Consider the following 141,301-nt stretch of genomic DNA (forward strand, 5'->3'; position numbering starts at 1 on the left):
CACATGACATTGGAATGGTATAAACGTTTAGTCATCAATGGAGCGCACACCGCTAGCCCCTCCTCCGGATCGCCCCTCGGGACTCTGGTACTTGTAGTTCTTTAGTGGATCACGCAGGTGGGTGCAAGTCGGTACTTGATGGACTGATGAATCTCTAGACCCGATACATGTCCCGGGTTTTAGGATATCGCCCGAGACATGTCTCGGGTTTCGGGATAACTTCCCTCATCAGTAGAGAAAGATCGTTAGGGGTGGAAGAGAAGGCCGCCACACAACAGTCAAAGGCCTCGATGCCAGAACCGGCACGCAGGTGCGTCGTCCAAGAGCCCGTCGGCCCAAAGCTCAAGGGAGCCATATTGTGTTTAGTCATCAATGGAGCGCACACCGCTAGCCCCTCCTTCGGATCGCCCCTCGGGACTCTGGTACTTGTAGTTCTTTAGTGGATCACCCAGGTGGGTGCAAGTCGGTACTTGTTGGACTGATGAATCTCTAGACCCGATACATGTCCCGGGTTTTAGGATATCGCCCGAAACATGTCTCGGGTTTCGGGATAACTTCCCTCATCAGTAGAGAAAGATCGTTAGGGGTGGAAGAGAAGGCCGCCACACAATAGTCAAAGGCCTCGATGCCAGAACCGGCACGCAGGTGCGTCGTCCAAGAGCCCGTCGGCCCAAAGCTCAAGGGAGCCATATTGTGTTTAGTCATCAATGGAGCGCACACCGGTAGCCCCTCCTCCGGATCGCCCCTCGGGACTCTGGTACTTGTAGTTCTTTAGTGGATCACCCAGGTGGGTGCAAGTCGGTACTTGTTGGACTGATGAATCTCTAGACCCGATACATGTCCCGGTTTTTAGGATATCGCCCGAGACATGTCTCGGGTTTCGGGATAACTTCCCTCATCAGTAGAGAAAGATCGTTAGGGGTGGAAGAGAAAACCGCCACACAACAGTCAAAGGCCTCGATGCCAGAACCGGTACGCAGGTGCGTCGTCCAAGAGCCCGTCGGCCCAAAGCTCAAGGGAGCCATATTGTGTTTAGTCATCAATGGAGCGCACACCACTAGCCCCTCCTCCGGATCGCCCCTCGGGACTCTGGTACTTGTAGTTCTTTAGTGGATCACCCAGGTGGGTGCAAGTCGGTACTTGTTGGACTGATGAATCTCTAGACCCGATACATGTCCCGGGTTTTAGGATATCGCCCGAGACATGTCTCGGGTTTCGGGATAACTTCCCTCATCAGTAGAGAAAGATCGTTAGCGGTGGAAGAGAAGGCCGCCACACAACAGTCAAAGGCCTCGATGCCAGAACCGGCACGCAGGTGCGTCGTCCAAGAGCCCGTCGGCCCAAAGCTCAAGGGAGCCATATTGTGTTTAGTCATCAATGGAGCGCACACCGCTAGCCCCTCCTCCGGATCCCCCTCGGGACTCTGGTACTTGTAGTTCTTTAGTGGATCACCCAGGTGGGTGCAAGTCGGTACTTGTTGGACTGATGAATCTCTAGACCCGATACATGTCCCGGGTTTTAGGATATTGCCCGAGACATGTCTCGGGTTTCGGGATAACTTCCCTCATCAGTAGAGAAAGATCATTATGGGTGGAAGAGAAGGCCGCCACACAACAGTCAAAGGCCTCGATGCCAGAACGGGCACGCAGGTGCGTCGTCCAAGAGCCCGTCGGCCCAAAGCTCAAGAGAGCCATATTGTGTTTAGTCATCAATGGAGCGCACACCGCTAGCCCCTCCTCCGGATCGCCCCTCGGGACTCTGGTACTTGTAGTACTTTAGTGGATCACCCAGGTGGGTGCAAGTCGGTACTTGTTGGACTGATGAATCTCTAGACCCGATACATGTCCCGGGTTTTAGGATATCGCCCGAGACATGTCTCGGGTTTCGGGATAACTTCCCTCATCAGTAGAGAAAGATCGTTAGGGGTGGAAGAGAAGGCCGCCACACAACACTCAAAGGCCTCGATGCCAGAACCGGCACGCAGGTGCGTCGTCCCAGAGCCCGTCGGCCAAAGCTCAAGGGAGCCATATTGTGTTTAGTCATCAATGGAGCGCACACCGCTAGCCCCTCCTCCGGATCGCCCCTCGGGACTCTGGTACTTGTAGTTCTTTAGTGGATCACCCAGGTGGGTGCAAGTCGGTACTTGTTGGACTGATGAATCTCTAGACCCGATACATGTCCCGGGTTTTAGGATATCGCCCGAGACATGTCTCGGGTTTTGGGATAACTTCCCTCATCAGTAGAGAAAGATCGTTAGGGGTGGAAGAGAAGGCCGCCACACAACAGTCAAAGGCCTCGATGCCAGAACCGACACGCAGGTGCGTCGTCCAAGAGCCCGTCGGCCCAAAGCTCAAGGGAGCCATATTGTGTTTAGTCATCAATGGAGCGCACACCGCTAGCCCCTCCTCCGGATCGCCCCTCGGGACTCTGGTACTTGTAGTTCTTTAGTGGATCCTAATGGACCCCTAGGTGTTGAAAGCAAACAATGTGAAACATAAGTAGTGGGATACAAAGGCTAAGGTATGACCAGGGCTACTGGAATTATGTGATTCTGCGGCTGTGGTATTTTTTTGCATGATTATGTATTTGCCACATACACCATCATTTGCTGCATAATTTGCTGATTTTACCCAAAAAATAGTTTCTAGCTTGAACGAATCGAAAGTTACTGAAAACGCAGCGAGAAGACCCTCTTCAAAAGTTGACTGGTCAGTTTTCGATTGTCTATTACTGTATTTAAGTGTTACACAAAATTGCCACAGTACTCCACATAATTTGCCTTTTCTTGCCCCATAATTTCCTCAACTCTGCCGCATAATTTGATGCACCTCGTCACATAATTCCTGTGGCCCTGGGTATGACCGATTTACCAACAATGCTTGACTTTTTGTGAGTCAAAGGTCTCTGTGTAAGGTCACGTGCAAGAGGTGAGGGTTTGGCTCAGTTACCTTGCATGGCTCGTTGTCATGCACACGAGCAAACCATGGGTGCTTCTGCTCTGTTCGTGACATGTTTGTTTCTGGCCCGGAGTGGAGGATGACTTGACCTACACAGCATGTGCCATTAAGTGGCTGTAGTGGGTTCTATGATCCAGCGTTTGTTATAGTCAATAAGTGTGAAACAGTAATAAATGCAAGATAAGAAATATATAAAGCGCTTTCATGATACCACTGGTGAAATGCAGACCAAGAAGCGCTAGGTACAAACATGAAAAGTGTATTGGCTTTTAATTATGACCAGTTTTTAAATTAAAAGGAAATATGCTTATATTGTGGCTATGTCATAAACAACTATAGAGGTACAAACAATTGTATTGGTTTCCTTTGCTGTGGAAGGGGCCATGTCTTGAAACTGTGGCGACATGTAACTTTGAATTAACAACGCTGTCATGGACTTATTGTCATTAAAGATCTAACATTGACGTCTCGGCCAATGGGCTCTTACTTGGTGGCAAGAGTGTAGACTTCTGACTCCAGAGGGGCATCTCGGCGGGATGCCTGTGTGTCTTCATCAGTGTTTGCCTCCATCTTGTCCTCTCACTGTCCCCTCACGCTCTCCCTTCCCCGTCTTCTACCTTCTCTTCCCCTCACCTCTTCACTCCTGCTCTACCCTACACAACACCTCTTGTGCTTCCTCTTTCTACCTTTCGGTCAGACACCAAAGACAAAAGTTAAGTGTTTCCACGAAACAAGTGCTTGCCCTCCACACAGCTGTGATCATTTTGTTCATTTAGCCAGCTGCCTGAGCTTGAGCTTTCAGGGGCACACACATGACATTGGAAAGGTATAAACGTGTCTTAGATAAGTAGCTAATGTATAGTGGTTTTCTCTGGCAGCAGCACTGACTGCAGGAGTGCAGGCATTAACCTTCATGGATTTTTAGGTCTGGCTTGACAGTGCAACTGTCACCTGACATTTTAACCAACACCATTATTATTCTACAGTTCATTGCTTGCGCACAAATACTCATATATCCCCATGCTATTTACTTATAATACCTCACATTACCATGCAACATTCCTTTAAAGCCGGGCTTATTGGCTTTGCCAATGCTTGTTCTCTCGCCTTATCCCTATCTGCCATCTGTTGCCACCCGGACCTTTGAGTTGACAATGTGGTGGCCTAAAACACTATATGAATAAGCATTGTAATATACACAATGACAAAAGGTAGTAGGGTAACACAAGGATCAATTAAGAACGGCCGCCAGTAGCAGTTCGCAGAAGATTTGGGCAGCACAACAGGGCGGATGAGGAACCGCCAAAATGGCGCTCTAACCAAAACCGAGGAGCCGAACACATGAGGGAAGGCGCACGGAGGCGGTGTGGACAGCGGTGTAACCAAGAGATGCATGTGGTGATCGCCGACACCCCGGTCGCTTCGCTCCACATCTAGTAAGTGCCTGTGATCCGGTCCCGCTTCTACCCCCGCCAGGACTACAAAACCCTCGTGACTCACCGGTAACCAGGGGGCCAAACACCAGCCCTCGCTGTCAAATCCCCGTGTCTCACAACGATGTCAGAGCGGTACCGGTGACCCGAAGTATCCCGCCCCTCTTTCCCTTACAGGAACCAATCACCGGCCGCCGCCAGCAGGAAGCAGTCGAGGTCGACCCCGGAAGTCCCGCCCCTACAACAGCGACATCACCAGTGAAAAGCACACCCCTCGACCAGGACGCCGTCGGAGCATCGTGGCAGGATTCTCAGGCAGACGGAGAGGACGGCGGAGAAGCGAAAACCGAAGAAGACGTATGGTCGGAAGATTGGTGGAGTCCCTGAGGAGGTGGCTGAACAGCGGCCGTAGTCCACTGGAGGGCTACGGCGGACCGCGTGAGTACCTAGTACCTCTTTCTGAGCACTCTAGGCGCTCAGTGTACATAGTGTAAAGTCTCTCTTCTTTAGGCACGGAGCACGGTAAAAAACCCTCTCACTGTATTTATTGTAAAGCACCCTCACAGCCTTGTCTCTCTCCCCTCACGCACCCTTTGGACACCCTTCCTATTCCCTTCCTCCTCCTTCGCCCTCTCTCCTCCCTTCTCCGCACTTCTCTTCGTTTCTCGGTCCCCCACAAACTCCGGTGTTGGTGTCAGGAGACTCGCTGTCTCGAAGTACTGGTCTAACGGTCCCTTCTTTCTCTTATTGCCCTCCGAGGTACCTCCCCGACGACTTACCCGACCCGAAGGCCAACCAGACGGGATCCGGACAAAGAAAGAAGGACCGGACCGTGACCCTCCCGACGGAAGGACAAGACCCGACTCCCCTCCCCGGAGCCGTACTTCCAGTTGTTATCGGACATTTTGTGTGCTTTAATAAACCAGCATAGCCCACTACATACGGCCTCCTTGCCTGCTATTTCAGCCCGCGACAACCGCCCCTTCACAGTTGGTGTCAGAAGTGGGGTCAGCTGAAAGCATGGAGGCCGTTATGAAACGCATGGCCGACTCCCAGGAACAGCTCGGGAAGTTGATGGAACAATTTCTGAAGACCGCAGAGGATGACAGGGGGCAGCTGCATGACGTGCTCAAGGGCCAAGGGACAGTGCACGAACAGGCCATGGGCAAACTAGCTGATGCCATAGGACAACCGAGACCTATGGCCTCCCTGCCTTCAGTAGTGCTCCAGAAGTACGTCCCGGGGGAAGACCCGGACTACTTCTTTACCAACTTTGAGAGGTTAGCACAGGCTGCGAACTGGCCTGTTGATCGATGGGGCCAATACCTCGGACCCCTTCTGACGGGGTTTTACAGGCCGCCTACCAACAGGCCAATATCCAGGGCAACAATCCCTACGCCGACATTAAGCGCTGTATCCTGGAACGTCTCGGTGTAGACGACGACACATACAGGATAAGGCTACGACAGGCCAAAGAAGGGACCCAAGAAAACCCCAGGGCTCTGTCCTTCCGGATCAAGGATCTCACCAACAGGTGGCTGAGACCAGAGACCTCCACCAAAGAAGACATCCTTGAAAAGATCTACCTGGAGCAGTTCCTGAACTCCCTGCATCCACCAACCCAGAGATGGGTGCGCCAACACACCAAACTCAACCTCGAGACGGCGGTGGAAATAGCCTGTGCTTATGGCCGTGCCCAAGACATGCACCGCCACAAGGAAGAACCCGTCCACCGGCCTCATCCCATGAACTCCATTCGTCCTCCCCGCCCTCTGCTACCCCGAAGACCAGAACCAGCACCTCTTCTGCCCTCTCCGCTCCCGTACCGGCCTCCCAATCCTGGCCCTCAATGCTATAACTGCAGTAATTATGGACATATCGCCCGAGTATGCCCCCAGAAGGAGGTGCCGATGGAAATAGGCCTTGTTAGGAACTACGTCTGTCATTCGCCTGGGGCCACACCCCCTCCCTTCCACTGCCCCGTGTCTATTGAAGGACAGGAGGTCCTCGCCCTCGCTGACACTGGTTGCCGTCAGAGCGTCCTCCGTCCTCAAGACCTGACTCTCCCTCCGGGTGCCCCTACAGGAGTGGTGGCCATTCAGTGCGTCCATGGGGACACCAAGCGGTACCCCACCACTCGGGTATGGGTTCAACACCCCGGTGATCCTGGTACGAACCTCACGGTCGGTCTTGTGCCGGCCTTGCCCGAACAAGCCATATTGGGAAGCGATTATTCTGGACTGCCTAAGCTCCTTCAGGACACCACCGACTCGCTTGTCCAGTGGTGGAAAGAGGCCCCTTATCCCCAAGGCTTGTCTTCCGCCCCCATCGAGACTAAACCACGGAAAACAAAGAACCAGAAGAGGAAGGAGAAGAACAACCCTACCTATGCCTACCCTGCGAACATAGACGAACACCCGTGGCAAACTGACCAAGAGTTCAGGGCAGCGCAACAGAAGGATCCCCTCCTTCAAGAGGCCTGGGGAAGGGCCCTAGACCCAGAGGACCCTACCCAAGTAGGTCCCTACTTCTTTAAACAAAAGGGGTTGTTGTATCGGAAGGGAGGGCCTCTTCAGAAGCCACAGCTATTGATCCCGGGCCCCTTCCAAGACAAGGTCCTTTTCTTAGCGCACAGCCACCTGTTAGGGGGACATTTCGGGGATGGAAAGACCAGTCAAGCGGTCCTGGACAAGTTCTATTGGCCCGGGGTCCACCAGCGTGTAAAAGCCTATTGCCGCGAATGTGCCGTATGTCAAAAAACCAGTCGGTACCGACCACCCAGAGTACCCCTCCAACCTCTCCCTCTCATCGACGTCCCGTTCAGCAGGATAGGGATGGACATCATAGGACCCCTTCTGCCCTCCCGAAGCGGGTGTCGCTATGCACTGGTCATAGTGGATTACGCCACTCGCTTCCCTGAAGCCTTCCCGTTACGTCAGCCCACTGCGCAACACATAGCCAAAGCCCTGATAACGATGTTTTCCCGGGTGGGGTTTCCCCGAGAGATTTTGACCGATCAGGGCACGCCCTTTGTTTCGTCTCTTCTTAAACAAGTCTGTGCACAATTGGGCATCAAACAAATCAGGACGTCTGCATACCACCCGCAAACGGACGGACTGGTGGAGCGCTACAACGCTACCCTAAAACAGACATTGAAAAAACTGATAGGGTTGGAAGCCAGACGGTGGGAAGAGATGTTGCCGCTGGCCCTTTTTGCGATACGCTGTAAAACGCAAAGCAGTACAGGCTACTCACCCTACGAGTTGTTATATGGGCGGCCCCCTCGTACCCTCCTGGACATGGCACAAGAAGCCTGGGAGGCAGAACCCGAGCGCACTCGTCCTTTGCCCGAGTACGTAGAGAACCTGAAGACCCATCTAGCCGAGATCCGGGAAATCGTGAAACAGAACTTAGAGAGAGCGCAAGACGCACAAAAAAGACAGTATAACAAAGGAACAAGATCCCGTGTTTTCGCCATAGGGGACTTAGTCCTTCTAATGATGCCCTCCTCAGACCAAAAACTCTTGGGACAATGGCAGGGTCCCTACGTCATCCGACGCCAGGTGACCCCCATCACGTATGAGATAGAGCTGGATCCCACAAGGGGCACGAGCCAAATATACCACGTAAACCTCCTAAAAAAATGGGAGGGACCCCGTCCAGTCCTCACCGGGTCAAGGCTTCCCTCTGCTTACCCCTTTGACCCGTGTCTAGATCCCGCCTTGTCCCCTGTCCAAACCCGAGAACTCCGAGACGCTCTGTCACCTGTCAGTGCGGTCTTCTCTTCCTGTCCCGGACGGACCACGGTTACCACCCATAGCATCAATACGGAACCCGGGAAAGTGGTACGACTGAGACCCTATCGTGTCCCAGAAGCCCGCAGAGCAGTTATCCGAAAAGAGATCGAGGACATGCTCACGATGGGGATTATCGAACCGTCGGTCAGCGACTGGAATTCCCCTATCGTCCTTGTTCCGAAACCTGACGGGTCCGTCCGGTTTTGCATTGACTTTCGGGAGGTCAACAAGGTGTCCACATTTGACACTTACCCCCTGCCGAGAGTGGATGAAATGGTCGAGAAGATAGGGAAGGCCAAATTCATATCCACCCTCGACCTCTGCAAAGGCTACTGGCAGATTCCCCTCCGAAACCAGGACAAAAAGAAAACTGCCTTCTCTACCCCCGAGGGGCTGTTTCAATTCATCGTAATGCCTTTTGGGCTTCACGGTGCCCCTGCTACCTTCCAGCGAGCAATGAACCAGGTCCTGCGCCCTCATTCCCAGTATGCTGGGGCCTATTTGGACGATATCGTTATTTACAGCGATAGCTGGGAACAGCATCTACGGCATGTGTATAAGGTGGTATCATCCCTGGGTTCTTTTGGCTTTTCCATCAACCCCGCCAAAACCACCCTGGCTGCACAAACCGTCCAGTACCTCGGCTTCCTTCTAGGCGAGGGGCTGATCCGGCCCCAGAAAACCAAAACCGAGGCAATCCAGACCCTACCCTTCCCGCGAACAAAGAAAGATCTCAGGGCGTTCCTCGGTCTCCTGGGTTATTACAGGAGGTTCGTTCCCAACTTTTCCCAGAGAGCAGCCCCCCTTACGGATCTCATGAAGAAAGCTACGCACACAGACCTCGCCCTTAAGGAACCCACACCCGACTTATGGCAGGCCTTCACCGACTTAAAGAGAGCGCTGACATCCAGCCCGGTCCTGATCAGCCCTGACTATTCTTTGCCATTTATACTACAGACGGACGCCTCTGAACGGGGATTAGGGGCAGTCCTATCCCAAAAAGACGAATCAGGGAACGAAAGGCCCATCCTCTTCCTCAGTCGCAAATTATTCCCCAGGGAAAAAAACTATGCCGTTGTTGAGAAAGAGGCCCTCGCTATCAAATGGGCCATCGAGAGTCTTAGGTACTATCTGGAGGGACGGGACTTCACCATATATACTGACCACGCCCCCCTGGAGTGGATGGCCCGGAACAAAGGACATAATGACAGAGTCCTCCGATGGTTCCTGTCTCTCCAACCCTACCACTTTAGCACACGACACCGGAAAGGAACAGAACAGGGCAACGCTGGCTTCCTATCCCGCTACCCCTCCACTCCAACCCGTATAAGTAAGACAGCTAGGGGAAGGGGATGTGATCCGGTCCCGCTTCCACCCCCGCCAGGACTACAAAACCCTCGTGACTCACCGGTAACCAGGGGGCCAAACACCAGCCCTCGCTGTCAAATCCCCGTGTCTCACAACGATGTCGGAGCGGTACCAGTGACCCGAAGTATCCCGCCCCTCTTTCTCTTACAGGAACCAATCACCGGCCGCCGCCAGCGGAAGCAGTCGAGGTCGACCCCGGAAGTCCCGCCCCTACAACAGCGACAGCACCAGTGAAAAGCACACCCCTCGACCAGGACGCCGTCGGAGCATCGTGGCAGGATTCTCAGGCAGACGGAGAGGACGGCGGAGAAGCGAAAACCGAAGAAGACGTATGGTCGGAAGATTGGTGGAGTCCCTGAGGAGGTGGCTGAAGAGCGGCCCTAGTCCACTGGAGGGCTACGGAGGACCGCGTGAGTACCTAGTACCCCTTTCTGAGCACTCTAGGCGCTCAGTGTACATAGTGTAAAGTCTCTCTTCTTTAGGCACGGAGCACGGTAGAAAACCCTCTCACTGTATTTATTGTAAAGCACCCTCACGGCCTTGTCTCTCTCCCCTCACGCACCCTTTGGACACCCTTCCTATTCCCTTCCTCCTCCTTCGCCCTCTCTCCTCCCTTCTCCGCACTTCTCTTTGTTTCTCGGTCCCCCACAAACTCCGGTGTTGGTGTCAGGAGACTCGCTGTCTCGAAGTACTGGTCTAACGGTCCCTTCTTTCTCTTATTGCCCTCCGAGGTACCTCCCCGACGACTTACCCGACCCGAAGGCCAACCAGACGGGATCCGGACAAAGAAAGAAGGACCGGACCGTGACCCTCCCGACGGAAGGACAAGACCCGACTCCCCTCCCCGGAGCCGTACTTCCAGTTGTTATCGGACATTTTGTGTGCTTTAATAAACCAGCATAGCCCACTACATACGGCCTCCTTGCCTGCTATTTCAGCCCGCGACAACCGCCCCTTCACAGTGCCATAGAGTGATATATAGAGCTGAAGTGGCACAGTGGACGCAGTACAAAACCGAAACTAGAGAGAAAGCGAAAGTACGACTGGGGGCCGCCATCTTAAAGACCACCCCGTCCCATCCTGAGCACTGCTGTTGCGAGAGACAAGCGTAGTGCGAACGCCAATAACAAGGTAGTCCGCTGAGGGTACAGCCAGAAAATTAGCACTGCCGCCGAGCAAAGAGAAGCAGCAGCAGCTACGCGTGTGAGACGACACAGAACGCGAAACTTGAAATCGCGCAACACATGAAGAGGTGGAAAGTGAAAGCGCGTGTAGTTGTGGCCATTTTGAATCATAGACCCACCCCACAAACAGCGAGCGACGCACAGAGATTGGGGACTTCCATACAAACACCCGGTCAAGCCGGGAAGGGAATTAAGCAGGCGGTCACAACAAACACAGCAGCCCCAGCGGGAATCCAAGCAAGCGAAGAGAGACTGCTATATCGGACACAAAACGAAACCAAAAGGGCTCCAAAGGGCAGCACCATTTTGAACCACGCTGGGATAATAGAGGGAACCGGCGGGGTGCTGCAATAGACGCAACTATCATAGGTGTACCACAACACAACGAGCGACGACCGCAGCGCCAAACCACCAAATAAAGGAACTGCGAAGTATATCTTATAAGCTCAAAAAGGAAAACAGGGCACCATCAACTGCAAAGAGCAAGCAACAAGTGCAAGGCGGGAAGCCAACTAACCAAACGGTGTAAACTGCAACCTAAGCCTCCCATCATCGTCTTCCACAAAGGAAGCAAGGAAACAACAAAGGAAGGGCGGATTCACAAGAGAAGACCTGGCAGGAGCAAAGACCAGAACCAGAACCATCAGGGAACCAAGCAGGTTCAGGCTGAGCCGCCAAGACACGGACAAAGGAGAGCCAATTACAAAAAAGGCACCTTCAAACCCCCTTAGCACTCAACAGAAAGACGGAAGAATAGTGTCCTATCAGGTCAGCAGAGGATTTGCAGCGATGGCGGGACACGACAGTAAACTAACCAATGACATCAAGAAATACAGGAAAGACATTCCCGATTCGCCTCAAAAACAAAAAAGCGAGATAACCCTAGACTTGATCCTCAAAAAAATCAACGAAAAATCAACGAAGGCAATGAGCTAGGCAAATCAACGAAACAGACAATAGACAATATGCAACTGGAATTAGCAGCCATGAGGGTGGATCAACATAAAACAAACTGCAGGATCGACGCTACGGAGAAGCGCATCAGCAACATAGAAGACGACAATGCGCAATCGAACAAATGCCTACACTCCATTGCAAAGGCCTCATACAGAAGCAGCTAGCAGACCAAGAAGACCGCAACAGAAGGGGGAACATAAGAGTGCTAGGAATCCCCGAAGGAGAAGAGGACAAGCCCGGCTCTTGCACAAACTTAATAGAAGAACTGATTCCACTACTAACAGGCATCAAATTCGACCGACAATTCGAAGTCGACAAAGCATACAGAGTGGCTGCAACCAAACCACCTCACGGCCGTGGCCCTCGACCAATCATCTGCAACATACCCCCTACCACGCGTAGACGAGATGGTCGAAAAAATTGGGAAAGCCAGATACATATCCACCCTCGACCTTTGCAAAGGCTACTGGCAGATACCCCTAAAGGAACAGGATAAAAAAAGACAGCCTTTTCCACCCCAGAGGGGTTGTTCCAATTTACCGTGTTGCCGTTTGGCCTCCACGGGGCACCAGCAACCTTCCAAAGGGCTATGAATCACATCCTGAGACCCCATTCCCAATATGCTGGAGCATACCTCGATGACATCGTCATCTACAGCAATAGCTGGGAAGAACACCTTGACCACTTACGCAACGTAGTCACATCCCTAGGAACCTTCGGTTTTACCATCAACCCCGCAAAAACTACCCTGGCGGCCCAAACAGTAAAGTACCTTGGTTTCCTCCTAGGTGAAGGGGTCATCCGACCACAAGAAAAAAACAATTGAGGCCATCCAATCCCTTCCTTTTCCCCAGTCCCGAAAAGACCTCCGAGCATTCTTAGGCCTTCTAGGATATTACCGAAGGTTTATCCCCAATTTCTCACAGAGCGCTGCCCCACTCACAGATCTATTAAAGAAAACAGCAAAGACAGATGTCACCCTGAAAAATCCCACACCTGCACTATGGCAAGCCTTTAACAGACTCAAGACTGCCTTGACATCCAAACCTGTGTTGATAAGCCCGGACTATTCCCGGCCCTTCATCTTGCAAACTGATGCCTCAGACCAGGGCCTAGGCGCGGTTCTTTCCCAGAAAGACAAAAACGGGAACGAGAGACCTATACTGTATCTAAGTCAAAAACTATATCCCAGGGAAATGAACTATGCAGTCGTGGAAAAAGAAGCCCTTGCCATCAAGTGGGCTGTTGAGAGCCTACGGTACTATCTGGAAGGACGGGAGTTCCTTATATATACGGACCATGCCCCTTTGGAGTGGATGGCCCGAAACAAAGGGCACAATGACCGGGTCCTCTGCTGGTTTCTGGCTTTACAACCGTATCGGTTTCAAACCATACATAGAAAAGGGACAGAACAAGGTAACACTGATTACCTCTCCCGATACCCCATAACCCAAACCCGTACAAGAAGGACAGCTAGGGGAAGGGGATGTGATGCGGCACCGTCCCCTACCTCGCTTGGGCCACGTCTCTACGGACATTCACCCCTAATGGAAGCCGATCCCGATGCGTCCCTAGAAACATCCTTACCGATCAGAACCCCACCCCTCTGTCCTCTTTTCCAGGAACCAATCAGGAGCGACCTCTCCCCGGAAGCACACCACCACGACCTCGGAAGTCCCTCCTCTAACTCTGACCCGGGCACTGGAAAAGCCGGAAGCAGTGACCAGACGAACGTCGGATCTACGATCTCGTGGCAGGAGAACCAGACCGGAGCGGTGACGGAGAAGGCGACTGAGGAAGAAGACGAGTGGAGCGAGGACTGGTGGAGTCCGCAGGAGGTGGCTGGGGAGCGGCCGCAACTCACAGGAGAGTTGCGGTGGAGCGTGTGAGTGCCCGAGAACAACCCCTGTAGCACATTAGGTGCATTGTAGATAATACCCCTTTTTGAGTCACCCTTAGAGTCACCCTGCCGCTTGTAGTCACTGTAATTATTTGTAAAGAAGTACACGATATGCTAGACCTAGGGGTAATCCGACCATCAAAGAGTAACTGGTCCTCCCCGATCGTTATGATCCCAAAACCCGACGGATCCAAACGCTTTTGTATGGATTTCAGGGCTTTGAATGCGATATCCAACTTCGACACCTACCCCATTCCTCGGGTGGACGAATTAATAGAGAAGATCGGAGACGCCATGTACATCACCACCCTATACCTCACGAAGGGGTATTGGCAGGTGCCCCTTCGTGAAGAAGACCGGACGAAAACCGCTTTCGTCACGGATGACGGATTGTATGAATTCACAGTCCTTCCCTTTGACCTCCACGGGGGCCCCGGCGACCTTCCAGCGCCTCATGAACACTGTCCTAAGTCCATATATGTCTTTCAGTTCAGCGTATCTGGATGACATTGTTATTTATAGTCACAGCTGGGAGGAACACCTACACCACCTAAGGACCATCCTAACAGCCCTCAAGCAGGCAGGATTGCATGTAAACGCCAAGAAATCTAGGGCTGCATTCACGTGTGTCAACTACCTAGGATATGTCTTAGGAGAGGGAACCATAGAACCACAAAGTGAGAAGGTAAAAGCAATTGACAAGATCCCCTTTCCTACGACTAAAAGAGACTTGAGAGCCTTCTTGGGACTGATAGGCTATTACCGTCGTTTTATACCCAGGTTCGCGGAGGTAGCCGCTCCCCTGACCGATCTTCTAAAAAAAGAGGGGAAACCTCGAGACTTCGCCCAACCGACTCAAGAAGCCTTGAACGCCTTCAGGGTTCTCAAAACCACCATGACTACAGCCCCTGTCCTAATGTCACCAGATTTCATCAAACCTTTTCTCCTTGCCACCGATACCTCTAACTTGGGGATTGGGGCTGTCGTGTCCCAAATGGGTACGGATGGGATGGAACACCCGGTCTTGTATATAAGCAGGAAATTGTTTCCCCGAGAAAGCAGGTACTCTACCATTGAACGGGAGGGTTTAGCCATTAAGTGGGCAGTTGATAAACTTCAATACTACCTAGAGGGGAGACCATTCATCCTTCATACAGATCACGCCCCATTGCGATGGATGCACCAGAACAGCAGTCATAATCCCAGTGTCCTCTGATGGTTCCTGTCATTACAGCCCTACTCCTTTTCGGTGGTCCACAGAAAAGGGACAGAAAATGGGAACGCAGACTTTCTGTCCCGAGTGTTTCCTCTCCCTGATCGGGAGAATCCAGGGGGGGAGGTGTGTGACAGGGCAGGGGAGGAATCGAACAATGAAGCAGACTGGTGGTCCGCCACCCCCCTTTTACCTACTTCCGTTCCCTCTCAACAGCCACCTGATCTCTATAACCCAGAGTGGGCAACCACTGAACACTGTTGGCCGGACGGTGACAACCAGATGCATGGGCCCTTTAACTGGGAGTACTCAGATGACGTAGCTCCGCCCTTCACAAACGTCACGAGGGCGTCAAAAGAAGGCCGGAACAAGGAAGCAGGGAATGGCGTTTCCCTGGAGGTGAGAGGTGACCATTGCAGCGGAGAGCGTGAGGAGAGCGAGAGGAGTGAGACTCGAGAGGCCGGAGCCGAATTGGAGAAGCCAGGAGGCCAACGTTTCCACGCATCGCCCCGCCACGTTTCCACGGGAGGAGCGTGGCTCCAACAGGTACGGGGCAGAGTGGCAGGCTGGGTGGGACGTCGGGCCCAACCTACCGAGTAACTTGTTGTACAGCCCCGTGTAAAGTCATAAAACCTTTTCCCTTTCCTCACGAGCACTCTCCCGCACAGACTGTAGATACGCACTAGAGCACAGGTTTCCTTCACCCCTGGTCCTTACTACAAACCGTGGTCCCATACCCTGACCTAACACCTCCCTCTCTTTCCTTTTTCCCTACGACACCGGAACCGACGGGACAAGCTGAGATCAGCCTCCATAGCAAGCTGGATCCTGTCAGGAAGTCCGCCTTCGACCCGGCTGCATTTGCGAGAGAGAGGATTACCAGTCAAAGAAGAAAATCATATCGACAAATAAAACCTTCCCTTAAAACCTTATACAAAGGGTCCGACTCTCTATCTTCCACTACTAACCCCTTAGCAAAGGAAGCACTGGACACAGGTCCTCCGTCTCACCCTACACCAGTACAGCCACCAAATGTCGCAGCTGTACAAACTGCTAAGCCCAAACTCAACAAAGCTAAACGGCAAGACACTAGAGTACTGGGAAGGGCAACAAAACAGGTGCTTCAATGACAGGGAAAAAATTTGCCTGTGGAACTCAGTAAGCACAAACAAAGTCACCCCAATACTAGCACAAACAAAATACTGGCTCCTACACAAAGCATACTGGACTCCGGCCAGACTAGCAGCCACAGGGATCCGAGACAACGACCTATGCTGGAACTGCCACCATCAAAAAGGTGACTTAGCTCACCTTCTCTTTCACTGCCTCAAAGTCAAAACATTATGGAACAAAATAAGAGACTTCATAAATAGCATAATGGGATTCCCACTGCAAACAGACTTCGTAGGGGTAGTCGCAGCCTTCATGACTCAAGAAACACAGTCTAAGAGCGACAGCGAGCTAATAGACATCCTACTAACAGCTGCAGTCAAAACAATCCTGGCAAACTGGAAAGACACAGGGAAGGCATCCTTCAAAAGCGGGTTTAACTGGATCACCTTCCTTAAAGGAGCAGATAACATAACATCAAAACACACTCCCAACTCTACCACGAAGGGTGAGATGTGGCACACCCTGGACAACTATCTGGGATCACATAAGCCACCATAGACTAATCACAAAGACAAACACCTTAACACACTCCCCACACACACACGAGGTGTACTCCAGTGAGTTGGCACTTAGCAAGAGGCGCCAATAGCAATGTCCGCTACTCTATTTCTCCTTTCCGACCTTTTTCTTTTTCTTCCTAGGAGGGCAATATACGAACAAGGCCAAGTCGTAATACGCATAGCCTATACAATGTAGATCAGTCGTTTGCGTAAGCGAGCCAGAATGAGTGACGCCAATTGTAACCCCACCGGCGTACACCTACAACAATATTGCCTTCACCATATCTGTACTGTACCTACAAAAAATTCTCTAATAAAATCTTTTTAAATCAAAAAGAAAAATGTGGACAACACTAAGGGTCTAAAGTTCCTCTGTGTGAACATAATATGTCAAAGTACCAAAGCACTCAATAGGTTGTCCAACAGAAAACAATTTGAAGCCTTCACAATACTTGATGTTCGATCAACATTGTGTCAAAAATTGAAGACAGAAGCCAGAAGATTGTGGTCAGTAAACATGTATTTGAAAACAGGCAAAGACAGTCGACACGTATTATGTCACATGGTGACTTCTTCAATGATACAAAAACTATTTCTTGGTCTGAAGTTGCCAAATTCAAACGCTATATTAACTCGTCAGCCCAAAAAGTGATTAGTTTAGAAGATGCTCCAAAATCCTGGAGTTGAAAGAAGACTAGATGTGTCCTAAGTAATTGGTTTTCACCTATTAAAGTAAGAGCTGTAGGTCCGATGAGGGGCAAAGGGATTCTGTATGTTCAGATTGCCATTTAGGTGTATTTTGTGCGACAACAGTATTCAATATAGTCAGCAAAGACTGCATGTTCTAGGACCAAGTGAAAATAGTGGTTGTCCAGCCGAAAAGGGTAATCATGTAGAACCGCACGTGGTAAGATGTGAAAATAAGTCACACCATTATCACATCATTATCCTCAGTGCTTTAAATGGGGAAAAATAAGTGCAGGTACTCATCAAATTGAGCTAGGGGCGTGGCTAGTGGGCGGGGTTAGAGGCGGGGCGAGACATGATGATGCAAAAACACTTCAATTGAGTATTCCTGTTGTCCTTGCATTGTCCTTGATAGTGGTCTAAAACTTTCCATTCCAAAATACTGCCGGTGCTCAGACTTAAAGCCATGCCTGTAGGGATAGTTTACACATATGGGGCTTCTCCCTGTTCACCAAGCATGCCAGCAGTTATCCGGATCTGTCACCCTCTGTCAGTACTGAGTGTGTGCGCGTATTTGTCCAGCCTTGCCTTTACATCCACCACCCGTCTGGCGGTGTTCAATAATTGCCTAGGCCCATCCGGCTCGCCGTAGGGCGATTCCCCAGACTCACTTGTTTCTTCTCTAGGTCCGTTAATTCTCGTTCTAGTTGTCTTCGTACTCCAGCCACTCAGGCCATGCCCTCTCTTTGCAGCGCAACCTTTTAAGCCTCATATTCCACTGCTCTAGTCACTGTGGTATACCCGTTTGCACAGAAAAAATGCAGAGTGTACCCCTTAATGTATGTGCGAAAAGCACCACCCGTCAGGCACATTCATTCACAATTTCCACAACAGGATTTTCAGTCTAATCCACCCAGCGTAGAGAGTCGGGATTAGAGGTGAGTGGTCTGACAAATATCTATTTAGGTTGGCTGAGGAAGCATACCAGTCCAAATCTTTTGTCTTCCCCAACACATAATCTATACGATTATATCCCCTGTGTACAGGCGGATATTATGAGAACACTTTGTCTCTCTGGGGATGATGTCTCCTGTCTCCAAACATCTAATTGTTGCTGCCATATGGGGTCTGCATGTACCGTTCACCTAGCAAGGAGGACACCTGGCGCCAACCACGTCCCTACCCCTCTCCTATGGTTAGAGTATGTAGCACCTTACAAATGACCTAGCTTTTCTACCTCGTTCTACAAAAGGTGTGTTTCCAGCTACATAACTATGCAGGCCTGATACCGTTTAAGATAGGATAACACTCTGTATATTTTTGGGTATCCTTTGAGACCACATACATTCCGGGATGTTAGCACATTAACCATAGTCATGGACATGGCCCATGTGAAGTGTCCAGCAGGTTTGGGCCCTGCCCAATTCCCTCACCTCTCCCCCCACCCACCCACTCCAGCATCCCACATCAGAAGTCGTCATTGCTCTTTAAACCAGAAAAATAACACAGAGCAGCCCCTCAGGCGGTACCTAAATATCCCAACATGTGGCCCGCCTAAGTATATCGACGAGGCCTTCTGTCTAGAATGCGATCGTGTACTGGGCTGATTCTTCCAGCAGTATGCAGAGTGGAGCTGCAAGGGATCTAAGAAGGGGCGAAAACAACAAAACCTCCTTAAAAAGCAATTGGTCTTTTAAAGACCTGTGAAGTGCTCGGGTGCGGTTGTGATTGCTCTCTGGAAGCGTCTCACCCGGGCTGACACACACGACAGGGGGGGGGGGGTGTCTGAAGCCCTTTGATCCCAATGGGCTTGCGCGCCTGATGAGAACCTAACACTGCAGGAGTCCCCCAGCACAGAAATACACAGGCTGTTGCCAGCCAGAGCGGCACCTCAATAAGCACGATCTGTTGCATGTACCCGTATTTCAGGGCGTACCGGTACTCTCCTTTCCCGAAAAATAAGTTCAGGTACTCAGGGGGATTAAACTGAGCAGTGCCGGTACTCAGTACCGGTGAGTACCGGCCCATTTAAAGCACTGATTATCCTCATAAGAAAACACGAGAGCCTAGTCGTTATGTTAACGACAAAAAAGTGTATGCGAGTTCCTGATGTGTCTCGTTTACCGCGTTTAGGTTTGCTTTCCCAGAATTATGCATTATGCTGCACACATAGAAACAGCAAATCGCCATTAGTGATTGTTCATGTGTAGGAAGGTTTTCCTTTCTGAATATTGACAATCATTAACAATCATTTAACAAGCATTTACAATGCAACGGTTTCGCCTTTAGAAAAGTTAGAGCTATTGGCATTGTAAATGACAAAATTTGTATTTATGTACAAAAAGTGTGAGTCCCGTTGCTCTAGGGGAAACGTAATATACAGTCCCATATCCAATGGTGATTAAGACATCCACTTTCAACAGATTGTGGAACAAAATAGATCTGAACTGACGTGCATAATGCAAAGTTTGAGTTTACAGAGTACCTAAGCTGTAAGATTCATTAATACCGGCCCTCATATATGTACCCCTCTAACATTACTCAGTAATGAGAGCCCAGATTCCACTGTTGCGCAAGAGTGGAATGAAGGAGCCAGGAAGGTCCAATTACTTGAAAGTGCCTACCACCGCTCTTATAAGTATCAACAAATGCCACCTTAATGAAGCCACTGAAGGCTTTACCCTTCCTTTAATGAACTCTGGTTGGGCTTCTGGGCCTAGACGCAATCTCGATAGCTTGGTATGCACGAGTGAATCGTCATTTCTATCAATCAACATTGATGATCCTTAACCACGCCTTCCATTTCACTTGCTGGTACGATGAAGCACGCAGAATCCACTAATAAATTCAGTGCAACTCTCAAACTTCAAGTAAAGTGTCAAACAAAGGAAGTGGGTGTATAAATAAATAGCAAATCACGCAGACCTTCCTCTCCCAGCCACACTTCTGTAAATGTGTTAAAAGTCAGTTCTCTCGGATTCCATACTCCCTTTCTATAAACACTTTCTTCCAATTGATTCAATGTACACATAATTTAACTGGCAGCGTTCAAATATAGTTATTTCCAGAATATGTGTAAGGCCATATCACAACCAAATTGCATTCACTTATGAAAAAAAAATGCAAATAAAAAGTGTATGTCAAACTGCAGGCACATGACGTGTGAAGCAAAGTAAACAAGTGGCATTCGTCTGCTTAGACTAGCGAAAGCACAGTTTACATTTAAAAAATCCAGTTCCTCACACTGCAAGCAAACGAAACAGCACTCACGTGCACAGAAAAGGCAACCCACAACGTGGCCCGAAATGACTGCGATCTCAAAACCATGAAGATACCAGTCACAACAAGGCGCCGGCGGGCGTCGCGATTAAAAGGCGAAATTGTTTTCTAACACTTCAACTGCAGACAAGAAAAGCAGTGATAAAAAGGGATTTTTTTTTAATTCATCGCTTTAGGTCATCGGGTCTCTGTGTTTACCAATTTGCATGTGGGAGTAAACTGTATAGTCCAGGTTACTTTGTATTGTAGTACATGTACTCTTACAACATACAAAAGAATAAACGGAAATGAAAATGCCAAAATGAAAAGGCAATTCAGGCACGATAAACTGCTCAGACATAAAGACTAACATTCTAGAAGAGGAGAAGCCCCTCCGTTCGGGAGGGATAGTGGAGCCATTCAGTAATGGAGTTGGGGGCAAGACGAGCCCCCAAACTCTTAAGGGCGTGGGTAACTCGTCCAGGCTGTGTGATTCTGTGATTTAGAGGGGGAAGAGGAAATCATAAAGCGTAACGAGATTGCAAGACAAATATCAACGTACGAGCCAGTGAAATAACTCACTTTTATAGACACAGAGACAGCGATGCGCCTTCCCTTGCTTCTTAAAGCCAGGCAGAGGCCGGCGTCAGTCAGTCAGCCGCAGCTTCGAGGCCGGTCGCAGCCCTGAGTCTGAAGCAGCAGCAGTTCCCCTCTGGGGCCCACACGAACCACCACGAGGAGGCGGGAGGAGGGACCAGCGCCGTGTCAATGCTGAAGGCGGGGCGGGGAGGAGGAAGTGAGTTTAAAATAACACGCATCTGCTGTCTGGCGGATTCAAACTCTCTAAAACTTTAAGACATGGAAAAACAACAGCCCCAACTTGTCCCCCCCCCAAACCCCCCCCCCCCCCGGGCTATGACAGCCGAGTCTGTACCTGAGCAGCTTGGCAGGGCCTTCCTCACAGCATCGAACACAGACAGTGGGAGGGCGGGAGGGAGGTGGCACGGAGAGCGGGCGGGCGGGAGGGAGAAGGCAGGACAACGGGAGGGAGGGCGGGGGAATCACAGCATCGAAAACATACAGTGGGCGGGCGGGAGGGAGGTGGCACGGACAGTGGGCAGGCGGGCGGGAGGGAGAAGGTAGGACAACGGGAGGGAGGGGGATAAACAAGATGTTAAGAAACCAGGTTGGACAGCATCGAACACGGACAGTGGGCGGGAGGGAGGAGGCACGGACAGTGGGCGGGCGGGAGAGAGACGACTAAAAAAAACAAGGGAGAGAGGGAGGGCGAGGACAGGGGAATGAATGGACGGGGGTGGGATGGGAGTGCGTGTAGGGATTCAGGGGCGTGTTTTTCGTGCTCTCCCCTTCCCATTGGCTGGAAGGTAAAATTCCAGCCAATGGGAAGAGGAGAGGGCGGTACTTAAAAAAAGACACGGAAACGCCCCCGAATCGCGTTTTCACAGGGAGAAAGTGATTGACGCTGATGTCTTCCAATGGCTAGCCTCCATTTACGGAGCTAGCCAATGGAAGACAGAGGCGGAACCAAAGCCCCATATCTAGGACATAAGATTTCGCCGTGGGCGGAGCAACTGCTACGCAGTTGCTACGGCCAGGGTGAAACTTAAAAATGACGAGTTGCAACTTCTATATGTGCTGCACAGAGCAGCACACAAAAATTACAAATCGCTATTTAAGATTGTTTATGTGCACGACAGGACACTTTCCTGCACATAAACAATCATTCTCTGCAATGCAGACACCCTTTCACTCTGGTGCAAGGGGACCCGCGATGGCGTTAGTCAGATAGATTAAGAGCCAACGGTAGGAGAAACGCAGGGGTGTGCCGCATTCTTGTGAATACTGCACATCCGTGCGTTTTTAAACTGACGAAGCACGTTGTTAGCTATTTTGGAGCTGCACCACGCTCCACCAGTAAATATCCCCCTGAAGAGCTGAATCAGGAGCACTCGCGTCATCAAATTCATCACAATTAAATGGCTTGTTTGTATACGATGTACACTATAACCAACAGGGGCGTAGATTCAGGGGCGTGAATCATACATTTTCCGACTAGAAAACAGTATGCCGAAGGGTGGAGGAACGAGCAAGGTTTGGGATGCACTGTTACCAAGAGGAACAAGTTTAATACGGATTTGCAGTAGGTAAGCCCCTGTCTAAGTTACTGATACAAACACAAATTATAACCAGTGCTTTAAATGGGCTAGTTCTGTCTGGTACTGAGTACAGGCACTTTTTATGGTTATTTTTTATTTTGAGAGGGGGTGTACCGGCACTTCTCAAGAGAAATGCTATACTTTTAATTGGAGAGTACCGGCACTTCTCAGAAACATGCATGTACTCTGGTACAGAGTACCTGCACTCACTTCCAGTTTTCCATTTAAAACACTGATTATAACGGGTTAAAACCTTTTATTCAAACGAGGACCCACAAAAGCATAGACGACCCGACTCAGGGCTCCCAGATCCAACAAAGAATACATTTGGGGGGTGTCAAACACCAAACAGCCCCCTTAATCTACGCCCTGATAACTGATTTTGGCACATCCAAGCGCTGTAAATAGCTACAACTATTTCCCAGTTTATTGCCACTCCATCGACATTGGGCACATGAACGTCTGGCTGGCCCTGGCCTGCAGGTCCCAGATGTCAACAACCAGCGCCATCTTGGTAGTTCCGGTAACTTTTTATTCTTTAATTAGAGGAGCTTCTAGGCGCAGTACGCGGTGACTGAGTGAACTACCCGGGGCGTGTGCCTGCGGGGCTGGGGCAGCTGATGGGACAGATGTGGGCGCTGCTTCCGCCTGACCCGGGGCAGTCCCTGCCACACCCATCCACCCCCAGGCTCGGGGCTTCTTTTGACAAGCTGTTGTGCTTGTTCCCTGAAGAAGGCGACGAAGAGGAGGAGGAGGAGGTTGACTCGCTGCCGATGACAGCTCAGAGGCAACAAAGTTACAAGAGAAGAAACAATAAACAAGGAAAGAGGAGGGACGGGGGAAGCGGCACCCCAGCTGACCCTCACACCCCCCAAACACGACAACACCCCCTGAGCGGAGAAGAGGCTCTTGGAAGAAGAACAAACTTCACCCCTGCCTCCCCCCCCAGCCCGACGCGCCTTGGCCGCTTCTGATTGGCTGCCCCGGAGCCTCCAGACTCTTTCTCACGCCTGGGTGGGTGGAAGGTGCCCCCCCCCCCCCCGCACAGCTGTTGTCACCCCCGCTGCCCAGGATAGAGATGGGGCTCCCTTGGCTGAGGAGAAGTGGGAGGTGGGCAGAGGTCTTTCTATTCTAGGTGATCCACTGAGACCCCTCAGTAGGCCTTTTCTGGGGGTAGAGTCATTGGAGAGCTTCTTTCTGAAGGTAGATTCTTCAAGGAGCTTTTTGTCTGTAGGTAGATTTCTCAGGGACCCCATTCCTCTGAGAAGATCCATTAGGGGTCATTTTTTCTGTAGGTAGATTCCCAGGCAGCTTTCTTCTCTAGGTAGATTAATCAGGAAGCCTTTTTGTCGTGGTAAATTCCTCAGGGACCTTTACCTCTGGGTAGATCCTTTTTTCTGTAGGTAGATTCCCCAGGCAGCTTTCTTCTCTAGGTAGATTAATCAGGAAGCCTTTTTCTCGTGGTAAATTCCTCAGGGACCCCTCACCTCTGGGTAGATCCTTTTTTTCTGTAGGTAAATCCCTCAGTGACCCCATTCCTCTGAGAAGATCCATTAGGGGTCCTTTTTTCTGTAGGTAGATTTCCCAGGTAGCTTTCTTCTCTAGGTAGATTATTCAGGGGGACTTTTTGTCGTGGTAAATTCCTCAGGGACCTTTACCTCTGGGTAGATCCTTTTTTCTGTAGGTAGATTCCCCAGGCAGCTTTCTTCTCTAGATAGATTAATCAGGAAGCCTTTTTCTCGTGGTAAATTCCTCAGGGACCCCTCACCTCTGGGTAGATCCTTTTTTTCTATAGGTAGATTCCCCCGGCAGCTTTCTTCTCTAGGTAGTTCTTCAGGGAGACATTTTCTCCTCTGGGTAGGGGCCAGGGGAAGCTTTCTCTGGACAGAACCCTCAGTTAGGGTCTCCAGCCTAGTCTTTCTTTTTTAGTGGGATTTCTCAGGGGCCTCTCACTCTTTCTATGGGTTCCTCCGTGGAGTAGTTCTTCTTTAGTAAGGCTCCTTTGAGGTTTCTTTATTATATGGGAGATTCCTCATTGGAGTCTTTCTTCTTTGGGTATATATCCTCAAGGAGTCTCTCATTGTGTCCTCCAGGAGAGTCTTTCTTCTCTAGTGAGATTTCTTTTAATTTCAAGGAGTACACTCGTCAAGCAGGGTAGTTTTAAAGGGTGTCTTTGTTCCAATAGTAGGGTGCCCAGGTTACTGTTCCTCCTGTGGCAGGGTTCTTCAGGTAGATTCATCAGGTAGGTCTCATCCAGGTTGACACCTCCTCGTAGTCTGTCTTCTGCAGCGAGATTCCCCAGTGGAGTCTTTCTTCTCTAATGGGGTTCCTCAGGATGATATGAGTTCTTTTGGTAGATTCATCTGTGAGTCTGCTCTAAGTAGATTCATCCAGTTATTCTTTCTTTTCAAGTTAGATTGGGCAGCGTAGTCTTTCTTCTATAGTTAGGTTGCTGAACGACTAGTAGGGTCGTGCCAGGACATTTAGGGGTGATCCTTCCTTCCTTCCTTCCTCACACTCTAACAGTGTCCCCCCACACTTCCACTGATGTCTGCGAAAGGAAGACCAGAGTTCAGCATCGACGATGCCTTTGAGCTGTCTGTGGAGGAAAGAAGTGAGCCGGGGGGCGTTGGCACCCCACGGTTTGGCAGCCTGCACTTCGACCGCAAAGCGAACCTTGGCTTGGGGAAGGAGGAGTCTGAGGATATCGAGAAGCAGAGTCGGCTCAAGTACCAGGTACAGTTCCACCGGTGCACTCAACTCAGACACAGCACCCCCAGTTCACATCTGCAATCATGCACCTCTACTGAAACACAGCACCCCCAGTTCACATCAATCAATCAATCAATCAATCAAGGCATTTATATAGCGCACTACTCACCCGGAGGGTCTCAAGGCGCTAGGGGAGGGGGGGGGGTCCGCTACTGCTCGAACAGCCAGGTCTTGAGCTGCTTCCTGAAGGCAAGGTGGTCCTGGGTCAGGCGGAGGTGGGTCGGGAGGGAGTTCCAAGTCTTGGCGGCCAGGTAGGAGAAGGACCTTCCTCCTGTGGTGGCTCTTCGGATGCGGGGGACGGAGGCGAGGGCGTGGCCGGTCGATCGAAGCTGGCATGTGGGAGCGTAGAAGTTGAGGCGGCTCTTGAGGTATCCTGGGCCTTGGTTGTGTAGGGCTTTGTGTGCGTGGGTGAGGAGACGGAAGGTGATTCTCTTGTTGACCGGGAGCCAGTGCAGGTCTCTCAGGTGTCCGGAGATGTGGCTGCGTCGGGGGATATCCAGGGTGAGTCGTGCTGAGGCGTTCTGAATCCGCTGGAGTCTCTTCTGGAGTTTGGCGGTGGTTCCGGCGTAGAGGGAGTTGCCGTAGTCCAGGCGGCTGGTGACGAGGGCCTGGGTGACCGTCTTCCTGGTCTCGGTGGGGATCCACCGGAAGATCTTACGTAGTATGCATGCGCAGGATGTTGAAGCACGACGAGGAGACGGCGTTGACTTGTCTGGTCATGGAGAGGGAGGAGTCCAGGATGAAGCCCAGGTTGCGTGCGTGGTCTGTTGGTTTGGGTGCGCTGCCCGGGGCGGGGGGCCACCAGGAGTCGTCCCAGGCGGAGGGTGAAGATCCCAGGATGAGGACTTCCGTCTTGTCCGAATTCAGTTTCAGGCGGCTGTTCATCATCCACTTGGCTACGTCTGTCATCCCTTCGTGTAGGTTGGCTCTGGCGGTGGCGGGGTCGTTGGTGAGGGAAAGGATCAGTTGGGTGTCGTCTGCGTAAGAGATGATGTTGAGGTTGTGTTGGCGTGCAATGGCTGCGAGGGGGCTCATGTAGACGTTGAAGAGGGTTGGGCTGAGCGAGGAGCCTTGAGGAACGCCGCAGATGACTTCGGTGGCTTCTGATCTGAACGGGGGGAGGCGGACTCTCTGTGTCCTTCCGGCGAGGAACGAGATGATCCATTCCAGTGCCTTCTCCTGGATTCCGACGTTGCTGAGGTGCCGCACTAGGGTACGGTGGCAGACAGTGTCGAAGGCCGCGGAGAGGTCTAGGAGGATGAGGGCCGCTGTTTCTCCGTTGTCGAGCAGGGCTCGGATGTCATCGGTGGCTGCGATCAGGGCGGTCTCGGTGCTGTGGTTGGCCCGGAAGCCAGACTGCGAGAGGTCGAGGGATCCGTTTGTCTCGAGGAAGGCGGCCAGCTGCTTGTTGATGGTCTTCTCGATGACTTTTGCAGGAAACGGGAGCAGCGAGATGGGGCGGTAGTTCTTGAGGTCGGTCGGGTTGGCTGATGGCTTCTTTAGAAGGGCGCTGAGTTCGGCGTGCTTCCAGCTCTCCGGGAAGGTAGCGGTGTCGAAGGAGGTGTTGATGATGTCCCGCAGGTGGGGTGCGATGACAGCGTCGGCCTTGTTGAAGACGTGGTGAGGGCAGGGGTCGGTCGGAGATCCGGAGTGGATGGAGTTCATCGTGCGGATGGTGTCTTCGGTGCTGATCGGGGTCCAGGCGCGGAGGGTGGTGGTGGGGGGCGGTGGTTCAGTCGTGGCGTGCGTCGGTTGAGTGCTGAAGCTGTTGTGTATGTCCGCGATCTTGTTGTGGAAGTAGGAGGCGAGGGAGTTGCAGAGGTCTTGCGAAGGGGTGATGTCGTTGTTTCCGGCGTTGGGGTTGGAGAGCTCTTTAACGATGTTGAAGAGTTCCTTGCTGTTGTGTGCGTTGTTGTCCAGTCGTTCCTTGAATGCAGTTTTCTTGGTGGCGTGGATCAGTTGGTGGTGTTTTCGGGTGGCGAGCTTGAGGGCAGTCATCTGCAATGAGGTCACCTGAAACCATCACTGTGCTTCAAGTTCACATTTGCCATAAGGGCACCTCTATCCAGACACAGCACCTCCACTTTATGTGCTATAAGGAACCTCTATCCAGATAGAGCACCCCTCACTTACATAGACAGGGCACTAGACCCAACACAGCACCCCCAGTTTACATCTGCCACGAGGGCACCTCTACCCAGACACAGCACCCCCACTTTAAATCTTCATTAAGGAACCTCCACCCAGACACAGCACCCCCACTTTAAATCTGGAAAAAAGAACCTCCACCCAGACACAGCACCCCCACTTTAAATCTGGAGAAAAGAACCTCTACCCAGACACAGCACCCCTCATTTACATTCACAATGCGGCCAAGACCTGGAACGAGCTCCCGGCAGACATCAGACGCCCCCCCTCCCTGAGCACCGTCAGGAAGACCCTCAAGACATGGCTCATTCGCTAAACAGATCTACGACCCCCGCCCCCCCAGCACCTTGAGACCCCCACAGGTGCGTAGTGCTCTTACAATCCCCTTGATTGATTGATTGATTGACAGGGCACCAGGACCCAACACAGCACCCCTAGTTCACATGAGCCATAAGGGCACCTCTATCCAGACAGAGTACCCCAAGTTTACATCCAGAGTGAGGGCGTCTGGACCCATCACAGCTCCCCAAGTTCACATCCGAAGAGAATGGCCTGTCTGCCCAGACACTGTACCCTAATAACTTGACACACCAGAGAAGGCCATTTCAGTTCAGTTCAGTGAATCTTTATTCGGTATTTAAAAATACCATAAAAGTACATAAGAACAATCCATTCATTAAAAAATACAATCATTAAAAATACAATTAAAAAAACATAATTATACAGTTTATACACGAGAAGGCCATTTCCTGTGTTTGCTTTCTCAAGCTGTGGCCAGGCGGGTTACAGGATGGCCCCAGCCTGCACCCCTGTGGATATCCATCCCCTTCCCTCCCAAGGCAGTTACTCAGATGGGCAGGAGTGGGGCAGACATTCTGCTGAGCTCTAGACCTCCTGGTGTATTCGCAGGACAGTCACACAACAGAACAAAGTGCACACATCCTAAGGGAGAAACACTCAGTGAAGCGGTGATAAGGGCGCAGTGCGCCTAGAGGCCCGCTCCAGGGAACGCGCTGCCTCCTTTGCGGCAAGGTGGTGGCTGCTGATAGCTCACTGCCTGTGCACTGGGGCAGGTTCTAGCGTTCAGGGCCTTGTGGGGCATGCAACCCGCAGCATAGGGTCTATCATAGTGTGTTAAACTCTAATACACCCACGGACAAAATACACTGTCACAACTCACATTTCATTCCTGTGACTCACTCTCTGAACAGTATAAACTCCAACTTCTGACATACATACGCAATAATGATTTCTTTATGGACAGCCCTATATATTAATGTAAATATAGGACACTTGGCAATTAGGAAAAGCGCCCCAGCAATGTTGTGTATGGGTTTTACTCCAGCGTCCGGCGAAGGGCCGCGCTTGGGCCGAAACACGTCACTGTTTGCTGGAGGATGCATGTTATTTACCAAATTTGATCAAATAAAAGTACCGACTTTGGACCAAAACACATTTCTAGAGTGGTGAATATATCAGGACCTAAAAAACAAAGTTCCAAACAGAATATATTTTATATATATGTATATATGTACAGTGAAAAGAAATGTGGCCTAATGCCATGTAACTTAGAGCAACCGTACTAATAAATGCATATTCACACATTTAGTACTGCAGTGTAAAGGTCAGATTTCAGTTTATTACCCTTGTAGAAGAAACTGGCATGAGAAGCACACTGTTTACTGCCTCACAGGTTGCATCTTACAACTATTTAATACAAGTAAGGCAGCTCGTGCCTTAAGGTAATTATAATTGGCGACCCCGCCATGCATAGTTTTCTCATCAATAATTTTACAGCAAATGTTCCAGTGATATTATCAATGATGTCATAGAAGATGTCACGAGTGCTGTAATATGTGGCGAATTAGCAGTGCATGGCGAGGGCACGAGTTGCAGATGCCTTAGGACACAAGTTATGGTTATTTTAGATATCTATAACTGCTGAATTTCTATGGTTTTGCGTGTGTCTGAACCGAACTATTACGACCATGTAGCCTATGTTTTTTTTAATGAATTTCTAGGTTTAAAAAAATTCTATTTCCTAACTATAACGTCCCTGTAACCTTTGTTTTCTTCAGTACATTTCTATTTTTTTTTAATGTAAAGTAATATTTAATTACTATACATAAATCAAGCCGCTGCTCCCTGGTAGGTGGGTCATGCAGCCCCCTCCCTGGGCCAATTTAGGCCCCGGGGACCACATCCCTCAGGGCTAATCACTTAATTTAGGCCGATTTCCTCTCGGGGATCTCATGTCCTGGGGCCCGGACATATTTTAATTAGGGATGGGACACGCAGACCACCTCCTGGGCAGATTTCAGTCCCTGGGGACCGCATCTCCCTGGGTCTAGCCATATTGAGAAGGGGGAGGGGCTATGTAGCCACCTCCCGGGCTGATTATGGCCCCATCTCTCAGGCCTGGCCATATTATGATGTGGGAGGGTGGCACACAGTCCGCCATCCTGGGCCAATATTGTCCCCGAGAACCCCATTCCCCTGGGCTGGCCAAATAAAAATGGTGGAGGGTGCCATGCGCCCCCCACCCCGGCCAATTTCGGTCCCAGGGGCCCGCCAAAATTAGTGAAGTCATGGGGGAGCCATGTGGCCCCCTGCCCATTTTTCAAATTTGGTTGAGTCCTGGGAGATGGGGTCCCCGGGGCCGAAATTGACCAGGGCAGGGGGGCGATGTGCACCCTCTCTCCCCCATATAAATAGATCCCTCTCCCCGGGTGGGCCTGGCCCAGGCCAAGCATGGTAAGCACAGTGGATCCTTCACGAAAAAGAAGGAAAGTAAAAAACATGAAAACAATTTTTTGAGAGCCCACCACCAGGCCTAGGGGGTCAGGGTATTACTACCTTGCCCCCTTATGCAGTATATTTGTCATTTTTATCTTGGGCCTTGGCCAAGTTTGAGTCCCAAGATGGTTGCCAACAGTTTCTGGTTGAAGTGTTGGCAGCCAATCAGATCTCACCAAGAGATCTGTTGCATTCGCGGAGGATTCTCATCCTTAGATATCTATCAATTGTTTTCCTTTAATAACTGCAAAACTACTGAATGGATTTACACCAAATTACAAAAAGGACTCTTTTTGGACAAAAAGTTAGCTTTTTGCCAAATTTGGTGAAATTCCGTACAGCTGTTCGGGCTGTGGTAGTGTTCAAAATCCCTCTAGGAAATTGCTTGGGGAAAGCATGTTTTGGAACCCCCGCCTTTTTCTCGGCCACTGCTGAACTTATCACCCCGAAACTTTTCAGGAAGCAGCTGAAGTGAGTTGTACACTAGTTTTGAAATTTCTGTGAAGAATCTTTAAACAGTGCCAAAGTTATTAGCACAACAAAAAATGCTATTCCTATGGCAACTAGGTCCTAACAATAACTAGCTACTGGAGACCGCCAGTAGGTAATACATATATATATTATATGGATGACGAGGACTAATAATCAGTAAATTGTTCTGATTTTATTCTACTCACTATTTAAAGAGCTCATGTGATGTCTTGATTGTAACCGCATAAAACATGTTTCAATGTTGTTTCTAAATAATGTAGATTGTTCCTGTCCAATCAATACATTGTATCCACTTATTATTGCCTCAGATGTCAAGCACACTGACTTCGTCTTGACATGGTCTGTGTAGATAAATATTGCTATAAATAAATTAACTAACCCCTGGGCAGGGGGCAGACCTCTTACTCAAGCAAACGCTGAAACATGTCTTTCCTTGGAGTCGCTATTAAGGATCAGTGTGATCCCAGGCTGCGAAGGTGCCTTGAACCAATAAAGGAGCAGTGTTCTAACCATGCAAGCTCTGGAGTGTTGAATTCTCACCAGGAGGGGTGTTTACACCTCTGATTCCCATGGTAAATTCGCCATTCTGGGCAGTTTTCCCTAAGATACTTGAATCTGAGTGGCACTCCTAATGAGAGTCACAGAGGGGAGGAATCGCCTGGGTGATGTCATTGATGACATCACTGAACCAGCATTTTCTACTTATCTTGTAGCAGGTTTTGTTGCTTGGTCCTCAAAACGCAGACAGTTAAAATGGCACCTGAAGGTGTATTATTGTGGCCGGTCAAATTATTATGACAGGCCCTGGGCATAATGGCCTCTGCTCATGCCAGTCTCTTGCTCCAAGAGCTGCACAGAACATAAAGGAAGAGTCCAGATATGGTTCTTTCTAGCTTCGGTCACTCAGTGTAACTCATCCACATAGATTTAGTGTCTTCAGTCCTCATCGTTAGTCGTTTCTTGACGCTTAGCCTTTGATTGAGAAGTGCATGTGGTCACTTCGCCCATCCTTTGCCTACCCACCTTGGACCTGCACCTATCCCCGGGTCTGCAGCTTTAGTCCATAAAGGGGGGGTGGGGCGCAAGGCTGCCATCGAGGAATGTAATCTGGCTCCGAAGGGAAGCCTGCAAAATGAATCAAGATATTTCTTCTTTTCAGATATTACAAGGTCCATGAGGATAGCTTCCAATGTGCTCTAATCTCCAAAACGCCCTACCTCCTTCCTTTCTACAAACTCAGCTCTTGTGCAGAGTTTTGGTGCCTGCTGGCTTGGTCCACGTGTTCTGCATCGATTCAGAGCCTTCACCGTTGTCTCTACAGTATCTCGTGAGGCCGTCAGTCTTAAAGCGCATCGATTCAACCTCTAGAGGTACTACCTCTCATGGGTGCATAGGAACAGCTTTTGTTTCGAGAACTGGGTCCAAAATGTAGAGATTCACATTTCCTTTTCCCCTACTCGTGCTGGTTTCCGCCAATTGGAGGACCTACATGTGCTGTGGTGGCAGACCTTGAAATACGAGATTTCCAGGAGTAATCTGTGGGATGTTTGTGAATCCCAACAGGTGTGAAATCTGCTCCATATGGAGTGGGGAGCCCCAGAGAGTGGATTTCTGACTTTTTAAAGCAGGGCTTCGAAGTAGACATTGAAAGTCGACACTAGGTATCATGTATGGTGTGCTACATTTCTCCAAACTCTTTTCAAGAGCCCCTACCACATGTCCAAGCACAACATCCACACCTTAAAATGTGCACCTTTTCCAAGACCCGTGCGGTGATTCAACAATGTGGGATGCCCAAAGCCCGTCTGCTCCCCACTTCCATCTCCCAGTTGGCCGCCCTGTCTCAGGCTGACATTGTTCAAACATCACCCTCATCTACATCAGACCTAATCACCTTACACCAGCTCCTTTGTTCCCATCACCCTACAACACCACACCTTTCCTCATCACCCTACAACACCACACCTGTCCCCATTACCCTGCAACACCACACCTGTTCTCTTCACCTTAACACACCACACCTTTCTCTTCACCTTTCAACACCACACCTGTTCTCTACACCTTACTACATCACCTCTGTCCTCATCACCCCTGTCCTCATGTTATGTTATATTAAAATTATTTATTCAGCGCACGTACGCCTGTTGGTTTCTTGGCACTAGTATAAGTGTAATTGAGCCCAGCTAGATCTATTTGTAAGCTTGGACAAAAAGACATGTCTTAACAAGTCTCCTGAAAACTGGCAGGGCTGTGCAGGATCTTATTTCATAGGGAAGAGCATTCCATAAGTGTGGGGCCAACACAGCGAACCTGCTGCCACCTAGCCTCTTCCGTTTATAGGAGGGAGTGACCAGAAGATTCAAGGGGGCCGATCTTAGATTACATGTGGGTACGTGTCTCTTGATCAATTTAGAGACAAATATAGGGCCTGTGTTCTGTAAGGATTTAAATTGAGGCACCCAAATTAAAAGCTGCAACGTTGAGATATTGGGAGCCAGTAAAGCTGCTATCTTGGCTGCTGAAAAATGAGTCTGGCAGCCTGGTTCAACACCAGCTGCAGTTTCCTAACTAGATACGCGAGTAACCCAAGCTATAAGGAGTTTGCATAATCCTGGTGAGAGATGACCAGCGCTAGGACAACCTGCACCAGCGCGTCTCTAGTGAGGAATCTACCAATCTTCCTAATCCCCCTTAACTGAAGAAATCCGGTAGAGACCACACTTCCTACCTGGGACTTCATAGATAGGTCATTATTAATTATGACCCCGAGGCTCATAGTTGAAGGTGCTGGCCACCAGTCGAAACCAGTTCAGTTTTATCCGGGTTTAACTTCAAGTGATTGCTATTCATCCAGTTACTGATGTACAGTAAGGTGGTCTGGAAATCCGAGATAGACCCGGGCGAGATATTAATAGTGAAAATAAGTTGTAGGTCGTCACGTAATTGAAGATGTTCACCTACCGCTCCCTTAAGGAATGAACCAGAGGGAGTAGATATAGGTTGAATAAATGCGGGGATAATGACGAACCCTGTGGCACTCCACAATTGGCCTGGACCTTGGGAACGGTTAAGTGAGACAAACGGACAGACTGCGAGCGATCCTCCAAAAATGATGTAATCCAATCAAGGGCTGGCCCCTGGAGTCCCGCATCCCTGACCCGATCCACCAAAATTCCATCACCGACCGTGTCAAAAGCAGCGGAGAGATCCAATAGCATCAATGCTTGAGGTGTGCCCTTGTCGGCTTCCTCTCTCAATCTGTCCAGTATCGACAAAATGACCGTCTCCGTAGAATGAGACGGGCGAAATCCCGCTTGATGCGGATCAAGGAACTATGTTTGTTCAATGAATGAACAAAAGCATTTCGCTACATAGGATTCCAATATTTTTGTCAAATAAGGAAGCAGAGAAATAGGGCGATAATTAAGTAGAACCGCGGGGTCTGCCCTGGGTTTTTTCAATAGGGGGACTACAGTAGCTTTTTTGAAAGAGCAGGGACTGGAGTAAAAACTTCCTTAAGGATGTAGGGTGGACAGCTGTCTGTAGGGAATCCCATTTAACCTTTCCCAAGAGTTCCCGGCATCCTTTGCTACTGATCGGTGGATATTGATATAGAGAGGAAGGGTTCCTCGAGGCAAGAGGCAAAGCCTTGCCTGCAGGACTTGCATTGATACTGGATTTGATCGTTGCCATTTTGTCGATGAAAAAAGTGTTCAGTGAATTGCAGAGTGACTGAGATAATATGGAGCAGGTTTCATTGCGATTCTATCAGGGTTGGAAAGTTCATTGACGATAGTAAAAATATCTTTGGATTTGTTAGTGGAATTCATAATTTTCGCTCAGAAATAACTGGCTTTAGAAACACTTTCTTATAATTCTTAAGTTGAGCTAGATGGAGAATTTTCTTATCTGAAGAGTAGTTCCATCTCCATCTTCTTTCTAGTTGGCGCAAGGTCAGTTTTTGGATCTTTAAATTGTCTAAAAACCACCTCTGCGCCTCATGGCACCTTGCAGTTGTACTTGTCCTGAGAGGGGCATGTTTGTTACTGGCTACAGTTAGCCAATTGCTCATAGCTTCCTCTTCACCCCACAACACCTCTGTCCTCATCACCAGACACCACCCCTGTTCTATTCACCTTACAACATCACCTCTGTCCTCATCCCCCTACGGTGGCTATCTAGTGACCAAAAGTGCATTAAAAATCCATTCTGCGTGCTTTATAGAATTCTGCACTCAGACCCATCTTGAGCAGCCTGGGGGTTGAGGTTTTTGGGGTCTTGCTTCATTGTATAGTTCGGAGTCCCTGCTGGGTGCAGTGGGGTTTATTTATTTTATTTTATTTATTTAGAGAGTTTTATATAGCGTGAACTTGACCCTTGGGTATCAGAGCGCTTCACAGACAACTATACATTCTGTCGATATGTGATTCACATAACATAACATTATCATATAATATCATAGTGAGGTAGATCAGTGTCGAGTGGCTTAGTTCACATAACATAGTATTACAATATTATAATGAGTGGTAGATAAGTGTCGAGTTGTATAGTAAATATTTCCCATTGTCATGAGCTAGGTTAGGTGTTCGTCGAGGTATAGCAAAGGAAAAACCTAGAATACATAGTGCTGTTCTGTGGTAATGTACTTACATAACGTAGACATTGCCTCATAATATATTGAGTGAGGTAGAAGTGTCGAGGCTTAATTCACTTAATATAACATTACAACTTAATATATTGAGTGAGGTAGATAAGTGAGGTAGATAAGTGTAGAGCTATATAATAAGTCTTTCCCGCTGAGAGAGCGAGATATATATATATATATATAATATTCGAGATATCTCGTGTATGACCTGGTAAAACTTTGCCCAGCCCTGTGTGCACTTCTGCATGTGAAACGCCTTTCTCTCGAGAGGTTTCTCTCGTGTGTGACCTCGTACAGCTTTGCCCTGTGTTGACAGTGAGGGAGTTAACCTCCTCTTAGGCTGCACAGCTGCCGTTCCACTCTCTGTCATTTGCTTTGGTTTTTGTCTCTTCTAGAAAATGTTGTCTACCCCTGTTTTCTGTGGTATTTAACCTTGCATTGCCTCTGAAGCCCCTGTTCAGGGGTCCTGCAAAACCCTAAGTGAAATTCAAAAGCCCGGATACCGCCTAACAGGGCTTTTAACTATCATGATGTCCACTCTAGCACTTCTGCACAAGATGCGGCACTTTTAATGGGGCAGCGCCTCTGGACGGCTTGAGTAGTATTAACTGGAGTGTGTCTGCAGGTCTAAGCAGGACCTGGATACTTTTAATGGGCCTGTGGCTTGAATGCAAAAAGAACAGATGATGGATGGAAGGCGGAACAAATCAAGCATTCACCCCATGTGAAGGGAGCAGGGTCAAGACTGATTTGCATATGGCTGGGTCTGAACTGGAATGGTGCATTGAGCTAAAAAACGATGGATCTAACCCAGATCTGTTACTAGAGGTGAATGTTCGATTTGTTCAACATTCTGTCCATCATCTGTTCATCATCTGTTCATCATCTGTTCATTTTGCCTTTGCTGCCCTAAGTGGGAAGGGTATACACAGCTGGGGGTCCCAGGCTCACTATGTTACCAGATTTAAGCTAGCTTGGCTGATGAGGGGTGATACCCCAAAACCGGTCCTAGGATGCTTGTTTCTGGCCTGCATTTTGGGCTGGACTGTACCCATAAGGAGTTGGGTGAAGAGTGATTTGCATATGGCTGGGTCTAAACTGTAATGGCGAGGCGAGCAAAACCCCCCAATATATTTAACCCAGATCTGTGACTGGGGGTGGATGTTTGATTTGTTCAGCATTCCGTCCATCATCCCTGTTCAATGTGCTTTTAATGGGCCTCACCAGCACGTCTCAATGGCTTATTTATCATTTATTGGACGGCACCGGCACATCTCAGCAGGACCGGATACCTTTAATGGGAGTGTACCAGCACTTGTTCATCCAGCTGCTAACCTTTTAATGGGGTGGCACCTGCACCTTCAGAGGGCTTAAAATATATTAATTGCAGTGTACCAGCACTTCTGAGCAGGTCTTGAATACTTTTAATGGGAGTGTAATAGCACTTGTTAATGTGTCTGCTGTGCTTTTAATGAGCGCCACCGGCACCTCGTGAGGGCGTATGTACTGTTATTTAAAGTGTACCAGCACGTCTCAGTATGATTTGGATACTTTTAATGGGAGAGTACCAGCACGTCTCAATAGGACTTGGGCACTTTTAATGGGAGAGTACCAGCACGTCTCAGTAGGATTTGGATACTTTTAATGGGAGAGTACCAGCACGTCTCAGTAGGATTTGGATACTTTTAATGGGAGAGTACCAGCACGTCTCAATAGGACTTGGGCACTTTTAATGGGAGAGTACCAGCACGTCTCAATAGGATTTGGATATTATTAATGGGAGAGTACCAGCACGCCTCTGTAGGATTTGGATATTATTAATGGGAGAGTACCAGCACGTCTCTGTAGGATTTGGATACTTTTAATGGGAGAGTACCAGCAAGTCTCAATAGGACTTGGATACTATTAATGGGAGAGTACCAGCACGTCTCAGTAGGATTTGGATATTATTAATGGGAGAGTACCAGCACGTCTCTGTAGGATTTGGATACTTATGATGGGAGAGTACCAGCACGTTTCTGTAGGATTTGGATACTATTAATGGGAGAGTACCAGCACGTCTCAGTAGTATTTGGATACTATTAATGGGAGAGTACCAGCACGTCTCAGTAGGATTTGGATACTTTTAATGGGAGAGTACCAGCACGTCTCAATAGGACTTGGATACTATTAATGGGAGAGTACCAGCACGTCTCAGTGGGATTTGGATATTAGTAATGGGAGTGTACCAGCACGTCTCTGTAGGATTTGGATACTTTTAATGGGAGAGTACCAGCACATCTCACTAGGACTTGGATACTATTAATGGGAGAGTACCAGCACGTCTCAGTAGGATTTGGATATTATTAATGGGAGAGTACCAGCACGTCTCAGTAGGATTTGGATACTTTTAATGGGAGAGCTCCAGCACGTCTCAGTAGGATTTGGATACTTTTAATGGGAGAGTACCAGCACGTCTCAGTAGGATTTGGATATTATTAATGGGAGAGTACCAGCACGTCTCAGTAGGACTTGGATACTTTTAATGGGAGAGTACCAGCACGTCTCCATAGGACTTGGACACTTTTAATGGGAGAGTACTAGCACGTCTCAATAGGACTTGGTTACTTTTAATGGGAGAGTACCAGCACGTCTCAGTAGGATTTGGATACTATTAATGGGAGAGTACCAGCACGTCTCAGTAGGATTTGGATACTTTTAATGGGAGAGTACCAGAACGTCTCAGTAGGATTTGGATACTTTTAATGGGAGACTACCAGCACGTCTCAGTAGGATTTGGATGCTTTTAATGGGAGAGTACCAGCACGTCTCAGTAGTATTTGGATACTTTTAATGGGAGAGTACCAGCACGTCTCAGTAGGATTTGGATACTTTTAATGGGAGAGTAAAAAATAGGATCTCGGTCTTCTCTGCGTTAAGTTTCAAGAAGTTGCGGTCCATCCAGCCTGCAATGTTCTTAAGACACACTTTGAGGGGATCAAAGGTGGTGACAGATACCGCATTAAAGGTGAACAATAGCTGGGTATCGTCAGCGTAAGATATAATTTTGATCCTGGTTTTAGAGATCATCACCGCTAGCGGGGTTAAGTAAACATTAAAAAGAAGCGGGATCAGGCCAGAGCCCTGTGGCACACCCCATTTAAGAGGTTTAACAGGAGACGTAAAAGGGTGGGTCCGGACCTGTTGTTTACGGTCAGAGAGAAAGGATGTTAACCAGGTCAATACTGTGCCCTGAATTCCTATGGCCTTTAGTCGATTCAGAAGGATAGGATGTGAGACGGTGTCAAATGCTGCAGACAAGTCTAACAGCCCTAACACCGCCTTTGAGCCTCCATCTGCCACCCAGCGTATAGAATCCACCATTCCGATTAATGCTGATTCCGTGCTATAGCCGGCCCGAAAGCCGGATTGAGAATCATGAAGAAGGTCATTAGACTCGATGAAGCCAGCCAGGATGCTTGTAATAAGTCTAACCAGTGGCAATCGCTCTGGGTAGCATCCCAACCCAATGGGCTTTTTCCCATCATGACACCTCGGATTGGACCCAACGATAAGCAAATCAGTCTAGACCCTCCTCCAGTCGGAGCAGCCCAGACTACCTCGCCAAGCTTTCTCTGAACTGGCACACAAGCAACTCAGGACCAGTTTCACTCTGATTTGGCTGGCTGTAGCTGAGTTCCAATGCCACAGTGAGAACGGGTCCCACGTCTGGGAACACCCTTGCCACTTATGGGTGATACAGCAAACACACAACATTTGATGGGGGTAATGCCTGCAGTTTGCATACCCTCTGGTAGCAGCACGGGGTAACATTCCAATCCATCATTCTTTTGGCCACCATGCCACCACCAGCACGACCGCTATGGCCCTGCTCCTGTTTATGAAGGATCTGAAGGTCCCTCTTGAAAGAACACTACATCACCCCAAGTACCAAGGAAGAGGTGTGGCTCCGCGGCCAGGGTGACTGACTCAGGAATCTGGGGATCACGGTTCGATCCCCGGCACTGGCGGCAGATTAGCCCAGCACCATGTGACTCTGGGCAATAGCTTGCTTAATCTTCCCGACGGCCCCCAGCGCCTAGAGACTCTTGCGGGTGATTGTGCGCTTTACAAATGTGGATTTATATTCAGCCACGACCTCCCCTCCACTCACACACTGACTGTGTCTTTGACCCTGCACTGCTCTCAGCTGCCTTCCGGCTAGGTTTGTGCTAAGCAATTACTGGATATATTCATATATAAATGTATGCGCGCAGCACTTCTCAGCATGATTGTGATTCTTTCACTGGCACATTGTCTGGTTGACTCTATGGCTTCTCTACATATGTAGCCTGCACGCCCAACAGTGGTCCAGGGCGCGATGGACCCGTGCCAGACTTTCAGGATAACCACAGGCCGGGTAAACCTCCTCCATTCAAATCCACTCTGCTTGAATAGATCCCACATGGAGATCCTGAAAACCTGACATGAATTGGGCTCTCGCGGGCCTTCCTTGGAAACCCCAGATACACAGGGGCAGTGCGAGCGCTTCGGAGGCCCTGGTGACTGCAAGGAGCCGCCAGGGAAGCAGTGAGACCGCTGGAGGCCATCTTCAGTCTGCAGCTTTCTGTCGGGGGTGGGGAGGGGGAGCAGAAATGTAAGCAGTAGGTAGCAGTGTCCTCTGATACCCCTCTGGGGCAGATGGCAAAGAGCCAATCGAGGGGTGCATAAGCTCAGTGCACAACTCCACAGCATCACTACCTTAGCCTCACATCCCCCTGCCCCCTGTCCCGCCTCCATCTCAGTCCCTCTCTCCCCGCAGGAGACAGTAAGAGCTGTCTGTTGAACTGTGCCCAGCTCATTAGCAGGCGCCTCGAAGCCCGAAGAAGGCACCTCCGTTATTAAGTGCTGCATGTTAGCAGGAGTTGGCTACCATGAATGCAACGGGTGCAGGTCACTGCGGCGCAGAGGGGTCAGGGACTCGGTGGACACCATTTAATTACTGCATCTCTCCCTGTCAGTCCACTCATGCCATGTTGTATGCAGTGCCATGTCCTATACTGTGCCATGTACAGTGCTGTAAATGTAAATGTAGTGTACTTATACGAATGGACCCCATCTTGTACGAATACCGCTGTGGAACCCTTCCTGGCTTTTCCATGTGAAGTGCCCACTCCTGGGCACCCCCAAGGTGAAGCCAGGTATCCCAGCGCTGTTGGGGCCGTTGTGGAGATTAAGCAAGCTATTGCCCAGAGTTGCAGAGTGGGACCCATGATTAGACTAGGCACCGAGGCGAGAATTATCAGGTTTGGGGAAATTGAGCCCAAGACCCGCCGAGGCGGGAATTGAACCCTGGTCCCGGGCCAGACCTTTGCATCAGGGTCTGCCGCTCTAACCATTGAGCCACACTTCTCACATGTGCACTGACTTGACGTGATTGTAGGATGGTTTACACTGCACAGTGCTGCTGCCGCCGCTCTCACTCCTAGCTTCAAAGCTCCGCTCTCACTCCTAGCTTCAAAGCTCCGCTCTTGAACCCTTCAAGGATGCTTCTCAGTCTGCTGAGGGTCCCAGTATCAGGCCCCCTGCTTCAGCCCTGATAGCGCGGCTCCGCCTGTTTGCACAGCGTGCAGCCAGCATTACATGTGACACGAATCCCTGCCCCAGCCGGCGCCAAGGGCGCGGAAAACAAAGCGTGTCCCTGTGCAGCAAAGAAAATAATCTGGACGGTAAATCCCGCACGAAGGAGCTCTGACCTTGTGAGAGGACCGTAGATGTGCACTATGGGCCAGAAGTGCCAAGCATCCGACAGTCCACTTCTAATTACAATTTTTTGTGAATCACAATTTGTGAATCGATTTTTGGTATGTACAATAGTAATCATGTGATTTTAAGATCAACCAGGAAGTGTCGCTCATCTGAAAACTGGAGAGAGTTCATGCTGGAAACTGAGCTCCGTATCCAACTGAAATCTTCCTCGGTTTGTGCCACCCGCCCTTAAAAATGAAAAGGATGTTAAGACAGGACTCCAAAAAAGGGTCTTGAGCCAGAAAAAGAAAACATACATTTTCTGAAAGAGAACTTTAAATATTGACAGATGTGTCTGTTGGACTCCATGGCGAACCGGTGGCAAATCATCCCTTTCCCTGCCCGAATCACAAGAGAAACACGTTGGCAAGTAATGCAGGTGACAATTGGCCCTGTTGGAGTGACAGGGATTCATGGAAGAAATACAGAAGAGATGGTCTGATCTCAGATCCAGGACAAAAGAGAAGGTGGTAACCCAGCTAAGGGAGGCAAGGGCAGCTGAGGAGGGGTCTCCTAACACCCCCCACCACCTGCAGCTGAAGAACTGCTTCACACTGCTGTGGGACCCCAATGCTTTCTGGGTTCATTCAGTTCACACATCTGATAATCCAGGAACCTCTCACAGTTAAGTGCACTCTTTCATCACTGGCCAAAACAATCCTTTTTTAGGCACTGTAAACACCTTAATACCTTTAAGGGTCTTGTGCCTGTAAATAGCTAATGTATTCAGTATAGTAGTATACCGTATACATTTAGTGTACTTGCATAGTGCATTATGGCAAATGAGCATTAGGTTAAGTAGAAAGAATTGATTTGTGTCAATAAAGTAAAACATTTGAACCCATAGTTGCATACATAAAAAAGTAATTGTCCATCCATTGTCAAACAGACACCCCTGCTCAAGGAAGTGATGTTTCAGAAGGCGATGGGCCGAGGTGAATCTCAAATGCACCTTCATGACCCGTTGATATTGGCAGATAGGACACTACACCCCATGCTGCAACTCCTGAGTCTCTGAGTTACACAGCACAGCCCCTTAAAGAAGGTGTCAAAGAGGCACACACAGAGTTAAGCAGGAGCCTGTAGTGAGGCCAAGACAACAGTCGGAGCTCACACTCACTGTGTTATCAACACACAATCCAACAAACCTTGGGTAATGTGAATAGTGCAGAAAATGTGCAACTCTTTGGTGGATCGGAGGCACCAATGCTGAAGATTCAGCGCCTGCAACAAAAATAACCGGTCAATCAGAAACTGACAATCATGGTGAAAGCATCACATCTGGTTAAAAAAAGTTGCAAATGCTCTTGCTGAAAACCAGATATCCATGAAGGACAAACTTGATAGTTTCACTAAACCAATGAAGAATTTATGCGTAGAATTAGATCAGGATAACATGAGTCAAAGACATAGGGAACGACATTACTCGGCATGTATTGATAGCTTAAGTAGATCAATAAATCGCTCTGCACATGTTACGTCCACATTGTCACGTCGCATTGTGAGCCTACAAGTTGAAATGGGCCCTACAGTGGACAGCTAGGTTGAGGCCACATTCAAAAAAACAAATGCAGTGGAAACCAATCCAACATCACAAATTGCAAGTGGCGCGCAAGTAGGAGCGGCCGAAGCAAGGGTCAGTCCAGTGTCCGCAGTATTTCTGCAACAGATAGTAAGAGTCTTTGTAGAAGCAGGAGTCGCGGTGGAGTTGGTAAGAATGTAGGAGCTACAACATCTGCCGGAGGCATACACAAGCCGTAAGCAGCTGCGTTAACAAACAAATTCTTTTTTTGTTTTTGAACAAGAGAAATTACATACCTTTTTCTTTTACAATTGAAACCTTACGAAATGTTAAGTATTACTTACCTTCGATACATTACCATACCGGAAAATAAAGGAATATTCTGGTTTAGAAACTAGAAACCGTTTTTTAAATAGTTTATTAAATGTTTTTAGCCAGAAAAATAATGATTGGTTATCTTGGCGCGTCTTACTCGCTCTTCTGCTGCTCTTGACTCATCGTGTGATGGTGGCGGCTCTTCATCCTCCTCATCAGACTTGACTTTTGCATCCTTAGTGCTCATCCTTTTCTAGTCGCCATATTGTATAGAATTGCACATGCTGCTTTAAGACTAAGTTTCTGGCTGATAATAAAGCACACCACCACTTTTATGGAAATTCTAAATCTATTTAGAAATACTTTTGAAACGTTTTCTGGAAGTTGGGATTAGAGATGTGGCTTTGGCCTGGGTTTTGTCTTTCCTTGAGGATAGGGCCTTCCAGGTTTTAGTACCTCCTTTTAACTCTCAGTAGTTTGTCATGCATAAGGGGGTGCCGCAGGGCTCCGTATTAAGTCCACTCTTGTTTAACCTGTATGTCAGACCCTTGGCGGAGGTGGCGAAGAGTAGGGGGCGGTCCCTGGTGTCGTACGCTGACGACACCCAATTGGTGATTGCTTTCTCGAAGAAATGCAATGCCAATTTGGGCAAGTTTAAGGATGATCTCCTGGCCGTCTCCGACTGGATGGCGGCTAATTGCTTACAGTTAAATGCCAGTAAATCAGAGATTTTGTTGTTCGGAAAGGATCGGGAGCTATGGTCTGCGCAGTGCTGGCTGGAGCGCCTCAAAGCCACCCCACTCCCCAACGAGGTTGTGAAGAACTTGGGTGTGTGGTTTGATAATGGCCTGACTTTCGATAAACAAACGAAAGCCGTCGCTGGGGTCTGCTTTGGGCTGTTGCGAGGCTTAAGACCATTGCTAGGCTTCTTCGCTCCCAAGGTGCGCCAGACCATTGTCCAGGCGTCTATTTTGTCCAGACTGGACTATGGTAATTCTCTTTACTTGGCCGCAAATAGGGCGAGCATCAAGCGCCTGCAGAGGGTCCAGAATGCACTGCCTAGATCCTGCTCAGTGGCGCATGTGCTCCCTAAACTCCACTGGCTTCCTGTTGAAAAGCGCATTGAGTTTAAGGCACTATGTTATTCACATAAGATTCTGACACACCAGACCCCAGCAGGGCTACTCCATTTGCTGGAGCCCTACGTGGCTGTGAGTTCGTTGCGATCTGCTGATCTTGCGATGGTCCGCGTTCCTCGAGTCTGGAGAGCGAGGGCCAGAGGTCTCTCTTTCTGTTACCTGGCGGCGAAACTTTGGAACTCGCTCCCAGCCTCTATGAGAGCCACCCCGAACCATCTGGTCTTTTGAAAAGCTTTAAAGACTTGGCTTTTCCCTACGCTCGCTGATTAGTTTTTATGCAGTTTTCCGTTGGCTCCGGTTTTTTTGGTCTCTGGTTGCGCTGGGCGCCTCGTCGCTGAGGCAGCCATGCGCATTACAAGTCAAATAAATAAATAAATACATTTTTTTGAAGTCCTTCTGTCCCCTGGGTCCTTGCATCGGCAATGGTCACTATCTTCAGAAGGAGACTGATGGAGTCATTATCCAGGAGCATGGGGCATAGGCACTCTCACCTACAACATCAAATAGCATATTGAGAAACAATACGCAAACAACATTTTGAAAATACTTACAATTGCGTAAACAAAAATTACCCAATAAAAATCCTTACTCAAAATCGCCTCCTTTTAGTCTTTTGTTAATGCCACTAAGTCTAAAAATGAAAGAATCTTGGGGACTCCCTGGAAATCGTGATACAATATCTGTAATCACACTTTTTACATTACACACCACTTGTATGTTTAGCAAATTAGTATTTGTACAGTTGCAAAATAAATTACAGATTGCGAGCAGATAGGCACATATACCATCTATGCAACCAATTGCATGTGGAACATTGGAAATCCTATAGAATTCTAATTTTGTATTTTGTAATTCCTCTGTATTGCGAGGACAATAAATATGAATATTTATTCGCATTACATACCATTGCCTCCAAGAATGCACGAAAACCTTTTTTTATAGGGCAGTCTGTAAAACCGCACCAGCTGCAGCCATTACACCGTAGTAATTACCAGTGGGTAAGAGGTGCAAAGAACGCAACACCTGCACATGGGTGGGGATTGAATTACTATGCAGAGTATTGCTCTCAAGCTGTGGATCTGAATCGGCTATCCGCTCCAGAATTGCAGCACTACTTAGCCGGCACTTTACATAGATTTCTTCCTCAGGGTGTTGCAAAATAGTTATTCTGTCTAAAAAATCCTCTCCTGTCTCCTCCTCCTCTGCAAACCAGCAGGTGTACGCATACTTCTTGCCACCACCTATAAGGCCGCCATTGTTGGAGCCGCAGATGCATTCTGGGGCTGTTTTTATAATTAGCAGATAGTTACCACCTGTATCAAATTAGTGGTAAATTGCATGTGTAAAAGGGCCATTTTGCGACTAATCACAATTTGCGAATTACTTTAATTATAAGGATAGCGAATTGCTAACACAGAATTGCTGAAAGTGACTCGCTATTGTGAGTCGCAAAAATATAGGCTAAAAAAAATTGCATCGCACATAAGAAAAGATTTGGGGATTGGTAACCCGTTTGCAACTGATTACTGATTCGCAAACGCTTCATACATCTGCCCTTTAGCACCTGAAAACTGCAATCTATATTTATATATGAAACCCAAACGTGCATTGTCTGTGTCCAAATGCTTATAATGTATAGAGACAGCCACTAGAATTATGCAAATCTGTGTCCACTGCATTTTCCATTTTATGGCCAGCTGATCCATCATGTGATGCATAATTTGCAGATTATAATACAAAAATTATTTCTAGTTCAACATATCAAAAGTTACTAAAACACAGTGACACATTGCAGTGCAGTGTCGCTGCACAGGGGGAAGCCCTTCGCAAAGGTGAACTGGTTACCTTTTAGTTACTTATGCTGTATCTGAGTATTTAACTGGTACTAATGGTTGAAACCTTTCTCCAGAACGTGCTAACACGTAGAAGTGTCAAAATAATGAAGCAGTACTACTATAAGATCTACTGCATTATGTTACTTAATTTCCTTTTATTGCCACATCATTTAGCCATCCCTGCTGCATAATTTGGTCTTCCCTTGCCACCTAATCCCAGTGGCCCTGTATACAGAACACTAACTGTACTTCGTGAAAGTCTCAGGGTGTCAGAGTTGGATGGCTGGAGTTTTGATTTTGTTGTGGTGGCGTTGTTTTGAGGTTGTTGTGGTGTATTTTGCTGTTTTATTATGTTGTGAAGAGTTGTGTGTTTGTGGTGTGAAATTGTTTATCTATTATGTTTATGTTCTCTTTTGTGTGTATCATCATGTTGTTTTATTGTTTTGTGGTGTTGATTTGCTATTGTGTTTTGGTGTTTCTGCTGTTTTGTTTTAAGTTGGTATATTGTTTGTATTTTTACGTTGATCTGCAATGGTCTTTGAGTAGGTTTGTAATTTGAATTAATGTGTTGTTGAGCAGTTGGATGTCTTGCTATACTATTGTGCTCCTTTTGTTGTTGTATGGGTCTACCTGAGTGTTTGATGTCCGTATTCGTTCACATTTTCCAAAGAGTGTCAATGACTCCAGGTATATAGTGCAGAACTACTGACTGACACGTTAACATGAATAGACCAATCAGGAGCCAGACACATACATCAGGATTTTATTCCTGTCTATTTTTGCAATGCCAGTGGTAATAAACTTGATGACTTGCTTATGTCGTCACCCTTCATGAGTCCTGTCCTTCCTGTCTTTCGAGATTGGTGACAAGGAGTTTATAATACGCCGCTCATATCTATCTATCTCTCTATCTATCTCTCTATATATATATATATATATGCAACTTTACCGAGCTGAGCCAAACTCAACGCATGAGTGCTACAAACATGAGGGTGGCACTCCCAAATATATTAAAAACACACACAGCACAGAGTACTCACCGGGTCAGGAACGCCCTACTTTTAATCAGCATACATGTTTCGGCACTTACTGCCTTTCTCAATGAGATATATAGATATATAATTTCCACACCTATATGAAGCAAAGTATGTAGGTCTGCTGTGACTGGGAAATAGACTATTCCATTTGAGTGAAGGTGGGTCCTAGAGTTGTGGCATCACTTCCTGTGATGTCAATGCATGTCACCACTGCTTTTAAGCCCCCTTCCTTGATTTGTTTTAGACTTGGTGTTGCTTGGGTCTTTTTCCATGTGATGCCACATAAGATGAAAGAAAGATGAGGGAGATGGAAAGAGGTATAGAGTGATGAAGATGAGGAGAGGGTAGAAGGAAATGAAAAAAAACAAGGTGAGGGGAGGCTGAAAGAAAATACATTAGAGATGAGAATGACTATGAAAAAGCAAGAGAGAGGGAGAGAAGTAATACATTACTATACTGCAGACAGATTGTGCTCCTAGGTGTGGGGCAATTAGGAATTTGGGTTGAAAGTTCCCTCCCCAGCCCCCCCTAGTTCTGCACTGAAAGCACTGGATGTTAATGTGCAGTAATGCCATAAGACCATCCTAAAAGCTTGTGTTGTTACCAAGCATTCTTTACAGTTTAGCTACAAGTACTGCACATCCCCTAATTTAATTTCCATATCCCAGTTGAATAAAGATGACTTCGGGGCTGTTACCCTCCTGGTTTTTTTTTATAGTGTACAGTTTAATGCAAAGTGTAAGTGGAATCTTAATTGTGATTAAAGCTCCCGGTTGAGGGGTACTTTTGTTAATATGTCTATCTGAATTTATCTATATTTATGATTTGGTCTATGAAAAAGGAAGTAGCAGCTCATATTATGCCTCATTTATTTAACGTACAAAGGTGCAATCTTATTTTGTATTTTTTAGCATGCACTAACTAGTAGTGCACAAAGACACAACACACTGGCCTGAAAACAGGAGCATTGTGGCACTGTTGCAGTGGAACAGGTGCTACTGCTCAAACTTGATATGAGAGTTGTGATCCTTTATAAACTCCTCTTGCTGTCCGTAGCCCCCGATACTGAACTGCTGGCCGCAGCTGATAACACGGAGAGGCGCTCGAAAGACAACCGCATTACTGGTTCCTATCTTTATCGTCAGGGCAACAGGCAGTGTTCTTTCTGTTTTTATCCGTGATAATCAGTAAAAACAGAAAACCTTTAATTCTAACAACTTAGAACCACCCATGCAATTTTTATTAATACAAAAGAAACAACATATTCCTCAAAACACTTCCGTCTCGCCACAGGAAGAAAGAATTGCCCAAAAACTATTTTTTTTAAATTCATGCTTCTGCGAATAAAAATCTATTTTTCATCACAAAACATGATCTAATTAATTTAAAGAGCAATTTTCAGTTTGACAGTAGGCTGCTGTTCCCTATCTTTCAGTGCCCTACCCCCTCTATGAGCATGGAGACACTCCGCACACTATTTTTTTTATTTTATTTTTTTTAATAAAAAAACCTTTATTGAGTCAATCAAAGCAGTACAAGCGCAGGCCTACAACCACAGGGGCTGGCCGCAAACTCAGGAAATATAAACAGGAGCATTGCATATGTTTACGGCTCAAGGAGGTATCGCGGTGCAATCATAATACGTGGTTGTAGGCTCCACAAAGCACCAGGATAAAAGAGGTTTCATTTTTATAGTTTTGAAGAAGTAACTGTGGCTATATCATCGAAGGCATCACACTGCACGATAAAAAGAAGAGGCGGGAGGGGCATATCCCCCCACGCAATCAGGAATCGGTGATGAGCAATACGGCATAAGACACACTACGCCCGCCGAAGGCAGGCCAGGAGGAAAGGTCAAACAATGGCATGCAATATATCGAAAGCATCATCCGAAAAACCAAGCCTTCCGAAACCATAAAATAGAGGCAAGTGCAGATGCCCAACAGAGAGAAGGATAAAAGGAAAATATACAGCCAACCCTACTAAGAAGGAAAAAGAGAAAGGGACCATAGAACAAAACAAACTAACATAACAAAACCCCCCCAACACCCGCCACCCTACATCGCCGTAATGGCTATGGCCTATCCCACTAACAGCGTGCCTATCGCCCCGGAATTACCCTAAAGAAGGAAAATAAAGGATCCCGGTGTATAGACCCGAAATTTAGAAAAGAGAGGAAGGGGACCCACCGCCCAACCAAATTAAAGAAGGGCCCAAGAGAGGGAAGAAGAAGAAGAAGGGGACCATAGAACAAAACAAACTAAAATAACAAACCCCCCCCACACCCGCCACCCCACACCACTGTAATGGCTACGGCCTACCCCACTAACAGCGTGCCTATCGCCCAGGAATTGCCCCACAGAAAGAGAGAGAAAAAGAGTAGATTTATAAAAACTGGGGGAGGGCCCTCCGTACGGGCTCCCAGCCACCCCTTCCCGCAAAATATACTCCCCCCCCCCCAAAAGACATAATCCACAGCAGTAATCAATCGGGTCAATCAGTAATGGGGAGAATCATCAACAGTTTGCACTAGAAGGCACAGCAGAATAATACGCGCCCCCCATCCCCGCCAGCCGCCCAATTGTCAACATTTTACGGGATACATCTCATCCTTGGCCTGTCCTTACGAGTCCCCGAAGGCACAGCCGCCGATCGATTCCAGCATCCGCCGATACAAGGAAACAAAGAGGCCAAGCAAGGCCGGAAAGCAACACGAGCATACAAGATGGACGTCGCTGGCCACCAGCAGAGTCTTCGGCCCAGACGGCCATCTTCCCCAAGGCAGTCCCAGGACCTGTATTCCACAGCAGGGATGTGAGGACAAAGACGGAGGAAACAGGCACGGGCACCAGCCGTCGCTGCGACAAAGCATAGGACGTCGGTAGCGGAGCAACGTACGGATCCGCTAACAGCTGTTGTGAAAAGGGACCATCAGAATAGTCAAAAGCCACGGATAGTTGTCCACATTTCAACGCATTGTCCATTAGCACCCACACTCCTCCGCGTACACGGGTGGTCACGGTACTCGCCTCGAAGACAGTTCGGGGTCGATCTTCATGTACCAAGGAGTCGTCCGACCGTGAGTGCCCCAGTGTGAGCATGACACCATCCAGCTTCCTCCCCAGCTCACGGGAACAGTGTTCCCAGGCAAATCGAAAGTCATCAATAGCAGCAAGTATGTCACCGCAGAATAACATAGCCCTGTTTGCACATACCACAGCGCCTCTTGATTGCACCAACTCCACCTCTTGCTGCACCCCGGGAGCCAGGATAACATTCTCCATCTCATCCAGGCAGCATTCCGGTGTTTCCATCGTAAATGGGGACTGGGAGGTAGTCAGAGGCGAGGGCAGCTCGATGCGACCACATTCCGGTTCGCAGAGACATGGAGGGCAGAACCCCAAGCAACGGTCTCCTGCAGCGATCACCTGCGCTCCAGTTCAGCGTCAGCCGAAAATTCGGGAGTGGCCCGCGAAAACCGGGCCGAGTCTCAAACAGCGGATTAGTTACCATCTGCGCTCCACAGATATATTAAGTTCCCACCAGGTCATCGCTTAGGGGGAGCACCATGGCCGCTTCGCTTGTCAAGCAGGACGCCTGTGATAAGAATCCGATCGTTGGATCCTGCGCTCCTGTGGACCGACTCCGCCCCAGAGCAGATGGCCACTGTTGTTGCATCAGCACCCGGCCATGTTTAGAAGCAGATGCCCCGGCTCCAGAGTCTCACAGGGCCGCCGACTGCCATCGCAAATATCTCCGGTTATGGGGCCAGCAGGGGGCTCGGGAACACGCTATCAGTTTCAGCGCTCATTCCCAAACACCAAATTAAAGCGCAAAAGCAGGATAATGACAAGAGAGTCGTGCGGGGCTCGGAGGGTCACGGAGCTGGGAGCCTACACGTCCGTCCGCATCGCCATCTTGGCTCCTCCCACTCCGCACACTTTTAACAAGCCCTTCCCACTTAACCTAATGGTTACAGTAAAGGAAATGATTATTTGATTTTTTTAACAGACACTTACAAGAACAAGGAGGAATAAGGTACATCATATATGGTACCTATGGCACAGCAGTCAATATTGTTCTGCTTGTGCGCCCATAGTTTCTCTCTCTGATCGTAGACTCCCCACAATATGCCCTTCCCCCAAACAAATATAACATAACGTGTGTTTGTAAAGCGCACGTACACCACAAAAGTTATCTTGGTGCTGAATAACAGATGCTTATTGTTACCCCACTCAATAGTACTCATATCCATAGTATAGGAACACTGAGGTTAGGACAGTAACGTCTGCTGCCCTTAAATAGTGGGTGGTTATCCAGACCTCCCTAATCCCGAGGAGAAGAGATGCAGCTACTTCCGAGAGCCACAAACATACAGGTGAGTTCACGGTTAGCACTCGTAGAAAGCCTTTGTGGCTTGTACTTTTGTTTTTCCAGTTACAAGGGTGGGCTCCGAGGTTCTGTATATTGGTGGGTGGTGGGGGGCAAGCCCCTGCCCTTGGCAGCATTTCAAACCTATTCAGCTGTTCAACAAAACAGAAGTGCTGATCTTCGGGAACAATACCTCCCTGTGGAACAACGACTCCTATTGGACTTCCAAACTAGAACCCTCACCCACTCCGACAGACCATGCCTGCAACCTTGCCATCATCCTGGACAGCCAGCTCTCCATGGGAAGCCAGAGCAATGCAGTCTCTTCCACCTGCTTCCTCACTCTTTGCATGCTTCAAGTTGGTCCTGATCAACGCCTGACAAACCATCACTCAAGCCCTAATCACTAGCGGCTGGACTACGGCATCGCACACTAGGCAGGAATCACCACCCGACTCCTGAAGAGACTGCAGACCATACAGAATTCAACAGCAGACTCATCCTCGACCTCCCAAAGCGAACCCACATCACTCCCCACCTCGAGAACCTCCACTGGCTCACCATCCTTAAGAGATACCAATCCAAGATGCTGGCACATGCCTACAAAGCCCTACACAACTAAGGACCAGCATACATCAACCACCGCCTGAACTTCCATCAGTCCTCCAGACACCTGCACTCCGCCTCCCTCTCGCACAGCCCCGCATCCACCGAAGCAACGGTGGAGGACGCTCCTTTTCCAACCTCACTGCAAAGTCCTGGAACGACCTCCCCCTTCACCCCTGGACCTCATCCTCTCGGCTGGAATTCAAGAAAGGACTTAAGACCTGGGTATTCAAGTGATGCTACCCGAGCAGCCTGGCTCTCGGCGCCTGGATACCCGCACGGGTGATTAGCTGATTGATTGCTTTTGTAGCCGCAGTTTTCTTTGACTCCCCATACCGCCTGCTCTTATGTAATGACTGACTTATTTATTAATTTGAAGGTTTTATATAAAGCACAAACAAGCCCCGGGGGTATCAGAGTTATGTAGAGCACAACTTTTACATGAACAGAAGAAGAACAAGCTAATAAACACAAAGCTGAAGGACAAACCAGGTAATCGCCCATGTGAATACGGAGCAACTACGGTATCCAGGGCATTATAAAGGATTGTGGCTGTCAGCAGGTACAAGGACAGGCTAGGAATCCCCCATGAGGTTACAGTGGACATTTCCCAAAACCCGAGAGAGGGGAGTTCCAGGTCCTCTTCAGTCTGGCGGGGGAGAGTGGTGATGGGGAGAGCGTTGATGGGGAGAGCGTTGATGGGGAGAGCGTTGATGGGGAGAGCGTTGATGGGGAGAGCGGTGATGGGGAGAGCAGTGATGGGGAGAGCGGTGATGAGGAGAGCGGTGATGAGGAGAGCGGTGATGGGGAGAGCGGTGATGGGGAGAGCGGTGATGGGGAGAGCGGTGATGGGGAGAGCGGTGATGGGGAGAGCGGTGATGGGGAGAGCGGTGATGGGGAGAGCGGTGATGGGGAGAGCGGTGATGGGGAGAGCGGTGATGGGGGGGAGCAGTGATGGGGAGAGCGGTGTTGGGGGAGATCGTTCTTGCGGGGAGATCGTTGATGGGGGAGTGCTGTAGCCTATTTGCAGTTTCTCGGCAAGAAGGATTCGAATTTCCTCTTGAAGGCAGCTGGAGAAGGCGCTGTCCTTATCTCCACCATTAGTGAGTTCCACAATTTGGGAGTGCTGCCCGAAAAGTAGCAGCAAGGGGTTGTTTGTGTTTTCATTTTTCGAGGTTCCAGGAGTAGCGGCTGCTTCCAGTTAGGGTGAGTTATTGGGCCAGGTTTTTTGATGGTGCCAAAGTGCAGGTATTTGAGTATTGGGGGCTACATAGCCTCTATCGAGAGCCATTTGAGTGAGAAGGCCAGGGGTGATGTGGTCGAACCGCCCTGCTCCGAATACTAGTCTAGACACTACTCTTGCATGAACTTTGCTAAGTGGCTAATGTAGCAGGTGAGATGGTTGGCCACCAGGAGACCCCCCTTAAGCCTGTGTGAGTTGTTAGTGGCTGTAATTTAGTTAGTTTAATTATATATATATATATATATATATATATATATATATCAGTTATGATGAACTTTAAAACATTCCCTCCCATTTGAAGGAACCTGTAGGGTGAAATGAATGTTCTCGCCATAAAAGGTCTAAAAGACACATCGTCTTTAAGTCTACCCTCGCCCCTCCCCACACGTGTCGCAGCCTCAACTAATTCTTGCTTAGCATAGCTTTGCATTCTGGGACTTGTGGTTTTTCTTTTCCCATTCCAGGTCTCACCCCTGGGTCCCGACACCTGGAGTGGGCTGTTGACTACACAGAGCAATGGTTCATTTTGGAGCCTCCTACCCTCTTATAACATGAATTCCTGTTTTGAGCAAATGTCTGTATGTCCGGAGGTGCACACAAGGAGTTTTGAATGCCCCTTCCATGGATTACAATAATTCCCTGTATAAGCCCATTAAGAGTTTTCATTTAACCCGTTGCATGCTCATGACGAGCTCAGCTCGTCATGAGGCACTGTGCTCAGGTGCTCCTGACGAGCTCAGCTCGTCATGAGCCGTGGAACGCTCGCACGCTGGGCTAATTCCCCTGCTGTGCGAGCGTTCCACGGGAACGGGTGTGGCCATGACAAGCTCAGCTCGTCATGAGCACACGAACACTGTGCCTCATTGCTCGTCATTCGCACCGGGGCGCTGTGCGTGCCCCCCTCCCCCCAGCACAGCAGGGGAATAACCCCAGCATGCAAGGGGTTGAATAATCCTGAAGGAGCCGTCTTGGTGCTGTTTATCATAGAAAGCTGTTCTCCGAGTTTAAGATGTGTCCTCCAGTTTCCTCTCCACACACCGTGTTTGCAGCGATTCCCGGAAAGCACAAAGATGCCCCTTTTGTGGCATGCTTCATCATAGGCAATCTCAACCCACCCTGATAAGATGATACCACCCTGGTAACATGCCACAAAAGTGTGGGTGAGGCTTCCCCATCCATTATATAATGCATACATCAGGTCACCAGGGTGTCCCTGCATCATTGAATAACCTTATTGTCCATCCCATCTTTGTGCTTTTGAGTTATGGTTTTGTAGGATGTGAGATGGTTTGTCCTGCGGTGATAGAGTTGCAGGGATTCATTTTACCCTTGCTTAATCCCTAAAACTCTAACTTTGAGAGAAATGCCCTCAAACTCTATATTGTGTCTATTTGCAGCAAAGTAACTGTAGTAGGTGGTCCTACTGTTTGTGACCCCTCCCAGGCATCACCAGATGAAGGACCCCAATACACTTTCTAGGGGTCTCGTGATGCGATGGAGGTAGAGAGAGGGGTGGGGGCTTGTATTGGAGTGAGAGATGCTTTAGGAGGAAGGTGGACAGATGTTGAGAGGTGGGGACATGTGTGCCAGGAGCGAAGGCGGGTGGCTTCTCTGCTCCTGCTCGTGAAGCAGTGAAACGCCCTTTCTGCAATCTCAAAGGCTCTTTTCAGGCCCTTTCTCTGTCCCCACCCAGTCAATGCACCTGTAATCATGTAAACAAGATGCTGTGTGACGCCTCTCTGAGCAGCTCACAATCACTGATCAAAGTCCTGTGATGAGCACAGTTGGCTGGAACAAAAGGACATCCGGGTTTGTCTGTAGAAATCTGACTGCGCTTCCCTCCATCGCTGTGCACCTGCCACTGAGCTGTAGGTGGGGTTTATAATCGCCCAGTCACCCTGGCTACCCCAGGCACTGTTTACACAGTTGATGTGTGCAGTACAGAATGAGTGACTTATTACCAAAGTCACAGATCTTACCTAGAGAAAGTACAAGTGATTATTTTGTTTACGTTTAGTCTGCGGCTTTCTTTCTTTTGAGGCTTATGCTTGCAGTACAAAATAGACATGTAACCCAAGGCCAGACCTATTGGCTTTGCTAGGGCTTGTTTGACATACTAGCGCACTCCAGTGTAATGATGCTAGGAAAGGTAGTGCCTCCACTGCCCTAAATGGCAAAACTGTAAGGCTTCATAATGCTCTGATGCAATGTAGAGGTGATGCAAGGTTCAGACACCTCACCACCCCTAGCGTCCACCCGTCTCACGCCTCCGACAGTCGTTGTGATGGTAAACCCCCTTGTATGGCTCTGGAGGCTGAGCGCCCCTGCATCGAGTTAGTCGCAGCAAGCGGTAGCGTTTTAAACCCTGCCCTCCAAATTGGAGCTCCGCTCCAGTTGAAACTGACCCCAGACAGTGGTGTAAGGAAATTTGAGGGAACCCCCCCCCCCTGCAAAGTACATGGAGGGGACCCGCACACCAGTACAAAGCTGTGCTCTCGCAACTACATTAAGGTAGCCTAACTGTGATATTGCTCAAGTCTGGATACAAATAAACCATCATCTTGCTGTGACAAGAAACACACGAAAGAATCTGCTTCTGTTCATTGAATCACATTGGTCATTGTACTTTTTTTCTGTGACACCTTAATGTAGTTGCGAGAGCACAGCTTTGTAATGTTGTTGAGTCTTTGACTTTTTCAGACGGTTAAGGGTGTTTTCCGCCTGCTCTTCACGCACTACACAACAATCATCCATACCACACACCGTAACGTAGAAATTGAGGCAGTGCGCCCCTGATATCTGAATCTTCTAAAAACCCCAGATCAGTTCGGGACCCGCACACCAGACCCAGTCTGATCTCTCAGGCTAGGTGCCCGTGCACAGTGCCAAAAGGGGCATCCTGGAGATCAGGGCCCACCCACGCACCATGTGGGGTGCGTGGGCTATTGTTACGCCACTGACCCCAAACTGGCGCTGCCACCTAGCTCTTAGCCCCCCAGAATGGAGCTGCCCTCCAACTGGAGCTACAAATGGGGCCAGACTTGGACACGTCCCTGGAAAAGCGCTGCCTGGACCAGAGAGGCTGGAAACACTTGCTTGCTGTTTATTGTTACTGGGGCCAATATTGCAACACTGCTGCAAAACCGCCGCCCATCCTTCCAGCCTCCCGGGGAACCGCCTGAGGCCCGGTACGGCCAGTCCGGCCCTGACTACAAATGATGATAATGCATGTGAGGTGGAGGCATTTTTATGCTGCAGATTGAGGCCCAGCGGGTGGCTTGGTGGTCTGGAGGTGCACGCCACATACACCTTCCTTCCACAGAGTGACTGCCTTCAGCTTGGGGGATGTGGAGGACTGACCATGGTGGCAGTCATACTCTTTATATCTGAAAGACTGGCCTTTCCACCTGCCTGTGCTCGGAAGAGTCGCCTGCTGGCCTCCACCACATTTCTGTCGAAAGCCGATCTAAAATCAATAAAACACAAATGAAGATTCATCTTACGGCACCTGGCCATTTCCATTATAAGAACTAACATTTGAATGTTAATAATCGTCCCCATGCCTTTAATAAACCCTGTTTGGTTCTTTGGAAGTAGATTACTGACATCAACCCAAGCCGTTAGTTCTGCCAGCAGACATTTAGCAAAAAACTTTGCTTCACAATCCATTGAAGCTATAAGTCTATAATTAGCAGATTCCGAGGCTTGACCAGCTTTGTAAATCGGAGCCAAAATTGAACCCCTCCATTTATCTGGGACTTCTTCCTTCGTCAAAACATGATTGAATAAGTTTGACAGTTTCTTTGCCCAATGTTGTGGATTTTCTTTGAATAGTGCTTGAGGAAGGCCATTTGGCCCTGGAGCACTACTCCGTCTGCTAGAACTTATATTTTTTTCCACTATTATCTGCTGGATCATTAGCTGGGTATTTTCCCTTACCTTGTCATTGTCCCTTGTATTGTCCGCTGTAACTACTTCTGTTGGCTTTATTATATTTCTTGTGCCACCTGTCATGGATCCCAAATGTTTCTCCCAGACTTCTTCCGATATATTTGTAGTTACTTGTTGTTGTTTCCTACCATTGGCTTGATTAACCAGTCTCCAAAACTCACGTGCATCTTTGCGTTTTGCTGCGTAATTGATATTACTCCAGAACAGGGCTAGTTCGGCTTTTGTTTGTATCAATACCTCTTTTTTGTAGAGTGACCTCAGTTTTGGTAGTTCTCACTCCTGACACTGGAGGATGCATGATTTCTTAGGACCCTCAAGGCATTGTTCAATTTCCTTTTCGCTATCTTAAGTTGAACAGTCATTTTTTTGGGAAAAGACGTAGTCAAAACTGCTTTTGTTACCTTAAAAAAAGTATGGGCATGTCATGCCCCACAGATCTCACCCACTGCGACCTATATACTCCATACTATATACCCCAGCCGCAACTGCAGTTGATTGCCTCCACTGCCTTCCTCCCCTCACCCCACTGGAGCTACCTCCCCCTCCGACTAGAGCTGCCCCCCCCAGACTGGAGCTGCTGCCCCCAAGACTGTCACTACGACCCCCCCCAAACTGGCATTACCCACCCCCCAGACTGGCGCTGCCTCCCTGCCCCCAGACTGGTGCTGCCTCCCTCCAAACTAGCGCTGCCTCCCCCCAGACTGGAGTTGCTACCCCTCCAAACAAGTAACCCCAATAAGTGGTGACTTCTGTCCTGGTTAATACTAAGGAATGTCCTGGTGAAGGCCATGTGAACCATTCTGATCTGCACCAAAACACCGCGTTGACAGACCTTGTGATATATTTTTTATACAGTATTGTAACAAAATGAAATTATGTATTTAAATATTGTGTTAATGTATGAGATGCTTTATGAATTTGTTTTTAACATTAATATGTGGTCTACTCTGCCTCGCATCCTTCAGAGGGAAATACATTGAGTACCATTCAATTGGGTAATAGTAACACCTGTCATGTAAAGCACTTTGAAACAGCAGTGGCGAGGCATGAAGTGCTGATTGGCTCTGGGTTTATCATGTCCGTGTCCTTGGAGCTGGGTTGCTGTGTGGTTAATTTTGTTCTCATTTGATTTGTAGAATCTGGAAAATGATGAAGATGGAGCCCACTCTCCAAATGGGACAAACATCGACTTTAGGTGAGAATGTAGCAGGCACGGGGGCGAATTAGAAACAGAGGGGGGGACAGCGGGTACAGGTGATGCCAAGCCAAGGAGGGCAGGAACTGCACAGAGAGGGACAGAAGGGCAGGGGAAGGGCAGGAAGGTATGGACCAAACCAGGACAGGAAGAACTGCAGAGGAAGGGAATAAAGGGGGAGGGGGAGAGATTGGCATGGACCAAACCAGGACAGCAGGAAATGCTGTGGGAAGGAAGGAGGGGCAGATATGCATGGACCACCTTAACTGGGCTGCCAATTGTACTCCATTTGTTATTACACAAATAGTGAATAATATACTGCTATTCACTGTCAGAGTCAGTGTAATAAACAGTTGCCAAAAAAGAAGAGTTTGAAGCCCCAACCAATGTCCATAAGGATGAGTCTTCCTGTGTTCCTGTTGCCACCTTTGATGCCAGGGGGTCACAAAGGCAGTGCTGGGGGTTGCAACGGGCAAGCTAGGAATGGCGTCCCTGTTAAAATACAAAATGATGGTTCCCTAAAGCAACATTTGCTGCAGCCCCTGAACCAAAACTGAATCAGGCCACTTCACGGTGGACGGGGGCAGGGTGATGATGTAGAAGAAGATGACGTTGCAAAGACCCAGGTGTTGTGAAAAAGGGCAGGAGGTCTCTGACAATCCCCCTTGCTTGAGATTAGCTGCCAAGGTTTCAGATTGCTCATGTGTGACATTTTCAAAATCTCAGTGTAATTATGAGTAGCATTCAACGACTATGAGTGACACTTTATCGCGAGCAAAATCAAGCAATAAAGACAAGTGAAACATAAAAACATCAGAAATGACACCCATTTGAGCAATGGGAAACTTTAAGAAGATCTTAAAACTGCTGCAAAGCACCAGAAATAGAAGGGCACTTTGGGACCCGATTGTACCAAACAGGATGTGAGAGGCTCCAGCGCGGATGATCTCGGCTGCCTGCTAATAAATATACATAATTATTCAGAGCGACTACAGTCAGCTTACTCGCATACTCTGAGCGCGTCCCAACCTGCCGCAGCACCAGGCGACCCTAAGGAGAGGGAGAGATTGAGGCACAAAAGAAGTTAGCTCAGCTGTTAGCTCTCTAAAATAATTGAAATCAATTTGCTGAGCAGTCTGCCCCAGAGCGTGTCACTGCCCAACCCTGCAGCCAGGTCACTAGCCGCAGCATGAGAGTACTCAGCAGCCAGTCACAGATAAGCTACAGGGTCTGAGGTCTCAGCTGTAGCTTTACTTAGGCTCATGATGATGTGCTCTACACTTACTAGTCTGTGTCTAGCAGGCAAAGTCATGATGTTACGGGCCAGACTGGCACAACGATGGCTATAAGCAGCGTACTTTACGACTTACGCCACAGCATTCTTCATCATGGCTGCTGAGGCACCACAACTCAAGTCGCGGTCTCGGGTTGGGTCACAGGTCAGTATACATCATCACGGTCACACTGCACAACAATGCACGGTGCGAGCAGCGGCGGGCTGCACTGCCAAACTTAAACTGTGGCACCCGCCCGCTTGCTCCACTGGCAGCCAGGCATGCTGATAGGTGTGTGTGCAACACAGTGTCTATCCTGGCTGTCTCTGCAGTAGACATTGGGAAAAACATACTGACTCACTCTCACGACGTCAGGAAGTCTGAATGCTGCGGTGCCGGTGAATGTTGTTACGTTGTAGCCTAAGCCAACCCAGAGCCAGCTGAGCCAGCCCCCAGGCCTGCTGCGAGCAGCGCCGAGCACACGCTGCCAGCTTTCTGAGTAAATGGTGCCAATTAGCAGCGCTGTGGCTTGACAGCTGAGGATGCGCTATAAATGTGTGACTTACCATTTTAGTGCGGTGATGCGGACCCCCACACTGAAATGCTTTAGTCTAAAGCCTGATGCGTGGTACTTGGCAGGGCTGCTTGGGGGTTATGAAAACTTAAGAGGTCCTGAGAATGGGGCTCTGTTTTAATCTCTAGTGAAAATGTTAGACCTTCATTGGTCCCCTTTCTGTGATGTTGTGTAAAGTTGGGGGTCCCCAGATCGGACCACTGTCTTTGGCGGTAAGTAGTTTTGGGGTCCCGGGAGAGTGCTTCTGTGTCTGGTGGTGTGGGTGATTGGTGGGGGGGGGGTGGGCATAATCCAATATTTTGTGTAACATTGCCTTGTCTCTCCCACAGAGACGTGAGCCGACTCTCCACCCGCAGCTCGCAGTGGTCTTTCAGCACAATGAGTAACACCACTCAGCGCTCCTACAGGGAGTGCTTCAGGTGAGTCGCTGAGGGCAGTCACTGGGGCACTATCAAGTGGGGATTAGGGTGGGATTCAATGAAAGCCCCCGCGAGTGTGGAAAGTGTGAAAAGACTTGGAGCGCCACTGGGAGGCAAGGCTGGGTTTATTCAGAGAGCTCACTGGAAAATAAATCCTTCCCTGCAGACTGCCTTCAAAGCCCCTCCGCCCAAACCAGTCTCCATTTCCTTTTCCTGCTCAGCCCTGGTTTCCTCTCTGCTGCGCTACACCCCCTCTACCATCAGGGGGCGCCCACCAAACTGTGGGACTGTTTGTTTCTAACCTGTACAGGAGTGGACACACTTCAAAACCACACAGATATACTATTGGGACACAACTATACGTAAATGAGCATTGCGCGTCCAACCTGAGGGTGGGCTTCCAAAGCCGGTGTATCTTTCCAGTAAGAAAACAGATGCACAAAGCTGGCTGAGTGCCATACTTAGAGAAGAATTATATACAAGCTACAGAGGCAGCGGGAGAAGGTTCCTGTAAAACTAGTTAGACACAGGGCGTGGAATGAGTACAAGAATTACGGTGGTATTGTCATTTAGTAAAAACAATCTTCTAACCAGAGATAGTGAATAATGTTGTTGACTGTTTCTTAAATCAGTACTCTTGGTAAATAAAAATTCATTTTGAACCCTAAGATGATTGGCACTGTCCTTTGAGTTTTACACCCACATATTTGACATTAATTAGGAGTTGTGCAGTCTGGTTGGTGCCAGCTTATAGCACAAGTTTTGTTAGGTGTTTAACGTGTAACCTGAGCGTTGACCAGAGTATGCGTTATCAGGTTCTGGTGTTTAGACACCCACATCTCCTGCACCAAGACACCTCTTTACTCTGGCCTCCTTAAATCTACTAAAGACCTTTCTAACTTTTGTGAACCTTGTTATAAAAGGCTCCTTGTACATTGAAGTTCGTGTTTGGAACTCCACTCCGCGGTCTGACCCTGCTCCTCTTTCCAGAAGGTTTTGCCTCTGTTTTTTCCTCCATAAATATTTTGATCTGCCCTGACATCTGTGGCTTTCTCCTGTAATGGGGAAAAACACAGGGAGGGGATTTGGGTCTGACCTCTTCAGTCACTGCTTCATTGATGTGCCAGGTACGTTTTGGATCAGTCCATAGGACCGCACACATGGAGCGGGCACTGGACCTGCGCCCACCAGCCATCGCTTCATTGGGCTGCAAGTTATATTTTGGGTCAGTCCAGTTGACAGCCTCTTGGCTATTGAAGTGTCCGTCATCTTGAGTGATGCATTTGCCTCTTTACTTCTGAATCCACATTGGGGAGGGATAAACACTGAGGCAAAAAGGAATCTGTATTTGGCTGCCACCACACAGTACACTGGCCCTTTTGAGAGTGGTTGTGTGCAGCACAGTGGAGACAGCAGAGTGGCCCCTGCATATGCAGGTGTCTGCAGGAGCACTCTGCGCCGAGGGGCATCTATGGTGCTCTGTTGTACTGAGCACCACCCGGACTGTACTTGTGTCACCATCTGCATCAAATTCAGATGCTCCTCCGAACACCGAACACTGAAGCCACCCCCTTCCTGTTTGGTTATGTGACCAGCATTGAGTCACATCCCAGCATGGTCGGCGACTGGCTGCCGCCCCCCCTCCCAACTCACCACACCAAACCCCGGATACAGGCACATGAAACATGGTTAACTTTTGGAAGGCGGGGGGGGTCGCGAAACCCCCCCACCCCGGCCGTATTTATTAAGATAAAAGATCATAAAAATTTTAATTTGCATGATAAACGTTTTATACAAAATCATCAAGACATTAGATACAATGTTGTCAACAAATGTGAGAGCCTAACCTTAACAGAGACTCTAATACAGCTTGTTCCTAACCGAATCTAACATCCTCATCTAGATTTTGTATATTACATTTCTGGCCATATGGCAAGGTCGCTAACCGGTGTCAGGTCCTACAAGCTGCGCCTTACCTAGAGATGTGCGCATGCGCAGCCGGGCCCGTTAATTACCTCGGTCCACGCCGTGAACTCCATTTACCCACTAAAGGAGGGCCCTTACTCTGCGCCATCCGGTGATGTCATAAGTATGCGCGCGCGGGGTGGCTACCAGCCTAAGGAAAGCGTGACTACTCCAACCCGCGGCCCTTTGAAGCACCAGTTACCTTGCCCCTGAAGTTCTAGGAGGGGCCAATGGCCCCTCCCCCTGGGCGGGAACCTCCATGGGATGATGCCCGCACCCTCAGACCTTAAAATTAGCTGCTCACCGGTCCTGACCTTACCGCATGTCCCACACCTAATAAATACGACGACCTATGGGAAAAAATTCTAATGAACAACTACTCTCAGCTAAATCACATCACACATCAACGTATCTACCAAAGGAAAAAAGGGCCTAGACACCATTGGAACGACAAAACATATTTCAAAACATATCCGTAAAAAGGGAAAAATTTCCTAAAGAAAGCATCATCAGTGAAATATACAACACACCTCCAGTTCGTTATGACTGGGAATTGATAACCATAATCTACAAATTTGCACCTAAACCAAACTAGTACAGCATTGACCATTTTTTGTTCCAGGGATGGTGGGCGGGAAAATCAAGAAGCCCCCGAGCGCGGGGCACGACAGGCTGTGGGGGAGCGTCCAGGGAACAAGAGGGTCTCCTGGGCGCTCCCTGCCTCTTTATTCCCGAGGGGTCCGAGGGGGTGGCGGCTACGCCCCCCCACCCAGCCCCTCCTGCGGCCCGCCCCCCTGACCCGGAAGTCCTGTGGTGACATCCGGGTCAGGGAGGGCGCCACCCAATCGGTGGTGAGGCGCGCCCGGGAGGGCACGCCCCACCACCGAGAGGCCTGGAGAGGGAGGCGGTCGCCGCGCCGCCATGCGGGCGGGGGGGGCCAAGGGCCCCCCCTTTTCACATGGTCGGCGACTGGCTACCGCCCCCCCCCACCCAACTCACCACACCAAACCCCGGATACAGGCACATGAAACATGGTTAACTTTTGGAAGGCGGGGGGGGGAGTCGCGAAACCCCCCCACCCCGGCCGTATTTATTAAGATAAAGATCATAAAAAATTTAATTTGCATGATGTACGTTTTATACAAAATCATCAAGACATTAGATACAATGTTGTCAACAAATGTGAGAGCCTGACCTTAACAGAGACTCTAATACAGCTTGTTCCTAACCGAATCTAACATCCTCATCTAGATTTTGTATATTACATTTCTGGCCATATGGCAAGGTCGCTAACCGGTGTCAGGTCCTACAAGCTGCGCCTTACCTAGAGATGTGCGCATGCGCAGCCTGGCCCGTTAATTACCTCGGTCCACGCCGTGAACTCCATTTACCCACTAAAGGAGGGCCCTTACTCTGCGCCATCCGGTGATGTCATAAGTATGCGTGCGCGGGGTGGCTACCAGCCTAAGGAAAGCGTGACTACTCCAACCCGCGGCCCTTTGAAGCACCAGTTACCTTGCCCCTGAAGTTCAAGGAGGGGCCAATGGCCCCTCCCCCTGGGCGGGAACCTCCATGGGATGATGCCCGCCCCCTCAGACCTTAAAATTAGCTGCTCACCGGTCATGACCTTACCGCCACAGGCCAGCATTGTTAACCGACGATCTGGCCTCCCCCTGTCTTGACCCACCCTAGACAAGTGCTCACCTAGCAAAACCCTCCAACCAGGCCCAGACATTATTAGACCACAGTACGTTCCCTGCTTCAGTCAAGTGTACCCCATCACCCAGGTAGAATTGTGCGCCCCAGATACACCCATGTGGAATCGTCTGCAACCGGGGGGCTCGGAATAATTTGTCCAACTGTGTGTTGATCCTCTTTATCGAGTGATTCAACGCCCTGACCGAGTCCCCCCTCGCCACTGCCACCGAGGGATAAGTTGAGACCATACTACTGTGCAACCCGGGCAAGTCCTGGACACCCACCCTGCAGTGGAGATGATCTCATCAATGAGGATGCGCCTCCCCAGTTTGGCCAAGTCATTCTCCCCTAGGTGAAGTATCACCACTGACGGGGGGTCGGGCTGCTGAGCTAAGAGTCCCTGAAAGAAGTTCCTGAACTGACCAAGGCACAGACCCCCTCTCCCGAAGAATGAGATGTCTAACCCCTTCAGTGCCGCCCTTCTCTTACGGTCTCCTGAAAGAAAAACATTTTGCACCCGCCTTACATAAGAGTGGCCCACAATCCAGATCTTCATTGTCCCGCGTCCAGCCTGCTGCTTGTGCTGTGACGTTGTAGCTCCTTGACTTCTGGCGGTGAGTTCCTCCCCTGCGTCACAGGTTTGAGAAACTGTAAGAACCAGAAAACATACCCTGCGTGAGAATCATCCTGTCATAACATGTCAATCCGTACATTTCGTTTATAACAATCAGATGACCATCTCCCAATCTTCTTCACGCTCTCAGCCGAGAGACCCCCTAAGGCTGCTTCAGTTGCTGCCCCTATCCTAAAGGAGTGCGTGCCAAATTCCTTGGGATCCAACCCTGCCTGTCTAACCGTCAGTTCCAGGACCCGCCTAAACTGGTATCTAGTCAATGGCGTCCCATCGGCATGACACAACAGTGCCCCCCCCCGCCGTGCCCTCCCGTTGCCTGCGGAAAACCTCCACATGAGAAACCGGGCAACAGGGGTTGATCCCGGCCCGGTGGAGCACTATGGTGTTAGCCCGAGTTTCCTGATCAATTTTTGACCTCTGAATTGTCACCCACATGGTATCTCCCTCGATCCTAACACTAGTCAGTTGTAGACCGCCCAACTTATCCCCTTTTGACCCTGCCACCAATTCGCCAATTCTTAGAGCCCCATAGAAAGCAAGGGAAAAAGCTGCTTTGAACAGATGTATCTCCCATTCTGAACTACACACCCCATGCAATGCCAGTAATAAGGCTGCCAGCCGCGCCAAACCTATGGGCTTTCTCGTATCCGCAGAGTGGCCCTGCAACCGGCGCCATCCCCTCATGGCCTTGCGTACCATAAAATTATTGGTGGGGTCTCGCATGCCCTTAGCCTGCGCAAAGAAGGAGACTGCCGCCCTATGTCTGCTTGCGGCTGCCACTGATCTCCCTTCCCTGTGCATCCATTCCAAATAGTCTGCGAAGCTGTCTTCATGTGCCCACCTAACCTCCCAATCTCGCCCTAAGAAAGCGCGGTAAGACAAAAACGCCCCTTCGTAAGCTGTCTTGGTCCTGGGGGCTAGGCTAGCAACCACGAGGTCCTGTAATCTGGGGCACCAATCTGCCAGAGTACTGCCGGGAATTGTGCTGGCGAGGGGTCTGCTGCAGGAAGATGTTCCCTGAAAACCTGCATTTTAAAGCGAGAAAGGGAGTCAGCTGCATTGTTGAGGACGCCTGGGACATGTTTGGCCCTGAAGAGTACATTCCATTTTAGGCACTGAAGTACAATCTCTTTAATCAGGCGCAAGATGAACGGACAGCGTGCCCCCTGTTGGTTTATGCATTCGACCACTGTCATGTTATCTGACCAGAACACCACTGATTGGTTACATAGATGTTCTGTATTTACAACAAGAGGTGGTGATGGACAGAGTCTCTGAATTAAGCAGAATACTCTCACCCAGTCAAGAGATCAGGGCTAGATCCAACACCGTTTTTTAGCTCATTGCACCATCCCAGTTTCAGAACCTGGCTGTATGCAAATTAGTCTGTCCCTGGCCCAGTGCATCATGGGAACGGGGCAGACCAGACTACAAAAGCCAATTCTTACACTGGGAAGGAAACAAGCTTCCGGGGACCGGTTTCTGGCATTTCAGCCGTCTTCGGCCCGGCTTGCTTGAATCCTGATGGTGCAATGAGCAAGGGACTCACATCTGAGTATACCCTTCCACGCTTAGGGTGGACAAAAATATTTACAACAAGAGGTGGTGATGGACAGAGTCTCTGAATTAAGCAGAATACTCTCACCCAGTCAAGAGATCAGGGCTAGATCCAACACCGTTTTTTAGCTCATTGCACCATCCCAGTTTCAGAACCTGGCTGTATGCAAATTAGTCTGTCCCTGGCCCAGTGCATCATGGGAACAGGGCAGACCAGACTACAAAAGCCAATTCTTACACTGGGAAGGAAACAAGCTTCCGGGGACCGGTTTCTGGCATTTCAGCCGTCTTCGGCCCGGCTTGCTTGAATCCTGATGGTGCAATGAGCAAGGGACTCACATCTGAGTATACCCTTCCACGCTTAGGGTGGACAAAAATATTTACAACAAGAGGTGGTGATGGACAGAGTCTCTGAATTAAGCAGAATACTCTCACCCAGTCAAGAGATCAGGGCTAGATCCAACACCGTTTTTTAGCTCATTGCACCATCCCAGTTTCAGAACCTGGCTGTATACAAATTAGTCTGTCCCTGGCCCAGTGCATCATGGGAACAGGGCAGACCAGACTACAAAAGCCAATTCTTACACTGGGAAGGAAACAAGCTTCCGGGGACCGGTTTCTGGCATTTCAGCCGTCTTCGGCCCGGCTTGCTTGAATCCTGATGGTGCAATGAGCAAGGGACTCACATCTGAGTATACCCTTCCACGCTTAGGGTGGACAAAAATATTTACAACAAGAGGTGGTGATGGACAGAGTCTCTGAATTAAGCAGAATACTCTCACCCAGTCAAGAGATCAGGGCTAGATCCAACACCGTTTTTTAGCTCATTGCACCATCCCAGTTTCAGAACCTGGCTGTATGCAAATTAGTCTGTCCCTGGCCCAGTGCATCATGGGAACAGGGCAGACCAGACTACAAAAGCCAATTCTTACACTGGGAAGGAAACAAGCTTCCGGGGACCGGTTTCTGGCATTTCAGCCGTCTTCGGCCCGGCTTGCTTGAATCCTGATGGTGCAATGAGCAAGGGACTCACATCTGAGTATACCCTTCCACGCTTAGGGTGGACAAAAATATTTACAACAAGAGGTGGTGATGGACAGAGTCTTTGAATTAAGCAGGATTCAAGCAAGCCGGGCCGAAGACGGCTGTAATGCCAGAAACCGGTCCCCGGAAGCTTGTTTCCTTCCCAGTGTAAGAATTGGCTTTTGTAGTTTGGTTTGCCCTGTTCCCATCATGCACTGGGACAGGAACAGACTAATTTGCATACAGCCAGGTTCTGAAACTGGGATGGTGCAATGAGCTAAAAAACGGTGTTGGATCTAGCCCTGATCTTTTGACTGGGTGAGAGTATTCTGCTTAATTCAGAGACTCTGTCCCTCACCACCCCTTGTTGTAAATATTTTTGTCCACCCTAAGCGTGGAAGGGTATACTCAGACATGAGTCCCTTGCTCATTGCACCATCAGGATTCAAGCAAGCCGGGCCGAAGACGGCTGTAATGCCAGAAACCGGTCCCCGGAAGCTTGTTTCCTTTCCAGTGTAAGAATTGGCTTTTGTAGTTTGGTTTGCCCTGTTCCCATCATGCACTGGGACAGGAACAGACTAATTTGCATACAGCCAGGTTCTGAAACTGGGATGGTGCAATGAGCTAAAAAACGGTGTTGGATCTAGCCCTGATCTTTTGACTGGGTGAGAGTATTCTGCTTAATTCAGAGACTCTGTCCCTCACCACCCCTTGTTGTAAATATTTTTGTCCACCCTAAGCGTGGAAGGGTATACTCAGACATGAGTCCCTTGCTCATTGCACCATCAGGATTCAAGCAAGCCGGGCCGAAGACGGCTGTAATGCCAGAAACCGGTCCCCGGAAGCTTGTTTCCTCCCAGTGTAAGAATTGGCTTTTGTAGTTTGGTTTGCCCTGTTCCCATCATGCACTGGGACAGGAACAGACTAATTTGCATACAGCCAGGTTCTGAAACTGGGATGGTGCAATGAGCTAAAAAACGGTGTTGGATCTAGCCCTGATCTTTTGACTGGGTGAGAGTATTCTGCTTAATTCAGAGACTCTGTCCCTCACCACCCCTTGTTGTAAATACATAGATGTTCTGGCCAGACCTTCAATGCCACCCATACTGGAAAAAGTTCCAGGAAGCCAATGTTGGCGGTCAAGCCCCATCTTTTCCATTCATCCGGCCACCGTTGGGCTACCCATTTGGTCCCTAGAATGGCGCCAAAGCCCACACTACCAGCAGCGTCCGTCCATAAACCCAATTCTGCTGATGTAGCGGGAGGACCTGACCACACCACCCTGCCATTAAAGTCCTCCAGAAATGCCATCCATATATGCATATCCTGGCGAACCTCAGCTGACAGCCTAGTGCGGTGGTGTTTCTCCCGTAGTCCCTTCATAGCCTGGGCAATAGAGCGCGAGAATGGGCGCGCCATTGGGATGACCCGCAGTGGAAAATTCAATTGCCCCACCACTTCCTGCAGCTGCTGCAAGGAAACCTTGCTTTTACATAGGCATTGACGCAGAGCCGCCCTGAACCTAGACACTTTGTCCTTGGGCAACCTGAAGCATCCCTGTACTGAGTCAATTTCAATGCCCAGGAATTCCAAGCAAGTAGCCGGGCCAACCGTCTTCCCAGGCGCCAGCGGAACCCCAAAAGCCCGCATGAGCACGCAAAATTCCTGCAGTGCCCAAGCACACTCCTGAGTGCCTGCCGCGCCTAGGAACAGGAAATCATCTAGGTAATGCATAACCTGTTGGTGGCCCGTCGCCTGTCTCATGACCCATTCTAGAAATGAGCTAAATGTCTCAAAATAGGCACATGATATGGAACAGCCCATGGGCATACATTTGTCCATGTAAAAATTGCCCTCAAAAGTGAACCCTAAAAGGTGGTGGTCCCTAGGGTGCACTGGGAGGAGACGGAAAGCCGATTCTATGTCAGATTTAGCCATCAATGCCCCTGGTCCCAGGGCACGCAATAAGGCCACCGCCTGATCAAAGGAGGCATATTTTACACTACAAATCCCTTCGTCAATCGCATCGTTCAAGGATGCCCCTCTCGGCGCAGATAGGTTGTTGATCAATCTAAATTCACCTTTCTCTTTTTTGGGTACTACTCCAAGCGGTGAACACACAAAATTAGGGACAGGCACCTCATGGAAAGGGCCAGCTATCCTGCCTAAGGACAGTTCCTTGGTAATCTTAGCGGACACCACTGTTGGATTTTGTTTCACTGACAATTGGTTCCTGCAATTACCGCTACCTGTGTAACCCACTGCCGGGATCCTAAAACCTTGTGAAAACCCCTCCTGAAGTAGGGTGGCCTCTGCGTGGTCCGGGTATCTATTTAACCATGGGATCAATGCTAACACATCTATTGGTGTGGGGGGGCCAGTCTCGTCTAAGTTACTCTGGCTTCCCCCTTCCCCTATGACCATGGTTGCCTTGCTTGGACCTGCAGGTCGTCTCGGGGTGGGACGGGTGTCCACAGATTGAACACGCATGCCTAAATCTACAGGTGCCCTGGGGTCTTGTGCATGTGCGCCTATTAAAATCCCAGCATACCCCTCTCCTTTCTAACCCCCCCCCCCTATTCTTCCCCGGGACCTCAGCCCCTTGGGTTGACCGAAAGGGCTGTTGAGGCCTGGTGGAAAACACCCTGACTGCACTGGTAGCCTGAGATGGGGCTGTGTCACCTGAGAACTGTTTATGCCAAGACATGGAGTCCACCTTGTCCCACGCCAGTGATGCATCAAACTCCTTGGCCTTCCTGAAATTAACATCATACTCCTTCCACGCATCCCCAGTGTATTGATCGCTCCACCCCACAATCCTGCTCAGGTAGCAAGCCATTGCAGCCTGCACATTTGGGGGGCGTTCTGCCGTGATAGCCGAAAGGACAGAAAAAGCCCTGATCCAATTCTTCAAATTCTCCTCTACTCTAAACCTGGAGCATTGCGCCCTCCATTCACTAGGATGCATCCACTCCTTCAATACCATGGCCTGTTCCATTTCCCTATTGTCTAGCAACAAAGAGAAAATGTATACATATTTTCCCGCCCAAATCATCTCCTTCACTTCTTTGGACACATGTTGCCCCAAGTTTTCACTTCTCGTTGGCACTAGGCCGTCCCCTAAGAGAGGCAGGGACACTTCCTTACCATTCACAGGCACTTGGGCCGGTAAAACACTATCACCATTCGCCTGGGCGGGACTGGAACCTGTAAGGGAAGAAGATGATGGACCCGCACTACTGTCAGCCGCCGTTGCAGCCTTAATCTTCTCTACCAACTTTTCAGCTTCTGCCACATGATCAGATGAGTCAAAGCACACACCCCCCTTTCGCAACCACGGCAGCAAGTCCGCTATCCGGGATACCAATTCCGAAGGAACTGAGTCTGGGTTACCTGCTGGGCCTGCAGGGACCACTGGGGGCATGACCGGCGGCACAGGAGGAATGGGCAAGGGTGCGGCCGGTGGCGGCAGGCCCATGACTGGGATTGGTACCACGGGTGAAGGGGCAGACCCCACAGGTGGGGCAGCCGGCGGGATGGCTGGAGCCGGTGCCGCGGGATCTGGGACCACAGGCATAGGTGTAGGAGGGGCCGGGACCGAAGGTACAGGTGTGATAAGTACCGGAACTACCGGCTCGGGGGCGGGGGCCGCGTACCTGGGCTTCTTGGCCTTAGACCTCTTAGGCGGGGTAGCAAAATCCCCCCTTGGCAAAGTGGGCGCCTTCTGGCGAACAGGCCTACCCGATGGGCCAGGGGACTCATCAAACCTCTCATTAATCTGAGCCTCCAATTCATCAACCTTCCCCAACCGTTTGTTAATCTCACCCATTTCCCGCATCATGGCCCGCATCATAACCTCCATCTTGGACCCTCCTTTACCACCCCTCGGTCCTGGCATGCTAACACAGCTGCCTACACTCCTAGCGTCACAATTGGGTGTACTTGTGTTCTGTACCTTCACCAGCTGGAGGATGTCCAGGGGGCTTTCAGCACCATGCAACGGCAACCGCAACACCACCAGCTTATCCGGCTATGTCAGGGGTGAGTAAACCTAGCGTAGACCCACCCGGCGGCTACCAGGAGCGATGAAATGCTAGCCCCCCGTTTTCCTCTTACCGATCCAATCCTGATCTGCAACCACGTCTTACGTCCACCTCCTTGAGCTCGCCACGTGAAGTGCAGGAATATTATCTTACAGTGCCTGAAATAGAAAATGCATGAGTACCTGGGAATATGAGGCAGGAGCAGCTGATGAAAAACAAATTGCAAAGGGGCTTGAACTTACTGGAAACTTGAGACCCCCAGTTAATCACCTCCAAAGCTGCCTTTGGCTATTTACATTAAACAGAGTTGAAGCCTCAATCAACACAACCCCTGTTCTCTGATTAAGAAATCAAAATTGCACCCTATCCTCTTAAGGGTCTCCCGTCCAGGTCCTGCCCTGGTCGACCCTGCTTCGCCTCCCTTCCCACCTTGTGCAATCCTAACTAAATTTCTTGCCTGATTGCCTCTGCAGGCTGTGGCGCTGGACCCGCACGAACAAAGGGGCCAATAAACGGAAGCAAAATGCCTGCAACCACCGTGTGAGGTACTCCCAACCAACACGACAAAATAACCCTCCCGCTCTGACCCTCGGTGGCGGGAAATGCTCCCTGTGCACTCCCAAACCGATCGGCTGACGCACAGTCACTCGCCGTGGAGCCCGCCCCGAGAAATACCTCGATTTCAGCACGCTCCAACCCGCGACCGCCATGAAAGACCTGTGACCGGCTCCCCCGCAGCTCCGCACTCCGGCGCCACAAAACTCCTCCGGTGACGATGGTCAGGCAGCACTGGAAAACAGCTTCCGCGGTTCTTGAAGCCTGGAAGACAAAAAACGATAAAATCAAGAAGCCCCCGAGTGCGGGGCACGACAGGCTATGGGGGAGCGTCCAGGGAACAAGAGGGTCTCCTGGGCGCTCCCTGCCTCTTTATTCCCGAGGGGTCCGAGGGGGTGGCGGCTACGCCCCCCCACCCGGCCCCTCCTGCGGCCCGCCCCCCTGACCCGGAAGTCCTGTGGTGACATCCGGGTCAGGGAGGGCGCCACCCAATCAGTGGTGAGGCGCGCCCGGGAGGGCACGCCCCACCACCGAGAGGCCTGGAGAGGGAGGCGGTCGCCGCGCCGCCATGCGGGCGGGGCTTTTCATTCTGGGGGGATTTAGGGTAAGAGGATTTGGAAGGATTCCTGGATGGAGGGGGGGGTGCAGGCAGACTGCATGCTGAAGCTCCCGCTAAAAATGGAGGTACTGGACAGCTCTGGATGCACCCAAATGACTCCTCTCTCCCTTTCCCTCTCAGCTGCTCCTGTTCCCTGGGGGTCCTCTGGCCGTCCCCTAATGGCACACACTTTTTTGCTTGAGTTTCACCTTCCAGTGGTATTTGCGGGGGTCCTGTCATTTGTTATCCATCCCTTGCACTTCCTACCTTCTTGGACATGCTCCCTTTTAGTTGTTCTCTCTTGAGCTCTAACCCTTCTTCTTTCTTCCAGTTGTTCTCTCCTGGGCTCTAACCCTCCTTCTTTCTTCCAGTTGTTCTCTCATGGGCTCTAACCCTCCTTCTTTCTTCCAGTTGTTCTCTCCTGGGCTCTAACCCGCCTTCTTTCTTCCAGTTGTTCTCTCATGGGCTCTAACCCTCCTTCTTTCTTCCAGTTGTTCTCTTCTGGGCTCTAACCCTCCTTCTTTCTTCCAGTTGTTCTCTCCTGGGCTCTAACCCTCCTTCTTTCTTCCAGTTGTTCTCTCCTGGGCTCTAACCCTTCTTCTTTCTTCCAGTTGTTCTCTCCTGGGCTCTAACCCTCCTTCTTTCCTCCAGTTGTTCTCTCCCAGGCTCTAACCCTCCTTCTTTCTTCTAGTTGTTCTCTCCCGGGCTCTAACCCTCCTTCTTTCTTCCAGTTGTTCTCTTCTGGGCTCTAACCCTCCTTCTTTCTTCCAGTTGTTCTCTCCTGGGCTCTAACCCTCCTTCTTTCTTCCAGTTGTTCTCTCCTGGGCTCTAACCCTCCTTCTTTCTTCCAGTTGTTCTCTTCTGGGCTCTAACCCTCCTTCTTTCTTCCAGTTGTTCTCTCCTGGGCTCAAACCCTTCTTCTTTCTTCCAGTTTTTCTCCCCTGGGCTTTAACCCTCCTTCTATCTTCCAGTTGTTCTCTCCTGGGCTATAACTCTCCTTCTTTCTTCCAGTTGTTCTCTCCTGGGCTCTAACCCTTCTTCCTTTCTTCCAGTTGTTCTCTCCTGGGCTCTAACCCTCCTTCTTTCTTCCAGTTGTTCTCTCCTGGGCTCTAACCCTTCTTCTTTCTTCCAGTTGTTCTCTCTTCAGATCTAACCCTCCTTCTTTCTTCCAGTTGTTCTCTCCTGGGCTCTAACCCTTCTTCTTTCTTCCAGTTGTTCTCTCTTGAGCTCTAACCCTCCTTCTTTCTTCCAGTTGTTCTCTCTTGGGCTCTAACCCTTCTTCTTTCTTCCAGTTGTTCTCTCCTGGGCTCTAACCCTCCTTCTTTCTTCCAGTTGTTCTCTCCCGGGCTCTAACCCTCCTTCTTTCTTCCAGTTGTTCTCTCCCGGGCTCTAACCCTCCTTCTTTCTTCTAGTTGTTCTCTTCTGGGCTCTAACCCTCCTTCTTTCTTCTAGTTGTTCTCTTCTGGGCTCTAAGCTTTTTTCTTTCTTCCAGTTTTTCTCCCCTGGGCTCTAACCCTTCTTGTTTCTTCCAGTTGTTCTCTCTTGAGCTCTAACCCTCCTTCTTTCTTCCATTTTTTCTCTCCTGGGCTCTAACCCTCCTTCTTTCTTCCAGTGGTTCTCCCCTGGGCTCTAACCCTTCTTCCTTTCTTCCAGTTGTTCACTCCTGGGCTCTAACCCTCCTTCTTTCTTCCAGTTTTTCTCTCCTGGGCTCTAACCCTCCTTCTTTCTTCCAGTTGTTCTCTCCTGGGCTCTAACCCTCCTTCTTTCTTCCAGTTGTTCTCTCCTGGGCTCTAACCCTCCTTCTTTCTTCCAGTTGTTCTCTCCTGGGCTCTAACCCTTCTTCTTTCTTCCAGTTGTTCTCTTCTGGGCTCTAACCCTCCTTCTTTCTTCCAGTTGTTCTCTCCTGAGCTCTAACCCTCCTTCTCTCTTCCATTTTTCTCTCCTGGGCTCTAACCCTCCTTCTTTCTTCCAGTGGTTCTCTCCTGGGCTCTAACCCTTCTTCCTTTCTTCAAGTTGTTCTCTCCTGGGTTCTAACCCTCCTTCTTTCTTCCAGTTGTTCTCTCCTGGGCTCTAACCCTCCTTCTTTCTTCCAGTTGTTCTCTCCTGGGCTCTAACCCTTCTTCTTTCTTCCAGTTTTTCTCCCCTGGGCTCTAACCCTCCTTCTTTCTTCCAGTTGTTCTCTCCTGGGCTATAACTCTCCTTCTTTCTTCCAGTTGTTCTCTCCTGGGCTCTAACCCTTCTTCCTTTCTTCCAGTTGTTCTCTCCTGGGCTCTAACCCTCCTTCTTTCTTCCAGTTGTTCTCTCCTGGGCTCCAACCCTTCTTCTTTCTTCCAGTTGTTCTCTCTTCAGCTCTAACCCTCCGTTTTTCTTCCAGTTGTTCTCTCCTGGGCTCTAACCCTTCTTCTTTCTTCCAGTTGTTCTCTCTTGAGCTCTAACCCTCCTTCTTTCTTCCAGTTGTTCTCTCTTGGGCTCTAACCCTTCTTCTTTCTTCCAGTTGTTCTCTCCTGGGCTCTAACCCTCCTTATTTCTTCCAGTTGTTCTCTCCCGGGCTCTAACCCTCCTTCTTTCTTCCAGTTGTTCTCTCCCGGGCTCTAACCCTCCTTCTTTCTTCTAGTTGTTCTCTTCTGGGCTCTAACCCTCCTTCTTTCTTCTAGTTGTTCTCTTCTGGGCTCTAAGCTTCCTTCTTTCTTCCAGTTTTTCTCCCCTGGGCTCTACCCCTCCTTCTTTCTTCCAGTTGTTCTCTCCTGGGCTCTAACCCTCCTTCTTTCTTCCAGTTGTTCTCTCCTCGGCTCTAACCCTCCTTCTTTCTTCCAGTTGTTCTCTTCTGGGCTCTAACCCTCCTTCTTTCTTCCAGTTGTTCTCGCCTGGGCTCTAACCCTCCTTCTTTCTTCCAGTTGTTCTCTCCCGGGCTCTAACCCTTCTTCTTTCTTCCAGTTGTTCTCTTCTGGGCTCTAACCCTCCTTCTTTCTTCCAGTTGTTCTCTCCTGGGCTCTAACCCTTCTTGTTTCTTCCAGTTGTTCTCTCTTGAGCTCTAACCCTCCTTCTTTCTTCCATTTTTTCTCTCCTGGGCTCTAACCCTCCTTCTTTCTTCCAGTGGTTCTCCCCTGGGCTCTAACCCTTCTTCCTTTCTTCCAGTTGTTCTCTCCTGGGCTCTAACCCTCCTTCTTTCTTCCAGTTGTTCTCTCCTGGGCTCTAACCCTCTTTCTTTCTTCCAGTTGTTCTCTCCTGGGCTCTAACCCTCCTTCTTTCTTCCAGTTGTTCTCTCCTGGGCTCTAACCCTCCTTCTTTCTTCCAGTTGTTCTCTCCTGAGCTCTAACCCTTCTTCTTTCTTCCAGTTGTTCTCTTCTGGGCTCTAACCCTCCTTCTTTCTTGCAGTTGTTCTCTCCTGAGCTCTAACCCTCCTTCTTTCTTCCATTTTTCTCTTCTGGGCTCTAACCCTCCTTCTTTCTTCCAGTGGTTCTCTCCTGGGCTCTAACCCTTCTTCCTTTCTTCCAGTTGTTCTCTCCTGGGCTCTAACCCTCCTTCTTTCTTCCAGTTGTTCTCTTCTGGGCTCTAAGCTTCCTTCTTTCTTCCAGTTTTTCTCCCCTGGGCTCTAACCCTCCTTCTTTCTTCCAGTTGTTCTCTCCTGGGCTCTAACCCTCCTTCTTTCTTCCAGTTGTTCTCTCCTGGGCTCTAACCCTCTTTCTTTCTTCCAGTTGTTCTCTTCTGGGCTCTAACCCTCCTTCTTTCTTCCAGTTGTTCTCTCCCGGGCTCTAACCCTTCTTCTTTCTTCCAGTTGTTCTCTTCTGGGCTCTAACCCTCCTTCTTTCTTCCAGTTGTTCTCTCCCGGGCTCTAACCCTTCTTCTTTCTTCCAGTTGTTCTCTTCTGGGCTCTAACCCTCCTTCTTTCTTCCAGTTGTTCGCTCCTGGGCTCTAACCCTTCTTGTTTCTTCCAGTTGTTCTCTCTTGAGCTCTAACCCTCCTTCTTTCTTCCATTTTTTCTCTCCTGGGCTCTAACCCTCCTTCTTTCTTCCAGTGGTTCTCCCCTGGGCTCTAACCCTTCTTCCTTTCTTCCAGTTGTTCTCTCCTGGGCTCTAACCCTCCTTCTTTCTTCCAGTTTTTCTCTCCTGGGCTCTAACCCTCCTTCTTTCTTCCAGTTGTTCTCTCCTGGGCTCTAACCCTCCTTCTTTCTTCCAGTTGTTCTCTCCTGGGCTCTAACCCTCCTTCTTTCTTCCAGTTGTTCTCTCCTGGGCTCTAACCCTTCTTCTTTCTTCCAGTTGTTCTCTTCTGGGCTCTAACCCTCCTTCTTTCTTCCAGTTGTTCTCTCCTGAGCTCTAACCCTCCTTCTCTCTTCCATTTTTCTCTCCTGGGCTCTAACCCTCCTTCTTTCTTCCAGTGGTTCTCTCCTGGGCTCTAACCCTTCTTCCTTTCTTCCAGTTGTTCTCTCCTGGGCTCTAACCCTCCTTCTTTCTTCCAGTTGTTCTCTCCTGGGCTCTAACCCTCCTTCTTTCTTCCAGTTGTTCTCTCCTGGGCTCTAACCCTTCTTCTTTCTTCCAGTTTTTCTCCCCTGGGCTCTAACCCTCCTTCTTTCTTCCAGTTGTTCTCTCCTGGGCTATAACTCTCCTTCTTTCTTCCAGTTGTTCTCTCCTGGGCTCTAACCCTTCTTCCTTTCTTCCAGTTGTTCTCTCCTGGGCTCTAACCCTCCTTCTTTCTTCCAGTTGTTCTCTCCTGGGCTCCAACCCTTCTTCTTTCTTCCAGTTGTTCTCTCTTCAGCTCTAACCCTCCGTCTTTCTTCCAGTTGTTCTCTCCTGGGCTCTAACCCTTCTTCTTTCTTCCAGTTGTTCTCTCTTGAGCTCTAACCCTCCTTCTTTCTTCCAGTTGTTCTCTCTTGGGCTCTAACCCTTCTTCTTTCTTCCAGTTGTTCTCTCCTGGGCTCTAACCCTCCTTATTTCTTCCAGTTGTTCTCTCCCGGGCTCTAACCCTCCTTCTTTCTTCCAGTTGTTCTCTCCCGGGCTCTAACCCTCCTTCTTTCTTCTAGTTGTTCTCTTCTGGGCTCTAACCCTCCTTCTTTCTTCTAGTTGTTCTCTTCTGGGCTCTAAGCTTCCTTCTTTCTTCCAGTTTTTCTCCCCTGGGCTCTAACCCTCCTTCTTTCTTCCAGTTGTTCTCTCCTGGGCTCTAACCCTCCTTCTTTCTTCCAGTTGTTCTCTCCTCGGCTCTAACCCTCCTTCTTTCTTCCAGTTGTTCTCTTCTGGGCTCTAACCCTCCTTCTTTCTTCCAGTTGTTCTCGCCTGGGCTCTAACCCTCCTTCTTTCTTCCAGTTGTTCTCTCCCGGGCTCTAACCCTTCTTCTTTCTTCCAGTTGTTCTCTTCTGGGCTCTAACCCTCCTTCTTTCTTCCAGTTGTTCTCTCCTGGGCTCTAACCCTTCTTGTTTCTTCCAGTTGTTCTCTCTTGAGCTCTAACCCTCCTTCTTTCTTCCATTTTTTCTCTCCTGGGCTCTAACCCTCCTTCTTTCTTCCAGTGGTTCTCCCCTGGGCTCTAACCCTTCTTCCTTTCTTCCAGTTGTTCTCTCCTGGGCTCTAACCCTCCTTCTTTCTTCCAGTTGTTCTCTCCTGGGCTCTAACCCTCTTTCGTTCTTCCAGTTGTTCTCTCCTGGGCTCTAACCCTCCTTCTTTCTTCCAGTTGTTCTCTCCTGGGCTCTAACCCTCCTTCTTTCTTCCAGTTGTTCTCTCCTGGGCTCTAACCCTTCTTCTTTCTTCCAGTTGTTCTCTTCTGGGCTCTAACCCTCCTTCTTTCTTCCAGTTGTTCTCTCCTGAGCTCTAACCCTCCTTCTTTCTTCCATTTTTCTCTTCTGGGCTCTAACCCTCCTTCTTTCTTCCAGTGGTTCTCTCCTGGGCTCTAACCCTTCTTCCTTTCTTCCAGTTGTTCTCTCCTGGGCTCTAACCCTCCTTCTTTCTTCCAGTTGTTCTCTCCTGGGCTCTAACCCTCCTTCTTTCTTCCAGTTGTTCTCTCCTGGGCTCTAACCCTCCTTCTTTCTTCCAGTTGTTCTCTTCTGGGCTCTAACCCTTCTTCTTTCTTCCAGTTGTTCTCTCCTGGGTTCTAACCCTTCTTCTTTCTTCCAGTTGTTCTCTCCTGGGCTCTAACCCTCCTTCTTTCTTCCAGTTGTTCTCTCCTGAGCTCTAACCCTCCTTCTTTCTTCCATTTTTCTCTCCTGGGCTCTAACCCTCCTTCTTTCTTCCAGTGGTTCTCTCCTGGGCTCTAACCCTTCTTCCTTTCTTCCAGTTGTTCTCTCCTGGGCTCTAACCCTCCTTCTTTCTTCCAGTTGTTCTCTCCTAGGCTCTAACCCTCCTTCTTTCTTCCAGTTTTTCTCTCCTGGGCTCTAACCCTCCTTCTTTCTTCCAGTTGTTCTCTCCTGGGCTCTAACCCTCCTTCTTTCTTCCAGTTGTTCTCTCCTGGGCTCTAACCCTTCTTCTTTCTTCCAGTTTTTCTCCCCTGGGCTCTAACCCTCCTTCTTTCTTCCAGTTGTTCTCTCCTGGGCTATAACTCTCCTTCTTTCTTCCAGTTGTTCTCTCCTGGGCTCTAACCCTTCTTCCTTTCTTCCAGTTGTTCTCTCCTGGGCTCTAACCCTCCTTCTTTCTTCCAGTTGTTCTCTCCTGGGCTCCAACCCTTCTTCTTTCTTCCAGTTGTTCTCTCTTCAGCTCTAACCCTCCGTCTTTCTTCCAGTTGTTCTCTCCTGGGCTCTAACCCTTCTTCTTTCTTCCAGTTCTCTCTTGAGCTCTAACCCTCCTTCTTTCTTCCAGTTGTTCTCTCTTGGGCTCTAACCCTTCTCCTTTCTTCCAGTTGTTCTCTCCTGGGCTCTAACCCTCCTTCTTTCTTCCAGTTGTTCTCTTCTCGGCTCTAACCCTCCTTCTTTCTTCCAGTTGTTCTCTTCTGGGCTCTAACCCTCCTTCTTTCTTCCAGTTGTTCTCGCCTGGGCTCTAACCCTCCTTCTTTCTTCCAGTTGTTCTCTCCCGGGCTCTAACCCTTCTTCTTTCTTCCAGTTGTTCTCTTCTGGGCTCTAACCCTCCTTCTTTCTTCCAGTTGTTCTCTCCTGGGCTCTAACCCTTCTTGTTTCTTCCAGTTGTTCTCTCTTGAGCTCTAACCCTCCTTCTTTCTTCCATTTTTTCTCTCCTGGGCTCTAACCCTCCTTCTTTCTTCCAGTTGTTCGCTCCTGGGCTCTAACCCTTCTTGTTTCTTCCAGTTGTTCTCTCTTGAGCTCTAACCCTCCTTCTTTCTTCCATTTTTTCTCTCCTGGGCTCTAACCCTCCTTCTTTCTTCCAGTGGTTCTCCCCTGGGCTCTAACCCTTCTTCCTTTCTTCCAGTTGTTCTCTCCTGGGCTCTAACCCTCCTTCTTTCTTCCAGTTTTTCTCTCCTGGGCTCTAACCCTCCTTCTTTCTTCCAGTTGTTCTCTCCTGGGCTCTAACCCTCCTTCTTTCTTCCAGTTGTTCTCTCCTGGGCTCTAACCCTCCTTCTTTCTTCCAGTTGTTCTCTCCTGGGCTCTAACCCTTCTTCTTTCTTCCAGTTGTTCTCTTCTGGGCTCTAACCCTCCTTCTTTCTTTCAGTTGTTCTCTCCTGAGCTCTAACCCTCCTTCTCTCTTCCATTTTTCTCTCCTGGGCTCTAACCCTCCTTCTTTCTTCCAGTGGTTCTCTCCTGGGCTCTAACCCTTCTTCCTTTCTTCCAGTTGTTCTCTCCTGGGCTCTAACCCTCCTTCTTTCTTCCAGTTGTTCTCTCCTGGGCTCTAACCCTCCTTCTTTCTTCCAGTTGTTCTCTCCTGGGCTCTAACCCTTCTTCTTTCTTCCAGTTTTTCTCCCCTGGGCTCTAACCCTCCTTCTTTCTTCCAGTTGTTCTCTCCTGGGCTATAACTCTCCTTCTTTCTTCCAGTTGTTCTCTCCTGGGCTCTAACCCTTCTTCCTTTCTTCCAGTTGTTCTCTCCTGGGCTCTAACCCTCCTTCTTTCTTCCAGTTGTTCTCTCCTGGGCTCCAACCCTTCTTCTTTCTTCCAGTTGTTCTCTCTTCAGCTCTAACCCTCCGTCTTTCTTCCAGTTGTTCTCTCCTGGGCTCTAACCCTTCTTCTTTCTTCCAGTTGTTCTCTCTTGAGCTCTAACCCTCCTTCTTTCTTCCAGTTGTTCTCTCTTGGGCTCTAACCCTTCTTCTTTCTTCCAGTTGTTCTCTCCTGGGCTCTAACCCTCCTTATTTCTTCCAGTTGTTCTCTCCCGGGCTCTAACCCTCCTTCTTTCTTCCAGTTGTTCTCTCCCGGGCTCTAACCCTCCTTCTTTCTTCTAGTTGTTCTCTTCTGGGCTCTAACCCTCCTTCTTTCTTCTAGTTGTTCTCTTCTGGGCTCTAAGCTTCCTTCTTTCTTCCAGTTTTTCTCCCCTGGGCTCTAACCCTCCTTCTTTCTTCCAGTTGTTCTCTCCTGGGCTCTAACCCTCCTTCTTTCTTCCAGTTGTTCTCTCCTCGGCTCTAACCCTCCTTCTTTCTTCCAGTTGTTCTCTTCTGGGCTCTAACCCTCCTTCTTTCTTCCAGTTGTTCTCGCCTGGGCTCTAACCCTCCTTCTTTCTTCCAGTTGTTCTCTCCCGGGCTCTAACCCTTCTTCTTTCTTCCAGTTGTTCTCTTCTGGGCTCTAACCCTTCTTCTTTCTTCCAGTTGTTCTCTCCTGGGCTCTAACCCTCCTTCTTTCTTCCAGTTGTTCTCTCCTGAGCTCTAACCCTCCTTCTTTCTTCCATTTTTCTCTCCTGGGCTCTAACCCTCCTTCTTTCTTCCAGTGGTTCTCTCTTGAGCTCTAACCCTCCTTCTTTCTTCCATTTTTTCTCTCCTGGGCTCTAACCCTCCTTCTTTCTTCCAGTGGTTCTCCCCTGGGCTCTAACCCTTCTTCCTTTCTTCCAGTTGTTCTCTCCTGGGCTCTAACCCTCCTTCTTTCTTCCAGTTGTTCTCTCCTGGGCTCTAACCCTCTTTCGTTCTTCCAGTTGTTCTCTCCTGGGCTCTGACCCTCCTTCTTTCTTCCAGTTGTTCTCTCCTGGGCTCTAACCCTCCTTCTTTCTTCCAGTTGTTCTCTCCTGGGCTCTAACCCTTCTTCTTTCTTCCAGTTGTTCTCTTCTGGGCTCTAACCCTCCTTCTTTCTTCCAGTTGTTCTCTCCTGAGCTCTAACCCTCCTTCTTTCTTCCATTTTTCTCTTCTGGACTCTAACCCTCCTTCTTTCTTCCAGTGGTTCTCTCCTGGGCTCTAACCCTTCTTCCTTTCTTCCAGTTGTTCTCTCCTGGGCTCTAACCCTCCTTCTTTCTTCCAGTTGTTCTCTCCTGGGCTCTAACCCTCCTTCTTTCTTCCAGTTGTTCTCTCCTGGGCTCTAACCCTCCTTCTTTCTTCCAGTTGTTCTCTTCTGGGCTCTAACCCTTCTTCTTTCTTCCAGTTGTTCTCTCCTGGGTTCTAACCCTTCTTCTTTCTTCCAGTTGTTCTCTCCTGGGCTCTAACCCTCCTTCTTTCTTCCAGTTGTTCTCTCCTGAGCTCTAACCCTCCTTCTTTCTTCCATTTTTCTCTCCTGGGCTCTAACCCTCCTTCTTTCTTCCAGTGGTTCTCTCCTGGGCTCTAACCCTTCTTCCTTTCTTCCAGTTGTTCTCTCCTGGGCTCTAACCCTCCTTCTTTCTTCCAGTTGTTCTCTCCTGGGCTCTAACCCTCCTTCTTTCTTCCAGTTTTTCTCTCCTGGGCTCTAAACCTCCTTTTTTCTTCCAGTTGTTCTCTCCTGGGCTCTAACCCTCCTTCTTTCTTCCAGTTGTTCTCTCCTGGGCTCTAACCCTCCTTCTTTCTTCCAGTTGTTCTCTCCTGGGCTCTAACCCTCCTTCTTTCTTTCAGTTTTTCTCTCCTTGGCTCTAACCCTTCTTCCTTTCTTCTAGTTGTTCTCTCACCTTTCTTCCTTTCTTCCAGTTGGATCCGGCACCCTCTGATCCAGAAGAACCGGAAAGTGGTAATTGCCTCCTTCGTCCTGGTGCTGCTGGGGATCGGTGAGTGTTTGAAAATAACCCTGTCCCTAACTTCCAACACTGTCCTGTCACTGCCCCACCCACAGCACTGTCCTGTAGACTGGACCCTGACCTCAACCCTGTCCCCTGCCCTGGATTCTATTACTACACTCAGTCCTGTGGTGGTCCCTATGGACCCTCTCCTTACCCCCTTCAGCCCTGTCCTGGACCCTCTCCTTACCCCCCTCAGCCCTGTCCTGGACCCTCTCCTTACCCCCTTCAGCCCTGTCCTGGACCCTCTCCTTACCCCCTTCAGCCCTGTCCTGGACCCTCTCCTTACCCCCTTCAGCCCTGTCCTGGACCCTCTCCCTACCCCCCCCCCCCAGCCCTGCCCTGGCCCTCTCCTTACCCCCTCCAGCCCTGTCCTGGACCCTCTCCTTACCCCCCCCCCAGCCCTGTCATGGACCCTCTCCTTACCCCCCCCCCCCCAGCCCTCTCCTGGACCCTCTCTTTACCCCCTTCAGCCCTGTCCTAGATCCACTCCTTACCCCTCCAGCCCTGTCCCGGACCCTCTCCTTACCCACCTCCAGCCCTGTCCTGGACCCTCTCCTTACCCACCTCCAGCCCTGTCCCGGACCCTCTCCTTACCCCTCCAGCCCTGTCCCGGACCCTCTCCTTACCCACCTCCAGCCCTGTCCCGGACCCTCTCCTTACCCACCTCCAGCCCTCTCCTGGACCCTCTCCTTACCCACCTCCAGCCCTCTCCTGGACCCTCTCCTTACCCACCTCCAGCCCTCTCCTGGACCCTCTCTTTACCCCCTTCAGCCCTGTCCTAGATCCACTCCTTACCCCTCCAGCCCTTTCCCGGACCCTCTCTTTACCCCCTCAGCCCTGTGATGGACCCTCTCCTTACCCCCTCCAGCCCTCTCCTGGATCCTCTCCTTACCCCCTCCAGCCCTCTCCTGGATCCTCTCCTTACCCCCTCCAGCCCTGTCCTTGATCCTCTCCTTACCCCCTCCAGCCCTGTCCTTGATCCTCTCCTTACCCCCTCCCGCCTTATGCTGGATGCTCTCCTTACCCCCTTCAGCCCTCTCCTGGACCCTCTCCTTACCCCCTGGAGCTCTGTCCACACTTTCAACCATGCCTTGTACCCTGCATCCCTTCCGTGCCCTTTCAACAGTACCCATGTGCCTGCACCACCCTCAGTTCCATTCTGAACCTACCTCCCTCCACCCTCAAACTTGCCCCCAACCTCAGCCATGACCCTAACCCATAACCCTTCTCCACCTTTGGTCCTTTCTTACCCTCATCCTTTTGCCAGCCCTTATTCTTGCCCACCTTCGACTGGGCCCTTTCCTCAACCCCTTTCCTGCCCTTGATCTTATCACACGTTTGACCTTTGCACCCATGCCTTCCCTTATCTCAATTCCCTGCCCTTGACCCAACTCTATCACCTTTATTGGTCATAAAACTGGCTCTATCATTGACCTCCGGTGTGAACCCTGCTCTGGACTCTACTTTTCACCCCCTTTCCTAGGCATAGCCTCCCTTCCGTCCCCCCTTCAAGCTCCTGCCGCGGAGCGGTGGTAAACGATAGACACACACAGAGAGAAGGTCCCTGTGTGTCGTGAAGCCGAGGTGGCTATGGTCAGGGCGCATGTAAAGAAGGAAGAGGGAAGAGGAGAGGGGCAGATGTTGGGACAGTGAGGGCTTCATGCAGGTGGCTGGAGGGAGGGGTAGGGAAGTCTTCGGTGTCTGCTTTGGTTCCATCTACACATTGGGACACTTGGTCGTCGCGCTCTACTAAACCAGCTGCATCCTACTGGGGTGGGTGTAAGGAGTGTTCGCCCAGTCTAAAGTCTCAGGATACCTGCACTAGAAGTGGCTTTATGGCTGATCTCATCCTATCATCTCAGTATTGTGGTATCTTCATCCTAACCCACCCTTGCCTCCTCTTGAGGTCCTAAGACACCAGACCTAGAGGGGCCTCCCCAGGCCCATCACCCCCACATCTCAGTACTCGGTAGACTCACAGTCACCTCTAAAAGATTGAGGTGACCACTGGTGCTGTCGAGGACCCGCATTCCACTGACGCAGTCCTTGGGGGCGCACTAAAGGCATTCGCTCCTCCCTGCCTTGTCTCTTGGCATTAAAGAGCATCCTATCCAAGAGCGAGGGCTCCTTTGACATTATCTAAGGCCCTCTTTGATTGGTCACAAAATATCCTTCCTCATAGGCGATGGGTCTGCCAGAGGAGAGGGCCGTGGCTCTTGGAAGTTGAAAAGGGGATGAATATGTGGATAGTTGGTAAAATCTGAAACAGTGGCTGACTGAAACACTCTAAAAAAAATGTATCTAGTTTGTGAGGACTGGTAGGGAAGAGTGGGTATATTAATTCACTAGGTGATTTCAGGTTCAGAGCATGGCCAGATGGGCTGTTCTCCCATTCTGCAACTTTCCAGGTGGACTTTCAGAGCCGGATGGGCTGCAGGAACCATCCATCACATGACCTAGTCATGAACAATGAAGTATGAGGCTTAGTTGAACATTTTTGCCAGACTTGATTTTGATTTCAAGCCTGGACCTGGTCCAGAGATGCTGATTGGAGAGTATATGTCTGCGGCCTGGGTGTGTTGCAAACCTGTTCTCACTATGAAATTAGTGGGCTGACTAGTGCCTTCAAATTTAAAGAGATGCTGGTGGCCACTACTGAAGCCAGTGACTTGATGCCTATGAATCTAAAGTCAATCAGGATTGTTGTTGCCCCTTCTGCCCCATGTCAATGCCTAGTCTTGCTGGTTCAGATGCAGACTGCCTTCTCTCCTATCTGCTGAGCATGACACTTATGGGAATTTAGAGCACAGCAAAAGTCCTGCAAGTGCTGAGACCACCCACACGCTCTGCAAGGGTAAGTCTACCTGAGACATAGGCACAAGACACACCATAGAAGCCTCAGCATTGCCACTGAGGTCTCTTCTTGGCAGAGCAACATATGTGGCCTGGAAGAGGCTGAAAATACAGATCTTCAGTGATCATCTGAGATCCATCTTTGATCTGGGAGCTTCCATGCGCACCCCAAAAGCAAAGGTATCTGGGCACACACAAGGTGAGACTGAGTGGCAGAAGGAGGATATATACAGGATAGAAGCATGCCATGATCACTAACACTGATCTGTCTCCTGGTAGACAGCAGCATTCCCTCCTTCTAGATTCATCCAAGATATCAGAGGAGGGAGACTGCAACTACTTTGTTTTTTTAAGGAAAAAGACTTATTTATTATTCATTCTCCTCATCTCTTCTCCCTTTATTTATCTTATATTCCTCTCTTCTGCTTTTCCTCTTTTTGATCATTCTTTTTAGATTTTAATCTGTCATTTAATTTTTTTCATTACCTTCTACACCTTTCATATCTCCTCTTATTTATCTCCCTTCCTCTGCAACCTACTTGTTTTTCTTTTCTCATGCCTATCACGTATCCCTTTCTTTCTTTTCCTGTCTCTTCACATCTTTAATTTTGCCCCCACTTGTTCCTTTCTCACTAACTCATTCTTTCTTTTGCTGTTTAATCATTGCTTGGTTTCTGATTACTTTTTCCCCTCCCTCTGTCCCCTATTCCTCCTTTTACATCCCTTTTCCTCTGTACCAGTTTTTCTCTGCATTGTTTTCTCTGCCCCTTGTATCATTTTTGTACTTTCATCCTCCGCAACCTCCTTTGCGGTATTGCTCATTTCCTTAACACTCTTGCTTCTCACAGTTCTCGTCTTGACTGGCGTGGGACTGCAGGTGAATCCCTCACAAGGTGAGTTTCTGCTATGGATATGAATATTGATATGGACAAAAACCCCAGTCTCAGAATGTTTTGCTCTAACACCATAACTAGAAACTCTTAGGAACTGAGCCTAGTTTCAGGTCTGTTCTATCGTCATCCTTCTACCCTCTCAGTTTTGAGTCCTCTCTCAGAATGTATGGTGTTGTCTTTGTGCATGTGAATTTAAAGGCTCAGTCCTCCTCCTTTAAATGTTTCTATGCTAGCTTCCAACGCACGACTCTCTCAACCCGTTGTGCCAAGAGAATAGTATGGGAGACATCTGGGGCCCGATTCACAGAACTAACTTAAGACAAAATCCTAAACTTACTACCATTTTGGTATTCACAGAAGGCACTTACTCATTTTGGTATTCATGGAAGACACTTACATATTTCGGTATTCACAGAAGTTAGGAGTCCTAACTTTAGGACTCCTAAACGCCGTCTGTGACTACCGAAAGTCTTAAAGTTAGGATCTTTCTCAGTTTCGGAGTAGTAAAGTTAGGAGTCCTAACTTTAAGACTTTCGGTATTCACAGAAGGCATTTGGGAGTCCTAAAGTTAGGATTAGTAAATTAGTAAATTTAGGATTTTGTCTCAAGTTATTTGCGTGAATCGAGCCCAGGGTGAGGAAAAGCACTGGATGAACACACCCAGCTACACTGGTACTTCCGTGCACAGCTCCAACTATTCTAACTCCTGAGAACTCTGGCGAAGGCCTGTGGTGCTGTAAAACACAAACCAAACAAATAAAAAAGGATTTATGACCAGCTAGAGGGGCCAGTGGGACGTTCAGGCCCTAATTATCTATGAAGTCATTGTAAAACACCTGAACACAGTAAACATGGTTTAGGCCTAGCCTCGAGTAGAATCTATCAGCTCTATGTGACTTATTACTCAATTAGGAGTTTCCTGCACAACTCTTCTGACGCCAACAGATTAGTAAAATAAGGTATTTACAGTATATTAAGCATAGGTAAAAACATTGTAAAGCATTTAACATGGTGCAAACACTCCTGGGCAATGCATAAACAATCCTTCGCCCAGTGGAAATGGTCACACGTGCAAATATGTGCTAAATAACAGACACAAAGTAGAAAATGCAAGGGTTGTATGTGAAGTATTTATATGAAACTAGTTGTTTCAATAGATCCCTTAGGAGTGTGGGGGTTGTATGGTGTTAAAAAACATATGGGTGATTGTTTTTTTAAGTTTAAGAACAAAAAAGCTTTATTCCAAAGAGGTATCATAAATAAGTGTAGAGAATATTCCAACAATGAGTGAAATTTCAAAAGCAGTCTGTCGGGGAAATGTTAGACCTGTATATAATCAGATGCATAAAGTTATGAAAATAATACAACATTAAATGTTAGCTAATAAAGAAAAAAAGGAGAAAATGGAAAGGAATAAGGAAAATAGGGAAGAAAAGAAAGGAGAAATATAAGGGCATATCGTACAGCTAATTTAATAACAAGTGCATAAAAGCCTAATGAGATTTACAAGTAGAGAGCAAGATAAATAGACCAACATCTTAATTAATCATATATAAGATAATGAAAATGTGTAGAATAAAAAGAGTTATGTTAATAATGTTTAAAACATCTAAACAACATACATTCAATAAATATCCATCTCAAGGGGATTTGAGAGGCTCTTCAACAGGTGGATGATGTAGGTTAGAACATTTAAATGATGCTTTAAGAAATACAGTCAGAGGGGACCAAAAATGTTCTAGGTTGATGGCAGGGGAGATAGGATTTACAAATGCTCTATCAAGCATATGATTTATGCCTTCCGCAACATGCTTCTTTTAGCATCAACCTCCCCATCCTTACAAGTCTCTTCCTGATCACCAGCCTTTTTCTCTATTCATTTTGTTGTGCCTTAAGCCGTTCATTGGACACTACTGTGGCCACGTTATCCTTATCGTGGAGGCTGTTTTCATTAGACAGTTCTGACCTCTCCTCTCAAAAACGTCTAACCCCACTTGGTACCACAAATTTGCCTGGCCATCAATTTCGAAGATAGTTTAAAAAGCTTTGCAGTTTTCTGCGTTTAGTGTAACTCTGCATTCACTCTCCTGAGGAACCCCCACACACCTTGATCCAGAACATCTTATATGGTGTGGCGCAGCGGCCAGGGTGCCTGACTCCGGACTATGGGGTTCATGGTTCGATCCCCGGTGCCGGCAGCAGGTTAGCCCAGCACCATGTGACTCTGGGCAATAGCGCGCTTAATCTTCCCGACGGCCCCCAGCGCCAGGACACCACTTCGGAGGTAGCTGTGCGCTTTACAAATACTGGCATTTCTTCATTTCATATATTTCATATATGTATGTGTATATGTGTGTGTATGTATATATATATATATATATATATATATATATATATATATATATATATATATATATTTATTTATATATAACAAGCTCAAAGTCCTGAGATGCCCACTTCACGGCAAGGAACAGGTACGGACCACACAGAGCAAACGATTATTAAGTAAAGTGCTTTTTATTCCGGTGCATCTTATTCACACAGCTTTCTTGTGGCAAGTGCCCAGCATTACACGTTTCGCCCGCGTCACAGCAGGCTTGATTTTATATATATATATATATATATATATATATATATATATATATATATATATATATATATATATATATATATATATGTATATATATATTCAAATGCAAATCACCGAAACTTGGAGGCCCACTTGCTATGTTGTAATCTTTTATTTCTGCGTGGCAGCTCGAAACCAACATCCTTCTGTCCAGAAACAGTCTTTAGCCTTCATTTCCCTACGCGTTTCGGGCATCGTTCCGCCCTTCTTCCTAGGTGATGGCTTTACATGGACCGGCAGCCGGCAAACAATTAAATATTGTAATTAGTCCCGCCCAGTGGGCGTATGCCAAGTGCCTTTGTAGTTCTTATTCAATTCAAACCATAGTGGTATGCCGCTGCCACGTCCTTTAGTGATTTTTAAATTCCCAGTGGGCTTTCTGTCAGTCGGTTGAGGCTTGAGAACTGTATTATCCTCCTCGCAGAAAACAACATTGCTCCTTCGTACAGCATGCGTGGCTGCACTGGAACTGCTCGTCCGCGCTCTCCACGACCAGGCAGGCCGCTATATAATCCAAATGCAAATCACCGAAACTTGGAGGCCCACTTGCTATGTTGTAATCTTTTATTTCTGCGTGGCAGCTCGAAACCAACATCCTTCTGTCCAGAAACAGTCTTTAGCCTTCATTTCCCTACGTGTTTCGGGCGTCGTTCCGCCCTTCTTCCTAGGTGATGGCTTTACATGGACCGGCAGCCGGCAAACAATTAAATATTGTAATTAGTCCCGCCCAGTGGGCGTATGCCAAGTGCCTTTGTGGTTCACTTTCTCAGCCCATAGGAGGCCAAAAGAGCCTTTGAATGGTCAAGTAAGTTCTACTCGGTTTGTTGCACATGGTGGATGGAGAGTCCGTGTTGTTGTGGTCTGTGTAAGTGGAAATCTTTATCCTGCTTTAGGTTTGGTGAGAACATCATGTTGCAGCAAACTCTTAGCATCACTTATGCATGGCATGTGGCTAAAATATATGGAACTAAGCAAAACTGCCTTACCATATAAAAGGGCTGTGAGGTCCACCCAAAGGCAATCCAGAAGGATCTTCACATACACAGCCATAGAGGGTTCTATAGTGTACAACTCAGAAAGGAAGGAGGCTGAACCCTAAGACAGCTCAGTGTAGGGCACAGTTCTTCAAACTGTGGGGCGCGCCCCCCTGGGGGGGCGTGGATGGGTTCCCAGGGGGGCGCAAAGGCCTCTCCAAGCACATGTCAATGAAGACGCCTGGAAATGCAGCAATGTTTATTTGCGGCGTTTCCAGGCTGTCTTCAATTACTCCGAAGCCCTCAGAGTGTGGTGGCAGAGGTCAGTGGGTGTGCTGGGGGCTCGGCTGGGCAGTGTCTGGAGTCTTATTAAGACTCCAGCACCGAGTTTTTCACAGGTCTTTAAAGACCATTTACATAACTTTGGAAACTGGTTACCGAGCGCTAGTTTTTTCTTTTCTTTTTCCAGTACCCCCTGGGCCCCAACTCTGCCTATTCCTTACATTTATATTTTTTTAATTTACTGCTGTAGTGTGAAAATGCATTTCATGTAACGGAATACAAAAAAGAGTTGCCAATAGAAAAAGTGCCAGCCATGTGTGTGTTTAAAGAGCCTGCAAAGACCTTGCTTTGACACTAAATAGGGTCTTAAATAAAAAAGTATGTACTCATTTGTAATGTGTCTTACTGTCAGTTCCTTTTATTTTCAGTCATGAATCATTCAGGCAGCCCTAGAACACATTTAAAAGCGCTTTGTATTTGCCTTTCGAAATGCACACAGAAAAGTTCTGGAAATAGGGCTTTAGGTGACTGTTTATTTTTGTACCGTCTGCAACATTGAAATAATGAGCTGGCAACCCTAATCATTAGACTGGAAGTTTGTTGCAGGATCAGCACATTATTTCCTTTACCCTCGATTCCCTGATTAATTCCATATTAGCAATAGTTTTACTTATAGCTGTAACCCTACGCCCGTCAATAACATGCTGATTAACTTCAAGTGTCTGGGAATGCACCCTGCATTCAGACAACTCACTCCTCATTCTCACCCTTCACTTTCACACTCACCCAGCACTCACAGCGATCATAATGCACTCGCACTAATCACCATGCACTCACACCATTCACCCGCTCACCCTGTACGCAGACTCATTTTTATGTTTACAAATGACCACAGACCGGTTCTTCAGAGAGATACCCCAAAGAAGGGGACAATATAAGTATTTTTGCTCTTTTAAAAGGGACATTCATTAGTGAAGCTGGTACTGCTGCCAAGTGTGTAAGTGGCCACCACTGCTGGTTATCATAAAGGAGCAGATGCAGTAGGACTGGGGACCAGGAATTTGGGGGGCCCACTGCATTACAATTATGACTGTCTACTTTTAAAAAAAGAGGCATCATAGCTTATTGTCCTTTCAAACATTAGGACAGAGGTGATGATCCTTCATGCTGGGGAAGAAGTAAAAGGGGCAGGGGAGATAGCCTGCAACTCAGGACTGCAGTTATCATTAGTGCAGCAGGTACAGTTGCATTGGGGAAAAAGAGTGTGAGGGGCTCACAACACCCCAATTATGGGGAGCAGTTTGTTTGGGATAGCTGTTTTTGTTTGATGCATTTGCTGTTTTATAAGTCTCATATTTGGTGTGGTTCATAGGCTATAGAAAAAGTATTCCTGAAATCATCTCATAAGCCCCGCTCCCTGCACGCAGCCATGTCCCTCCCGCTCCCCCAATCCTTGCCATAAAGTTTTGGAGGGGGGCCCGACCTCAAAACATTTTGCTTTGGGGGGGCTCAGAGTAAAAAAGTTTGAAGACCTCTGGTGTAGGGTCTGCGAGGCCCACCGAGACACAGTGAGGGCTCAAATCAAGGAAATATAGGCACCTTAATACCCCCCAGATGCAGAAGAGGAGCAACCAACTGATACCTTAATAAATGGTCTAGGGTGAACCACCTAGACGCAATGGTAGGACAACCAACCGGTGCAGATAGGGTAATCTTCTGCTTTTCATAACCAAAAGCAGGCTTCCATTAATTGTTGCTGCTCAAATCAAAATGTATTTTATAATTTGGTAGTAACCAAATGCATGATGAATGCTGTCAGGTGCTTGGACTCACAGTGCTAAAATAGTTTTTCTTACGCTGGAAACAGCAGCACCTCTCTAATGCAAGCCTCTCCCATATGTTTGGTAATTAGACGCGGTCAATCCTGATATTTTCTCTCAGTTCTCTGAGCCCCACACGTACAGGTTTGTCCATTGGACTATTTTGCCATAGCATAGCCAGCCACAGAGTAGTCTGCACTGGTTCAATAGCACTAGCATCCTTTCAGTTTCTGTAAATCAACTTCAGGCTTCTTGTCTCCAGGATGGAAAAAAAAAATATATATATATATATCAAAGGAAACCTCTCTCACCGAGAAGGGAGTGAGCCGCACACACCACGGTGAAAGAAGCTGATTTAATTGCATGGTAAACAGCGCTGGCGTTTGTGTCCCTGATGCATTTCGGTCACATTGACCTTTCTCAAAGGGGGAGGCAGATGCATCAACGAGGCTGAAAAAGCGGACAGGCCCAATTGTTGGTGTTTATATATTTGCCCCCTGGTGGGCGCCTGCGGTAAGCTGGTTCAACGGGGCATTCTGGTTCTCGTAGTTCGCTTTCAGTCCCGCAGTTCAAACCCTTCTGTAGGCGATGCATGAAAATTATTGCTGTGTATATATATATATATATATATATATATATATTCACTGAAAAAACCATAGGTTAGAGACCATATATAGTTAGGAATTAGCATTTAAAAAACCTTGAAAATTCACTGAAAAAACCATAGGTTATAGACCATATATAGTTAGGGCTTAGCATTTAAAAAACCTTATTTTACTCACACAAAACCATTGAAATTCCATATATAGTTAGTTGCACTAACTATATATCAGGCACCCGCAATCCACTGCTGATGATGTCACATATTACATCATTCATGACATGGTCAGTGACATCACTGATGACATCACTGATGGTTTTTTCAGCGCCCCAACGTGACCCGGTAGAGAAGAACTAGCCCTCCCCTCTTTCACTGATGGTTCTTGTTGCCTGTCCCTTCTGTTGTCATTTAACAGAACTATTTAGCCTGCTGAAAGGGGTTGTGTTCCGACCGCTGGTTGGTGGAGACATTTTGACTATATTCTAGACCTGCGTTGTCGCGTAATGCGTCATATGACGCGCCACGTTAGCGCATCCGGAAGTGATCCGGGGCGCGACGCGCAGCGCATAACGTAAGCATAACAGGTCATATGACTTGTTAATAAAACTTTTCATTGGTTCATTTTACTTTTCTTATTCTAATGATGCTTTCGAACATTATTTTTTCTTAAATATATGTTATAATGTTCCAGGCTAATGTACTTTCCCGGAAAATTTACAACTGTCCTGCAAGTAAAATATATTCCTTTTTCGAGAAAAAGGGCGTTTCTTCGTCCCATGACGGAGCCGTTGAGCAAAAGAGGGTCGGCCTGCTGTCTTAGTCGCCGATACGCCTGAATATCAGATTCTTATCGATCACTTTATGTTGCAGGAGTAGAAAACACAACAGCCCTTGACCATTTATCTTTACTGCGTTCCTGCGTATTATACCTTTTACCCTTCATGTAATTGGACTGCTTTATTTCACTTGCCTTTTACTGATTCGAAAACAGTGACTATTATTAAAAACGTTACCAATTTATATACTACTACCATGTTTTCTTTTAAAAACCTTTATTGTGAAAATGTCATTATACAAATACGGGCCTATAACCACGTGGGCCGGCCACGGAGCAAACTGTAATCGTATATGATGAGTAGACATTTACACTGTAGAGGAACGTAACGGGCGGGCCATTAGGTTGCAAGAACTAAAGTGTCTAACAGTTGCGGAATCGGTGGACGTACATTTTATAATTAAAATACGACAGGGCCACTTACAATAAAATTATCTAGATATACATTTGCGGGCAAGTACCATGGGTGACGTTAATTCGAACTTTCAATAGTACAGTAATCAATAACACATCAGAACTTAATATCAATAGGGATATCGAAATATTCAATCTATTCTCGTCCCCGCCCGCCATGTGCTTCAAAACTGCATACGTATCTCGGGATATCAAGGTTGTGCAACCAGTACACAACAAGGAGTTACGAGTCCCATTTATTCCGGCACCATTTTGGGCGAGGACGGGCAGGTCCAGGATATAGTCAAAATGTCTCTACCAACCATCGACTATGATGATGTTCATATGCTGTATTTATTAGAGTAACACTCATCTGTCCACATGAAATTAATTTGCCACAATCTAAACATGTCATTTTAATCTTTCCAAAGTTCTTCTAAATATTTGGGACCGTTTCCCTTGCCTCTGATGCTGTCAGTGCCACTTCTTTGATGAATGTACTGGCAGGTCGGGGGTTCTCCTCCAAATCTCTCTTTTATGCAGCACTATAATTAATCGGTGCCACCTCTCCATATGACGATGCATGGTATAGTTACCATAACTATATATTTTTTCGGTTCCTCTGGAGAGTACATCGTGGCAGATGAAGCGTGTAACGTACCGGGCATTTACCTTTTTTTGCATGTAGAGGAAAGGAAAAAAAATTTGAGCGTCCGAGTTCTAAGGTGTCCCAGGGCCATTTTAGTGGACCAGGCCCAAATCCAAAGAACAGGCCGCCATTTTGAGAGTCCTCTTGCAGCCGCCTGTCGCTGTAGCATCAAGAGCGGCCGATACTCAGCTGAATGGCAACTGAAACGGTAAAGGGGCGCCCCACTACAGCAGACGAGCCTCCACCTAGGAAGGCCTGTTCACACCGCCTCCCCCCCCCTTCGGGCACCCCACGCCGTTATTCGGAGCAGGATTGTAGGATGGCCACACCAGTACGGCAACTTGCTAGACACCACCTCGGTGCTAACCGAATCTCAGCGCCTTGTGGTGTCTTCTATTCCGAAAATATTGTTGCGCTGCCTTTGGCCCCATTCGCACATCGGTCCGCTACTGACGCCATCTCACAGGCCAACGGGGCGCCCGACGCCGACTTTCAGCATTGTAGGATGGCCACACCAGTGCGACAACTTACTAGACACCACCTCGGTGCCATCCGGATCTTGGCATCTCAGCGCCTTGTGGTGTCTTCTATTCAGAAAATATTGTTGCGCTGCCTTTGGCCCCATTCGCACATCGGTCCGCTACTGACGCCATCTCACAGGCCAACGGGGCGCCCCACGCCGACTTTCAGCATTGTAGGATGGCCACACCAGTGCAACTTACTAGACACCACCTCGGTGCCATCCGGATCTTGGCATCTCAGCGCCTTGTGGTGTCTTCTATTCAGAAAATATTGTTGCGCTGCCTTTGGCCCCATTCGCACATCGGTCCGCTACTGCCGCCATCTCACAGGCCAACGGGGCGCCCCACGCCGACTTTCAGCATTGTAGGATGGCCACACCAGTGCGACAACTTGCTGGACACCACCTCGGTGCCATCCGGATCTTGGCGCGTTGTGCTGCCTTCGGCCTATTCGCACATCGGTCCGCTACTGACGCCGCCTCACGTGCCAACGGATTTTCTACGCTTTTTATACCCTATGCCGCATAACAGGTCATGTCACTTGTTTATAAAACTTTTCATTGGTTCATTTTACTTTTGGTTTCCTAATGATGGAAGGCTTGATCATATGACCTAAAAATAACACTTTTCATTGGATGAAAACTATTTTTTTTTCCCAAACGATGAAAGCCCCACCTTGTTTCTGGATGTTTCAGACTGAAGCTGGCGTCAGCATGAAAGCACCACCATCTCGTGGCTCCGTCGTGGTCATTCCACGAGCAATCATGGCAGCCGCTCCCCACCGGAAGCCTACAGGAGTCGGGGGCCCCCAAGACTTTTGTAGAATCCTCAAGGCGGAGGGGACGCTTTCGAGAATGGGGTCCAAGACCTAGCAGACAAGCGTCCGATTTCCAAGGTGTCCCAGGGCCATTTCAGTGGACCAGGCCCAAAAAGGAAAGAGCCTGCCGCCATTTTGAGAGTCCTGTGACAGCCGCCTATCGCTGCACCGCAAGAGTGGGCGCAACTCAGCTGAATTGCGGATTTTGACACAGTGGACCAAAAGCGGACGGAATGGCAACTGAAACGGTAAAGGGGCGCCCCACTACAGCAGACGAGGCTCCACCTGGGCAGGCCCGTTCACGCCGCCTCCCCCCCTCCCCCGGGGCGCCCCACGCCGTTATTCGGAGGGCGGCAACTCAGCTGAATTGCGGATTTTGACACAGTGGACCAAAAGCGGACGGAATGGCAACTGAAACGGTAAAGGGGCGCCCCACTACAGCAGACGAGGCTCCACCTGGGGAGGCCCGTTCACGCCGCCTCCCCCCCACCCCCCCGGGACGCCCCACGCCGTTATTCGGAGGGCGGCAACTTACTGGACATCACCTTGGTGCCATCGTTCTGCTGCCTTGGAACTATTCGCACAACAGACCGCTACTGATGACCCACCCCCCGCGACGCCCCACGCCGGATACCGAAATCAGTGCGGCACCCAGGCAACATCACCTGGGTGCCGTCCAGAAATCTGGACGTTGTGCTGCCTTGGGACTATTCGCACAACCGACCGCTACTTCCTTCTTTTTCCCTAAAAATGTTTAAATGTTTTTACTGTTTTTGTTTTGTTGTATATATTTATAAGTTATTAAAGTTTTATAATCCTACTACTTTGTTGGAGTGCTATATATTTTTAATGTGACACATAATTGTAAAAACTTTGATGTACAAAGAGTCATCCCTGGAATCTTCCGCTTCAGGCTCGGTCCCCTCCCCAATCACAATACAGGATGGTTTTCAGATAGTAGGAACGCGTGTGGTGTGACGGATCTCATCGGGTGTGGGCCTTGATCTACTATAACTCCTTTGAAGAGGGGTAATTCTTTACAGCTGGGGCCATAAACTACATCTGCAGGGCTAGCTGATAGCCTGGGACCGGCCTGGACAATCGGACACAGAGGAAGAGGAGTGTCGGAGGGTGCGGTAGTGAATAGGGCGAAAGGGAGGTGTCGGGCGGGCACAGGGTGTGATTCTCAGGGAAGAGCAGCGCAGATGGGGGGAGGTTTATTGCCCATGCATAAGACAGAGAGCGGGGGTGACCAGTGCCTGGGGGAGATGCTTGCGAGGGTGGGGAGCCATGCTAAGGATCGACAGCGTGCAGAGAGTGGGTCTGGTCAAGTCATCTAAAATGGCTGCCGTGCACGACAAAAGTGTGGCATTTGAAAAAAGGCAAGATGGCGCAGACAATGTTTTTCAACACTTCCTGATTTCCTTCGAATCGAACGTTAACAGACGTTGGGGCATATTACCAAAGTTAAGCGATATTTATCCCTAACGATGCTTAGCAACAAATTTTTTACCGCTAAGCATCGTCAGAAATGATCGCAGATAAACCTTGCTATTATCAAGGTTTATCGCAAATGCGATAAAAAACGGCCGCAATGCATTAATATCGCTGAAAAGTCAGCGATATTCATGCATTACCGAGCTAATGCTCTTAGCCATGTTATCCACCTCCCATTGGATAACATGGCTAAGAACTGCTCAGGGCAGGTGTTACTTTTTGGAGATATTCGCGCTTAGCGCGAATATCTCCAAAAGTTGGTAATAGGAGATAGCGATGTTAGCGACTGTTTCCAGTCGCTAACATCTTGGCATGCCCACTTTGCATGTCATTAGTGATAAATATCACTGACATGCAAAGTGGGGCCCAAGATGGTCGCTATCTCCTACTAGCGGTCGCTAACTGGTGTTAGCGACAGCTAGGTAATACGGAGATAATTTTATCTCCGCTTTCTTGTCTTTTAAAGCCAAAAAAGCGGAGATAAACCCCCTTGATAATATGCCCCGTTATCTCTCCCACACTACCGGTCCCCCTGGGCTTAAACGCCGAGATGGTAGGGACTGCATCCCGTGAAGATAGGCCGAGACGTCACTCAGCAGAAAAAAAAGTAAAAAAAAAGTCTATAAACATACAATAAGTTAAAAGTCAATCATTCTTCATTCCTTGTAGTACGCTCCCCAGTCCGCTTCCCGTTACACTAACCGGGCGCACCCCACCAAAAAAACGCGGAGCCCTTTTAAAGCCTCCACATCAAACCTATGGGGTCAGGGAGGATCTACTATGCCCCCTTATGGTCATTTGCCCCTTCGCTTTGGCCTCCTCTTGTCTCTCGATCCTACCGAGAGACAAGATGGCGGCCGCTACGGACTGTTTGGAATGTTTACAGACGCCGGAGAACCAATCAGCTTCGCTTCACAAAGCTCCATAACGCGAAAAGTACGCGAACTGGAGCGCTGCCCGGTCCGCTGTTACAGATATATATCTTTTTTTGAACGTTAATTTCTCAAAATCCACTGGAGCACATATATTGAGACCTAGCAAAGGCACATCAGGCTACCAGTCCCTACAATTTTGCCAAGTTTCGTGCAAATCCATTCAGCCGTTCGGGCTAAAAGTGAGGCCAACCGCCCTATGGAAAACTCAATGTTAAAAACACGTTTTGGGACCCCCCTTTTTTCTCGGCCCCCCCTTGACGAAACCCCCCCAAATTTTCAGGGGCTACTCAGAAACAAAATGTTCCATTTTCCTGAAATTTTCAGCCAATTCCGTCCACAAACGCCAAAGTTATTAGACATAGAATTTTCAAAAATCCCATAGAGAAAAAATCCTAACTATATATACCTACTGGCGACCGCCAGTAGGTAATATATATATATATATATATATATATATATATATATATCTGCACTGAAATAAACAGAAAAGGAAACTTCACTGGTCCGTGTCCGAGAGCTTTTTTGCCCTGGCTGGTGTTATCCCGGAGCGAGGCGACGGAGTACAAAATATATATATATATATGTGTGTATATCTCACACACAAAGGCTCCATTTTACCGGGGGCCCCCGACCTTGCAGGGCGGACTCTGCGTGCAGGAATGAAGATCCTGTTGCTCGAAATTTTGCCACAAAGAATTGCATAGCCACACCACCGACTTCTATTCAGGCAGACTTTATTTGTCAAAATGGCATCATTCATTTTCACTCATTTATATCCTTACGCGTTTCGACGGTACTTCCGTCTTGTTCACAGGTGAGTGATATTATTTGTCCAAGTGGTCACATGGCCTCTAAGGTATCTACAGGCCCCAAAATGCATCACAGCAGTACATCCACATCGTGCATGGAGCAAAAGTGTTCTGTTGCAGCTCAATAGCAGTATTTCAGCCCAAATGTCACGAAAATCACGGGTGCATTTAAAATCAGAAGCAAAGTGCATATTTTTGAATGATGCCACAGTTTCATTAGTGCTTGAAATGCGGTGATACCAGAGAGAGGAGAAACACCTCCCTCGTCTCCCTTTCTCATACCCAATGCCAATATATATATATATATATATATATATATATATATATATATATATATATATATATATATATATATATATATTTGTCATCCAAAGTGCCTGTGCTTTCGGGGACGCACACAACATTTCTCCGCCCTGCGGGCTATCAATCAGCATGCTTTCCGCTCTCCATTATTTAAAACCTGCCCGACGCGTTTCTGGGAACCTTTTCCCGTCATCAGGGGCTGCCGTCAAAGAATAATGTTCACACACCGGTATTTGCCAGACATTGATTTATTAGCCACACCCCTGGTAGGCGTATTGTTTAGTACCTCGTCATACCAAGTGTTTCTGGGATGCGTAGTCTGTTCGGTGCGTGGCTGTTGCATTAAAAATTCTTTGGCAAGTGATGCTCCTCAATTACCTATAGTAGGCTGGGTATTACGGTTCAGCACGCTGTACATGTGGAGTCCTGTGCTCGAACCTCCAACTCGTTTGGAAGTGATGGCCTCGAACTGCTGCAAAGGGTGAACGCTGCAACAGCTGATGGTGCTCTCCCCCCGACCAGGCGGCCGGTAAGAATTTTGTCATCCAAAGTGCCTGTGCTTTCGGGGACGCACACGACATTTCTCCGCCCTGCGGGCTATCAATCAGCATGCTTTCCGCTCTCCATTATTTAAAACCTGCCCGACGCGTTTCTGGGAACCTTTTCCCGTCATCAGGGGCTGCCGTCAAAGAATAATGTTCACACACCGGTATTTGCCAGACATTGATTTATTAGCCACACCCCTGGTAGGCGTATTGTTTAGTACCTCGTCATACCAAGTGTTTCTGGGATGCGTAGTCTGTTCGGTGCGTGGCTGTTGCATTAAAAATTCTTTGGCAAGTGATGCTCCTCAATTACCTATAGTAGGCTGGGTATTACGGTTCAGCACGCTGTACATGTGGAGTCCTGTGCTCGAACCTCCAACTCGTTTGGAAGTGATGGCCTCGAACTGCTGCAAAGGGTGAACGCTGCAACAGCTGATGGTGCTCTCCCCCCGACCAGGCGGCCGGTAAGAATTTTGTCATCCAAAGTGCCTGTGCTTTCGGGGACGCACACGACATTTCTCCGCCCTGCGGGCTATCAATCAGCATGCTTTCCGCTCTCCATTATTTAAAACCTGCCCGACGCGTTTCTGGGAACCTTTTCCCGTCATCAGGGGCTGCCGTCAAAGAATAATGTTCACACACCGGTATTTGCCAGACATTGATTTATTAGCCACACCCCTGGTAGGCGTATTGTTTAGTACCTCGTCATACCAAGTGTTTCTGGGATGCGTAGTCTGTTCGGTGCGTGGCTGTTGCATTAAAAATTCTTTGGCAAGTGATGCTCCTCAATTACCTATAGTAGGCTGGGTATTACGGTTCAGCACGCTGTACATGTGGAGTCCTGTGCTCGAACCTCCAACTCGTTTGGAAGTGATGGCCTCGAACTGCTGCAAAGGGTGAACGCTGCAACAGCTGATGGTGCTCTCCCCCCGACCAGGCGGCCGGTAAGAATTTTGTCATCCAAAGTGCCTGTGCTTTCGGGGACGCACACGACATTTCTCCGCCCTGCAGGCTATCAATCAGCATGCTTTCCGCTCTCCATTATTTAAAACCTGCCCGACGCGTTTCTGGGAACCTTTTCCCGTCATCAGGGGCTGCCGTCAAAGAATAATGTTCACACACCGGTATTTGCCAGACATTGATTTATTAGCCACACCCCTGGTAGGCGTATTGTTTAGTACCTCGTCATACCAAGTGTTTCTGGGATGCGTAGTCTGTTCGGTGCGTGGCTGTTGCATTAAGCATGCTGATTGATAGCCCGCAGGGCGGAGAAATGTCGTGTGCGTCCCCGAAAGCACAGGCACTTTGGATGACAAAATTCTTACCGGCCGCCTGGTCGGGGGGAGAGCACCATCAGCTGTTGCAGCGTTCACCCTTTGCAGCAGTTCGAGGCCATCACTTCCAAACGAGTTGGAGGTTCGAGCACAGGACTCCACATGTACAGCGTGCTGAACCGTAATACCCAGCCTACTATAGGTAATTGAGGAGCATCACTTGTCAAAGAATTTTTAATGCAACAGCCACGCACCGAACAGACTACGCATCCCAGAAACACTTGGTATGACGAGGTACTAAACAATACGCCTACCAGGGGTGTGGCTAATAAATCAATGTCTGGCAAATACCGGTGTGTGAACATTATTCTTTGACGGCAGCCCCTGATGACGGGAAAAGGTTCCCAGAAACGCGTCGGGCAGGTTTTAAATAATGGAGAGCGGAAAGCATGCTGATTGATAGCCCGCAGGGCGGAGAAATGTCGTGTGCGTCCCCGAAAGCACAGGCACTTTGGATGACAAAATTCTTACCGGCCGCCTGGTCGGGGGGAGAGCACCATCAGCTGTTGCAGCGTTCACCCTTTGCAGCAGTTCGAGGCCATCACTTCCAAACGAGTTGGAGGTTCGAGCACAGGACTCCACATGTACAGCGTGCTGAACCGTAATACCCAGCCTACTATAGGTAATTGAGGAGCATCACTTGCCAAAGAATTTTTAATGCAACAGCCACGCACCGAACAGACTACGCATCCCAGAAACACTTGGTATGACGAGGTACTAAACAATACGCCTACCAGGGGTGTGGCTAATAAATCAATGTCTGGCAAATACCGGTGTGTGAACATTATTCTTTGACGGCAGCCCCTGATGACGGGAAAAGGTTCCCAGAAACGCGTCGGGCAGGTTTTAAATAATGGAGAGCGGCAAGCATGCTGATTGATAGCCCGCAGGGCGGAGAAATGTCGTGTGCGTCCCCGAAAGCACAGGCACTTTGGATGACAAAATTCTTACCGGCCGCCTGGTCGGGGGGAGAGCACCATCAGCTGTTGCAGCGTTCACCCTTTGCAGCAGTTCGAGGCCATCACTTCCAAACGAGTTGGAGGTTCGAGCACAGGACTCCACATGTACAGCGTGCTGAACCGTAATACCCAGCCTACTATAGGTAATTGAGGAGCATCACTTGCCAAAGAATTTTTAATGCAACAGCCACGCACCGAACAGACTACGCATCCCAGAAACACTTGGTATGACGAGGTACTAAACAATACGCCTACCAGGGGTGTGGCTAATAAATCAATGTCTGGCAAATACCGGTGTGTGAACATTATTCTTTGACGGCAGCCCCTGATGACGGGAAAAGGTTCCCAGAAACGCGTCGGGCAGGTTTTAAATAATGGAGAGCGGAAAGCATGCTGATTGATAGCCCGCAGGGCGGAGAAATGTCGTGTGCGTCCCCGAAAGCACAGGCACTTTGGATGACAAAATTCTTACCGGCCGCCTGGTCGGGGGGAGAGCACCATCAGCTGTTGCAGCGTTCACCCTTTGCAGCAGTTCGAGGCCATCACTTCCAAACGAGTTGGAGGTTCGAGCACAGGACTCCACATGTACAGCGTGCTGAACCGTAATACCCAGCCTACTATAGGTAATTGAGGAGCATCACTTGCCAAAGAATTTTTAATGCAACAGCCACGCACCGAACAGACTACGCATCCCAGAAACACTTGGTATGACGAGGTACTAAACAATACGCCTACCAGGGGTGTGGCTAATAAATCAATGTCTGGCAAATACCGGTGTGTGAACATTATTCTTTGACGGCAGCCCCTGATGACGGGAAAAGGTTCCCAGAAACGCGTCGGGCAGGTTTTAAATAATGGAGAGCGGAAAGCATGCTGATTGATAGCCCGCAGGGCGGAGAAATGTCGTGTGCGTCCCCGAAAGCACAGGCACTTTGGATGACAATATATATATATATATATATATATATATATATATATATATGTATATATATATTCAAGCTCCTGGTAAAATAGATAAAAAATAGTTTATTTAGACCTTATCAAATTGATTTTCAAGCATAACTATCAGAAGACAAAAAAAATTGCAAAAAAAGTTATATGTGGAGTAACCATTAAAAATCTACCCACAACACACAACACGTCTGAAAATTAAACGCTAAATAAAAAACTATAGCGTCTCCTTGTATCTTAATCTCATATTTCTGTAAAATAGGTATTAATAACTTGCGCTGTGAGGACAAAAATGTAAACAATGTTACTAAAATGTTCACACGCGAACAACACACTTTGAGGCTTCAACTACAGATTCGATTTTTATTTGAAAGCTGATTCGTGTCCAAACTAATAAAATGGAGCAAATTAATTCCGAATCACTGGTTTTAATATGGCATTGCGCATTGTCAGCTTGGGTAACTTCGTCAAATACGGGAAGGCATTTAAATTCTCCCATGAGGGTCTCATGTAAGGCGCTGACATTTTCTGGCACAAATAAGTAAAATCTTTTGCCCTTGACTCTGCTCAGTCTCTAGCATTTAATTCCTGTTTAGATGGCAATGAAAAGTTTTTAATGTCATAGTTCTCCATGGTAAGATAGCCTGCAGTTCTCCTAAGACGTTCCCTTAAAGCCCTTTCCCAGCTTATTTCACTGGCCATAATTTCATTCACACAGTAAGCTACAACTTTTAAAAGTGGGGGACTTGAACTATTTATGCCAAAAATGAATGTTTAGGATTTTTGTAGTACAGTTCCATGATTTGAAATTGGCTTCCATCCTAATAACTTGGGCCAGTGCACATTTAGAGAGGCTGAGGAGTTTTTGGAGACAACCTCCTTCTGTCTTCTACCAATCAGTATTTGCACCTAGGCACCATACTTCTCCGCCTTACGGCATCTGAGGAGAAACCATCACGTTTTATGCTGTCAACACTGAATTTATGACGTCCAATCAAAGTCTCCTTAAATGCCAATAAACCTCCAATCGTGGCTGACACATTACTTTCTAAAGTGTCTAATCTAAGTGCAATTTCCATGATGGTTTATTGTCAAAGTTATCTAAAAAATGTAACTTCCTCAACCACCTGCATGCCAATAGACCGTGTAAAGGGTTTATTATTTTTCCTAAACACTATAATTTAAAAAAAATCCATATTAATTACAAAATGATTGGCCCTGCAGTAATTCCTAAACGCTTTTAGTTTCCTTTGAAGGCCTACTTGTGTCATGTCCAATAGAACAAGTTCATCTGCATACAATAAACAGGAGGCATGCGTACCGCCCATTATCGTACCCTTCTGTAGGATAACTGGGAGGTTCGCAAAGTGAAAGAGTGTAATTTCAGCTTCCTTTACAGCTCCATCACCTAAATCCAAACCCTGCACCTTGCTGTTGAGATCTTATCGCATCATTTCATTACCATGCTCGCTCCATCTCAGTATCCATAGTCCCATGTTTGTTACACAGAACATACCTTTGCTTCTCCACCCTAAAACAGAAGTTTAAAAACCAGTAAATTAGGACGTAATGGATGATGCCTTTTATGCTACTGGGCTGTACATAAGTCTGGCCAGCTCACAAGCCAGAACTTATGCACATTTTTCCTTTTGCAGTCAAAGTAATTGGGGCAACCCAATACTACCTGCAATTTGTATCTTTACATTCCCTGTTTATACACAGAATTCATAGAATTTCTTTCTTCATCCTTTTCATTCAAAATTAAATCCTCTTTTCTCCCTCCTCGGAGGTATTTACGCACATTTACGTTCCTCTCTTCTTTTCCTTTCCACATTTGTGCAAAAGCCCCACACTTACTGAGTTGTTGTTTCACAGTGAATCAATTGTGGCCTCTTATTTATAACATCCATTTTCTTACCATTCTCCATTTTGTGTCAATCATGTTTTTTCCAGTTTCACCCCTTTGCCGCAACCTCTGGCATTCCTAGAGTTTCTTCTTTCCTGCATGTTCAGCCTGGCACAGGACTGCTCTCCTCTTGAAAGGCAGGTCCATGTGTAACTCATGGCTCTTCCTGCACTGTCTTGTCCTTAGCATGGACCTCCGCCTGACCTCAAGCAAGTGTGTCTTTTAAAACTCCAAACCTGCCATTCAAAATCAGAAGGGGCACCCGTCAGGGCTGCCCCCTATCACCATGCCTCTTTGCGTTGGCAATGGAGCCCCTAGCGGCTTGGGTGCGGATGGATGCACAAGTGGTGGGCTTTAAATGGGCATGGGGACATTTGGACCATATTGGGCTATATGCCGAAGACGGGCTAACGAACATCAATGGGATGGGACCAAGGCTGCTCCACATCATGCACATTTTTGGGGAGTCATCTGGGCTCTTTGTGAATCCCCGCAAATTTACTCTGTGGGTGTTTGGGGACAAGATGGAACTGGAGCCCTGGGCATCTGCGGTGCAGGTTACTATGGGGGGGGGTGAAATACCTGAGTGTATTCTTGTCGGATTCGCCCACTGAGTCCTGGAACAGAAATATTGTGCTGATATGGGCGCGGGTGCATGTTCAAAACATGGTCACATATGCCCCTCTCCCTGTTCGGTAGGTCGGCCATCTTTAAGATGGTATTGTGCCACGTCTGCTGTAACAATTTCAGAATTATCCATACCCAGTCTCGTCTAAATGGTTTCGGCAAGTTAACTCTGTTCTGGGTCCCTTTTTATGGGCGGGAGGGGCGTCCAGCGTTGCGCTGCAGACGTGCTTTCAGTCGACGTACTGTGGGGGGTTGGCTACCTCAGACGTTCAGTCATATTACATGGCTTCGCACCTTCTGATATTGAATGAATGGTGGTACAGCGACAGGACAGATCCCACATATGCTGTTGTGCGAATATGCATGGGGGATTTTGCATTGCACACTATTTTATACTCTGCATCCCTACGTAACTTTTTGCCGACGGATACAAGGATGGTGTTCCAGATGTGGAAGCAGGCTCTCTCCTTAAGGTGGGGTGGTGGAATAAACTGACAAGGGAGACATCACTCTGAAATAATGGGCGTCTGCCGCAGTTGGTAGATTTATCTGGATTTCGCGCATGGGAAAATATTGGTGTCTCTACCTTAGCGGATGTAATGCGAGGCACTGTACTGAAGTCCTTTCAGGACCTCCAACAGGAATTTCAAATGCCAATGGTCCAATTCTATAAATACCTCCAGTTCAGACATGCTATTTCCCCCAGCAACACGGGGTTGGAAGCCCTTCCTGAATTCAGCCCCATCGAAGCCAAAGTGTTTATGGGGGACCTACAAGACTACAAAATATCCAAAATCCATCAGTCCCTAGTGACAAATAGCTCTACCACACTATAGAAACTTAGAGAGGCATGGGAGGGTGATCTCTGCCCTCTGGACGAGGAAGATTGGACAGAATCACTGGCCTCCCCTTGGGAGGCGGCGATTGCGATGCGATTACACCTCATTCAATTTGAATACCTACATCGAGTGTACTATAGCAGAGTCAGTCTTTTGAGGGCGGGCCTAGTGTCATCTCCGACATGCTTAAGGTGCGGGCGGGAGAAGGGAACCCTCTTACACACGACCTGGCACTGTATAGCATTTACGAGATTTTGGAAAGGGGTCATGGCATGTCTCGCAAAGGTATTGGGGTGGGACCTACCCTCCTCGCCAAAACAAGTACTTTTGCACGTAATGGAGGGTGTAGGGGGAAATATCTACAAACGACATCTTCTGTTGTTAGGACTCACATTGGCTAAAAGGGATATTGCAAGGCTATGGAAAGCAGAGGCTCCACCTTCTCTGTCAGCGTGGAAGAAAGTCCTGGACTTTTGTATTGGGCTGGAGAGTCCAATATTCAAAGCCAGGGGATGCCCGCAAAAACATCCAAAGATTTGGAAGCGATGGGTGGATTACCGGGGACTCTATCTGGAGCCAGTGCTTCCAGCGGAGGTCACGACTCTGGGTTAATCGCTCGATTCTGTCAATTGAGAGATAGCAGATATGGTGACGGACTTCGCATTCTGGAGTGGGTGTTGAAGTGGCGCTCAAGATGTGGGAAGGCAATAGTGCAACGGGGGTTATAATGTTTTTTTCTTCTGTTCTTCTTATTGAGCATATATAATCTAAATGTCAATACTGTTATCCTGCAATGTATACTGTGGCAGAAGTCTTCTGGGTTACAGTGCTCTTCTTTATGGTGGAGAAGCGTGGCTCAGTGGTTAGAGGCGGCAGACCCGGAAGCTGAGATCAGCCGTGGACCAGGGTTCGATTCCCCGCCTCGGTGGGTCTCGGGCTCAAAATTTCCACGGACTCGACAATTCTCGCTCCGGTGCCTACTCGACTCACAGGGTCACACTCTGCGACTCTGGGCAATAGCTTGCTTAATCTCCACTACGGCCCCTCGTGGCGGGATGCCTGGCTTTCACCTTGTGAATACCCTGCCGGGGTATCTCACAGGGGAATACCAGGACGGGTTCCCTAAGCAAGCGCCTTGAGACCCCTGGGTGATTCGTGCGCTATATAAATCGAAATACATTTACATTTACATTTATACGGGGTACCGTACACAATAAAATATGTTTATAAAAAAAAACTCCAAACCTGCAATTAACCCGAGATTTTGCTCACACTTTTCCTCTCCTTCTTTTAAAAAAACTATGCTTGTTTGTTGACATGAATATTTGGGGCCCATCGTAGGGGTTTAAAGCTGCTGTAGTAGCGTCATCAGGCTCACTTGTGTCAAGACATCCCTCAGAATTAGGAGATTGCTGTAATATCATATGTCTTATCAGACCCAAAGCATGCAACTCGATAACTTGTATCTGTTGTAGGTCATTCATTCGTGTATGTCTGTCTGAGGGAAGCTTGCACAGCATCTCCCTGAACGGTAACAGTTGTGTGTGAGAAGCTTGCACTTGTGCTTCCCATGCTGTACCACGTGTGTGTGAGCCCAAGATGCTCATTTAATACAATAATGTGATGTTGCTCTACATGCCTATATGTTCACGTGTTTTTTCTGCTCTAGGTATCTCCAGCGCAATCTTCTTCGTCCCTGGATTTTTACTTCTTATACCAGGAGGTGAGCTCATGAGATAGAATGCGACTCTGCAACTCTTAACAATAAATGAAAAACTAAAGCGAGCCTCAGCTGGATCCCATGAGTGGAGAAGGGGGTGCGATGCAGGCGTGCATTTATCATATAGTTGCTAAATCAGTGTGTATGCATCTGTGTGAGGGCAGTATATCTGGGACTCGGTTGGATATCTCATCAGAGGGAAGTGGGAAGTGCTGGAAACTTTTTTGGGGGAAGGTGAGATTAAGGACTTGAGTAGTGTTTGTGAGCAGGGGTCTTTCCAGGACTTTGAGGGAGGTCCCCATGGGTGGAGCTGGCTTGCATGGTTGTTCCTGTGTCTCTTGAATGGTACTACATCTAGGAGAAGGCTAGGCCCCAGTTCAGGAGCTTTATAGGGTTACATTGCTGCAACAACCATTGGGCACGGTAGTAATCTACTCACAACATTGGGCAGGAATCCAGTAGACACATGACACCTTTAGATCAGTTGTTAGGCATGATTGTAACTCATTCATGGTGTAGCCATTGGGCATGGTTGTCTCCATTGATGATATTGCCATTGGGTAGGACTGGTGTCCATTCACTATACCAAGAATAGAGACCAGCCATGCCCAATGGCTACACCATTAAGGGAGCCCAGACGTGCCCAAAGGCAATATCACAGATGGAGTCTAGTCCTGCCCGTTGACTACACTCCATTCATGAAGTTGATGCTGGGCAGGGCTGGTCTCAGTGGATGGTGTAGTCATTGTTCGGGGCTGGTCTCTATTAATGGTGTTGTCACTGGCATTGCTGGTTTCTATTGATGGTGTAGTCATTGGGCGGGGCTGGTCTCTATTAATGTTGTTGTCATTGGGTGGGGCTGGTCTCTATTAATGTTGTTGTCATTGGGTGGGGCTGGTCTCTATTAATGTTGTTGTCATTGGGTGGGGCTGGTCTCTATTAATGGTGTTGTCACTGGCAGTGCTGGTTTCTATTGATGGTGTAGTCCTTAGGGGGGGGGGGGCTGGTCTCTATTAATGTTGTTGTCATTGGGTGGGGCTGGTCTCTATTAATGGTGTTGTCACTGGCAGTGCTGGTTTCTATTGATGGTGTAGTCATTGGGCGGGGCTGGTCTCTATTAATGTTGTTGTCATTGGGTGGGGCTGGTCTCTATTGATGGTGTTGTCATTGGGTGGGGCTGGTCTCTATTAATGGTGTTGTCATTGGGTGGGGCTGGTCTCTATTAATGGTGTTGTCATTGGGCGGGGCTGGTCTCTATTAATGGTGTTGTCACTGGCAGTGCTGGTTTCTATTGATGGTGTAGTCATTGGGCGGGGCTGGTCTCTATTAATGGTGTTGTCATTGGGTGGGGCTGGTCTCTATTAATGGTGTTGTCATTGGGCGGGGCTGGTCTCTATTAATGGTGTTGTCACTGGCAGTGCTGGTTTCTATTGATGGTGTAGTCATTGGGCGGGGCTGGTCTCTATTAATGTTGTTGTCATTGGGTGGGGCTGGTCTCTATTAATGTTGTTGTCATTGGGTGGGGCTGGTCTCTATTGATGGTGTTGTCATTGGGTGGGGCTGGTCTCTATTAATGGTGTTGTCATTGGGCGGGGCTGGTCTCTATTAATGGTGTTGTCACTGGCAGTGCTGGTTTCTATTGATGGTGTAGTCATTGGGCGGGGCTGGTCTCTATTAATGTTGTTGTCATTGGGTGGGGCTGGTCTCTATTAATGTTGTTGTCATTGGGTGGGGCTGGTCTCTATTAATGTTGTTGTCATTGGGTGGGGCTGGTCTCTATTAATGGTGTTGTCATTGGGTGGGGCTGGTCTCTATTAATGTTGTTGTCATTGGGTGGGGCTGGTCTCTATTAATGTTGTTGTCATTGGGTGGGGCTGGTCTCTATTAATGTTGTTGTCATTGGGTGGGGCTGGTCTCTATTAATGTTGTTGTCATTGGGTGGGGCTGGTCTCTATTAATGTTGTTGTCATTGGGCGGGGCTGGTCTCTATTAATGGTGTTGTCACTGGCAGTGCTGGTTTCTATTGATGGTGTAGTCATTGGGCGGGGCTGGTCTCTATTAATGTTGTTGTCATTGGGTGGGGCTGGTCTCTATTAATGGTGTTGTCATTGGGCGGGGCTGGTCTCTATTAATGGTGTTGTCACTAGCAGTGCTGGTTTCTATTGATGGTGTAGTCATTGGGCGGGGCTGGTCTCTATTAATGGTGTTGTCACTGGCAGTGCTGGTCTCAGTGGATGGTGTAGTCATTGGGCGGGGCTGGTCTCTATTAATGGTGTTGTCACTGGCAGTGCTGGTTTCTATTGATGGTCTAGTCATTGGGCGGGCTGGTCTCTATTAATGTTGTTGTCATTGGGTGGGGCTGGTCTCTATTAATGGTGTTGTCATTGGGCGGGGCTGGTCTCTATTAATGGTGTTGTCACTGGCAGTGCTGGTTTCTATTGATGGTGTAGTCATTGGGCGGGGCTGGTCTCTATTAATGGTGTTGTCACTGGCAGTGCTGGTTTCTATTGATGGTGTAGTCATTGGGCGGGCTGGTCTCTATTAATGTTGTTGTCATTGGGTGGGGCTGGTCTGTATTAATGGTGTTGTCATTGGGCGGGGCTGGTCTCTATGGTGTTGTCACTGGCAGTGCTGGTTTCTATTGATGGTGTAGTCATTGGGCGGGCTGGTCTCTATTAATGTTGTTGTCATTGGGTGGGGCTGGTCTCTATTAATGGTGTTGTCATTGGGCGGGGCTGGTCTCTATTAATGGTGTTGTCACTGGCAGTGCTGGTTTCTATTGATGGTGTAGTCATTGGGCGGGGCTGGTCTCTATTAATGTTGTTGTCATTGGGTGGGGCTGGTCTCTATTAATGTTGTTGTCATTGGGTGGGGCTGGTCTCTATTAATGTTGTTGTCATTGGGTGGGGCTGGTCTCTATTAATGGTGTTGTCACTGGCAGTGCTGGTTTCTATTAATGGTGTAGTCATTGGGCGGGGCTGGTCTCTATTAATGTTGTTGTCATTGGGTGGGGCTGGTCTCTATTAATGTTGTTGTCATTGGGTGGGGCTGGTCTCTATTAATGTTGTTGTCATTGGGTGGGGCTGGTCTCTATTAATGTTGTTGTCATTGGGTGGGGCTGGTCTCTATTAATGTTGTTGTCATTGGGTGGGGCTTGTCTCTATTAATGGTGTTGTCACTGGCAGTGCTGGTTTCTATTAATGGTGTAGTCATTGGGCGGGGCTGGTCTCTATTAATGGTGTTGTCATTATCAGTCCTTAGGGGGGCTTGTCTCCATTGATGGCACAGCCATTGGGCAGGAATCGACTTAGTTGAACGCGTCGCCAAGAGACAGGCTGGATTCCATTGGCAGAGCAGTCATGTGGGAGGGCTTTACTCCTTTAATGGTTGCCTCAAACCTGTCTTCTCTCTCCACAGTGTACCACGTAATCTTCATCTACTGCGCAGTGCGTGGTCGGAAGGGTTTCCAGTTCTTCTACCTGCCATACTTTGAGAAGTGATCTCCAGTGACCTCCACATGATGAAGATTGCTCTACTTTCATCAATCTCCAGGCTAGGATCACCTCCTACATTGCCACTGGACCACCGAGAGCCTAAAAGGCGGAGAGTGGTCTCCCACCACTTTAGAATCCTGGCCTGCACAAATGTGGATGGGGGGTTCTCTCCTCTCACTGTGTTCAATCATACCCCCATGGGATAGTCCACTCCATCTTGCAGTTACTCAGTGTGCCCTTGAGTGATTAAGGGAGCATGCTGCAGTCACTGCAGTGCCACTTTTGGAGGTAGGGTGCCAGTACTGCTTGTACAAATATGCCATAAGTCGTGAGCTGTACTGGTGTTTTTGAGGACTCTTGCAGAAGTGCTTTACCTCAGACTGTGAATTTACCTGTGAATCTCTTGCCCTTCTTGCCTTTACAACACTATGAGAAAGAAACTGTGCCAAGATCTCCTCCTGTGAACAGAGACTGGTAAATTACTTTAAAACACTGACCCGGGCAGATGAATGTTTTACCGTCTTGTATTGTCTGTATGTTTGTCATGTTTTTACGCCCGAAAATAAATTTGCTGACCCGAAATGATTGTAGACAAGTTAAATGTGTGTTTTGTAACTTGTGAGAAGTGCTCTCACCCTTTAGAAGGTATATCAGTTAGACTTTATAAGAATTTTCTGTAAAAACAAACTTTGGTATTTCCTCTGCAGCGTCGTAAAGCAGGAAATTTTGTAAAAAAGAGGAGAGATTAGAGGATTTTCTCCTGAGAATGGTAAATTGAATGTCCACATTAAATATATGTTAACCACTAAACAATCCACCCACCTGTATGTGATGTACCTTCTGAGTATTCATTTGTGTGGGGAAACCAGTCCTGATTGGTTTTGAAACATGTTGATCAGTGAGACAGGCATGGCTGATATACAGACTAACTTTTTGGGTAGGGGGCTATGAATACAATTCTTACCACTGAGTAGTCTACCCAGACTCAACTTTAACTAGTTATGGTTTTCTTCTCCATGTATGATTTTCTCACGTCCAACATATTTACTCCCTCACCACACAGCGTATTCACCTTACTCGACGACTTAGTACATCTCAGGATGTGTCCCAGTGCTTGATGGGATACCCAATGAGGAAGTATGCAAAACTACGTGGTTGAGGGTTCATCAACACAAGAGTAAAATCATCCCATATTACTCGTGAGGTAGTGGCTTACACATCACATATCAGTGAACGCAATCATTTGCGCTTTAAAAAAAAAGCACAAAGCACCTATGAATGAGAAACCTCTTTAAGTTTATTTTACATTTAAAATTTACATTTAAATGAAATGAGTCTAGCATTTAAATCCAAGCTAACATTCCTGATAGACATACGTAGACCTCAGTTTTGGGAAATTGTTGTGAGAATTACAGGGAAAAAGATAGGAGTAAAGAGGGAAGCAAACAACTAGGACGCCCTCCACTCAATAAGTCAACAAACTACTATTGTCCTAGTGTTCAAGGCAGTTACCATACCATATAAAGATCTGCAGGCATCGCTGGTTGTACATAAATTACAACCTACCTCTCTTCTTAAAATAAATCTAGAGTAGGGGATGTCTCAGTCTGCTGCCACTGTTAAAAATAGCCCAACTCTGATAGACAGACTTAAACAAGTACAAAACCCACATTCACCTAGTGTAACGACAGAAAAAAGTTGAGAAAGCGAGATGGCACCTCACGGGCGCACCACCAATGGGGCCCCTGGTTGGTACTCACCAGGATGGCCCTGTTATCATCATTGGTGCCATTAAGCTATAACGAAAACGTGTCCTAAACCCAAAGAAGAGACAGTGAGTGGTGCAGTGAACACAAATTATATGCAACACAACATACAACATTTAACAATTAACATATAATATATTCTGCAACTAGGACAATTTCTCTAATGATGTTCCTTCTTGTTGCATACGGTACATATATGAACAATAAAAAAGGAAGATGTGAATACTACCAATCGATTCACACCCTACTTACAGCCGACATGTTTCATTGCCTTGGTATCTATCAGGCAATTTCCTCAGGGCAAACCACTTTCAATGTCACTGCAAAGGACACTGGGCTTTGCGCGCTGTAGTGAAACATAAAACATACAGAGTCGAGGTTACCCGCTGTCCTACCCTGTTCAATTCACAATGCTATTCTGCGCAGAAAAACAGCGTGACGCTGCAAAGAAGGAAATAATGACCCTTTAATGAACCTTGCCTCTCATACCAGCCAAGAGGATTTTAAAAGGATAACAGCCCCCATTGGTGAGCTTGGTCCAGTCTCCCTTCGTTACTGTTGCTAGACCAAACATCAAAAGATCAGGGTTACATTTAAAAAGACACGTCTTGTACCTAGATATCTCATCAAAGATGCACCCAAGAGGCCCCCTCGCGCCCCATTTAGGTTGTTACCAATAGAGGAGAAAAGTCCGGTGTGCACTCAGCCCTGGAACACCGGCACCTTCATCAGCTATTGCATTTAGCGTGTCTAGTGCCGATTTTCGCACTGCCTGATCGCCCTGTTCCCACCAGAAGCGGCCGCTCCTCACGCTGCTCCCCTGCTCTACCTGGTATCGTAGCGCTATACCGCCTAACTGCTGCCTGCCACCTCGCCTTGCTACCACTATTGCTATTGCCAGATCGTGCACATTATTATAACGTAGCGCTAGATTGCCGACTGTTTAACTTATCGCTAAGCATAATTATTTCGTAGCGCGAAACTGCCAAAGTGCGCTGTAACTTTCTTTTCAATTGTACTGTGCTGCCTGAAGATATCACCCTTGCCTGATTGTGCCGGTGCCACTGCCATTCGCATTGCGCTTTATGTGACTGTGCCCCAATCCTGTCTCGATCTTGGCTTGCTGCCATTTTGTTTTTTGTTGTTGTTGTGGTGACTCCCTGGCCGGATATCCACCCCGCTCCCGCCTCCCAGCTGCTCCTCCCTCGCCCCTCCCTTCCCACTGTCCACATATGTCAGATGCTTTAACGCGCAGCGGTCGCGCCCCATGCGCGCCGAAGGGGCGCCAAAGGTAAGCCCGTCTACGCCCGTCCGCGCCTGGACCGCGCCCAGCGCCAGACCCCCTGCTCCCCGTATTTCCCATTTCTCCCGCTTAACGTACGACGCCGCTTCCCTCTCAGCACTTAACCCCGGCCGATTCCCTAACTGCTACGAAGCCGCCCCAGGTCACACCCATGGACCCTTCCCCTGCCACTCCTGCAAGTTCGACTGCATCAGGACCCACACCAAATCAACTAATCTCAAACAGAGCTCCGACAACAACCACCTAAAGTGCATCCTGCTCAACACCCGCTCGGTCCACAGACACTCCATAGAACTTTGGAACCTACTCGACACCACATCGCCGGACATCGCCTTCCTTACAGAAACCTGGATGAACGCCTCATCAGCGCCCGACATCGCCATAGCCATCCCAGACGGCTACAAGATCATCCGAAAGGACCGCATCAACCAAACGGGAGGAGGCATAGCCATCGTCCATAAGAACATCATCCGCATCACGACCAGTTCCGACGATAACCTCGCTACCGCCAAACACCTTCACTTTCAGATCCACACCGACCCCAAGACCACACTTAGAGGCACCCTCATCTACAGACCTCCAGGACCCCGCACACAATTCAGCGAAGACATCACCGACTTCATCAGCCCACATGCCCTCTCCTCCGAGAACTACATCCTACTGGGAGACCTCAACTTCCACCTGGAAAAGAATAACGACAACAACACCACCACCCTTCTGGACAACCTGACCAATCTCGGACTCAAACAACTTGTTGACACCCCCACCCACCTTGCCGGACACACGCTCGACCCTATCTTCACCTCCAGCAAGCACATCTCCTTCGATCACACCACAGCTCTCCATTGGTCAGACCATAGCTGTGTTCACTTCAACTACAAAAAGACCATGACCCACAACCCCCAACAACCTATTCCCCGAAGAAATTGGAACAAAATCACCACCGACCAGCTCTTCACATCGCTTCACCTAAACCCTCCTGCCAAATCATCGAACCCAAACCAAGCAACCACCAACCTCACACAATGGATCACCCTCAGCGCCGATGAACTAGCACCCTTGAAAAGTCACCAAATCAAGCAAGGTAGCAAAAAAGCCCCCTGCTTCAACGATGACCTTAAGAAATCCAAGAAACTCTGCCGCACCCTCGAGAAAGCATGGAGAAAAAACCCAACCACTGACAACCTGGCCACCTTCAAGAACGTCACCCGCAAACACCACCAACTTATCCGATCCACCAAGAAATCAGCACTCAAAGATCGACTTGACAACAACACCCAAAACAGCAAGGAACTATTCATCATCGTATAAGAATTTACCAACCCCACCGCCGGCACCAACAACATCACTCCCTCCCAAGACCTCTGCGACTCTCTATCCTCATTCTTCCACAACAAAATCGCCGACATACACAACAGCTTTGAAAACCAGTCCGAAGACCAGTCAACACCACCCACACCCGAACCAAAACAGCACTCTAACAACCTTTGCGCCTGGAACCCAATCACTACTGAAGACACCATCCGTCTGATGAACTCCATCCACTCAGGATCGCCAACCGACCCATGCCCCCACCACATCTTCAACAAAGCAGACTCCGGGGAGGAGCCAAGCTCGCGAGCGTAATGGTCGCCTTTTAGCTCGGCTCCGTCAGCCCTCCGGCCTGACTCGTATATCCTGCTGCATATCCTGCCCAGAGACGACACATTTCCGAAGAAATAGGAACGCAACATTTCGCTCTTACTCACCGTTTGACCTAGACGCTCCGGCGACTTGCGGATCCGAAGTTGTGCCCCTCCGAAGGGACCGGGGCCTCCGTGGGGCTGGGACCGGGGCCTCGCCTATGGGATCCGGCCTGGCGTTGTTGTGACCGTCGGCCCCGGCCGAAAGAGTGAGCCACTGGTGAGAGCCGTTGTGCGAACATCCCGGTGACCCGGATCCGGGCCTGCCTTGGTGGCCGTGAGGCTGGTGCAGGGCGCGGTGCTCCGGGGACTGATCGTGTGAAGGGGTCCCCCCGCCGCTGCTCCGTCCGGTGACCCTGGACCCTCGCGCTCGGACTCTACTCGTGAGGAGCGCCAGCGATAATACAGGCGGGCCCCCGCATTGGGCGGTTCTCCTTTTTGCACCAAGGCCGCCATTGTTGGGACCCCCGGGACATCTGTAAAGGCCCGCATTTGTGAACTGTCCCGAGAGTCGCGGAGGGTGGTGAAGAGGCTGAATTTACAAAATGGCTGCCGACGATCTGGGCTGTAGATCTCCTCGTGATGGCGGACTTAGGTTACTGGACTGCACGGGGGCCTGGACATGTGTACGTGAATCTACGATTGGAGACGTTCTTGATGCCTTGCGATCCTTGCACGCGTCCTTGGCCCCGGTGCCCCTGGAGACTCATTGCGATCCGCCGCCATCTTGGGTGGACGCTTCTTCATGGTCCCCTCTTGTCCCAGTGGTGCCACTGCCTCGCCCCCCTCGGTTGCTGCGAGGGTTGCTGCCGCTGTTCGTCGGCGGGTTTGTAGGCCGGTGGCTTTGGAACCTCCTGCTCTTCGATGTTTGGAGCTTGGGGACCTGGATGTCGTGCGGGGGCCCGATCCTCCCCGGATGCCTGAGAAAAATGGTGGACTGCTGCCTGTTTCTGCCTTGACGGGGTCGTCTTTCTATTTTGCAGGGAAACCCCCGCTTTTCCGAACTGCGAGACTGAACTCCTGTCTTTTACTGCCCGTGTTGCTATTGCTGAGACATTTGAACTACCTATTTGAACTTTTGTTCACTTGCAGATTGATTGACCTCCCTGGTCTACGTCTTTATCGTAATTTCTTTCAATTGTGTGCTTGCCTCGCTTCGTGTTGCTCACTTCACACTGTCATGTGGCGGGTGGAATTTGTGGTTAGGAAAGGATTGGGGTGAGATGCACGACTCCCGGTGGATTATTGGTGTACGGATTCGTGGTGCAGTTGCATATGTTCATAGCGCTGTGGGAGACCCCCCCCTGTAAGTTTTATGGCGTTCGAGTTCGTGTCGCTCTGGTTCACACGTAATATGATTGTATGGTTGGGCGGAGGGCTGTGGCCGACCGTATTTGTTTTTGCCCTCTTGCTCCTCCCTCTCATTTATTTCTTTTGTTTTCATGTGCTTCTTTTTGTCTCTTTATTCCTCTTCTCTCTTCTCTCTACTACATTTCGGGTTCTGGTTTAGGGCGACGGGCACGCTGTTTGGAGGGTAGGCCGTAGCCTTCTGCAGGGGTGCAGGGTGGGATGGGTGGGTTGGGTCTTATTTGATGTTTTATTTTCCTCAGTTCTATGGCCCTTTTGTGTCTCTTTATCGGAGTGCCGCGTCTATCCTTGCCTTCCGTGGTATGATTGGGGTGGGGTCTGTAACGTCGCTGTTCTTCTTCTTATAGTTCTGCTGCTTTCCATCGCGACTCCCATACCCTCCTCGTTGCTAATATTCCTGCTCTCTTCTGTGTTCCTCGCTACGGGACGCTTGTTTCGGCACGGCACTCTTCTCTTTCAGTCTGTGTTTTCCTTTCCCTTTCTTCTTTCCCTCCCCCCCCCCCTCTTTTCTCACCCAAGGTCAGTATGACGGGTTAGTCTTGGTGACGTCGCTAATCCGGCCCCTCTGTCCTGGTTCCGATGTGCTATTGGGTGGTGGGTATGCAACGTTGACAGTAAATGCATATTGATTTGTATCCACCGCACCTGTTTTTATATTGATGTATGCAGTGCTGACACTCCTGCGTTGCGGCCCTTTACCCCTTTATGTTGCCAATGGTTTGTTTGGGGAATCCGGATTCTTCCATGTTGTCACTGAGCCTGTCATGCTCCTTATCGCTATATTATAAAATTAACCTTCTTTTCTCCTGTTTGTTGGCCGTCTCGATCTTCTTTCCTCCCCCCTTTTTAAGATTGTATTGCTCATGCTCCTCTATGATTGCCTCTGTATTGTTTACTCTGGATTTTTCGACCGCTTCTCGTATTGTGGCCGGCCAGTTTGGTTGTAGGCCCAGATTTGTATATCCTTTTTGTGCAAATAAAGGTTTATAAAAAAAACAAAAAAACAAAAAAAAAACAAAGCAGACTCCATCATCGTCCCCCACCTCCGCGATGTCATTAACTGTTCCTTCAACTCCGCCACCTTCCCGTAAATCTGGAAACATGCCGAACTCAGCGCCCTTCTGAAGAAACCCACAGCAGACCCCTCTGAACTTAAGAACTACCGCCCCATCTCGCTCCTCCCATTCCCTGCCAAAGTCATCGAGAAAGCCGTCAACAATCAGCTCGCCGCCTTCCTTGAAACCAACAAATCCCTCGACCCCTCTCAGTCCGGCTTCCGAGCCAAACACAGCACCGAAACCGCCCTCATCGCAGCTATAGACGACATCCGTACGCTACTGGACAACAGAGAAACAGCTGCCCTCATCCTACTTGACCTCTCCGCCGCCTTCGACACAGTCTGCCACAACACCCTTATACAACGCCTCAGCAACGTCGGAATACAAGGAAAAGCTTTGGACTGGATCAATTCGTTCCTCGCCGGAAGAACCCAGAGAGGCCGCCTCCCTCCATTCAAATCAGAGGCCACCGAAGTCATCTGCGGCGTACCACAAGGATCATCACTCAGTCCCACAATCTTCTACGTTTACATGAGTCCCCTCGCATCCATCGCGTGACAACACAACCTCGACATCATCTCCTACGCTGACGACACCCAGCTGATCCTCTCCCTCACCAAAGACCCAAACACCGCCAAAACCAACCTACACGAAGGAATGAAAGAAGTAGCCGAATGGATGAAGAACAGCCGTCTAAAATTAAACTCGGACAAAACGGAAGTCCTCATCTTAGGATCATCCCCCTCTGCCTGGGACGACTCATGGTGGCCACCGGCCTTGGGTACAGCACCCATACCTACTGATCACGCACGTAACCTGGGCTTCATCCTGGACTCCTCCCTCTCGATGACCAGACAAGTCAACGCCGTCTCATCATCATGCTTCAACATCCTACGCATGCTCAAAAAAATCTTCCGTTGGATCCCCACCGAAACAAGAAAAACAGTCACCCACGCACTGGTCACAAGCCGATTGGATTATGGAAATACCCTTTACGCCGGAACCACAGCCAAACTACAGAAAAAACTCCAACGCATCCAAAACGCCTCAGCCAGACTCATACTGGACATCCCCCGTGAAGGTCACATTTCCGGTCACCTGAAAGACCTCCACTGGCTCCCCATCAACAAAAGAATAACGTTCCGTCTCCTCACCCACGCACACAAGGCCCTCTACGACCTAGGACCCGAATGCCTCAACACACGACTATCCTTCTACACCCCCACCCGCCAACTACGATCGTCCAATCAAGCCCTCGCCGCAATTCCACGCATCCATAGATCCACCATGGGAGGAAGATCCATCTCCTACTTAGCGGCCAAAACCTGGAATTCTCTCCCCACCCACCTCCGCCTTACACAGAACCACCTCTCCTTCAGAAAGCAGCTAAAAACCTGGCTATTCGATAAGTAAAGCACCCTCCTTCCCTCAAGCGCCTTGAGACCCTCTGGGTGAGTAGTGCGCTATACAAATTTCTGAACTTGAACTTGAGCTTGTTGTGTGAGTCACGTGCTTCTGGCCGCCATATTAGAATGGGTCCCGAATCGCTGTAATACAAGGACCCTGCGTGTATCTCGTAGAGTTCTCGCGGGATCTCGATCTTTCCTCTTAGATGGGCTTTATTGATTTTAAACATAATCCGTGTAAATACAGAAAAACGGATTATGTTTAAAATCAATAAAGCTCATCTAAGAGGAAAGATCGAGATCCCGCGAGAACTCTACGAGATACACGCAGGGTCCTTGTATTACAGCGATTCGGGACCCATTCTAATATGGCGGCCGGAAGCACGTGACTCACACAACCAATCAGGCAGTGCGAAAATCGGCACTAGACACGCTAAATGCAATAGCTGATGAAGGTGCCGGTGTTCCAGGGCTGAGTGCACACCGGACTTTTCTCCTCTATTGGTAACAACTTAAATGGGGCGCGAGGGGGCCTCTTGGGTGCATCTTTGATGAGAGATCTTCAAAATTACAGGTACAAGACGTGTCTTTTTAAATGTAACCCTGATCTTTTGATGTTTGGTCTAGCAACAGTAACGAAGGGAGACTGGACCAAGCTCACCAATGGGGGCTGTTATCCTTTTAAAATCCTCTTGGCTGGTATGAGAGGCAAGGTTCATTGAAGGGTAATTATTTCCTTCTTTGCAGCGTCACGCTGTTTTTCTGCGCAGAATAGCATTGTGAATTGAACAGGGTAGGACAGCGGGTAACCACGACTCTGTATGTTTTATGTTTCACTACAGCGCGCAAAGCCTAGTGTCCTTTGCAGTGGCATTGAAAGTGGTTTGCCCTGAGGAAATTGCCTGATAGATACCAAGGCAATGAAACATGTCGGCTGTAAGTAGGGTGTGAATTGATTGGTAGTATTCACATCTTCCTTTTTTATTGTTCATATATGTACCGTATGCAACAAGAAGGAACATCATTAAAGAAATTGTCCTAGTGTGGTATCGGGTTCTGTCAGGCCTACATACTCTGCAATAACTCTCAATCACCATGTGATAGAAATTGGCACGGAAACTGGAAATGCAAAAGACAGGTTTATTAGGACCCCATGGGGTGGTGGTACATTCCTACAGCACCCTTCGGCAATGCAAGAAGTATCACACCGAACATCGGTGCGCGACCTGTTTTATACAGTTTAACAGCAATAAAAGGTAGGTGGTGTACATTTGAACAGTTTTAGGTACATATAAGGACATTTTTGGAACACAGCCAGCACGTGGGAGGGGCTTAATACCACTGGTCAGTTTGGGGAACATTCCTAAGGAGTGACCACTCGTTAGTCCAGAGATCAGGTGTACGCATGCGCGAGACTGACCATTGCTAAAAATAGCGTGTTGCTGGGCAGGGTAAAGGTTCGTTGACATGAAGGAAGGACGAAAGGGCACACTAACCACGAGGCCGCATGTTCATACAAAATGGAAGCCACCAAATACAAAATGGCCCCCGCACATTTGGTCAAGTTAACAGAAAAAGCTTGTGTAGCTGAGCTAAACGCTAACTCAGGTACTGCCAAATTACGACAGACGGCCCTTTTAGCGTTTAGCTGAAGCTACCTCATAATGGAAGTAATCCGGGTGTTCATCGTCGATATCAATCATCATAACTTTTATTACTTCAGCATTACTCATTTGTACATTTTTAGCAATAGCTCGCTTGGATGGGATACAGGCTGTAATACATACAGAACATAAAGTAGGACCACATTGAATACATAAACAACAGAAGAAAAATATCCCAATAATCACGCATAGAACCGTTAGCAGTTTCCAACCCCATGTACTGAGTATAGTCCAAAACCAACCAGAAAAGGTCCAAGTACCATTGTCAGTGTGAATTTCAGAGGCTATTTTGTGCAATTTGGAAATAGCATCATACACAGATGGCGAATTATCAGGGACATAAACACAACAACTACTTCCGATGATGCGGCATGCACCCCCACGATCAGCTAACACCACGTCCAGAACCATTCGGTTCTGAAGCATAACAATTCTCGTAATCTGGAGTTCTTCAGTTATATTCCCTAGAGCAGAGGCAGTTTCATTAGCAACTGCTTCCACAACACGTGTTAGCCGTCTTATTTTCCTGCTGTTTAAAGCAGCACCCACAAAGGAGAATAGGCCTAAATTAAAATCCACATATTGTTGTAGTGAGGTATCTGTCTGATCAACATCATCAATGTCCAATGTTCTCTTAACTCTATTCAATAAAAAATCATGATATAATACAAAATCATTATAATACATAGGCGGGGCAATAAACACAGGGGGTAATACAAAGGATATATAACATGTGCCTAACCATCCAAGAGGAAGACGATGATAACCTTTATTACCGCAAATAAAATAAGTGTTTCGTGAGGCCACAAAAGAAATGCCATTAGGGGTATCAAATGTGAGAGTAATATTGCATTCACTCCTCCCTACCGGAATTGTTCCTTTATTTCTAATACAAAGATCTGCTTTTGTATCAATAACTGTAATAATGTGTAAACTAGACATATTTGTAAGTCTCTGATTGGTGAAAATACGAGGTGTAGATACATTGTCCGGTCGATATTCTTCCCACTCGAATTTAGTTCCTTCTGCTTGTGGATGGCCATCTCGATCATTGTAACAGACCTTGTTCAATCGGAAATGTAGTCCACCCTTTGTTGGCCATCTTAAGGTAAAAAGAAGAGTGTACCAAGCATTACATGAACCATTGTGAGAAAAGGGAAGAGGAATAAGCGGAGTTCCTCCTTTCTTCTGATGTCCAGGCAACATCCCACATACCCAACAATTGGAAGTATTTGTCATATTATGTGTATGGTGTAGAATTTGAATGAAACTGTTATTCAAATAAGTCTGTCTATGTCTCTCTTCATGATAAGGCAAAGTAAAATGGAAATGTTCAGATGGAATTGGAGTGGTAGGCAGTAAATATTCCCGTGCAGGAAACAGTCTTTCTATAGTCCAAGCTATTACTGCGATTACCACTATTGTCATGGCAAAAAGAACTGCACCCAAAATTCTTCTATTTCTCAATATCATAGGTGCCATAATACAAAGAACAAAGTCTCAAAGGCCAAACTAAAAAATAAAAAATATAGTGCTGAGAACCGAGGCTGCTGGTGGTTTCTTCTCCGAGATTCAAGACGGGTGTCGCTACACTGGGCAGAACTGATCCCCCCCCCCTTGATATTCCCGGCTTCCGTTTTCACAAACCTCGGAACGGTTACTAACCAGTCACGAAAAAATACAGAAAGAAATTATTTCCTTGGCCGCAGATTGTACTTCACTCCACCAGAAATAGTGTGGTCCGGGAAGGCTCCCTCCGACTCATGGGGCATAACAGCTGGGCTCCTCTCCGCGTCCAAGATGTCTCGGTAGTCAGACAACGTAGTAGGATTCACCAGATCCGGAGAGACACGTCGGCAGTGCGTTGAATGTATCCACCGCTTCTTATTCGTGACCCGCACAGCCGTTCGCGTTGCCAGCAGTACCTGTTCAGGGCCACGCCACCTCGGCTCCAAACTGCTGGATCTCTCAAATACTCGGATCATCACATGGTCGCCAGGACGGAGATCGTGAGCCTCTCCAATGGAATTGTCGGGGAGCACTTCTCGAACCTGTTGATGAATAGAAAATAAATCATTTGTTAATCGTGCCAAATAATCGTTCATCATTATACAAGGCACATCATGTATCAAACGAGGCTTTGGAACTCCCCAAATATTCATGGGCCTTCCGAACACCACTTCATAGGGTGTGTGGCCAGATCGGGAATGTGGCACTGATCTAATTGACAGCAATGCCAAAGGCAAAGCGTCCGGCCATTTCAAAGACGTGGATGCCACGATCTTCGCTAACTTCAGCTTCAGAGTCGCATTGTACCTCTCTACCAGACCTGCTGACTGCGGATGGAATACAGCATGAAATTTTTGCTTAATTCCCAATCCTTTCAGGACATACTCCACTACTTTCCCAATGAAATGAGGACCATTATCGTTCCACAAAAATTTACAAACACCATAACGCGGGAAGTACTCTTTGAGTAACACCTTAGCTGTTGTCAATGCTGTATTATCCTTCGTAGGGTAGGCCTCAATCCATTTACTGAAGGCACACACCACCACTAGGACATATTTGAGGTTATTACAGCGCTCAAGCTGGATGTAATCCATTTGCAGTACTTCGAATGGTGCAGTAGGTGGAACGAACCCTCCTTTAGGAGTATAGGTCCCTTTAGCAGGATTGTACTGTAGGCATATCAGACAGGTCTGCACTACTCTCTTGGCCGTGCTGGCAATCTCAGGATGCTCCCAAACTCGTGTAAGCAATTTAGTAATTGCAAGAGCTCCAACATGTGCCAGCCCATGTGTCATTTGAACCATTGCTTGCAAATAAGCAGCAGGCAATTTCCATTTCTCCATGTCTTTGCTTCTCCAACAACCCTCATCATCCAGTACTCCCTCTGTTGCCCAGTTTGTGAGTTCTGCTTCAGATGCTGACTTCTGTATATCTAAGATTTCTTCTCTAGCATCATGCCATCGCTCCGCTTGTGATCTCAACACATACATAGGAGAGTCATTTTGCAACATGGCAGTCTCTCTCGCTACACGGTCTGCAAAAGCATTTCCTTGCCCTATTTTATCTGTCACCTTCCTATGTGCACTACATTTAATTATCGCAACCTTCTTTGGACATAATAGTGCATTCAGAAGGTCACATACCAACTCTCCATGCATGATATGTGTTCCGTGTGAGGTCATAAACCCTCGTTCCTTCCAGAGTAGGCCAAAATCGTGCACTACTCCAAAAGCGTAACGGCTGTCAGTATAGATATTCACACATAGACCAGCACTTAACTCACATGCTTTCGTTAAGGCTATCAGTTCAGCTGCTTGGGCAGATTTTTGCGGTATTCGTGCTGTTTCTACCACTGTCTTAAGTGTCGTGATCGCATAGGCTGCGGAAGCCGTACCATCTGGCAATCTCACACACGATCCATCAACCCACAGTTCCCCGTCTACATTTAAGAGTGGCGTGTCCTGTAAATCGACACGACCCTTTGTTTGTTCGTCCGTCAGAAAAACACAGTCATGTTGTTCTTCCTCCTGGGTCTCAGTAACAGGATATGGCAATAAAGTAGCAGGGTTCAGAGTGGAACACCTCTTCAATGTAATGTGTGGCGCCAACAGTGTTAACTCGTATCCCGTTAAGCGGGCCCTGGTTAGATGCTGCGTTTTCGTTTGATTCAATATCGCATCTACCGCATGGGGAACTAACACCAACAATTTGTGCGACAAGACTATTCCCTCACTCTGACGTATAGCTACTGCTGTTGCTGCAACTGCTCGAAGGCATCCAGGCAGTCCTCGAGCCACAGGATCGAGTACTGCTGAAAAATATGCGCAAGGCCTCTGTTTGTCTCCGTGTAACTGTACTAAGACTGACAATGCGCACCCATCCTTCTCATGTACATACAGTGTAAAGAGCTTTGTATAATCTGGTGTACCTAACACTGGCGCAGAACAAAGGGCTTGTCTCAATTGTTCAAAAGCATTCTGACATTCATCCGTCCATTCAAGGGGAGTTGGTGCAGTTTTGGACAGCAATGTTAACAAGGGTTTTATAATATGCGAAAACCCTAATATCCATTGCCTACAAAAGGACGTCAAACCTATGAAAGCACGAACATCCTTCTGAGTGCACGGGACTGGTGTATCTAAAATTGCTTGAATTCGATTTGATGTCAACGCATGTCCCTCCTTAGACAAAAGATGACCGAGGTAGGTCACCTTTGGTCTACAATATTGTAGCTTCTTTCGCGAAACCTTGTGATGGTGTTCAGCAAGGAAGGAAAGCAGGGAGAGGGTACTCTCCTCACATTGCTCCTGTGTATCTGCCGCGAGCAAAATGTTGTCGACATATTGGATAAGCGCCACCCCAGACTGCAAATCAAAAGAATCAAGCTGTCTTTTCAAAGCCTGGCTATAAATGCTAGGACTTTCTGTGTAACCTTGAGGAACTCGACAAAATCTATAAGATTTATTATTTAGTGTAAAACCGAACAAGTATCGGCTGTCGGGATGAATGGGGATCGAAAAGAAAGCATTTTTCAAATCGATCACTGTAAATGTAGTAGATGTGGGTGGAACCGAGGTAAGTAAGGTGGTAATGTCAGATACTACTGGATACTGCGGTACAACTATCTTATTAATTTCCCTCAGATCAATAATGAAACAATAGATCTTAGTATCTGTATCTTTCTTTAAGATCGGAAGAATTGGACTGTTACAAACATTGTAGGGAACTTCCTCCACCACCCGTGCCGTTATCAAGTCATTCACAATATATGTCAAAGCTATTTCGCCTTCTCTGGAGATCTTGTACTGAGGAACACGAGGCAAAATCGCTCCCTCCTTTACAGTAATGCGCACGGGAGGAATAGTCATCTGACCCACATCAGTATCGGAAGTAGCCCATAACGTGCTTGGAAGGGAAGCTAATGCGTCGGCCTTCTGCATGAGGCACGATCTCTCAATTTCTGGGTAATTCTCATTCAAAATAACCCGCACCCCTTCAGGGGCACAGCGTATTGTTGCACGAAAATGCTTTAGCATATCAAGTCCCATAATATTATCTGGTGTATTTGGAGATAATAGAAACGGACATGGAGCAATGAATTTATCAACATGAAATGTAAGGGGTTGAGACAATGGGCTTAGTGAAGGTGTTCCATCGAACCCTATTGCAGTAATTGTTTCGCCAGACAGGGGAGCCCTTGGAACCAAGTGTTTGGACAGAGCGCTACGAGTAGCTCCTGTGTCGACCAGAAACTGATCAGTAGAACCCAAAACATGTGCTGATATATATGGACCCCTTTGATCGACTGGTACCTCAACCGATTCCACACCCCATCCTACGCAATCCTATGCATATCTATTATCCTGAGACTCAATATTCTCTCCTTCAGCTATGTGATATTGATTTCGTCGATCAAAAGTATTATGTTCAACCTGACCACGACCCTTCTCTTCAAACCTACCACGATCATTCGCTCCACCTCTCGGTCCTGAATAACTATTCCGTGACCTTCCACTTCCTCGACCCCTCTGACTTCGCTGTTCACGGAGTACCGGACAATCTGCGACCCAATGTCCAAACTGCTTACAGTATGCACACTGATCCTCAGAAATATCAGAACGAGGGGGAGACATAACATATGATCCTCGTCTACCCCTATCATTCCCTCTCGATTGCATAGCATGAACCTGAGCCAACATCACCTTCGTCTTTAAGTCCTTCGCTTTCTTATCACTACTTTCTTTAGCCTCCAATTCCTGTCGTTCATAATACTGAGCCATAGTTAATAAAGAAGCAGGCGTTGCAGTGGTCCATGAACTTTCACTAGCCTTTAATCGTCTTGCAATCTCCGGTAGGAGATTAGCCACATACTTATCTACGAATAAGTGCCTGCCCGTGTCCTCTGTTAATGATTGACCACTGTAATCATGGAATGCTTCCTCAAAACGGGAAAAGAAATCAGAGACCGACTCGTCCGACTTCTGTTTACAAGACGTCAATACTGTCCAATCAATTTTCTTAGGGGGAACAAGCGTTTTTAATTTATTCAAAATAGCCGTCGGTAGATCCAAAATCAATTGACACGGCTTACAAGCAGGTTCCCTATCTAAATCAGCTCTCACTATGTCCCTCCACTCTGCACCTAAAATCGCTCGATCATCAAATTTGCGAATCGCCCTTCACGTATCAGGAGGCAATATCAATCCAAAGAAAAGATCAATATCAACTAACGTCATAATGCACGAAGAAATAGCGCCCTCCACACCTTCATAAAAAGCTGCTGGATTTTTACGGGGGTCAGGCAAAGCATTCTTGAGTGCCATAACATCTGCTCTATTCCATGGCGTATAAACCCAATTACATACAAAATAGCCCTTTGAATCTTTAGATGTCTTATCATCATCCGTACCATCCCCTTTAGGAGGGACATACAAAGGTGCAGCTTCCCGCATAGGCATAACATTAACCGCAACACTCTTATCTGATCCATAGATAGGGCACTCTCGGGAATTGTCCGTCGATCCAGACGCTGATGGATCCGATGCCTTTTTCGCCGCTCGCAATCGTGTCGCCTCATCCCGTAGCAGAATCAACCGCCGAAAAAAGTCATCCGCCTCTGAAAGAACAAAAATACCTTTACGAAAATTCTCACAACCAACTGATATCTCTTTAGGTTCCAACACAGATGAGTGTTTCCTAAACCGCTCAACAACTTCACCTGCAAAATGATCAAAAAAATACAACCGCTCCTTGTCAGACCACTTACTCATAAGATCATCAACCCCTGAAATAGTTATAGTATTATTGTTAAGTTTGCAAGCAATTGAACGCAATTCCGTCATACGCTCGGTATGTAACCTGGTACGCTGTTTATCCTGATTATCCTCGTCCGATTCCTCATCCGGAGCCGTAGGCTGAACATACGGAGGTGGGCAACGATCTAACAATGAGAAATCATCTAACTCATTAGTAAGGACAGGATAAAGAGGACGTCGAATAGGAAACTGACCATTAACTTGTAAATTACGTTCTCGGCTCTCTTTCTCTTTCTGTTCCTGCAATTCCTTCTCCTGTAGCTGTAAAGCTTTATCCCGAGCAGCCTTTCGCTGCTCCTTGTCCGCCAAGGCTTCTGCACGCTTCATTCGTTCACGCACCGCTTTCTCCCACATACGCACACAATCAAACATATCCTGTCTAGACCTGCGCTGGAACAAACACTGTTCCACCTACTGGACTTTTCGCAAGTCGAATGACCCATGTAGTGGCCATTGCAATTCACGATCAGTTTTGGTGTATTTGTGCCATAATGTGCTATACATTATGGGAGGAAGGCCAAATTTAATGTACATTTCGCGAATAAGGAGTTCCCTCTGGGGGAGCCGGCTGGGATTCATTTAATCGATAATTGGTACCATTGCCAAAGCAGCACATTCCTCGGAGTGTGCTGAGAACAGGCATGTTCAAAATATCACGAAAACGCGATATTACAACAAATGGCACTTAAATGTACTTGACGCTCGATGTGCCGTTCAAACAAATTCAAAATCAGAGAAATATCCCTACATGCCTGCCTATGTGAGGTGCACTCCACATATAATTCAAATCATAGGTCCAAACGTTAGCTAACTCATACAAATTCAAATTCAAATTCAAATTCAAAAAGCCACAGTAAGTGTCAGTAGACAACCTTACCAAACATAAGCTTACCAAATATTTTCAAAAGTGTCCAGATTCCAACTGCCAAGTTCCGAAGCCGAATCAGCCAAACGGGCACTATACGACAAACCGAACGATCAGGATCTTAGTCGAAGACCGGCGCCACCTGGAAGGTCAGATCAGAAGGAAAGGAAAAAACACTGTGGGTGCCAAGACTCGGGTCACTCAGTGGCAGCGTACGCGTCCATAGCGAGTTTCCAATCCTTCATCGTGACATCTCCTTCGGGCATCCGAGTCGCCGATGAGTCCCTTCGTGGTCGCCAATTGTGGTATCGGGTTCTGTCAGGCCTACATACTCTGCAATAACTCTCGATCACCATGTGATAGAAATTGGCACGGAAACTGGAAATGCAAAAGACAAGTTTATTAGGACCCCATGGGGTGGTGGTACATTCCTACAGCAATCTACGGGATAAGAAATACCCTAAACCCCTCATCAGACATGCAAAGAAACGGGCTGCTAACAGCAACAGGGAAAGTTTGTTGGAATCATCACCCCCAAAAATACAACAAGAGAGGATCACTTGTGTGAATACATATAGCACACTCTCTAATAAAATCAAAAATATTGTCACCAAACACTGGAAGATCCTCAATACGGGCACTGATTCAATACTTCCCCCTCTGTTTGCCTTTAAGAGAGGTCGCAATTTGAGAGACCAGTTGGTCCACACGAGACCAAAAACCTCGATTCCCCGGGCAGTTGGTACTTGCCCGCGGTTACTGGACACCATCCCTGTGGTAGCTGCGCGGCTTGTCCACAAACTACTAAGACACTTACTATAGACATAGGTACCAACAGACCATGGCAACTTAGACGATTCACCAATTGTAACAGCTCGAATCTAACCTACTTGATTACATGCCCCTGCACATTGAACTATGTGGGGATGACCACCCGTAAAATCAAAACAAGAATATCTGAACACAAAAGTTCAATTCGTTGTGGTAAACAAGCAACGAAATTGACGAATCACTTTTTACAAGTGGGCCACCAGCCTTCGGATATTTCTTGGACTGTATTGGATCAACCTTGGATTCCTCCTTCTGTAATTGACATCTCCAAATTTCTGTTCAAATGTGAACAAAAATGGGTCTACAGACTTCGGAGTGATGTGTGTGGGCTAAACGATGAAATTCCTTGGATGTCGTTGTAAATACTAGGCATCCTCTTATGAACCACACTTTTCCATGAATTAAAATTGCTCCAGACATGACATATCATCTGTATAACAAGTGGCAAGTTTGCCATCAATGTCTATGTCACAGTAGATACGAGTAGGTATATATCTCCTACATGCTACTATCATGAGACAACCTTGCCTGAATTATGAATCAGGTGTGAGAGCTTTAGAAAACACTTTCCCGACAATTGTCAGCCTTTTTCACCCGAGCGATTTTGAGCAATGATCAAGGCGGGTCGATTGTGGCGGTGCTTGATCAACAGTTAATTCCGAGCTATACAAATATTTTTTTGGTATGGCCTTTATCGTTAATGATGGTTATTCCATCACCTCTGCTGATTCAATGAACCCGCTGGGGATTCGAACCCATAACTCATCCAGGAAACGATCATGAAAACTACATTTCCCAATGGCAATAGCGCGCGCCTCGCGCTGTGTGAACGTCATCGCGCGTTGTGCACGTTTGCACACGCCCTACGCCTGACGCGGAAGCAGGTTTTGGACTTATTCCCCTCCGGTACACCGAGTCGGTTCCTCCCTACGATTTAGCTTAGAGGGACGACCGGTGTACCGACGGAGAGGTGAGCTGCTTTTTACTTCATTTTACCTCCACAGAGTTTGATTCCTGAGTGTATGCAACCGCTCTGGTCACCGACGAATGTTTTTTAAAGCTTATAGCTCGCCATACAAGCATCAATACTCTCCGTAATGAGAGATGTATGCGGTCAGGTCGTGGCGGCTGTGGGCATGCGATAGCGGCGCTTTGTGTGGCGTAGGCTGAGACTGACTTGCCTGGGAATACATATAGGTGTAGCTTACATCTTTTTGTGTGTTATTTTCTTTATAGTGCGGTGCATCCACTACCTGAGCTCGTGCCAGGTGAGGTGGGGCTTTTCCTTCCCATCGAGTGGGTGAGTGAATTCAAATGTGCATATTCACGATTTGGTGATTGGTGACTGATTTAGACGGTCCTTTTGTCGGTAAATAACTATACACGACTGGCACAACAATATATAGCATGCATAATCATGCATGTCTTAGTTGATTATTTAATGCTTTACATTGTACCCTTTTATATTTTATTTACATTTCTCTTATATATACACTTTTCTTCTTATATCCAGGATGAGAAGAGGATTGTACGGTAACATACACTATCCAGGTGATATGGTTTATTTTTGAGCTTATTTAGCAGTAGCACTAATGGTCCTGAGGAAGCAGCAGGAGATCTCGAGACTCCATTCGACTGCAGAAACATGTCGACCTTACATCTTTAATAAGTGGTTATTTGTTATGCCACTAATTTGCACTGTTTTTATTGATTTAGGAGTGTGAGGGTGTATATTAAATTTGTTGTCCCTGATCACGACCTAATTTTAGAACCCTTTTTCTTATTTTTTCCACAACACTTTTCACTTTATGCACTGCTATTCAGTTCTCCACCAGACACGCCATTTTCTCACATCCATATAATTGCTGTGGTTTTTCCTGGTGCATGGTTAGTCAATAGCCAGCACAGGTTTTTTCACCTTTAACAGCAAGAGCTATATGTGTCTAAAGAGATCCCAGATGATGAAGGGCGGTCTCGATGGTGGACTGATGGGAACTCGTTTTTGTTAAACTTTTCCCTATTATATTGTATATTTGGGTACTTTGTTTGTTTGTGTAGACTCACTGTTAACATTGGTTGGTGACATTCCTACAGCACCCTTCGGCAAGGCAAGAAGTATCACACCGAACATCGGTGCGCGACCTCTTTTATACAGTTTAACAGCAATAAAAGGTAGGCGGTGTACATTTGAACAGTTTTAGGTACATATAAGGACATTTCTGGAACACAGCCAGCACGTGGGAGGGGCTTAATACCACTGGTCAGTTTGGGGAACATTCCTAAGGAGTGACCACTCGTTAGTCCAGAGATCAGGTGTACGCATGCGCGAGACTGACCATTGCTAAAAATAGCCTGTTGCTGGGCAGGGTAAAGGTTCATTGACATGAAGGAAGGACGAAAGGGCACACTAACCACGAGGCCGCATGTTCATACAAAATGGAAGCCACCAAATACAAAATGGCCCCCGCACATTTGGTCAAGTTAACAGAAAAAGCTTGTGTAGCTGAGCTAAACGCTAACTCAGGTACTGACAAATTACGACACTAGTTGCAGAATATATTATATGTTAATTGTTAAATGTTGTGTTGCATATAATTTGTGTTCACTGCACCACTCACTGTCTCTTCTTTGGGTTTAGGACACGTTTCCGTTATAGCTTGATGGCACCAATGATGATAACAGGGCCATCCTGGTGAGTACCAACCAGGGGCCCCATTGGTGGTGCGCCCGTGAGGTGCCATCTCGCTTTCTCAACTTTTTTCTGTCGTTACACTAGGTGAATGTGGGTTTTGTACTTGTTTAAGTCTGTCTATCAGAGTTGGGCTATTTTTAACAGTGGCAGCAGACTGAGACATCCCCTACTCTAGATTTATTGTAAGAAGAGAGGTATGTTGTAATCTATGTACAACCAGCGATGCCTGCAGATCTTTATATGGTATGGTAACTGCCTTGAACACTAGGACAATAGTAGTTTGGTGAGAATTACAGGGACAGGAATGAAGAGATAAAACTGCATCCCGCTCCCGGCAGGTTCGACACTTAAAATAAGGTAGGTTGAATGGAAAAGGGAGTCGGTCATGTACATGTGTCCTAAGGTCTCCAGACCAAAGACATGGTATTAGAAAAGTCTTCATTGCTGTCAGAGACTCTGCACCCTTTGAACAAGAGCAAGTCTGCTCTAGCCAAATATATTGGCGAGCAAGAGTAACTGAGCTCAGTGCAGTTTGGACTCTGCAGGAAGGTGGACCCAACACAGGACCCAAGATTGGGTGTATCTATGTAGGATCTCACTCAGGAAGGAGATAACTGATTTGCTTCGAGGACTGTGGTGAGATGTGTTTAAGTGGGGAAGAGACCTCTAGCCCATGGGTATCGTCCCTTTTCCCACATGTGTTTTTAGAATAATTAGTAAGGTTGGGAATGACAGAACCCAAAAATGTGTATTGCAATACATATATATGGAGAAGCGGATACAAGCGACGCCCGCAACACAGAAACTTAATGAAACACGCTGTGTGAGAACCGAGGCTCATCAAGTCTGAAGACCCACGAGTATTAGACAATCCCCCACGGGTACGCCTTTTGGATTAACGTTGAATTGATCTATTATTTAGGTCTGTTAGGAGTGAAGGATACCAAGTTATTGTGAGCAGGAGAAACACTGAGGTATGTTTAGTGAGGCAGCGCAACGAGATGCAGCTGCGGGGATCTTCTTAAAAGGGTTGCTACCTGGGAACGCTGAAACAGGTTCCAGTACAAATAAACCAAAGGGTAACCTATGAAACAAGTTAAAACATTTAGAGAGACTCCATGAACGTGAAATTCGGAAGTAGTGGGAAGGAACTTTCCTACAGAGCTATTTAGATTTAAATAGTCCTGCGTGGGCTGAGAATTTACACAGTGCCCACGTTTGAAAACCCAGATGCTTTACTTTGTGTGAGTGGGCTGAACAGACCGCAGCATCCTCAAAGGGGATGCTAACAATGTTGGTGAAATTCGCATGGAGCGATCGGAAGAAGGTATTAAAGGAAATCCTTATCCTGGAAGATGACATGTCAATTTTTGTTGTCTTCTTTTGATAAGAGAAGTTGAAAGAAGGAGGAATGAAGAAACGATGCCTCTCTTTTGAAGAAACTATCAAACAGAGAAGTACGTTTTAGAGAGATACCAGAGATTATGAACTTGGGCGTGTTCTAATATTTGCAAAAAAAGTTTGATGCACCAAGAAGAGAACTTCAGAAAACTAAACATCTAGCTTCTGTTGAATGAAGGGACACATCCAAATTGGAAGCAGGTATGAACGCCGAACAATCAGGAGAAGAACAATTGGATAGCACCACATCAATACTAACACAAACAAATACAAAGGGCCTTTTAACGAGGAATATCGTTTAATCAGACAAACATGGCAACTATCAAGAAGGAGGAAACATTGGGTCTAAGACAAGTCTCCATAGCCACATACTGGAACGAATGTTTAGCTGAACTACAACACACAAGCGAGGATTCGGGGGACCCCACAAACTGAGACTCGCTCCAGTCGCAGGCGTAGTAAGTGCGCATATTCCCTCTTCTCACACTAGTCAATAAATGCCTGTCGCATGCCGCACTAAACAATGCGTCACAACTGGGCACAGGGGGTTCAAGTGCTAAAAGAGCCGCTAGACATGAGTATGTACATAGAGGAGGTGGAGGGGGGTTGCAGGAGAGTTAATGTTTCTTCTCATTAAGTTTTGTTTTACTCTTTTTTGCTATTTGCTAACACCATAAGAATTCTGTCATAATTTGAAGTTGGCTGTACACATACCTACAAGCGCTGATCTGTAAATGCAATGAGAAATGAATAGCAACTAATAGTTATGCAAGCAAATGTTCCCAACTCTATAGTTGATATTATGGCAATTGAAACTCCAGCCACAGATATTGAGTCGTTAGCTATATGCCAGTACTCCATGAATGTTCAGTCGAACTGTTAAAATGTTCTTTTCTGCATTTGTAATTAATGTGACATCATGTAAACATGTAACAACAGACAAAAGTGCAACATTTAATAAAAGAGATTTAAAAAAACCATGGCAACGGCCATCAAGAAACAGACTGCCAGACCCAAAGGAGTCACAAAAACAAGCCAGTCCAATATAACCAGTGGAAGCAATGCCTCCCAAAGATTAATCCAAACCAAACGGGGAGGGAAGTAGAAGGGAGCCCTAACTATTGTTAATCTAACTAAACGAGTTATGACTAGGACTGACGAATCAGTGTTGAGACTAGGATTGACCTTTTGTCAAACTCAGAAATTCAACTTTGCACAAACATGCATAGATGTCTTTAAATATGTACAGAAACTCAAATTGTACGCATTCTTTAAAGAGAAAGGTGACACCTGAAAGGGGAGAGACCCTACCAACAATAAAGCTATGGACATAGTGACTGGAAGAGATTTGCAAGCCTTGGCGGATCTAGACACCTCCGCAAATAGACAATCCACACAAGAGGAGGGAAAGATACATTTGGAGCTATTGGAAAGATTGGGGATCCAAAACTTGGGACACAAAGCAACCTCAAACCTAAATCTATATGTATTCCCCAGCTTACAACAGATGCTATTGGTTTCTTTCATGGCCTAATCACCAAAGAGTTCATGGCTTTGAGAGTAAGAAAAACATAACAAGAAGCAGTCCAGTCCAATATCTCACAAGAACAATGGGCAGCCTTGGTGAGTTTGAAAAACGAAGATCAAATCGTGAGCAAACCCTGGGACAAGGGGGGGCAACATTATCCTCCTTACAAGCGACTTTTACTGTGAAGAAGCACTCAAACAATAAAATGACAAATCATATTACAAGAGATGAATATTTCAAAACCCCCTCTTTTGACTTTCATAACATGTTCCAAGAATGGTATGATGAGTACCGAAGAGTATCAATACTTGAGATGCCTCTGTCCACAGACCTGAACGTTTTATCATTTGCCAAAGATTCATAAAGATATATTGACAAATTTCTCTTTCCTTTTGTGAAGACTTTATCATTGTATATCAGGGATACCAAAGATTGCTTGCTATGCATTGAGAACATTGTCTGGGAACAAGACTATCTAATGATTACCATAGATATAGCTTGTCTTTGTACAGGCATAGGCTATGAGGTCGGTCCAATGGCTATTCAGTATTTCCTGCATTGCAGATCCTTAAAATATCAGGACCATAACCATATGTTAATGGATTTTGTAAACTTTTGTTTGACTAATAGCATCTTTGTATTTTCAGGTCAATATTCCCAGCAAATACATGGAACGGTGATGGGTACCTACTTTGTCTCCAGCTATGCAAATTTATTTGTAGGCTGGTGTGAGAAGCAGGTAGCCTGGTCTGAGGAAAATGACCCTTGGGTGGAAAAGGTCATCAGTTGGAATCATTATATAGATGACCTCTTCATTATTTGGAGAGTATCAAAACAATCAACACTAGAATATATCTCCATTTTGAATACTCACAATGAGAATTTGAGGTTTACAAGTGATATCAGTGCTGAATGTGTCACTTTTCTTGATTTTAAGGTTTTTGTTGTAGAGGGGAGAATTTACACGTCCCTCCATAGAAAACCAACTGCATGGAATTCCAGGAACACCAGGAGCAACCACCCAAGGAAACAGAAGTGGAGCATCCACTACGAGAAATTGCTTTGCGTTATGAGAAACAGTACACAAATGCAAGAATTTGATTCTGCCACAAAGGATGTCATTAAGAGGTTCAAGGCCAGGGGGTATCCTAATCAAGTTTTAAAAAGAGCAGAGGAAAGGGTACTCAAACACAAAAGGCAAGATCTGCTGATGGATAAACCAAAGGCAGGTGATGAAACTAAATTTGATTAATCACAGATTTCCCAGAGGATGTACCAGACATTCATAGGATACTTTGTAAGAGCTGGCATGTTCTAAAGGCAGATCTAATTTTAGACCAGATTTACCAGGATCCTATAGAGGGAACAAATCACTCAAAGATTTGTTGGTACAAAGCCATTTTAGCAAAAATCCCAAGGGATTACATCTAGAGGGGATAACGGGCTTCTTCCCCTGCTCTAAGTGCAAAGCTTGCAAAAATAGCTGTAAGATCTTAACTTACCAGGTACCGAGGCATAAGGAGCCCAAAAAGATTAGTTTCCTAATAAACTGTAACACAACCTTTACCATCTATTGCCTAGTATGTCCTTGCTAAAAAAAGAAGTATATTGGGAGAACAGTACACCCTACAAAGAAACTTGTATTGAAACACATTAGGCATTTAGAAGAATATCATCAACGTGATAGGACCAAGTTAAAGTTCTCTGTCTTGACCATGTACCCCAAGGGGAGAGAGGGGGCGACCAGGTCTTTAAACTTAGAAGATTGGAATCCAGCTACATTTTAGACCTCGAGACTAAGATACCTCACGGGCTGAACAGCGATAAAGAGTTGGCATCACACCTGGGTGATTGAAGCGCAATAAATTGAAAGTTTATCCCATGCCTTAATTTAAAAGTTAAATCTGTTAGGTAACTAAATATATCTCATAGGTTCATGGGATGTAGATTAGTTAGGGGTCATTGTTCCCTGTGTTCTCCTTTACCCGCCCTCTCTTTCCACCTAATGAGCTCTGTATGGTCCTATGTCATCAATAGATTGACACTACATATAATACTGTGCCCATAGCACTTCCTGGCTTTCGCCCACATAGGGCTTAATAATGTTGGCTAATAGAATGTTAAAATTAGTAGATCATGTATTCATGTTGTTTCAAACTGTCTGCCCATTTAGGGCGTAATCATGTTTGACTGAGTGCAAGATGATATTTTATTCCAATGGATTGAAATGTTTAGGATATATTAAAATGAGCTTACTATATATTGATTTACTCTTGAATCCAGCCCATTTAGGGTGTAATTGGTTAGAAGATAATACATTTGTTGTAAGCACCAATATCCATGGGGATGTAAAATTTTAATGAGAAAGGAACACGGGATTGCGACTCCGACCACTCAGACCTGGATATTTCTTACCAGTTCAGTCTCAGTTTTCAAGAGATTCATGGTCTGAATTCCATCAGTTAATATCTAACTGTACACTGTTAAAGTCTAAAGGGATATGTGATATATGTGATGATGAATTAATAATACATAGGACTTGTGTACTATGTATTTTAACAGTACTAGCTGCTTTGAAATAGGAGAGGTGCTTATGTTTAGAAAGTCCATCTGTGATTTCATGTTAGATGAAGTTATCCAATGAAATGTTGCTGAAAAATCTATATTTGTTTGCTGAAAACTGAATGTGCCGACATTGACAAAGGAGTTGAGACAAAACATGTCTGTTCATCAGTTCGTAATTAAATAACTCTAAAGTATGCCGCATGTGCCGATTGTTTCTTTCTTGGAGTTGGCATTAAATCCCGGGAGTCCACCGTCATGAGATCGAGCACCCATCCATGAGTGCAGGCAACCTTGATGTTTTGGATATATATGTATCTATATATTTATTTGTAGATATATAATCCATCCATCCATCCATCCCAGTTGTTAATGCCACTGGGTTAGGATTGCTTTCCATAGAAAAGTCATTTTTTGTTTTGCTGCGAACTTTTGCCCCATTTGACAAATCGTCATGAAATTTAAAAAAAGAGAGAAGCAAATTCACTTCAGCTCCTTTCCCGAAAATTTGGGGGTGATCCATCAAGAGGAGCAGGAAAAAAGAGGGAGGAAAGAAGCAAACCTCCTCATACATTTGCCATAGACTTCTCTAAACAGCACTTCTACCGCAAACATTGCTGAATGGAATTACACCAAATTTGGCAGGTAACTAGGTTAGGTTCGCAGATTGTGTTTTTTGTGATTTGGTCTAAAACCATTCAGTCATTTTTCAGAAAATATTTGTATATCAGGAGAGTTGGGAGCTCCGATTTAAAACTGGGGCATTCTGATTGACCCAGGAGCTTTTTCCAATGTCAGCGAGCACTCTGATTTGCTGCCAGCAACATCAGAAAAAGGTTGCTGGCAGCCGTTACAGGACATCGGGGCTTAGTCCCCTGTCCTGAAGTTGATCCAAAAATTGTATAAGAGGGCAGAATTGGGCTACTCTGCCCAACTAGGCCCAATGGAGGGGACCCACAATGAACAGTGGCGGGTGGTGACACTCAACAGTGGAGCGGCAGGGGCAGGGGCATCGACTCCATCAAGAGACAAGAGCGTAGGAATATTATTAACGTGCATCACTGACAGGCATTGCAGTAAATCACCATGCCTTTATGTTCAATGCCAAAGCTCTCAATTATGGCTCCGAGCCCGAGACAAGATGGCCGCAGGATAGTGAGGGTCTCCCGGACGGGCTAATGATCCGTTAGAAATCTGCGGATCCGCTGAATATTATGCCCCACAAGTGACATCACATTGCAGCGGAACCCCTCGGGAATTGTCCGGTATGTGGAAGTGCTGGGTCCCATAACGCAACATACGTGGTTTTCTCCACCTCCGGCCTCGCTGGCATGCAAAATGGCGGCTGGGCCGAGCTGCAACTTACCCTCAGGCTGAGGAAGTCGGAGCGCGCTCTGTGATTGAGGCTGCGCTGCCCCTAAACAGCGGTATCCTGAAGGTGAGCTGGTGTGAGAGCAGCTCCCCGCGCTCCCAGAGGGCGCCTGCTATCGGAGTTCTGCGACGAGGGGTTGAGGTTGGAGCTTCACACGTCGGCCGATGACGGAGTTATTCTCATGGCGAACTTTGTGGAGGTGCTGTCCCCATGTGCTGCAACAAGTGTGGTACGTGTCCGTCTGCACTGGGAGTGTATGGGGCTGTGACGGATAAGCAATCCTGGCTGATGTGGCGGGGTGAGTGAGACACGCATCATGCTAATTAGCAAACAAACCGGACTAGCGGATGACTGTGGAGCATTATTATTGTGGTACTAACCCCGAGATTAGTAGCGGAGATGATCTCCTGGATGTGGACCCTGGTCCTATTGCTTAAAATTGGCTGGGAGCATTGCGGGGCATGTAGGCAGGTGGTACTGATGGAGCGAGATACAGAAGATTTTGTGTGTACCTCATTCAGATCAATCACCCCCATAACAAAGTAATATATTAATTTTGATTGCTGTGTATTAACCAAAACACACACATCACATGTGGGAAATGCTTTGCACTAACAGGTTTGATTAACATATTAATTAGTGATGTAAAACGCATGTTTAATCTAGTTTCTGCATTTAAGTGGTGTAATAATGCATGTCTGTGTTATAATGTGCATTGTGCATGTTGCTTTTCTGCTTTATTTTTAATGGCTTGCAGTGTGATGCTTTTCTGCTAGGTAACAGTTTAAAGGGTAAAGATTAGCACTGGTGGTTGGGGGGACAGAAAACACATATATTCTGTGTATTTACATTTTCTTTTTCTGTTTATCGTAGTTTTGGTGGGATGCCGATTCCAAAATGGCTTCGCTTTCCCCGGTTCTGTGCAGTACAAAAAGCTTAAATCATTTTGCTGAAAGAAACTCATCCATGCTCT

At 47.9% G+C, this 141,301-nt stretch overlaps 1 protein-coding gene across 2 annotated transcripts; it reads left to right on the plus strand.

Moving 5' to 3' along the window:
• The first annotated feature begins 23,235 nt into the window (after positions 1–23,235).
• TMEM134 (transmembrane protein 134) lies at positions 23,236–112,813 on the plus strand. 2 transcript variants are annotated; one of them, XM_078659277.1, is made up of 8 exons: positions 23,236–24,179; positions 24,289–25,340; positions 58,400–58,458; positions 60,636–60,725; positions 82,729–82,805; positions 86,519–86,563; positions 108,459–108,512; positions 111,927–112,813. In XM_078659277.1, exons 2-8 carry the CDS (start codon positions 25,152–25,154, stop codon positions 112,007–112,009), a joined length of 597 nt encoding a protein of 198 aa, XP_078515403.1. In that variant the 5' UTR covers positions 23,236–24,179; positions 24,289–25,151; the 3' UTR covers positions 112,010–112,813. The 2 variants fall into 2 exon arrangements, with proteins under 2 accessions (XP_078515403.1, XP_078515411.1); XM_078659285.1 differs by having other exon boundaries at positions 23,884–23,928; positions 24,038–25,340.
• Positions 112,814–141,301: the final 28,488 nt, after the last annotated feature.

The sequence above is a fragment of the Lissotriton helveticus genome, chromosome 1_1, assembly GCF_964261635.1.
Source record: "Lissotriton helveticus chromosome 1_1, aLisHel1.1, whole genome shotgun sequence".
In the NCBI taxonomy this organism is placed as follows: Eukaryota; Metazoa; Chordata; class Amphibia; order Caudata; family Salamandridae; genus Lissotriton; species Lissotriton helveticus.

What these genes read in the sequence shown, in the direction of transcription:
- TMEM134 (XM_078659277.1), top strand. Translation starts at nt 25,152, where the DNA reads ATGTCTGCGAAAGGAAGACCAGAGTTCAGCATCGACGATGCCTTTGAG. An exon ending in TCCTACAGGGAGTGCTTCAG is followed by an intron (nt 60,726 to 82,728) that starts GTGAGTCGCTGA and finishes CCTTTCTTCCAG; the next exon opens with TTGGATCCGGCACCCTCTGA. An exon ending in TTTACTTCTTATACCAGGAG is followed by an intron (nt 108,513 to 111,926) that starts GTGAGCTCATGA and finishes CTCTCTCCACAG; the next exon opens with TGTACCACGTAATCTTCATC.